General features: G+C 45.6%; 2 protein-coding genes across 3 annotated transcripts; both read right to left on the bottom strand.

Moving 5' to 3' along the window:
* Positions 1-5,610: 5,610 nt before the first annotated feature.
* LOC136587182 (anterior gradient protein 3-like) lies at positions 5,611-35,858 on the bottom strand. Its single transcript, XM_066585719.1, has 8 exons — positions 35,751-35,858; positions 29,401-29,534; positions 29,233-29,296; positions 18,930-18,982; positions 13,344-13,420; positions 10,024-10,087; positions 9,540-9,623; positions 5,611-6,495 (listed from the first exon to the last, which is right to left on the bottom strand). Exons 2-8 carry the CDS (start codon positions 29,504-29,506, stop codon positions 6,446-6,448), a joined length of 498 nt encoding a protein of 165 aa, XP_066441816.1. The 5' UTR covers positions 29,507-29,534; positions 35,751-35,858; the 3' UTR covers positions 5,611-6,445.
* Positions 35,859-58,401: 22,543 nt separating this feature from the next.
* LOC136586908 (CTD small phosphatase-like protein) lies at positions 58,402-116,313 on the bottom strand. Of its 2 annotated transcripts, XM_066585211.1 has the most exons (8): positions 115,847-116,313; positions 80,288-80,445; positions 80,072-80,104; positions 77,473-77,574; positions 75,552-75,608; positions 72,084-72,176; positions 68,324-68,509; positions 58,402-65,001 (listed from the first exon to the last, which is right to left on the bottom strand). In XM_066585211.1, the coding sequence occupies exons 1-8, from the start codon at positions 116,274-116,276 to the stop codon at positions 64,876-64,878; spliced, it is 1,185 nt and encodes a 394-aa protein (XP_066441308.1). In that variant the 5' UTR covers positions 116,277-116,313; the 3' UTR covers positions 58,402-64,875. The 2 variants fall into 2 exon arrangements, with proteins under 2 accessions (XP_066441308.1, XP_066441309.1); XM_066585212.1 differs by lacking the exon at positions 80,072-80,104.
* Between the last annotated feature and the right edge of the window lie 27,866 nt (positions 116,314-144,179).

Raw genomic sequence — 144,179 nt, 5'->3', positions numbered from 1 at the left:
CAAGAATATAACTACTATAATACTGCCCCCTATGTACAAGAATATAACTACTATAATACTGCCCCCTATGTACAAGAATATAACTACTATAATACTGCCCCCTATGTACAAGAATATAACTACTATAATACTGCCCCCTATGTACAAGAATATAACTACTATAATACTGCCCCCTTTGTACAAGAATATAACTACTATAATACTACCTCCTATGTACAAGAATATAACTACTATAATACTGCCCCCTACGTACAAGAATATAACTACTATAATACTGCCTCCTACGTACAAGAATATAACTACTATAATACTGCCTCCTACGTACAGGAATATAACTACTATAATACTGCCCCCTATGTACAAGAATATAACTACTATAATACTGCCCCCTATGTACAAGAATATAACTACTATAATACTGCCCCCTTTGTACAAGAATATAACTACTATAATACTACCTCCTATGTACAAGAATATAACTACTATAATACTGCCCCCTACGTACAAGAATATAACTACTATAATACTGCCTCCTACGTACAAGAATATAACTACTATAATACTGCCTCCTACGTACAGGAATATAACTACTATAATACTGCCCCCTATGTACAAGAATATAACTACTATAATACTGCCCCCTATGTACAAGAATATAACTACTATAATACTGCCCCCTATGTACAAGAATATAACTACTATAATACTGCCCCCTATGTACAAGAATATAACTACTATAATACTGCCCCCTATGTACAAGAATATAACTACTATAATACTGCCCCCTATGTACAAGAATATAACTACTATAATACTGCCCCCTACGTACAGGAATATAACTACTATAATACTGCCCCCTACGTACAAGAATATAACTACTATAATACTGCCCCCTATGTACAAAAATATAACTACTATAATACTGCCCCCTATGTACAAAAATATAACTACTATAATACTGACCCCTATGTACAAGAATATAACTACTATAATACTGCCCCTTATGCACAAGAATATAACTACTATAATACTGCCTCCTATGTACAAGAATATAACTACTATAATACTGCTCCCCCTATGTGCAATAATATAACTACTATAATACTGCCCCCTATGTACAAGAATATAACTATTATAATACTGCTCTCTATGTACAAGAATATAACTACTATAATATTGCTCCCTATGTACAAGAATATAACTGCTATAATACTGACCCCCATGTACAAGAATATAACTACTATAATACTGCTCCTATGTACAAGAATATAACTACTATAATACTGCCCCTATGTACAAGAATATAACTACTATAATACTGCCCCTATGTACAAGAATATAACTACTACAATACTGTACTGCCCCCTATGTACAAGAATATAACTGCTATAATACTACCCCTATGTACAAGAATATAACTATTATAATACTGCCCCCTATGTACAAGAATATAACTACTATAATACTGCCTCCTATGTACAAGAATATAACTACTATAATACTGCTCCCCCTATGTGCAATAATATAACTACTATAATACTGCCCCCTATGTACAAGAATATAACTACTATAATACTGCCTCCTATGTACAAGAATATAACTACTATAATACTGCCCCTATGTACAAGAATATAACTACTATAATACTGCCCCTATGTACAAGAATATAACTACTACAATACTGCCCCCTATGTACAAGAATATAACTGCTATAATACTACCCCTATGTACAAGAATATAACTATTATAATACTGCCCCTATGTACAAGAATATAACTACTATAATACTGCCTCCTATGTACAAGAATATAACTACTATAATACTGCTCCCCCTATGTGCAATAATATAACTACTATAATACTGCCCCCTATGTACAAGAATATAACTATTATAATACTGCCCCCTATGTACAAGAATATAACTACTATAATACTGCCTCCTATGTACAAGAATATAACTACTATAATACTGCCTCCTATGTACAAGAATATAACTACTATAATACTGCCCCCTATGTACAAGAATATAACTATTATAATACTGCTCTCTATGTACAAGAACATAACTACTATAATACTGCTCCCTATGTACAAGAATATAACTACTATAATATTGCTCCCTATGTACAAGAATATAACTACTATAATACTGACCCTATGTACAAGAATATAACTACTATAATACTGCTCCCTATGTACAAGAATATAACTACTATAATACTGCTCCCTATGTACAAGAATATAACTACTATAATACTGCCCCTATGTACAAGAATATAACTACTACAATACTGCCCCCTATGTACAAGAATATAACTGCTATAATACTGACCCTATGTACAAGAATATAACTACTATAATACTGCCCCTATGTACAAGAATATAACTACTGTAATACTGCCCCCTATGTACAAGAATATAACTACTATAATACTGCCCCCAATGTACAAGAATATAACTACTATAATACTGCCCCCTATGTACAAGAATATAACTACTATAATACTGCCTCCTATGTACAAGAATATAACTCCTCTAAGCATGTGAAGTGATGTAACAATCTCTGGCAGTACTATTAACAATCTCTGCGGTAATTATTATTTTGGATACCCCTCTGTGTAGATGTAATATTGAGGTGCTCTGGCAGTGATGGTTCCAGTAGACTGTATTTCACGTGTTATATGAGATATTATCAGTGTTCAAGCGCTGAGTGTATTTGTCTTAGATACTGATCGTGTACATTGGCTGAATTCTGACACCTTTTTAAGAGGTCCTGGCCACACAGCGGAGCTTGAAATGTAATCCAGACATGCGAATAGATGATAAATGTAACATTCTAAGGAATTCAGTGGATCATATCATGCTGGGATTATGTACCTCATCTCATATTCTAGCGCGGTAGATGACACAAAAACCTATTAAATATCGCTGGCTCTTGTTAAAGCCATTGTCACACAAGTGTTTTAAAGGGGGACTTATGCTCCCCTAATGTGGGAGCAGAAGACTCATCCATATTACTGCACATAAATGCACTCAGTATATGCTTGTGTGAAACAAGCTTTAGGGTCCATTTGGTCAGCCATATATTTGGGCCATGTGCTGTCCATGATTTCCACAGACAGCACCCAGCCTTATAATAACAGGGCTGTGGTGAAATCAGACTTCCCTACCAGTCCCTACAGGCACAGTCAGCAGAATATAGGCACCATTTATGGCAGCCTGTAGTCTACCAATGTTCTTCCGGATATAGCTGGTGCCTGTGGCCAATGCCGCTGCAGTGAAGTAGGTTCGGGATCTCATGGTCTATAGCAGAGGTCCCCAACTCCTGTCCTCAGGCACCCTAACAGGCCATGTTTTCAGGAAATCCTATAGTAAGAACACCTGTGGCAATGTCTGACGCACCAACAATAATTACATCACCTGTGCAACACTGAGGAAATCCTGAAAACATGACCTGTTGGTGGTCCCTGAGGACTGGAGTTGGGGACCTCTGGTCTATAGGATAGCTTTCAGCATTGCCTCTGCCTCTAAGGATGTCATTCTTATTAGATTGTAGGGGAACAGCTTGGAATACAATTTCTTTCCACAGGAGACTTGGGACACCTCAGCTGTACCTAAATACATTCCTGAACCTTCTACGCTGACTCAATGCTACTGTAACGACGTCTACAGAGTTCCATGTCTCCACGCAAATGCTGAGGTGTCCTAAACTCTGCTAACCGCACAACTTTCTCGCCCGGGCAATAAATTTCTTTGTTCTCGTCTTGTACAAATATTTGCTCCTGTCATAAAAGGAAATATAGACGGAGTTTGTTAGAGTTAACATCTACTGAGGCGGCCAACACCCTGCTGCCCAGCTGAGACGGATACTGCCAGAGATCCTGTTCCGCCAGTTTATCTGTCCACAGATAAATTACTTTCTACTCAGATTTCCAGGGATTAGAATTCAGACCTTCCTAAATTATATCTAATTGTGGGAAAGATATGAAAGTGATATGGCCGCCATTAGGGCTTCCGCAGGGTGGATCACGCCATTTTTCCAGGCTCCTGAATGGAAATTTGGCTTAGTTCTGTAGTGATAACATGGTACGTATCATTGCCTAACCAGGAAAATTTGATGTTCAGGGGTCTTGGAAAGCTGGATAACAATCTGATCTTCTCCCCTCTAGTATATGTGTACAATCGCGCTTGAGAAAAGTGGATGAACTCAGGCAGTTTTTATATTTTGTCTGGGAGGAGGTTTGCTGCAGCAGAAATCTCCCCTCTTTGCTGAGTCTGCACTGTGTCAAACATGTCCGATGCCTCAGTTGATAATGGAGGGATTCAAAAGGAGCCAGAGGCCTTGTTACTTAAAGGGGTTGTCCCGCGAAAGCAAGTGGGGTTATACACTTCTGTATGGCCATATTAATGCACTTTGTAATATACATCGTGCATTAATTATGAGCCATACAGAAGTTATACACTTACCTGCTCCGTTGCTAGCGTCCACGTTTCCATGGTGCCGTCTAATCGCCCGATTAGACGCGCTTGCGCAGTCCTGTCTTCTGTCTTCTGAATGGGGCCGCTTGTGCCAGAGAGCAGCTCCTCGTAGCTCCGCCCCGTCACGTGTGCCGATTCCAGCCAATCAGGAGGCTGGAATCGGCAATGGACTGCACAGAAGACCTGCGGTCCACCGAGGGTGAAGATCCCGGCGGCCATCTTCACAAGGTAAGTAAGAAGTCACCGGAGCGCGGGGATTCGGGTAAGTACTACCCGGTTTTTTTTTTTATCCCTGCATCGGGTTTGTCTCGCGCCGAACGGGGGGGCTATTGAAAAAAAAACAAAAAACGTTTCGGCGCGGGACAACCCCTTTAAGGGACCTTTCACATGGGACAGAATAGGCTAAACGACGCACCACAAGCCAAGGTTCCCAGCGGCCTGTAGTGGCCTCACCTGACCAGCATCACTGCACCTGACTAGGCTGCATGGAACCAGAAGCCGGGGAGCGCTGAGAGTGGGAGGCCTTCGGAGGAGGTGAGGGGGAGCGCCTCATAGTATGAAATCAGCTGCGGATATGCGACTGATTTCCAGTTAATATCCGCACCACTGGAACAGATTTTGAATGTTATTAGGGAGCAAATTCTGCAGCATTTCCGCATCCAGTCTTTTTTTGAAATGGCTTTGTACCCTTTTATAATGACGAAGGTAAAATCATACATTAAGATAAACCCCGCCCCTGACCACACCCCTTTGTCCTGCTTTGACCCTGGGAAAATATCCGTAGACCCCCCAAAATGATATCTACCCCCCACCCCCGCCTCCTATTTATTAAATAGAAGTTAATTGTGGAAGAAATCCCAGCCTAAGGCCGCCTTCACACAGGTGAATTATGGGTGCATTTATGTGGCAGTAATTTGGACTTAAGTCCCAGCTCAATCACAGGCCTAATGACCGCAACTCAGTGATCATACATTCCCATGATGCTTTGAGACTGGGTCAGGAGACCTGCAGTAGGGCGGGGACACTTGTCTGTATTACGGACACACAATACGCTTGTATGAGACTGGCCTGAGAAAAATTGAGAAATTACTTTAATTCTATGTAGAGAAGCAATAAGCAGCAATTCTATCATTTTTAAAGTTTTAATTTTTTTTTCATTTTTTTTATTCCTTATTTTTTCCTAAATTTCACACAAAGAACTATCTAAACGGTGAGCAGAAGCTACAGAGGGCCATGTATGATAAGTAGTTACTGCTTACAGAGGACCTCCAATATTTAAAGAGCCCTCCATCAGACTTCATTTTTTTACAAAAAAATCTGATTACTAGAACTAAGCAGTCAGATATGAGCAAATGTTCCATGATACAACTGTAGTGTTTACCACTTTCAATGGGACTGTAGAGATAGCCAAGTGGCACCCATGCTGACATGACAAAGAGCCCTGCAGTGACACGAGAGTGGGTCATGGGAGTTCTGTTCTTGAGATTGGCAGGGGGGTCTGAACAGTGAGTAATGCACTGATTAGCAAGTTATCCCCTATCCTGTAGATTAGGGATAACTTGAAATTCTGGTACAACCCCTTTAATATATCTTTATAGCTCAGAGCTCCAAATTCCCAATTTAGACAGTGCTATATTAAATTAGGTCTGCCTGCAGCCACCACAAGAGGGAGCTCACTGTATACAGTTTATGTAGCAGTCGCTCCATGGCATTGCTCATCTTAGCTGCCCTACTAATGAGATTTTTCTTCAAAAAATAGATGGAGAACCATTTTAAAAATGTAATTTGTGTTATAAATTGCGCATGTTTTCTATTCATGCTCATCTGTTTCTTTCTGTTGCAAGACACTTGTCTAGGACTCCAAAAATCCAAAATGTAAATTATAGGGGCTGGTGAAAACAGGAATTTTGGCCTTGAGATCCCCTTCTGGTGCTCATCCCTCTGAAGCTTCTCTTAATGTAGCGGCTTAAAGTTCGGTTTGGACAAGATGTAACGCTTTCTTCATGTTTTCTATCACTGCAAAGAATGAAGAAGGATTAGATACATTTTTTGGATGCCGACTCCCAGAAGGTAATCAAATTCTGCTGAGGGTGACAACTGAAAATAGGTGAATTGGTTTAGAAAGGGACAATTTTGTAAGCCAGAAATGTGTTTCGGACAGTAGTCACTTTCCTTCCCCCGCCCCTCATGTAAAGTTCATTATTCAGCAGGGGCTAACCATGAGCACAAAGTAAAGGTACCTTTACATGGGATGACTATCGTTCCGATGCGTCCCACAGGAGGAATAGTTAAGTGAATGGAGGGGGAACGTGGCGGAGATCAATTCTGGCCGCCCACCTCCATCTACCACAAACAGGCAGTCGTTCATAGATGGGCTTCCTGTTTACACGGGCCGATAGTCGCTTGGTTTTTAGATGAGCTGAAACCCAAGTGACTCCGACAAATGAGCGGTCTCCCTCAGTGCCCTATTGGTGGCCGTGTGTTCACAGGACGACTGTCACCAAAAATTTAGGTTTTCTAGTGATTATTTCAGTGATTATTGCCCCATGTAAAGGTTTTAGAGTAGTTGTCAATTCCTTTCTACCGCTCGTCACGTATCACAAAGTAGCGATAATAAATGTGTGCTCCATCCTGAGGCATCATGGGAGGGACATTCAGAATAGCACAATATTATCAACATTTAGCATAACTTGTTCTACAAAATGTCTTTACTGGGTGCTAAATTTGTGAATTGTCAGAGATCTGACTGCGAACCCCGTCATTGGAGGCATCTGGTGAACATTCCCTTTAAGAATTTCCCGATATTTCATGCCCTAAGTTTCAGTTTGGAGTCACATCTACCAGGGGGTTTGGATCCTTAAATAAAAGTTCAATCACAGCATTAAGAAAGGTTTTGCAACTTTGTAATATTACTTTGCACGTTAAAGGGTTGTACCAGAATACACTTCTATCATCTAGCCACAGGATAGCTGATAAAAGGTCTGATCGGTGTGAATCTCACCACTAAGACCCCCATGATCAAGAGAACGGGGGTTCTATGTTCTCCTCTCTGTCACGGTGGGCTCACTACACCTCCGACAGTGTTGTCAGACTGAATGGAGTAGTGGTTGTGAACGTGCGGCTGCTGCTGCATTAATTTCAATGGGGCTGGCAGAATAGCCAAGTACAAGCGCTCTGTTATATCCTGCAGTCCCATTGAGATGAATGCACTGCACCGCGCATGTGCGACCGCTGCTCCATCCAATCTCCTCTTCACTGTGGGGGGTGCAGTAATGAGAAAAGGGGGCATGGGACCCCAGTTCTTGGGATCTGTGGAGGGTTTCAATGGTGGTACCCTCACAGTTCAGACTTTTACTTATGTAATAAAAGTGTATTCTCATACAATCCCTTTAAATCTCATCAATTTAAAGATCTCTGCTTACTGTCAGTGAATGAAAGCATCCTTGTTTACATTCAGAGTCTTTATGCACTTGAGAAAGACCCATGTCGGGTCGAAACGTTGTGCGCTACTGGATTTTCTTAATGCAATAAAGAGGCATCCATTGATGCATTTTTAAAGAACAAGCATCCATCTTTGGCGCTGCTCGCTATTTTACTTCTTTGAATTGATGATCCTTTGAGGACCCAAGGGAGTCGGGTCCTCCGGTGTGAGCTTTTTGCGCACTATTTCTCTGCCATCTCCCATTATTGTGGTTTGATCCAGCGGAGTGCTGCCGCGACTCTGACGATTGGTACATTCAGAGTCTTTGTCTTGATCTCAAAATCAGAGAGGTAAAGCTGCACGTGATCAGAACAAGGCTGTTTCCGTTCAATGACAACAAGCAAGGGAAAGTACATCTTTAAGGTCTCATGGCCATGGGCAAAATAGAATTTGTAAATCTGCGCTGGTGTCCCGCATGCGTGATGTGCGCCCATCCTCAGCATGCTCCATTTTGTGCGGTTTTCCCACACACACGGCTCCTGCAGCTTCCATTGAAGCCTATGAAAGCCGTCCGGTCCCGCGGCACACCCCCAGCTGTATTTGTGCTGTGTCGCGGGAAAGCAGGAGTTAAAAAGAAAAAAAAAAGCATAATGCATGCGTGCATCACGCTGCCGGCGTGCCAAAGACATCCGCCGGGCCGAAGAGAGAAGATCTGGCCGCAACGGAGGGCAGATCCGCAGCGTCCGAACAGGAAGTATATCTGATTTCTTAGGCTTATGTCCGCGAGGCAGGAGGGACCTGCTGCGGGATTCTGCATGGGGAATCGGTGCAGGCCCGAATTTCCCCGGGGACATGAGGCCTAAAGCATCAGACGTGATCTGTCAGACGATCTTTTCAGTGGATCCTTATTTCAGCCTCAATCATCTTTAATGTGACGTATTCGGTTCCTTAATACGAAAATGTGGAATGCTGGGTAGGTTGGGGCAAATGTTTGCTCAGCAATCCAACGCTGCAGCCCCACGGTCCTTCCAGTCCTCGTTTGGTTGGCTGCAATGGTCGGGTGGTAGCCATTCCTAGAGACCGCAGCAGTCAGGTGCCCTTCTCCTGGCATCATGGCTCCCAGCATTTGAGCTGCGATGGCAGGAGAACAATAGATGACGGCTGCAGCCTCCGATTGGCTATAGTGGTCAGACCGTAGCAATTCCTAAACAAAGACAAGGAGGGCCGCGGAGTTGCAGCGCTGGATCGCCGGGGAAAAGAACAGGCAAGTACTGCTGATTTTATTAGGATTCACCAGGACAACCTCTTTGAGTTGGCTGATACCAAAGAACAATAGTTTACACTCAAAAGAAATACATTTTGACATTTGAACTATTTTAATATAATAAATCTGTAGGAAAAATCTGATTTAAGTTACTGCAACCCCCGCATTATAGAAGCTTAGCTAAACATTTAAGGGATATGTCTGTTCACAAGTTTGTTGACTGTTTCCAGTAACAACCAGCAGAATTGTAAATGCAGCTCTGGAGTATAATGCAGTTTAGGGTGTGCTAGATGTAACATTACCATCACCAAACCTCAACTTCACCACAATTCCACATGTCAGCTGGCATATATGATATGAGAGGATATGACTTACACACTGGTATGTCTTGTGGTTCATATGTATAAAGGCGATTGGAATAACGTCCAGTGATGTCGGCTCTGACCGTAAGGGAGGGATCTGTAGGAAAAAGAATATCTGCTAGAAGGAAAGCAGCACCTGATACAGCACTGATCAGAGGGTTACAAGAGCCTCAACGGGCAATGCAGCAAGATGCCAACATTTCTATTGTCTACCGGATGAGAGAATGTAAGGCTGCAATGGGGACCCTTGAATCAGAGAAGGGGCTCATTCCCCTTTTTTTAGAAAAGAAGGTGTGGCATGAAAGTTATACAATATTGCAACAAATGTATCACTCCATTACTCCAGTTACTTTCTCATAAGTGATTAGAGCCCCTCCCCCTCCAGTCCATATCTAGCATATAGGACCATCATTTCACCATCATCAAAGGATGATATTGAAACAGGAGCCCCAATAGAAAAGCCAAGAGTGATGTGGATCGCACCACTCGCTGCTTACCAACAAACATAATCCTGGGCACGTATTGTCCATCAGGCGCCAAGTTTTTATCCGTTGTCTCGTGCTGAAAAATGAGAAAGAATTTTATCCGATGTAGCAGTAAATCCAACCTTATAAATACACCATATGATAATTGACAATGATCAGTAATCGACAATGATGTAGTTTCCAAAGTGATGGAAATTGAGTCAAGTTACAAAATTGTACTCATCACACAACTCCCAATTGCCCCCATAGTCTTGTGAGACTTCAAAGGGGTGGAGTTTATACAAATATGCCCTAAAAGTGGGCATTTCTGGGAGGCTAGTGGGCATTGCAAGGCAATTCAGGGTCAGGCCTAACATATCCCACCAATGGAGTCTTCTCCAGAAGGAAGAGACAGCCCTGTATAGACAGATGTTTAGGATATTTTGCCCCTCATCAGTGTGCTTTATGTTGTTGCTTGGCTGGGTGGGCGGTATTGTTCCATCTTGCCATTTGTATAAATTTCCCAGGAGGAGCATGCATGGCTGTATAAGTCTCAAATTCACAGAGGAGGCAGTAAAGTCTATATTGTATAGTTAAGCCCTTTCACAGAGAAGACTTTGTCTAAAATAAATAACCTTTATTAAATTTAATACTAAAATTGATACATATAGGGCACAGTTACTGACGTAAACAATATAGCATGAGGTGTGTCGTCACCAATGGGGTCATAGACACCTCCTCATCCTAAAGGAATAGGACGGACACTAACAGTTAACATAAAGATCGTCACTAGGACCAGTCATCTTATGCTGTCCAAATGAGATTCAGTAATAAGCAATAAACCCCTTTCATAACTGATATGCTGTACATTGGTGTATGTACTGTTGTGATCTTTCATGTGGATGGTCCTGATTTTATAATAGTCCACCACAACTAATTGTGATCTCCCTCGCCTGCCATCAAGGCTATGGGTCACGTCTCTCCTTTGTTATTTTGGTATCTACCCTGTTTCCCTGAAAATAAGACATACCCTGAAAATAAGACATAGCATGATTTTCCAGAATTTTTGAGGATGCAAAATGATTTTTCAGGCTTTTTGAGGATGCTTGAAATATAAGCCCTACTCCAAAAATAAGCCCTGCTAACAGTTAATTTAAAAAGTCAATTTAAATAGTGTCCAGGCAGCTATACATGTAAAAAAGGTAAACCTTTTTGAACAAAAATTAATATAAGACACTGTCTTATTTTCGGGGAAACACGGTATATGCATTAGGCAGGGGGAATCTCTGAACAGCTTAGGCTCACAGCGATACATTAGCACTAGTCTTCGCGATCGGGCTACTATCACTGAGACAACCTCTCCTTAAGAATACTGAGCTTCGATCGCAATCTGATATAAGAGCTGTGGGTTGTTGCTATAATTTATCAGGCAGCACTTCAGTAATAAAAATCAATTTCCCTACCTCTTCAGTAGGAATCAGTTTCATAACTGATATAATGCTGTACATTAGTGTATGTACTGTTGTGATCTTTCTTGTGGATGGTCCTGATTTTATAATAGTCCACCACAAGTAGTTGTGATCTCCACACTAAAGTCGATAACAAAGTGTTTATTACCAAGTATACTATCATAGATTCATAGATTCCTTTAACCTTTAGCCCATAATGAGGTGATCAAGGGCTGAATGTAAAAGGAAAGCATGAATACACTTTTTTTAGTGGCTCAGATGGAACGCTCTTAAAATATAGATGCAGTCTCAATTGATAGTTCAGGTGAACTGCTCTTAGTGGCTCGAATAAAACTGCTCTAAAATTGTAGATGCAGTCTCATTTAGTGACTCAGATTCACTGCTCTTGCTATGAGTGCAGTCTCGAAAAGTAGCTCAGATGAAGTCCTCTCAACGCGTTTCACCACAATGTGCGGGTGGATCTTCAGGAGAAAAGTTTTTGAGCTCATTTATAGAAGATGATTGTGAACTATAAGGCTATGCACGCAGCCACACTTAAACAATACGGTCTTAGTGTTGATACGGATGGAGTCAATCATCCATCCGTTAAAATACACGCTCTCAGGACTATGAGGCTCTCAATTGTGAAGCCCCAAAACTCATTCCTACTGAAGAGGTAGGGAAATTGATTTTTATTACTGAAGTGCTGCCTGATAAATTATAGCAACAACCCACAGCTCTTATGTCAGATTGCGATCGAAGCTCAGTATTCTTAAGGAGAGGTTGTCTCAGTGATAGTAGCCCGATCGCGAAGACTAGTACTAATGTATCGCTGTGAGCCTAAGCTGTTCAGAGATTCCCCCTGCATAATGCATACGCGAAGGCTAGTGATGATTAGAGATGAGCGAGTATATTTACTAAGGCACATTACTCGAGCGAGTAGTGCCTTAGCCGAGTATCTCCCCGCTCGTCTCTATAGATTCGGGTGCCGGCGTGGGTGACAGGTGAGTTGCGGCAGGGAGCAGGGGGGAGAGAGTGAGAGAGAGATCTCCCTTCCGTTCCTCCCCGCTCTCCCCTGCCGCTCCCCGAATCTTTAGAGATGAGCGGGGAGATACTCGGCTAAGGCACTACTCGCTCGAGTAATGTGCCTTAGCGAGTATACTCGCTCATCTCTAGTGATGGTGTATCGCTATGAGCCTGAACTGTTCAGAGATTCCCCCTGCCTAATGCATACAGATACCAAAATAACAAAGAAGAGACGTGACCCATAGCCTTGATGGTAGGCTAGGGAGATCACAATTACTTGTGGTGGACTATTATAAAATCAGGACCATCCACAAGAAATATCACAACAGTACATACACCAATGTACAGCATTATATATCAGTTATGAAAGTGGTTTATTGCTTATTACTGAATCTCATTTGGACAGCATAAGACGACTGGTCCTAGTGACTATCTTTATGTTAACTGTTAGTGTCCGTCCTATTCCTTTAGGATGAGGAGGTGTCTATGACCCCATTGGTGACGACACACCTCATGCTATATTGTTTACGTCAGCAACTGTGCCCTATATGTATCAATTTTAGTATTAAATTTAATAAAGGTTATTTATTTTAGACAAAGTCTTCTCTGTGAAAGGGCTGTATAAGTCTCACATCTACTAGGTGTTCTCCCCAAGGAGAAGCACTACCCATCCCGACATGGTCATTCTAGCCTTCCCACATGTAAGGCAGGTTAGATCTGTAGCACCAGATTTCTCTCCGTTTCAGATTACAACAAAATTATAACATTGCGGCTGGCGTTGTTGCAGATGGCTCCATTCTCAGCAGCGGGATATACAAGCAATACGTTCCATGTGTGACTTCCATTCTCCACACCACAATGAAGGAGGGATCCACCTACCATGAGATTCAGCATGATGAAGTTTTCCTTGGCCAGTTCCTGGACTTCTGCACTTTCAGAAAACACTTTCTTCAGGGCTGAGAAGAACACAGTATTTATAAATTCACACACAGGGCTTATATAACCTGTTTTCCTGTGTTCAGAAACATATCCATTGTGGCCCTAATATGATGTTTGTATGCACAACGGGCCCAAAATGAAAGGAGGAGTCGGTGGCTTTCAGAACACAAATTTTGCTTGAAGGCATTTTATGCCCCATAGCACACTTGTAGAGCTCTTGAGTGGCCAAAACAGAGAACCCTTACAAATTACCCCATTTTGAAAACTAGACCCCTTAATGAATTAATGTAGGAGTTTACTGTGTATTGTGACCCCACAGTTTTTGAATGAATCTAAGCAAAACAGGAGGAAAAAAGTACGATTTACATTCTTTTGCAAATTGTGTCATTTAAAAACAGTGTTTTTTATACAGCAGATATATGAATGGAGACTTGCACCCCAAAATGGATCCCCCTGTTTGTCCCGTGTTCATAAACATACCCATTGTGGCCCTAATCTTATGTTTGTATGCACAACAGGGCCCAAACCGAAAGGAGCAGCCGGTGGCTTTAAGAACAGACATTTTTCTTGAAGGTGATTTAGGCCCCATTGCCCTCTTGTAGAACCCTTGAGCAGCCAAAACGACAACCCCCCCCCCCCCCCCCACAAATGACCCCATTTTGAAAACTAGACCCCTTAATGAATTCATCTAGGGGTGTGCTGCATATTTTTATCCCACAGTTTTAAATGAATATAAGCAAAGCAGTAGGAAAAAATGACGATTTTAATTTTTGGGGGCAATTCTGTCATTTTAAAAACTGTTTCTTTTGTACATCGTACATAGGAATGAAGATCTTCACCCCAAAATGGATCCCCTGTTTGTTCTGTGTTCAGAAACATACCCATTGTGGCCCCAATCTACTTATAGGACACATAGCTAGGCCTATAATGGACGTAACACCCATTGGATTTCAGGGCACAACTGGATAAATTCCAGGCCCCATTGCCCACTTAGCGGGAAAAAAATTGACTCACTAAAAATAATCCCCCCACCCTTTTTGGCATTCCCTAAATCTTAGATAAAAGTAATAATTAGAGATGAGCGAGCGTACTAGTTTCGGGTGTTTTTGCACTTGAGCACCGCTTTTTCCGAGTAACTGACTACTCGGAAGAAAAGATTCGGGGGGCGCCGGGGGTGAGCGGGGGGTTGTAGAGGGAAGTGGTAGGGAGGGGGGAGAGAGAGAGCTCCCCCCTAATCCCCACTGCTACCCACCGCTCCACCACCCGAATTTTTTCGTCCGAGTAGTCAGTTACTCGGAAAAAGCGGTGCTCGAGTGCAAAAACACCCGAACCGAGTACGCTCGCTCATCTTTAGTAATAATGCAAACTGTGTGGTATGTCTGAAGACAGGGGCAATTACGGAGGCTGGTTGGGATGAGCACGTGGGGCAATAAAACTGGGTATCCCTCCTGCTCCCGTGCTTTTGGGGGGTATTTCTTGACCTCAGCGACAGGAATGGGGTGTAAAAAGTGGCGCTATGTGAGGCTTCGTAAGCTTGCCGAGTGCGGCGGTCTCACACAGAAGGCGCTCAACAAGCTGCTCCTGAAACTGCAAGGTTACAAGCAATCCCAGGGATTTCTTGTAAATTACATATTACAGGTAGCAGTTTGAATAACGCCGGGCTCACACGGGTATATGTGGAATCAGCTTGCGGAGACCCACAGCGGATTCCAGCTGTGAGCCCGGCCGTGGCCCCAAGTACTGCCGCGTAATGTACTGCGCATGACTGCTTGTTTGTATTTTCCGCACTGTCGCTTAGCGATGACGCGGGTACCCGCAATGTAGTTACGTATGGGCTACTGGTATATCCGTGACCATAGCGCACAATGGGCTATATGTTGCGGCTATCCGTGGTGAAATAGAACATGCCACATTCTGTTTTTTGCAAGTGGATTACGTAATTCCAACACTAATGTGAGGTGACTTGTGTAATCCAATGCATTTGATTGATCCGCGTGTTACCTTGGATCAGATGCACGTGGAATCCGTAATTCCTATCTGGCCGTGTCAGACCGGCCTAGGGTAGATCGCTGCCTTTTTATCATGTGACCAGGGACCGCTCAATGAGGTCACTGCTCCAGGCTCTTGGCTACCTTTGGTTGGCAGGAACAAAATTTTAAATTTCCCAGGCTCCCCGGCTCCTGCGAATGTGTCTGGCATTTTGCTGACGAGTGGATGCACAGAATCCGAGTAAGGTCCGTGGAGGAAGATTGGGCCGGGGTTCAAATATGGTAAAAAGTTTCATCTCCTCTCACCGATCGCATCGCTGAGGGGAGATGAAACGTAAACTTTTTTTATTTCCTTTACGTGATCGCCATTATCCATTGAATAATGGCGATCACATGACCAGTGACTGCTCACCGTGGCCCCCTGTGACATCTTCAGGCTCTTGGCAACTTTGGTAGCCAAGAGCAGGGAGATTTTAAATTAACTGGGCAATCCTCGACTCTTGCACATGTGTCCGCCATTTTGCTAATGGGCGCATGCGCAGAAGCCAGAGTAAAGGTCCGTGGATAAAGATCCCATTGTGGGAGAAATCCAGGGATCTTAGTTATGTAGTTTCAGCTCCCCTTACGGATCGTATCCGTAAGGGGAGATGAAACTTTAACTTTTTAAACTTATTTTAACTTGGTCTTTTTTTTTTAACTTTCATAATCACCGTTAGCCGATGGATAACGGTGATCATATGACCGGGAACCGCATACAGCGGTCCCAGGTCACATCTGCCTGCACTAGCTATCTTTGACAGTCGGGCGCAGGGAGATTTGGAATTTGCCAGGCTCTCCCTGCTTCTGTGCATGTGCGCCACATCTGCATGCACAGAAGCCCGCGGCAGGTCCAGCTCATTGCATGACATTACGGAGGACTGGAGAGAGTATTTTAAGCTGCCCCCATGGATCCAATCCATGAGGACAGCTGAAACTTTAACTTTTAAAACTTTTTTTTAAACTTTTCTGTGATTGTCGGCATCCATCCAGATACTGACAATAGTGAGCCCGGGGACCGTTCTACCTTAAGGAGCCGTCAGCCAGGAGATTTCCAATTTCCCGGGTGTTCTGGCTTCTGCGCAAGTGCGTGACGTAATGACGTCTGGCACGCATGCGCAGAAGAACCAGATCACCGCGGGACATCGCAGAGGACAGGGGTGAATACGCTCAGCTGCCCCCATGGATCCGATCCATGAGGGCAGCTGAATCTTTAACTTTTTTCACTTTTTATTGACTTTATTGCGAGCGGCGGATAGTGTCGATCAAGCTGCCAGGAAGGGTGCGATCACTTGTAGTACATACTGCAATACTTCAGGATTGCAGTATATAGTACCACTTCATCTTACCTATGAAGCCCTGCCAAATGTAAGGCTTGATAGGCATCCATCACGCATCACAGCCCTGAGAGCCTTTACTAGGCTCCGGGCTACCATGCTAGCCCATCAGGACCCCACGATCGCGTTCCAGGGGGCAGCGGGGGACCTGCTTTAGCTGACTGTTTAAGACATGTGATAAGCTTGACCACAACAGCTCAAGAATCTAAAAAGAAATGTTAACAGACACTCGGAAGGCAGCAGTTGCTAGAGGCTGTCAGCTGTCAAAAACACCTGATGGCCGCCAGGCGCTCGTTTAGTCATAGGACATTCTGGGAAGCGTTTTCTTTATGATAAGAACCAACAATTATTTGATTTGTGGCTGATGACAAACTTGTTGACAGTTTCCAATAGCAACCAGACAAATTTGCCAGACTGCTGCTCTGGAGCATAATACAGACTGTAACTCAGGATCAGACCTGGACAATAACGTAATGTATCTATACAGGGACTCCACGAAGGAGAGCGATAATAGTGCAGTGTAAATGCAAAACAATCGCTTACTATTCGTTCACCTGTCGTTATCGCGGTCAGCCAGCAGAAAAACCATTGCTGGATCCTCATTCTGCGTAACTGCTCAGTTAGCATGTGTTAGCACTCGTGCGATCAGTCTTTCTGCAGGAGCGCCAACAACCTTAGTGGAGACGACAACACTCATGCAGTCGTTTAGATGACTATCGTTTCGTGTAAAAGGAGCATATATTATAGGATGGAACTCAGGATCAGTACAGGATACGTAATGCAATGTATGTACACAGTGACTCCACCAGCAGAATAGTGAGTGCAGCTCTGGAGTATAATACAGGATGTAACTCAGGATCAGTATAGGATAAGTAATGTAATATATATACACAGTGACTTCACCAGCAGAATAGTGAGTGCAGCTCTGGAGTATAATACAGGATGTAACTCAGGATCAGTACAGGATAAGTAATTCATGTACACAGTGACTCCACCAGAAGAATAGTGAGTGCAGCTCTGGAGTATAATACAGGATGTAACTCAGGATCAGTACAGGATAAGTAATGTATGTACACAGTGACTCCACCAGCAGAATAGTGAGTGCAGCTTTGGGGTATAATACAGGATGTAACTCAGGATCAGTGCAGGATAAGTAATTCATGTACACAGTGACTCCACCAGCAGAATAGTGAGTGCAGCTCTGGAGTATAATACAAGATGTAACTCAGGATCAGTACAGGATAAGTAATTCATGTACATAGTGACTCCACCAGCAGAATAGTGAGTGCAGCTCTGGAGTAGAATACAGGATGTAACTCAGGATCAGTAGAGGATAAGTAATGTAATGTATGTACACAGTGACTCCACCAGCAGAATAGTGAGTGCAGCTCTGGAGTATAATACAGGATGTGACTCAGGATCAGTACAGGATAAGTAATGTATGTACACAGTGACTCCACCAGCAGAATAGTGAGTACAGCTCTGGAGTATAATACAGGATGTAACTCAGGATCAGTACAGAATAAGTAATGTAATGGAGTCACTGTGTACATACATTACATTACTTATTCTGTACTGATCCTGAGTTACATCCTGTATTATACTCCAGAGCTGTACTCACTATTCTGCTGGTGGAGTCACTGTGTACATACATTACATTACTTATCCTATACTGATCCTGAGTTACATCCTGTATTATGCTCCAGAGCTGCACTCACTATTCTGCTGGTAGAGTCACTGTGTACATACATTACATTACTTATCCTATACTGATCCTGAGTTACATCCTGTATTATACTCCAGAGCTGCACTCACTATTCTGCTGGTGGAGTCACTGTGTACATACACCAGCAGAATAGTGAGTGCTGCTCTGGAGTATAATACAGGATGTAACTCAGGATCAATAGAGGATAGGTAATGTAATGTATACTGTGACTCTACCAGCAGAATAGTGAGTGCAGCTCTGGAGTATAATACAGGATATAACTCAGGATCAGTACAGAAGACACGATGTATGTACACAGTGACCTCACCTTACATGTCTAATATTTCAATAAACATACACTAACTTTGGCTCCTGTCATTTACGGTTTTAAGTAACTGTTACCAAAGACAATGCTGATCATTTACAGCCCCGTCATTTGTCTTCTTCCCATGTGATTTACCTTGACAGTACTGACAGTCCTCCAGATGATGAATCACCATGAGAGGCTTGTTACTGCAACAGAACAGGACAGGTTAGCTCTACAGTTAAAAGGAAAACTCCTCACAATCCACAGTTAAAATCTATATATAATGTCCAGCAACGATGTAACCAGTAGCTGGACATTTTTTTTAGTTTAAAAATGTAAATCGTGGAGGGCTGATGGGTTGCCATGGCAAGTGAATGCTGTTGTGAACGACAATGCATTTCAGAACAGAAGTACTACCATGCATTATCATAGCAATTAGAGCTTTTACGGTTCAAATCCCCTACAGGGACATAAAAAAAGTAAAATGAAAAATAGTATTTTAAAACAAAAAAGAAAACATAAAAAAGTAGAAAATATTTTTTGCGCACTTTCCCCTGTTTGTATTTTAAAAAATCTTAAAACCCCAGATCATCGTATCCATAATGACCTGTACAATAAATTTAACACACGATTTATCCTGCACTGTAAAATCCAAAAAAAGTTTAAAAAAAAATTGGGGGTAAAATGCTTATTGTGTTCATTTAGCCTCCCCAAAAAGTTAAGTTTTACAATACATTATATGTACCCAAAATGGTATCAATAAAAACTAGTTTGCCACTAGAGATGAGCGAACGTACTCGTCCGAGCTTGATACTCGTTCGAGTATTAGCGTGTTCGAGATGCTCGTTACTAGAAGCGAGTACCACGCGATGTTCGAGTTACTTTCACTTTCATCTCTGAGACGTTAGCGCGCTTTTCTGGCCAATAGAAAGACAGGGAAGGCATTACAACTTCCCCCTGCGACGTTCAAGCCCTATACCACCCCGCTGCAGTGAGTGGCTGGGGAGATCAGGTGTCACCCGAGTATAAAAATCGGCCCCTCCCGCGGCTCGCCACAGATGCATTCTGACATAGCTCAGGGAAAGTGCTGCTGGTGCCGTAGCTGCTATTGGGAGAGCGTTAGGAGTTATTTTAGGCTTCAAGAACCCCAACGGTCCTTCTTAGGGCCACATCTGACCGTGTGCAGTACTGTTGAGGCTGCTTTTAGCAGTGTTGCACAATTTTTTTTTTTTTTTAATATTGGCCGTGCAGAGCATTGCGTCCGCAGTCTGCAGTCATTGTACAGATTATAGGGCCAGTACTGGTGAGGCAGGGAAAGAGATATTCAGGCTACATAGGCAGTGGGCTTTTTCCAAAAAATTGATCGCCGTCATCCCGCCAGAGGGAAACAGTATACATAATATTATACGCTGCCTACAGTATCTATCTGCTGGGGGTAGTAGTCGTAATTAATACGCAGCTAAGCGTTACAGCAGGCTTGCGCAAAATTGTTTCCTGGATCTGCTGTCTCTGTTACATGATCGCCGTCATCCTGCCAGAGGGAAACAGTATACATAATATTATATGCTGCCTATAGTATCTGCATTTTAAAAAAATAGAAGCAAAATACTTAAGGCCTACTACTGGCCTTTGGCCACTTGACTGCTTCTGCGCTGTGAATTCCACTAGTACAGTCATACGCACCTACGTCTCACTACAGGCGTGCGCAAAATTGTTTCCTGGCTCTGCTGTGCGTTCTGTAAGGGAAGTCAGCCTCCAACCACAGGCCAATAAGCGGCACATTTAATTACAGCGTTCTGTTTCTGCACTACTGGTAATACAGCATGCTGAGGGGTAGGGGTAGGCCTAGAGGACGTGGACGCGGGCGAGGACGCGGAGGCCCAAGTCAGGGTGTGGGCACAGGCCGAACTCCTGATCCAGGTGTATCGCAGCCGACTGCTGCGGGATTAGGAGAGAGGCACGTTTCTGGAGTTCCCACATTCATCTCACAATTAATGGGTCCACGCGGTAGACCTTTATTAGAAAATGAGCAGTGTGAGCAGGTCCTGTCGTGGATGGCAGAAAGTGCATCCAGCAATCTATCGACCACCCAGAGTTCTGCGCCGTCCACTGCTGCAACTCTGAATCCTCTGGCTGCTGCTCCTCCTTCCTCCCAGCCTCCTCACTCCATTACAATGACACATTCTGAGGAGCAGGCAGACTCCCAGAAACTGTTCCCGGGCCCCTGCCCAGAATGGGCAGCAATGGTTCCTATCCCACCGGAGGAGTTTGTCGTGACCGATGCCCAACCTTTGGAAAGTTCCCGGGGTCCGGGGGATGAGGCTGGGGACTTCCGGCAACTGTCTCAGGAGCTTTCAGTGGGTGAGGAGGACGATGACGATGAGACACAGTTGTCTATCACTCAGGTAGTAGTAATTGGAGTAAGTCCGAGGGAGGAGCGCACAGAGGATTCGGAGGAAGAGCAGCAGGACGATGAGGTGACTGACCCCACCTGGTTTGCTACGCCTACTGAGGACAGGTCTTCAGAGGGGGAGGCAAGTGCCGCAGCAGGGCAGGTTGGAAGAGGCAGTGCGGTGGCCAGGGGTAGAGGCAGGGCCAGACCGAATAATCCACCAACTGTTTCCCAAAGCGCCCCCTCGCGCCATGCCACCCTGCAGAGGCCGAGGTGCTCAAAGGTCTGGCAGTTTTTCACTGAGAGTGCAGACGACCGACGAACAGTGGTGTGCAACCTTTGTCGCGCCAAGATCAGCCGGGGAGCCACCACCACCAGCCTCACCACCACCAGCATGCGCAGACATATGATGGCCAAGCACCCCACAAGGTGGGACGAAGGCCGTTCACCGCCTCTTGTTTGCACCGCTGCCTCTCCCCCTGTGCCCCAACCTGCCACTGAGATCCAACCCCCCTCTCAGGACACAGGCACTACCGTCTCCTGGCCTGCACCCACACCCTCACCTCCGCTGTGCTCGGCCCCATCCACCAATGTCTCTCAGCGCACCGTCCAGCCGTCGCTAGCGCAAGTGTTGGAGCGCAAGTACGCCGCCACGCACCCGCACGCTCAAGCGTTAAACGTGCACATAGCCAAATTTATCAGCCTGGAGATGCTGCCGTATAGGGTTGTGGAAATGGAGGCTTTCAAAAGGTATGATGGCGGCGGCGGCCCCGCGCTACTCAGTTCCCAGTCGCCACTACTTTTCCTGATGTGCCGTCCCAGCCCTGCATGACCACGTCTCCCGCAACATTGTACGCGCCCTCACCAACGCGGTTACTGCCAAGGTCCACTTAACAACGGACACGTGGACAAGCACAGGCGGGCAGGGCCACTATATCTCCCTGACGGCACATTGGGTGAATTTAGTGGAGGCTGGGACAGAGTCAGAGCCTGGGACCGCTCACGTCCGACCCACCCCCAGAATTGCAGGCCCCAGCTCGGTGGTGGTATCTGCGGCGGTGTATGCTTCCTCCACTAAACCACCCTCCTCCTCCTACGCAACCTCTGTCTCGCAATCAAGATGTGTCAGCAGCAGCACGTCGCCAGCAGTTGGTGTCGCGCGGCGTGGCAGCACAGCGGTGGGCAAGCGTCAGCAGGCCGTGCTGAAACTACTCAGCTTAGGAGAGAAGAGGCACACGGCCCACGAACTGCTGCAGGGTCTGACAGAGCAGACCGACCGCTGGCTTGCGCCGCTGAGCCTCCAACCGGGCATGGTCGTGTGTGACAACGGCCGTAACCTGGTGGCGGCTCTGCAGCTCGGCAGCCTCACGCACGTGCCATGCCTGGCCCACATCTTTAATTTGGTGGTTCAGCGCTTTCTGAAAAGCTACCCACGCTTGTCAGACCTGCTCGTAAAGGTGCGCCGGCTCTGCGCACATTTCCGCAAGTCCCACATGGACGCTGCCACCCTGCAACATCGGTTTCATCTGCCAGTGCACCGACTGCTGTGCGACGTGCCCACACGGTGGAACTCTACGCTCCACATGTTGGCCAGGCTCTATGAGCAGCGTAGAGCTATAGTGGAATACCAACTCCAACATGGGCGGTGCAGTGGGAGTCAGCCTCCTCAATTCTTTACAGAAGAGTGGGCCTGGTTGGCAGACATCTGCCAGGTCCTTGGAAACTTTGAGGAGTCTACCCAGATGGTGAGCGGCGATGCTGCAATCATTAGCGTCACCATTCCTCTGCTATGCCTCGAGAAGTTCCCTGCAAAGCATAAAGGCAGACGCTTTGCGCTCGGAAACAGAGGCGGGGGAAGACAGTATGTCGCTGGATAGTCAGAGCACCCTCCTGTCTATATCTCAGCGCGTTCAGGAGGAGGAGGAGCATGAGGAGGAGGGGGAAGAGACAGCTTGGCCCACTGCTGAGGGTACCCATGCTGCTTGCCTGTCATCCTTTCAGCGTGTATGGCCTGAGGAGGAGGAGGATCCTGAAAGTGATCTTCCTAGTGCGGACAGCCATGTGTTGTGTACAGGTACCCTGGCACACATGGCTGACTTCATGTTAGGATGCCTTTCTCGTGACCCTCGCGTTACACGCATTCTGGCCACGACGGATTACTGGGTGTACACACTGCTCGACCCACGGTATAAGGAGAACCTTTCCACTCTCATACCCGAAGAGGAAAGGGGTTCGAGAGTGATGCTATACCACAGGACCCTGGCAGACAAACTGATGGTAAAATTCCCATCCGACAGCGCTAGTGGCCGAAGGCACAGTTCCGAGGGCCAGGTAGCAGGGGAGGCGCAGAGATCAGGCAGCATGTACAGCACAGGCAGGGGAACACTCTCTAAAGCCTTTGACAGCTTTCTGGCTCCCCAGCAAGACTGTCACCGCTCCCCAGTCAAGGCTGAGTCGGCAGGAGCACTGTAAAAGGATGGTGAGGGAGTACGTAGCCGATCACACGACCGTCCTCCGTGACGCCTCTGCCCCCTACAACTACTGGGTGTCGAAGCTGGACACGTGGCCTGAACTCGCGCTGTATGCCCTGGAGGTGCTTGCTTGTCCTGCGGCTAGCGTCTTATCAGAGAGGGTGTTTAGTGCGGCTGGGGGAATCATCACAAATAAGCGTACCCGCCTGTCAACCGACAGTGCCGACAGGCTTACACTCATCAAGATGAACAAAGCCTGGATTTCCCCAGACTTCTCTTCTCCACCAGCGGACAGCAGCGATACCTAAACAATACATAGGCTGCACCCGCGGATGGAAGCATTGTTCTCCATCACCATCAAAAACGTGGACCTTTTAGCTTCATCAATCTGTGTATAATATTCCTCCTCCTCCTCCTGCTCCTCCTCCTGAAACCTCACATAATCACGCCGAACGGGCAATTTTTCTTAGGCCCACAAGGCTCAGTCATATAATTTTTGTAAACAATTTTTATACGTTTCAATGCTCATTAAAGCGTTGAAACTTTCACCTGAACCAATTTTTATTTTAACTGGGTTGCCTCCAGGCCTAGTTACAAATTAAGCCACATTAACCAAAGCGATTAATGGGTTTCACCTGCCCTCTTGGTTGGGCATGGGCAATTTTTCTGACGTACATTAGTACTGTTGGTGCACCAATTTTTTGGGGCCCTCGCCTACAGTGTAATCCAATTAATTTTTTGCCCACCTGCATTAAAGCTGACGTTACATCAGGTGTGTTGGGCACTGCAATGGGATATATTTATGTACCGCCGGTGGCTTCCTGGGACCCACCCATGCTGTCGGTCCACACGGAGTTGTAACTGCATGTGTCCACTTCTAAAGAACCCTAGTCTGACTGGGGCATGCAGTGTGGGCCGAAGCCCACCTGCATTTAACATATTACCTCAGCTGTGATGGGCAATGCAATGGGATATATTTATGTACCGCCGGTGGGTTCCAGGGAGCCACCCATGCTGTGGGTGCACACGGAATTCCCATTGCGGAGTTGTACTGTGACTATTTATAAAAAACCCCGGTCTGACTGGGGCATGCAGACACCTTGACAGAATAAATAGTGTGTGGCACATAGGTTCCCCATTGCTATGCCCACGTGTGCAGCTCCTGATGGCGATGGCACAGGATTATATTTCTCATTGCTTCTGTACAGCATTTGTGGGCTATCGCCCCGCCCCTTTTAAAGAGGGTCGCTGCCTAGCCGTGCCAACCCTCTGCAGTGTGTGCCTGCGGTTCCTCCTCATGGCAGACGCACTTATAAATAGACATGAGGGTGGTGTGGCATGAGGGCAGCTGAAGGCTGCGCAGGGACAATTTGGTGTGCGCTGTGGACACTGGGTCGTGCGGGGGGTGGGGGGCGGTGGGGTTGGGCAGCATGTAACCCAGGAGAAGTGGCAGCGGAGTGTCATGCAGGCAGTGATTGTGCTTTGTTGGAGGTAGTGTGGTGCTTAGCTAAGGTATGCATTGCTAATGAGGGCTTTTCAGAAGTAAAAGTTGTTGGGGGGGGGGGGCCCACTCTTGCCGCTAATGTGGCTTAATAGTGGGACCTGGGAACTTGAGATGCAGCCCAACATGTAGCCCCTCGCCTGCCCTATCCGTTGCTGTGTCGTTCCCATCACTTTCTTGAATTGCCCAGATTTTCACAAATGGAAACCTTAGCGAGCATCGGCGAAATACAAAAATGCTCGAGTCGCCCATTGACTTCAATGGGGTTCGTTACTCGAAACGATCCCTCGAGCATCGCGATAATTTCGTCCCGAGTAACGAGCACCTGAGCATTTTGGTGCTCGCTCATCTCTATTTGCCACATGATAAACAAGCCCTCATATGGCCATAATGACTGAAAAATAAAAAGTTATGGCTTCTGAAAAGTGGAGCTGAAAATCCTCCCAAAAAGTTGCGTCCTTATGGCCAAAGTAGGCCGTGTCCTTAAGGGGTTAATAAGAGTGTACTATCGTTTAAGCATATTTAAACAAATTAATATGGCAATATAAACTAAATAGTATTAACAACATTAATAATTACTGTTTGTTTAGTGTAATAAAATTGTTTTATGAAAACTGTTGGTTGTAAAATTAAAAACGTATTCAGAAATAATTTCCGAGGGGAACCTGCGATGTTCAACTGATATGGGGCCTCCACAGGGTTAATCCAGTACTATGTGCATCTGCTATAGACTATGACTTTAAAGGGGTTGTCCCGCGCCGAAACGGGGGTTTTTTTTTTTTCAATAGCCCCCCCGTTCGGCGCGAGACAAACCCGATGCAGGGGTTTAAAAAAAAAAAACGGATAGTACTTACCCGAATCCCCGCGCTCCGGTGACTTCTTACTTACCTTGCGAAAATGGCCGCCGGGATCTTCACCCACGGTGGACCACAGGTCTTCTCCCATGGTGCACCGTGGGCTCTGTGCGTTCCATTGCCGATTCCAGCCTCCTGATTGGCTGGAATCGGCACACGTGACGGGGCGGAGCTACGAGGAGCAGCTCTCCGGCACGAGCGTCCCCATTCAGAAGGGAGAAGTCCGGACTGCGCAAGCGCGTCTAATCGGGAGATTAGACGCTGAAATTAGACGGCACCATGGAGACGAGGACGCTAGCAACGGAACAGGTAAGTGAATAACTTCTGTATGGCTCATATTTAATGCACGATGTATATTACAAAGTGCATTAATATGGCCATACAGAAGTGTATACCCCCACTTGCTTTCGCGGGACAACCCCTTTAAGGAAGAATTCTTCTTAGGAAATCCATGACTGCAGCCTCCTATTACATGGAACTAATTGTATTGTTACAAGGGACAGCTGGATAATTGACATGACAGCTCCTTATCAGTCATCTGTCCATCTACTGTGTAGTCGCTGTGAGATAAGCGGGTACTGAACACAGTAACATAGTTTGTAAGGCCGAATGAAGACAATGTCCATCTAGTCCAGCCTGTTATCCTCCTGTGTTGTTGATCCAGAGGAGGCAAAAAACCCCAAGAGAAAAATCCAATTAGCCCTTTTGGGGGAAAAATTCTTTCCCGACTTCCTAATGTCAATCAGACTAATACCTGGATCAACCCCTAAGGCCTCATGTCCACGGGGAAAATCAGGCCCGCTACGGATTCTACATGGAGAATCTGCAGCGGATCCCTCCTGCCCCGCGGACATGAGCGCTGAAAATAGGAATTTAAAAGAATTTACTCATCCGGAGCGGGCGGGGAAAGTCTTCTGTTCCTCACGGCCGGATCTTCTTTTTCGGCCGGCGGATGAACTAGTCACGCCGGCGGCAGGTCGCCGGCACGTCGCCGACGTGCCGCGCGCATGCGCCGGGCACATCCGCCGAGCCGAAGCAAGAAAGATCCGGCCGTGAGGAAGAGAAGACCTTCCCCGCCCGCTCCGGATGAGTAAATTCTTTTAAATTCCTATTTTAGGTCTCCCGCGGATCCGGACGGCTTCCATAGGCTTCAATAGAAGCCCGCGGGAGACCCGCACGAAAATGGAGCATGGTCCAGATTTTTTCATGCTCCATTTTTTTAAAAATCCCTTTTATTGACCATCCGCGGGTATTTATCTACCCCGCGGGTGGTCAATGCATCCCTATGGGGTGCGGATCCGCGGGCAGGAGAAGAGTTAAAATCTGCTGCGGATTTTAATTCTTCTTTTCCCCGTGGACATGAGGCCTAATAGTTCCTACCTGCCTGTATACCCGGATTAACAATTAACCTAAGATTTATATCCTGTAATATCCTTTCTGCAGGGCGGTTGTGGCTCCAAGGACCATTTAGGGCAGCGAGACAAGGTGCCCAATATTCCCTCTGAAACAGAGGTGTAACTTGAAGCTCCTGGGCCCCAACGTAAAACCTGTAACTGTGCCCTGAACTATAATGCTTTATTCATAGTACTGGGCTCCCTATATGGGGAAGAGAGGCCTTATGGGTCCCCTAAGGCTCCTGGGCCCGGGTGCAACCCGGATCCCCTGCATCCTCTATAATTACGCCCCTGCTCTGAAATGTGCATTCAAAAATCAGTAGAATATCGCCATCTAGTGGATGCACTTTTAATAACACCTGCAGCTTTAACCAGAAAGTTCTCCAGGTATCATCTTTTCTGAAGACACACAAGGTAGGTTGTCTATATCAGTGTTTCCCAAACTCCAACAGATCAGAATTTCTTCAGTATTGCACAAGTGATGTAATTATTGTCAGCGCCTCAGACATTGCTACAGGTTATCTCGGTGTTCGTGTACTATATTGACACCGGAAGCTAGGGGTTGGCCGAGCGGAGGTAGAGTCAACGCTCCAGTCATGCTGCAAGCTGCCGATTGGCTCAATGGCAGGCTTCTGCTTTCTGCTGCTGGCACACTGGCCCGTCTCCACAAGCATGAACACGGGGATGATGGCACTCAGGCTCCTGTTCTCTGGTGCTGTTCCGTCTCCAGTGATGGACGGCCCCTTAGCGCTGTTACTTGGCGGCTCATGTAGGCTCCTGCTGTCTGGTGCTGTCCCACCCCCTCGGCGCTTTAATTTGGTGCCTCGTGCTCTCTGCTGCTGTCCTTCTCCAGCGGGAGGATCGCACCCACAGCATCCGAGTTACGGCCAGCCTCGCCTCCTCAGTGCCTGGGGCACTGGGCCATCTTCAGGTGTGTGGAGGATAGCCAATAATCAGCTGGGGGTGTGCCCTGAGCTCTAACTCTTGCAGAGCTTGACCAACCCCTAGCCTCTGGTGGAGACATATTGCACTAATACCGGTTTTCTGTCCATAGGATATCCCTAAATCCCGATCTGTTGGGGGTTGCGAGGACTGGAGTTTGGGAAACACTGCTTTACATCATACCACACCTGTAAGAATGCACATTTATTATAAAGGCTACGTTCACACCAGCGTTTGTTTTTACTGTGACACTTTTACTAAAAACGGAAGTCAACAAAATGGAAGTGAAGGGGAAAGCAGTCCTTCTGATTTTTTTGGAAGTTTTATAAAATGGATCCGTTAAAAAATAGATAAATGCTTTTTGTTAATGTCCATTTTTTTAGCATTTGAAATATATCCGTTTTCTTGTGCACCTGCTAGATGGGAGGAGGTTTTTTTGCACCCCATAGGACACCTGCATTACAATTTGGGTGGCGGTGGCTCTTCACTGAAAGTGGCCCAGGGATTAACATTGTTGTCTTGCTGCGCTGGCGATAAAATCTATCCAAGAACAATATCTGCATGCAGTTTTCATGTTCTCTGTGTTTATTCTTCTTGTTCTTCTCCTATTGAGAAGAATGAATAAATGTGGTGGCTCAGTGGTTAGCACTGTTGCCTTGCAGTGCTGGAGTTCCAGGTTCAAACGTGACCAAAGGCAACATCTGTATAGAGTTTTTCAAAGCCAATGTTGTCCTTGATGATAATTGAACCTAGGACCCCAGCACTGCAAATGGTGCCAACCACTGAGCCACATTCATGAAAACGGAATGAAAATGTGATGGTGCCTCTTCAATGAAAGAAAAACACTAGTGTGAAAAGGCCCTAATTCAAGCCAAAGTTTTTGTGCTAACGGCACCCCCTACCTCCTCTTTGCATTGTACAATCCTTCTTCATAGGTCTGGACCCAGGTGATCTCATCTCCCCAACCTAGAAGAAGAAGTCAAAGAAATTATGCCAAATATTTCTGCCTTCAGTATTTTTTTATTTTGAAGCCTACAATATCCAGATTGGAGAATTTGGAGATACTGGACCTCTTGAGAGCGTCTGAGGGGAGCGGATCTCCTTCTTCACTGCCATAGCCAAGTTGGAGGAGAATGTAATAAGGACAAGTGACGCTGCCAGCACTGATAGATACATTATGGCGTCTTCTCCGGTCAGCGATTTCCTGCAATGATGAGATTTTTATCAGTGCGACGCTCTTAGATCTGAACGTCTTATATGTACAGTCTGAACATTGTAGTGTTCATTATATTAGCAGTAGATAGCCCGTCCCAGGACGGGGACTGTAATACATACTATCAACCTCAAGAGACTCTGTCACCTACTTTTAAGCCCTTCTTGACATAACGAGAATCACTCAAAAATCGCTCAAAGCCATCTTTTGAGAGATTCTTGTTCTGTCTAAATACAGGGAGATCATGCAGTTTTCGTGCACGAGTCGTTGATCGCTGAATTCTAATGTGCTAGAACTGAACAATCAGCCTTTATCAGTGGAGCAGGCTGTTAATCAGCCGGCTGCGCTGATCAGATTCTCTGTGCCTGTGTCCTGCTGTGAATTCACAGCTGTATTTTATTAGTGGCCGTGGCTGTGTCCCACTCTGCCTGCATTGCTCTATAGTAGCTAATTAGCTACTCTAAAGTATGCAAAGACGATTGCTCAAAACTGTCACTCAAACTACCACTTGAGTGACTTTTGAGCAATCATCTATCAGCGTTAATGGGGCTTTAGACTTACTAGCTAAGTTTACAGGCTCTCTCAACTTCCTCCCTGAAAGATCTCTCTCCTCCGCTCACATCTCTATTGATTACACCTGCAACACCCCTTTTAAGTCATGAGGAGATCAACTTAAAGCTTTGGGTGATTTAGCAGAAGGAAGGAGCAGCAAAAGGGAGACAAGAAAGACATAATGATTGGATAGAGCCAAGGATGAATTATAGGAAACAAGATGAAATAGATCGTGGATGGAATATGCAGTGCAGAAGATATAGATCTTGTCAATGGACCAGTGGCGTAGCTATAGGGATCTCAGGTGCGACCTGGCCCCTAAGCCGTGGCTGTGGACGGGTCCACTTTACCACACTAATGATCATTGGCCGCATCATTTAATTTTTTCAGGACCATAATTGTTTACATCCAATTTGAAAAACAGTTTAAAACTATGGGGCAATGTGTCTCTAGGTCATCAAACGTTTAATGCCATAGGTAGGTCTTCTGTGCGGTGCCGACAGCTTCTCCTGCTTGGCGATAGTCAGCTCTTCCTCCTCGCCCCGGCTCAGTCTCATCTCCTCTAATGTTCTGAGGGGAGGAAACCAAGAAAAGAGAGGAGACTAAGTTGGGCTGGGGGGGGACGTGCTGACTATCACCAAGCAGGAGAAGTTTCTGGCGCCACGTGGAGGTCCTGCTTATAGTGTTAAACCATGTGGTCAGTCAGACATAACTCACAAAGGAAGAGAGGATAACTCCCCGGCGCCGCAACGGCAAGTAGTCACTTACACTATCTGAGAGAAGCAGTGTGATGCGGGAGGGAAGGGGAGAACACCATGAAGTGGTATGAGAGGTGGGGGGCAAAACTGACATTCCAAGTGACCAGGAAGGAGTAGCCTGTGTAGTATGGATGGAGCGCTGGAACTATAAGGGGCGCCCTGTGTGGTGAGGGGGGGGAAAGCGCAAGCGGGGGTAGCTATAAGGGTAGGGTCATTGTATAGAAAATCCTTACCAAAATGCATATAATTTCCATTGGTGCGAATTTTGATACAAATTTTGATGTGGATCTGCAGCCAATTTCACGTGGATCTGCAGCCAATTTCACCCTTTTAACAGAAGGCATGTAGTCTACTGTGGACCCGCATCAAAATCCACGGATTTGACACAGATTTTCAGCTGCAGAAAATCCGCACCATTTCCACTATGTGTGAACATGCCCTAGGGGGCATTCTGTGTGACAAATGTGGGAGGGCAGAACCATAAGGGGCCATCATGTGTCACAAGGCGGAAGAACCATCAGTGGCATCTTGTCTCACAAGGAAAGAGGGGGGCATGAACGGGCATCCTATGATAACGTGCGGGTACCATTAGAGTCCTTCTGTGAGACAGGGAGGGGCAGAACTATAAGGGGTTTTAGCAGTCTGTGAGTAAGGGCGGTACGAGCAGTGGTCTGCGAGAGAGAGAGACGTCTGTGGGAGACTTCTTATTAGAGGTTACAGCTGGTTGGCACTGTTAAAGGGGCAGCTGGATTGGCAGTTTGTGAATAGTGTGGGCATGTGCTGGGAAAACATGGGGCCAAAAATGTCTGAGTTGCAAATTCAGCAGAAACAAGTGGTGGCTGGAAGAAATGGTCATGTCACTCCGGGTCAAACAGAAATGAAAGCCAAAAATGAACACTAAATCAGATATAATGTCACCTGTAATCACTAGAGGTAACTGCACTGTAATCACTATCATTGTGTAGAGCTTTTATTTGACTTTTAGATGCTAATTTCACTACTAGATGTATATTAAAGCTGAGCTGATGTGTTGCAAAACTCATCTTATGTTGTCTCCCTTGTGTATATTATGCTGTCTCCAATATGTGTGTGTGTGCGCAATATATATTATACGCACACTAATATATATATATATATATCATTTTAAGTGAGGTGAGTAAAATATAGGTCTTGAAGCTTGTGTCCTGCATTTTGCGGCCACAAAGGGGATTGTGGGGCCCCAAGCTGAACTATTACCCCATGGCTCATGAACCACTAGCTATGAACCCCTGATTAGATCAATACATAAATTGATACTGAGGATGCAGAACATAAAGTAAACACATGAATGAACAGCCAGGACATTAGATGAATAGTTGGACCAGTTGTAGGATTCGAGATGAACATTACATGAATGAATGAATGAATAATGGGAAGCCAGAACAAGTGATGAACTACAAAAATTCTGAACCATAGATGAATTTCCCAATAAGCAGTAAGATTTTGGAGCACCAGATGAAAACATGTTTAGGCAATGAGAATCTAGAACCTTAGAATTCTAGATGAATAGTAAGAATACAAACCATCAGCTCTATACACGCATAGATCAGAGTAATACATGTATGCTGAACAGAGAGTAAACAGCAGTAGGGGTCTAGACCGTCGCGGTTCCAGGTTCTGTTCTCTGGCATCCAAGACAGCTGCCGATCTTCAGACTACCTAATCTCCACCCTGCATGGTTAGACTTCCAATGCACTGTACCTGCTCTCTGGTTGGCCAGAACTGTTTGGGTGATCGGCACTGGCCAATCAGACAGCAGTGTACAGTGTGCATTAGATGGTTAGAAAATTGCAGCAGACATCTTGGATGGGTGAAAACAGGGTCCAAAACTGGCGGATCAGAGAGACAACAGAGAAGAACTGCAGATAATATGCTCCCTCGCCCTCCTGAACCAGGACCGAATTTAGTCACCAGGGGGTCACTTTAAAGTTTGCCTAATAGTCGCACATGCAGTAATGGAAGTCCTGCCCATGACACAAGTTATAGCACCGCTTTACACTATTACTCATATGCCAAGGTTAAGACAATAACTCTCCTAAAGTCTCTGAATAGCAGCAATAATGGCTCCTCCCGAAAGCAATACTGAATTCTTATGATTGGCAATGTCGGATCCCATTTATTGCAGTTGGATTCTGAATGATACCCAAGGCTCTACCAGGCATTCTTCCAGGATCTTCATATTTTTAGGCCCTGCAGAAAATGTTCCCCGGCTTTTGCCTGTCCGCACCCAAAGCTCCCGCCTGAACCGCACCCAAAGCTCCCGCCTGTCCGTTTGGTCCAATGTAATTCTACCACAACCAGAAACATTCATTATTCAGGTTTTAAAAATGGTATGACTTATTAACTGTAAACTAACCCGAGGGGGGAAAAAAACAAAAAAAACAAAAAAAAAAGCACACATGTAAGACAATATATCCCATCATATAAATGGTGTTTAAAAGGGGCAACTTAGCAGCACTATGAGAACTAGTTTCTGCATTCCCCTTCCCTGTGGATTCCCTTCAAAAATTATGAGAACCCTTGTAAAATAAGGGCCAAATTGTCCCATGTCTACAGCAGAGCATGCATGTACTTGTAAGATGGTCGCAGATCTCATAAGGCCCCAACTAACCCACAGCAGAGCAGGTGAATCCACTGGTGGGCCACTGAGCCATAAGTAGGGAGAACGCAGCAGCTAGGAATGTTGGAATGGGGGTCTGGTAATATTTGCAGTACAGTGGGCCCCCAGGGTGGTCTGGAGGGACTTCAGGCTGACACTGTAATGAGTAATCCCTTTTATTGAGATTTATTGCAGACATGTACTTCCTCCAAAGGTGTGGCTATATGACATGCTGACATAGTAGTCGCACCCTGCGCCTGCTGCCTAAGGGGGACCAAAGGCCTCTCTGTCACATAAGAAGACACTAGTGTTATAAATGGCACATGGAAGGGGGGTCCCTATTATAGATTGTGCACTGACACCCTGGAGATTCATATTTTAACTCTGACTAGGGATTCGTTCACACGTAGTGGATTTTACTTGAAATGTGGGTTTAGACACAGATCTGCAACGGATTTCACCCTTTCAATTGGAGGGGTGCAGTCTGCTGTGGATACGCATCAAAATCTGCACCAATGATGCAGAATATCTGCTCCAATCCCTCTACATGTGAACATACTTTTAGGGAGCCCCTTTGCAGTGCAAATCTGCACCAAAACCCGCAGCAAATTTTGTGCTGCGGCTTTTGGGTTAGATCGACACCATAATCCACAGCAAACGGTACCGATTTTAATGAAGATTTGCAGCAGCTTGCACCCTTTCAATTGAGAGGGGGACGTCTACCACAGATCCATGGGTGGATTTTGGTGTAGATTTTCCACTATAGAAAATCCGCACCAAATCTATTATATGTGAACGCATCCTTAGGCTGGGTGCGCACGGAGCGGAATTGCTGCGAAATGTTCGTGCAGACTTTCTGCATTGAAATTCCGCCCGCAATTTTTATCCCGGGATAAAGCACCAAAGTGGACGAGATTTGCAAAAATGTCACCCACACGCTGCGGAGAAGCTATTTCGGCCAAGCCGTGATGAAACTGACATGCGGCGCGAAATCCAAAGCCGCAACATGTCAATTTTATTGCCGTCTCTGCTGCGACCAGCTCTACTTTCTATGGGGAGAGAGACGACCACAGCAGGAGGCAAAGTCGCTTCAAAACCCGCACCGAACAGCGCAAGTTTCAAAGCTGCATTTCTGCCACAGAAATCTCGTGGTATTTCCGTGCGGTCTCGCAGCAGTCATTCTGCGGAATTTACGCTCCGTATGATTGCAACCTTCAAGAGCTTTCCCAAGAGTTCTAAAAATTTCCCCCATTGTAGGTAATAGAATAAAATATTTCCCCTCTAACTGCCCCTTCACCTCTCCGGTCCTAATTATTACAGGAAGCTATGATGTCACTGATGGTCATTGCTCACATCACGTGAATCACTCATTAGTGGGTATACGTACATGAACAGCATGTGACCGAAGAGACCAATGGTTGGCTACACGTGAGCGATGAACCTCATTGACCTCATTGCTTGCCCTTTAATGTGACTTCCCTCTAATGAGAAGACTTTGTAGCCCAGATTAGTTGCGGATACTGTGAGAAGCACAAAACTAGAAGCAGGACATCTGTAGATGGTCACAGACTACACCATAAAGTCCTAAACTAATATTTCTCACAGCTGAGGGATTGTTACAATTGTATCCACTCTAAACAGCCCGGACTCATCCTGATACTGTACACTGTAGCAAACTAGGGGTGAGAAAATTGTGCCAGTTGTGTGCATTACAACAGGGTGGGTATGTGCTGTGCAATACGAGTCATGCCTGAGAACATTGGGCGCAACTTGCGGCTGCCCGTGTGAATGCACTCGAGCGGAGCGCTTTGTGCGGCTCCTGCTGCTGTGTTTAGCTCACAGAGCATTGTTTAGACTGCATACAATTGTATCCAGTAATGATAATAAATATATTTGCCTTATTAAATACATTCCAACTCATATCCAAGAAGCTGCACTAACAATATAATAAACACCACAAATGTAACGTATAACCAGTCTGTAGATGAGATAATCCACCTGCAGCAGAGCAGAGGAACAAGATATGCAAGAGCAGGAACAATGCATGCCCCTTTAAGAACCGGTAAAAAGTCACCCAATGTTAGTTGAGTAGAGGGCAAACCTATCCTTCTGTAGGCGGCTTTACAACCCAGTTACAACTACAACTCCCAGCAAAGAAATTATTTTGTGACCACAATGCATCAGTATAGAAGGACGATGAATGCTAGAAAGACTTTTTGCAAAAACTAATTTGATGAGAATTGAAGAGTCTGGACTTACACTCAGGCGTGCCTGTGCTGGTATGTTCACCGCCTCCTCCTCGTCAAGAGACGGTTGTTTTATAGTCGCACCTTGGACAGGTCACCTGTGACTCCAGGTTACTATTACAACAAGGAAATGGTTACCTGTTTTTTTTTACATTTTTTGTTCTCACTGGTTCCCATGAGTCCATTCTTCCAGGCACAGGGATCGTATGTCATTAATTTAGCAGGCAGCTAAAAGGATTTTGTGTGTGCGGCACAGGTAGACGGGGCTGGGTCACTTTCAGTGAAATTGAACCCAGGAGGGGTGTGGGGTGGTGGTGGGGGGAAGCCGGTCTTGTATGGGTCCATTGTTTGCAGAAACTGATTCTTGCTGCAGTGGAACCAAGAGATGAAAAGATACAGACTTTATCTTGTATCCAGAAACATCTTTTTAAAATACATAAATTCTCACACAAAACAATGTTGACGGCAAACGAGATTTAATCCCAGTGCAGAGCTAAAGGGTATCTGAAGAAAGCAGAGAAGAGAAAATTCCATAAAATTGTGATATAGGGAGCAGTATTATAGTAGTTATATTCTTGTACATAGGAGGCAGTATTATAGTAGTTATATTCTTGTACATAGGGGGCAGTATTATAGTAGTTATATTCTTGTACATAGGGGGCAGCATTATAGTAGTTATATTCTTGTACATAGGGGGCAGTATTATAGTAGTTATATTCTTGTACATAGGAGGCAGTATTATAGTAGTTATATTCTTGTACATAGAGGCAGTATTATAGTAGTTATATTCTTGTACATAAGGGGCAGTATTATAGTAGTTATATTCTTGTACATAAGGGGCAGTATTATAGTAGTTATATTCTTGTACATGGAGGCAGTATTATAGTAGTTATATTCTTGTACATAGAGGCAGTATTATAGTAGTTATATTCTTGTACATAGAGGCAGTATTATAGTAGTTATATTCTTGTACATAGAGGCAGTATTATAGTAGTTATATTCTTGTACATAGAGGCAGTATTATAGTAGTTATATTCTTGTACATAGGGGGCAGTATTATAGTAGTTATATTCTTGTACATAAGGGGCAGTATTATGGTAGTTATATTCTTGTACATAGGAGGCAGTATTATAGTAGTTATCTTCTTGTACGTAGGGGGCAGTATTATAGTAATTATCTTCTTGTACGTAGGGGGCAGTATTATAATAGTTATATTCTTGTACGTAGGAGGCAGTATTGTAGCAGTTATATTCTTGTACGTAGGAGGCAGTATTATAGCAGTTATATTCTTGTACGTAAGGGGCAGTATTATAATAGTTATATTCTTGTACGTAGGAGGCAGTATTGTAGCAGTTATATTCTTGTACGTAGGAGGCAGTATTATAGCAGTTTTATTCTTGTACGTAGGGGGCAGTATTATAGCAGTTTTATTCTTGTACGTAGGGGGCAGTATTATAGCAGTTTTATTCTTGTACGTAGGGGGCAGTATTATAGCAGTTTTATTCTTGTACGTAGGGGGCAGTATTATAGCAGTTTTATTCTTGTACGTAGGGGGCAGTATTATAGCAGTTTTATTCTTGTACGTAGGGGGCAGTATTATAGCAGTTTTATTCTTGTACGTAGGGGGCAGTATTATAGCAGTTTTATTCTTGTACGTAGGGGGCAGTATTATAGCAGTTTTATTCTTGTACGTAGGGGGCAGTATTATAGCAGTTTTATTCTTGTACGTAGGGGGCAGTATTAAAGCCGTTTTATTCTTGTACGTAGGGGGCAGTATTAAAGCAGTTTTATTCTTGTACGTAGGGGGCAGTATTAAAGCAGTTATATTCTTGTACGTAGGGGGCAGTATTATAGCAGCTATATTCTTGTACGTAGGGGGCAGTATTATAGCAGTTATATTCTTGTACGTAGGAGGCAGTATTATAGTAGTTATATTCTTGTACGTAGGAGGCAGTATTATAGTAGTTATATTCTTGTACGTAGGAGGCAGTATTATAGTAGTTATATTCTTGTACGTAGGGGGCAGTATTATAGTAGTTATATTATTGTACATAGGGGCAGTATTATAGTAGTTATATTATTGTACATAGGGGCAGTATTATAGTAATTATATTCTTGTACATAGGGGGCAGTATTACAGTAGTTATATTTTTGTACATAGGGGCACTATTATAGCAGTTATATTCTTGTACATAGGAGGCAGTATTATAGCAGTTATACTCTTGTACATAGGGGGCAGTATTATAATAGTTATATTCTTGTACATAGGGAGCAGTATTATAGTAGTCATGTTCTTGTACATAGCGGGCAGTATTATAGTAGTCATATTCTTGTACATAGCGGGCAGTATTATAGTAGTCATATTCTCGTACATAGCGGGCAGTATTATAGTAGTCATATTCTCGTACATAGCGGGCAGTATTATAGTAGTCATATTCTTGTACATAGCGGGCAGTATTATAGTAGTCATATTCTTGTACATAGCGGGCAGTATTATAGTAGTCATATTCTTGTACATAGCGGGCAGTATTATAGTAGTCATGTTCTTGTACATAGGGGCCTTTATTACAGTAGTTATATTCTTGCACATAGGGGCCTTTATTACAGTAGTTATATTCTTGTACATAGGAGCAGTATTATAGTAGTTATATTCTTGTACATATGAGGCAGTATTACAGTAGTTATATTCTTGTACATATGAGGCAGTATTACAGTAGTTATATTCTTGTACATATGAGGCAGTATTACAGTAGTTATATTCTTGTACATATGAGGCAGTATTACAGTAGTTATATTCTTGTACATATGAGGCAGTATTACAGTAGTTATATTCTTGTACATATGAGGCAGTATTACAGTAGTTATATTCTTGTACATATGAGGCAGTATTACAGTAGTTATATTCTTGTACATATGAGGCAGTATTACAGTAGTTATATTCTTGTACATAGGGAGCAGTATTACAGTAGTTATATTCTTGTACATAGGAGGCAGTATTATAGTAATTATCTTCTTGTACATAGGGGGCAGTATTATAGTAATTATCTTGTACATAGGGGGCAGTATTATAATAGTTATATTCTTGTACATAGCGGGCAGTATTATAGTAATTATCTTCTTGTACATAGGGGGCAGTATTATAGTAATTATCTTCTTGTACATAGGGGGCAGTATTATAGTAATTATCTTCTTGTACATAGGGGGCAGTATTATAGTAATTATCTTCTTGTACATAGGGGGCAGTATTATAATAGTTATATTCTTGTACATAGGGGGTAGTATTATAGTAGTTATATTCTTGTACATAGGGAGCAGTATTATAGTAGTCATATTCTTGTACATAGCGAGCAGTATTATAGTAGTCATATTCTTGTACATAGCGAGCAGTATTATAGTAGTCATATTCTTGTACATAGCGAGCAGTATTATAGTAGTCATATTTTTATACATAGCGGGCAGTATTATAGTAGTCATATTCTTGTACATAGCGGGCAACATAGAGACTTGCAATCACTGCCAGTTATCGGTTTCCCTCAGTGTGCTAGCTAGTCTGCCTCTGTTGATCTCCTGCTCCTGTCATCTTGTCTGATATACTTTGCTATTATCCGCCAGGTTTTTCCATCTGCCTCAGTTCTGCTTAGTATTCGTAGTTCGTGTTGGTTATTTACATTTGCCTTTTCTGTCGGTGTTCTACCCTTCCATCCTGGTATGCCAACGTCGCTTTTCGGTCCCTAGTGAGAGTAGGGACCGACGCCCAGTTACCCGCCTGGGGTTAGCCAGGAGTTGAGGCAAGCAGGCAGGGACAGGGGTTGTGGGTGAGATCTAGGGTACCCGGGCTGCCGTATCAAGGGTAGTATACCGTAACATAGTAACTGGCCCTTAAAATTGCTCTCCAATGGAGGCCATGAGCACCCTCGCAAGTCAGTTGCAGGATTTAATGGTCGTGATCCAAGACCCGTCCGTTCGCATGTTGGCCCAGGAGCAGCGGGAGTAAGTGTATTTCTATCGAGCTTTCTATTCCTGAGCCCAAGTGTCCTCTTCCGGAGGTATTTTAAGGGGAGAGGAGCAAGTTTTTTGTTTTTTAGCAGGCATGTAGATTGTATTTTCGAATGCTGCCCGCTCCTCCAGCTCAGAATCCCAGAAATTTGGATTGATTACATCCTTACTTTGGGGTTCCCCCCAGACATGGCTTACTCCCTACTCAAGAGCTCGGATTGCCTGCAGCCAGTTGATTTGTTTTTTTGGGAACTTGGAGGTATTTTTGATGAGCCGGACCGTGCGGGGTTGGTGGTATCTCATCTCATGGCTCTACATCAGGGGTGGCAGTGGGTAGAGGACTATTGCTCTAAATTCAGACTCTATGCTGGTGAAACCTCTTGGAACGATAGCGCCCTTAAAGATGTGTTTTTGTTGGGTCTTTCTGACGCAATCAAGGATCTACTTATTTCTCATCCTGCTCCCGTGACACTCAATGATGCAATGGAATTGGCGGTCAAAGCTGACAGGAGGCTGAGATCTAGAAAAGAGGAACGTTAGGCCCGTAAGGCTAGGGAATCCAGCAGACCTGCTCCCACTTCTTCCATGCCAACTTCTGGTGCTGAGCCTATGGAAGTGAACCCGCTAAGTCCCGAGGAATGGCAATGGTTTCGGGTGATTCATCGTCTCTGCCTCTATTGTGGGAAATCCAGACATCGTGTAGCGACCTGTCCTCAGAAGTGTCTACAACATCAGTCCACACCGGCAGAAAACTTCAGATCCTAGGCGATTTTTGGGAGGATCACCTAGAATCATAGGTACTCCCTAAGTTCTTGGTGCCTTGTCAGATTGGCTTCCGGAATTTCACTCGGTCTGATCAAGCTTTTATTGATTCGGGGGCTGCAGCCAATTTGATTAGTTTAAGTTTTGTCAGACCTCTGACGACCAAATTCTTGGCATTAAAGATTACCATACGCTTCACTAGTATTGATTCTACCCCTCTGTCTGCAGGTGTTGTACAATGGAGGATTTCCATTTTACAGTTCACTGTGGGTGTTCTCTATTCTGAGAATCTGTCGTTCTTGGTAATGGAAAGGATGTCTGTTGATGCAGTGCTTGGTATGCCCTGGTTGGCACTGCGCAATCCCCGTTTTGATTGGTCCACTCGGGAACTGACACATTGGGGGTTGTCCTGTCATAGTCACTTAGCCACTCTATCCATGTGTTCAGCAGATACCATACTTATTCCAGAGTATTTGTCTGATTTTCATGATGTATTTTCCAAGAGACTTTGCCTCCCCATACGGAGTGGGACTGTGGTATTGATTTGATCCCCGACAGTCCCATCCCTAAGGGAGCCATTTTCAATTTGTCAGGGCGTAAGCACGAAGCCCTTAAGTCCTATATCTTAGAGTCTCTGGCCAAACGACATATCAGGCCATCCAGGTCCCCTGCCGGGGCAGGTCTCTTCTTTGTAGAGAAGAAGGATGGGACTTTGAGGCCGTGTGTGGATTATCGGGCTTTGAATAAAATTACAGTGATGAACCAGTGCTCCTTGCCCCTGATTTATTGAATCAGGTGGTAGGGGCCCACTGGTTTTCCAAAGTGGACTTAAGGGGGGGGCTTACAATTTAATCCGCATCTAAAAGGGAGATGAGTGGAAGACCACATTCAACACCTCGTTCGGACATTTTGAATGTCTACTCATGCCCTTAGGACTTTGTAATGCCCCCGCTGTGTTCCAGGGATTTATGAACGCAGTCTTCCAGGACTTCCTGGGGGTATTTTTGGTCATCAATCTCAACTAGCTGATATACCCGGCTTCACCTGAGTTAATTTGGTACTGATGTTTATCTGGTGTTCACATGGAAAATCTTATGAAGTCGTGGTGAGATACCAAGGAAAAAAAATATGTTCAGCATTTTGCATGGTTCTTTGCGTTACCCAGGAAACACCACGTGGAGGTAACCATGCAACGTTTCCTTTATATAAAATGACATCAGGAAGCGAGAGAATTGGATTACGTACGTAAAATTTGGATGCTAATTCTTTTGCGCTTAGAATTGAATTATCGAGTTGGGACCCATTAGCTTTTCCTATTTATGACAATCAATGTTCGTGCCAAATTTCAAATTTCTATGACAGCGGAAAGTAAGAGAATTAGATTCCGTAGGTAAAATTTGGACGCTAATTCTTTTGCGCTTAGAATTGAATAATCAAGTTGGGACCTCTTTACTTTCCTATTTTGGACATAATCAATGCTCTTGCCAAATTTCATGTTTCTCCGACATCGGGAAGTGAGAGAATTAGTGGAGAGTCAGTCAGTGAGTAAGAGAGTCAGTCTTTCATCTATCTATCTATCTATCTATCTATAGTTGACATTCTGGTGTATTCCCCAGACTGGGATTCCCATGTGCGGCACCTGAGCATGGTTCTGACCCGTTTGCGTATGTACCAACTTTTTGTCAAGTTAGAGAAATGCATTTTTGGTACTAAACAAGTGTCTTTCCTTGGTTATGTGATTTCACCCACGGAGATTCAAATGGAGTCTGATAAAGTGGCAGCGATCTCCCAATGGGTCAGACCGGATAACCTGAAAGCTCTCCAGCGGTTCCTAGGGTTCGCAAATTTTTACCGTAAATTCATTAAGAATTATTCTGTTATTGCTCAACCCCTGACCGATCTTAGCAAGAAGGGTGCCAATTTGGTAAGATGGCCGCCCGAGGCCCTAGAGGCTTTTAGTCGTCTCAAAAGGGCGTTTACTGCTACCCCAGTGCTTGTACAGCCTGACACGCGGCGACCGTTCTTCATTGAGGTTGATGCGTCTGGGGTGGGGGCAGGGGCTGTATTGTCTCAGGAAGTCAGCGGGAGATCTGGGTATAGTCCTTGTGCATTCTAATCGTGAGTTATCGGCGATTAAGTGGTCTCTAGAAGAGTGGCGTCACCATCTTGAGGGGGCAAGGCATCCCATTACCATGTATACTGATCATAAAAACTTGGTATATCTTGCCAATGCTAAGAGACTCACAGCTTGTCAGGGCAGGTGGGCGTTGTTTTTTGCCAGGTTTAAACTCGTCGTTACATATATTCCAGGGGAGAAGAACGTGAAGGCAGGCGCCCTCTCACGGAGTTTCAGTTCGCCAGAAAGTGAGACAGTGGCTCCCGAGGATATCTTGGCACCTGGGGTGGTGGTGGCAGCTGTAGAATCTGTTCTCGCTCCTCATCTACAAAATTGTCAGAAGGACGCTCCCTCGAGGGTGCTGGAGGGCAGATGGTTTGTGCCAGAGACCTTGCGTCTTCGAGTCATTGAAGAGTATCACCCATCTGTTCTCGCAGGCCATACGGGGGTTCAGAGGACTCTCGATCTTTGTACTAGACACTACTAGTGGCCAGGCATGTTTCAGGAGATCCGCGACTTTGTTAAGGGATGCTCTGTGCACGCAGTAAAAGTCGGCGTCCGGAGGGGCCTCTGAGACCGTTACCGTTGCCTTCTCATCTGTGGTCGCATTTAAATTGGTAGATTTTATCACCGATCTACCTAAGTCGCAGAAGTTCACCACTATCCTAGTTGTTGTAGACCGTTTCTCAAAGATGGCACATTTCGTGGCGTTAAAGAAGCTACCTTCTGCAATAGAATTTTCCTAGATTTTTGTAAAAGTAATCATTTGTCTACATGGGGTTCCCGAGAACATTGTATCTGATCGCGGTGTTCAGTTTGTTGCGCAATTTTGGCGAGCCTTCTGTAGAAACCTAGGAACGTCGCTTTCCTTCTTGTCAGCATTCCACCTGCAAACTAATGGACAGACTGAGCGGAAGAACCAGGATTTACTGCAATATTTACGGTTGTTTGCTAGCGAAAAGGCTCATCAGTGGGCAGATTTCCTGCCGTTGGCAGAGTTTGCGCTACACAACCGTACTTGTTCTTCCACTGGGGTGTCTCCATTCCTTTGCGTATATGGTCAGCATCCTCGCTTCCTTACAGCTATTTCTACGCCGTCTGCCTGTCCTGCAGCTGATGTCGCCACAGATGCGCTGCAGGGGGTATGGAAAGAAGTACAGAAGAACCTGGAAGCAATGGGGGCTCGTATGCAGTTGCGTAGTGGGAGAAGTCTATCTGTATCTAAACCTTACAGGAAGGGACAGAGGGTATATTTGTCTTCTAGAAATCTCAAATTGAAGGTTCCGCCTTTGAAACTGGCGTCGCGTTACATGGGTCCCTTTGTCATCATGCATGTAGTAAACCCGCTTGCTTATGAATTTGATTTCCCTACAGTCCTCTCTGTGCCATAGCTCTCTCCTCGCCTGCCCCAACCTGGCTGCCGCTCACTACAACACCACACTCAAACATGCCCTGGATGAAGCAGCGCCACCCAGGACCCAAGCCATCCGATGTAGAATGCGGCAACCCTGGCTCATGCCTCAAACTTTTTTCATCCGGCGGTGCTCTAGAAGTGCTGAACGGCTGTGGAGGAAGTCACAAATGTCCACGGATTTTCTCCAAACTACAAATTCATGCTCAGAACCTACAACAACCTCACCCTCCACCATGCCAAACAAGTCTACTTCACCTCTCTCATCTCCTCACTATCGCAAAACCCTAAACGACTGATACTTTTCACTCCCTTCTCAACCCTATACCGCAGCCCCTTGTGATGGATCTCAGTGCTGTAGAGTTGGCTGCCTACTTCAAAAAGAAAATTGAGGCCATCCGTCAGGAAATAACTTCCCAATCCCAGACTAGCCCTAACCCTAGTCTTGTCAGCACTGCATCTAGCTCCTGCTCACTGTCTGTACTCAGACCAATGACAGAGGAAGAAGTCTCCAAATTGCTCTTCACTGCTCACCCCACCACCTGCGCTAGCGACCCTCTCCCCTCACACCTCCTCCGATCCCTTTCCCCAGTGCTCATCTCCCATCTCACCACTATATTCAACCTCTCTCTGACCTCTGGCATCTTTCCCTCTCCTTTCAAACACGCCATTATATCCCCACTGCTAAAAAAGCAGACTCTTGACGCGACTGATGCTGCCAACTACTGACTAGAGATGAGCGAACGTACTCTGTAAGGGCGATTTCGCAATCGAGCACCGCAATTTGCGAGTACTTCACTACTCGGGTGAAAAGTACTCGGGTGTGCTGTGGGGCGGGGGGTTGCAGAGGGGAGTGGGGGGTAGCAGTGGGGAACAGGGGGGAGCCCTCTCTCTCTCCCCCCCACTCCCCGCTGCAATCCCCCGCACACCCGAGTAGTGAAGTACTCGAAAATCGCGGTGCTCGATTGCGAAATCGCCCTTACTGAGTACGTTCGCTCATCTCTACTACTGACCCATCTTTAATCTCCCCTTCCTCTCCAAACTACTAGAACGCCTAGCTTACTCCCCCCTTGTAAGATATATTTCAGAGAACTCTCTCCTCAACCCCCTACAGTCTGGCTTCCGACCCAAACACTTGACAGAAACTGCCCTTACAAGGGTATCCAATGACCTACTGACAGACAAATCGAGGGGCGATTACTCCCTACTCATCCTCCTCGACCTCTCCGCAGCATTTGACACTGTTGACCACACACTCCTCCTCAGCATGCTTTGCTCCATCGGCCTAAAAGACACTGCTCTCTCCTGGTTCTCCTCCTACCTGTCTGACCGTTCTTTCAGCGTCTCCTTTGCTGGCTCTACCACTCCTCTCCGCTCCCCCTCGCTGTTGAGGTCCCCCAGGGCTCGGTCCTCGGCCCTCTCCTTTTCTCCATCTACACAGCCCCTATTGGACAAACCATCAGGAGAGTTGGCCTCCAATACCACCTTTATGCTGACGACACCCAACTATACCCCTCTTCCCGTGACATCTCTGCATCTTTCCTCCAAAACATAACCGACTGTCTGTCCGCTGTCTACCTCGCCATACTGTGCACATCTCCAGTCCCTTTACCTTCTGTATCATCCCATTACTTGTAGTATGTAAGCTCGTTGGAGCAGGATCCTCACCCCTACTGTTTCCATCAACTGATTACTATGGAACCGTGGTTCTGTAATTTTTGTACTTTCTGTATTCCCCCTGTCTTTGTAAGCGCTGCAGAATATGTTGGCGATATACAAATAAAGATTATTGATTTGCCAGCTACATGGAGGATTCACAGGGTTTTTCATAAGTCATTATTGAAACCTTTTGTCCCTTCGGTGAGGGGTAGCTGCACGTGAAGTTCATGCTCCAATGTTGGTGTGGCGTTTCCACCGTCTGTTTCCGGATAAGCCAGGACATGGTGACGGGGTCCTGGAGGTCCCCCGTCAGATAGGGGGTGGGGGTGGGGGGAAGGGGGTAATGTTAGCATGTGACGGTTGCTGGTCCTCCCGGGGCGGGGACGTATTTCAAATGTATTTAAGTAAATAACGCAAAACTTACCAAAACACAAACATGCATGGAATGCAGCACACACATAAACATGCATGCATTTGCTATATCATGCATGCAAAACATATGCAGCATGCATTCAATCATATCATGCAGCATTGCAACCATGCATATCCCAGTGTGGCCATGCATGCAGCATGCAAAGCATACATGCAGCATGTGTATATGTGCGTGCAGAATTGCAACCAGCTATGCACCAGTGCATCGTGCATGCAGAGAATAAATCAGTGCATGAAGCTTATCAACCATGCACACAGCAGCTCAATAATGCATGCAGTACATTCTTGCAGCAGCTGAAACAGGCATGCATGCAGCACACCCATGCATGCAACATTGCTAACATGCATGCAATGCAGATGAAAATATACATGTAACATGCACACACAAACATACATGCACACTTACTAACATTCACTCACGCACGATTAGATGAGGGGAATAAAGTACTTACACATTTTTCTACATGGCTGGATGTCCATTCATTTCAATAAAGCAGTGCAGCCAATTCCTCCTAGGCAAGCTCTCTTATCTCCGTCTTTATAAGCGTCATCTGAAGGTTCCCAGAGACAGATAGTCCTCCATGAGGGCCACTAAGGTCCCAGTGTCACACATTGTATACTTCTGTTCTCTCTCCAAAACAGCCACCACTGGAGGGGTTTTGTAACTTTTCCCCACCCACAAGTCTACAGTGCATCCGCAAATGTATTTGCAAATGCACTGCGGATCTCCCGACCCATAGAGCTCAATGGAGGCCAAACCACGCCTGATCTGCGATAAAATGGAGCATGCTGCAGTTTTATTCCCGCCCGGAAAATCTGCAAAAATCGCTAAAACCACCATCCACGGCTAATTACCCGGGGATTGTAAATGATTTCCTATGGGCATTTTGATCTGCGGGAGAACCGCCAGGATTTGATATATGTATTTTTCCCGTGGACATGAGGCCTTAGTGTTTAGCCTTCCTCATGGTCATTCTTTTCTTCTACCACTTGATGGCAGCACACCATTATGCTCATTACTAGGAGTAACATGGCTGCTTTATTTTGATATACCTGTAATTTTTAAAACAGCTAAAACGAACTTAACTTTTCAGAATGTGCAGCTAACTGTCTGTACAGGAAGGGTCTGTGCACTACTGCCCTGATTGTATATCACTTACTTTGCATTCTTCACTAGTTTCCCCCCTCTGAGTTTCATCCCACAGTCCATTTTACCCGGTCTGGTGAATGGAGACTAGATGCAACGACGTCTCCCATACCCTGCACCCATAGATGACAAAACCCGGCTTCCTGACTTTCATCTACAGAGAAGAAACATCCTTGGAGGACATTATACTATACTGAGCAGTGTAGATGTGAATTCATCACAGAGGTGAAACAACATACTAGAAGTGACAGCTACCTCCTGCTGCACTGATCAGCCAATTGTACGGCCTGCTGTCAGTGCAGCAGGATGGATGTCATCATCGGTGGTGAACACCGGAAATGTAATAGCTGGCTTCACTCTCAATGAAAATCAATGAAGATCACTCCCAGTTTATGCAGTTGCTGGGGCCGTGTAAAGGCCCATTTACACACAATGATTATCGCTCAAAATTCATTCAAATGACCAAATTTGAGCGATAATCATTACATGTAAACGCCGGCATCGGGCACTTTGCGTTGGAGCGATGATTTTAAGGCCCATTTACACGCAAAGATCTTTCAAACTATTGAAAGTTTTAGCGATCATTTTGCATAAAGGGTTATTGGACACTGATGTCCATTAACCCTTTAACATCTTCATTTGCATGTAAAAGGACCTCCAGGAGCTGTTTGAAGAGCACAGCATGTGGGCTGCGCTCTGCACACAGCTGCATGGTTCTTGTCGGGGGCTTCTGGAATAACACAATGTAATCTTCCAACTCCCGTGGAGAATACAGCATGCGGTCTGTTGAAAGATACTTTATCAATCTGCTGCTGAACGATAGATTAAGTTCACCTTAAAATCATAGCTCAGACAAAAAGTGCACAATTGTAGCGTTTACACACAAGAATCGCTCATTTGAACGAATCTTGAGAGATAATCATTGCGTGCAAATAGGCCTTTAAGGTGAACTTAAGATCTATTGTTCATCTACTGGAGATAAAAGCAGTTTGCCTTATCTGTCAGTAGACTGCAGGCTATTATCTGCACGAGGAGCTGGCGGTTAACATTGTATTCTGCTGACACCCGTGACGAGAACAATACAGCTGTGGCCACAGCTGGGCCTGTGATTATTCATAGGCTGGCCTCTGCAAGCAGCTCCTGGAAGCCCATTTACATGCAAATGAAGATGATAAAGTGTTAATGGCCATCAGTGTCCATTAACACTTTATGCAAAAATATCGTTAAACCTTTGTCGTTTGAAAGATTATCTTTGCGTGTAAATGGGCCTTTATTCAATAGAAGAAAATGTACATTTTTCACTGATAAAGATGGTCTCTAAATTGATGCTAAGGGGTCATCAGGCCAGAGTGTTACGTCTGCTCCAGATTTCTAATAATATACTCCACTCTACCATGACACCCTTTGAAGTGTTTATGCCTGTGTTGTGTGTCAAAGATGGTTATAAATTTGTATTAAAATAAACATCTGGTCCTTAGGTCTAACCAAAACCGGGCCAAATGTACAAGCGGTGTGGGAAAAACTAAGTGCACCTCCTGAATTAATAACTTAAGCATTATTGCTTTGTTTCTGTGCAGCTTCCTTAAGGTCCTGCCATAGTATTTTAAGTGGGTTGAGGTCTGGACCCTGATTAAACCATAGCAATATGTTGATTTTTTTTTTTTTGTTCTTCAGCCATTCTGTTGTACATTTGCTGGTGCGACTGGAATCATTGTCCTGTTCCATGACCCAGTTTTGGCCAAGCTTTAGCTTTTGTATAGATGGCCTTATGTTTGACTCCAGAATACTTTGGGATAGAGAGGAGTTCATGGTCGCCTCAATGACTGCAAGGTACCCAGGTCATGTGGCTGCAAACCAAGGCCAAATCATCACCTGTGCACCACCATGCTTGACAGCCAGTATTAGGCACTTGTGCCGATATGCTGCTTGGTTTTCGCCAAACATGGCGCTTGGCATTACGGCCAACACATTTCCACTTTGGTCTCATCTGTCCAAAAGGACATTGTTCCAGAAGTCCTCTTTGTTCAAATTTGCAAACTTTAGCCATGTTGCATGTTCTTTTATAAAGAGGCTTTCTCCTGGCCACCCTTCAAAGCAAGCCATTCTTGTTCTTTTTCTGATTGTACTATCATGCATTAGAGTATTTAAAGTTGGTTTCCAGGCACAATTACTATTCAGGACCTATCCTCAGAATCGGTTATCAATAGTTGGCTGTCTGCTGGTCAGGAACCCGGCCAATCAGATGAGCAGACAGATGCTGTCAGCACTGCTGTACACAGGAGTTGGGGTGGCAGCTGCTGCTGCAACCCATGTAGTGGCCAGTGCTTATAACTGTAGGCTGGGGTGTCATTGAAGTCAATGGGAGCTGCACTGGCAATTACAAGCGCTGGTCACCACATAAGTCAGAGCAGCAGCTTCTTCTCTGACCTGTCTATGGCGGCACCGACAGCCTGTGCTCATACAGCTGATCAGCTGGATTCCTGAGCAGCAGACACTAGCCGATACTACCAATCCTGGAGGTCATTAATAGTACTTGCACCTCAAAAACCTGACACCATAATGACCTGGACCAACACAGAACAAAAAAATTAATAAAATTCCATATAAACCTGATATTAAGCTACTCGCATACAGAAATCAAACTTTTGGACAACATCATAAAAATTTCAAACAACTCAGACATCTTTATTCCGAAAACCGATTGTCCCACAAACCTCAGATGGGACAGTTCCCATCCTAAACACATCAAGAAGTCCATCGCCTACAGCCAGGCCATCAGGTATAACCGGATCTGCCCCAACCCAAAAGAGAGGAACATTTACACCATCTCAAAAAGACATTTTTAAAATCAGGGCTACCATCCCACCTCAAAAGATGACTAAATCACCAGAGCCACCAGGATACCCAGAAATCAATTACTCCAATACACAGAGAAGGAAGGAAACAATCGTGTGCCTCTAGTAGTGACCGACAATTCACAGCTAGAGATACTAAGGAAGACTGCAAAGAAACGCCATCATACCCTACACAAGGATGACCGCCTGATAACCATATTCCCGGACCCACCCCTTCTGTGTTACAGGCAACTGCCAAATTTGTGGAACTTTATAATCAGGAGTGCATTGCCCTCCGACACACAAAAAGGAACTTATCCCTGTAATGTAAGGAGCTGTAAGACCTGCTCACATGTACTGACTGCGGACAGGATACGGATCCCCAAAACACAGCAGGACTATAAGATCCCGGGGACATTCACATGTTCCATGTCTGATGTTGTGCACCCGATCCGATGCAGTAAATGTCCTATTAGGGGTCTTTATGTTGGAGAAACAGAACAAAACCTGAAAGAGGATGAGATCTCATCGCCACATGATTAAACAGAGAAAGACAGAATTCCGTGTGGACGAACATTTTTCTAGTCAAAGACAACATAGAACATATGAAAGCTACGATACTAACATGAAAGTTATGATACTAGTTACGCACTGCAGAATATGGTGGTGCTATATAAAAAGGATTCTTATTAAAAGGAAACTTAAAATCTCAGTCACAAAAGAAATTGGGAGTACAAGTTTATAACCATTTTTTACACCATCAAGAATGGACTGAACTGTGGAGGGGGCTTTTCATATTAGTGGAAAATGTGAGAAATCTGGAGCAGAGAAACACACTGGCCTGGTGACCCCCTAACACTAATTTGGAGACCATAAAACTTTCACATCCTTTATCAGTGGACTAAATAGGCATTTACTCCTCTACTCATCCTGTTGCGAGAGACACACACACACAGACCTCTTCAGATCTATTTTCTTATGTCTGAGGAAGAAGCCTTGGTAGGTTTGAAAGCTCGCTATAACATAATGTATTTTTGTTAACCATTAAATGTATTCTGTTTCCAAGAATACTTAGTTTCTCTTGCTAGGAACAATCACATTTTGGAAAACCTATTTAACATGCTAACAGAGGTAGAATCTGAGCTGTAGCTCTTGGGTTTTTTGAATTTTCTCTGAGCACTGCAGTTTAACCTTGGGGTAATTTTGTGATGTCCACTCTGGGAAGATGGTCAATGTTCTTGAATATTTTCCCACTTGTGAATATTATCGCTCCAAATTGTTTGGGAATTGCCTTCTAACCCTTCTGGGCAGAAACAATTGATGGGCAGCAACAATTGCTTCATTAAGATCATTGCTTTAGTCTTTCCTCCTTGGCATTGTGTTAACTTAAGCCTGAATTCTCCAGACCAGCAAACTGCCAAAACATCTGTTTTTAGAGAAGTGGGCAGACTTGCTGCTGATCAATATATCAAGGAAATTTCATTGGCAGCACCTGGCTTCTACTTATCCTCTTAAGGCTGGATTCGCACGAACGTATATCGGCTCGGTTTTCACGCTGAGCCTATATAAGTCGTCTCTCACTGCAGGGGGGGGGGGGGGGGGGGAAGAGAAGGGTAGAAGAGCCACGCGCAGTGCTCTGAGCTCCCGCCCCCTCTCCGCCCCTCTGCACTATTTGCAATGGGGAGAGGCAGGACAGGGCGGGGCTAATTCTCGAACCTTAGCCCCGCCTCCTTTCATTACAAATCGTGCAGAGAGGCAGAGAGGTGGCAGAGAGGGGGAGGTAGCTCAGTTTCTGCTCCTGGCTCTTCCATTCCCCCCCCCCCCCCTGCAGATGAGGACGTCGTATATCGGCTCGGCGTGAAAACCGAGCCGATATACGTTCGTGTAAATGCAGCCCACGTCTTATGGAAGCAGTAAGGGCATACTTAATTTTTCACACATTGCTTCTGTCTCATTTTTCTTAAATAAGGACAGTATAATTTTTTTATGTGAGGTTATTCATTTTGAGGTTGAATTTACCTAAATTTTAAAGACCACGTCTTTTTATTTACATCCTGATATGTAAAACCATATCCTATAAAGAGAACGTACCTAGTATTTCTCATGACAACCTGACAGTGTTTCAGTTCCTCACTACTTAAAAGGGGTTTTCCAGCACTAACTATTGATGATGTATCAGGATAGGTCATGTGGATCATTGGGGGGTCCGTTACCCAGGATCTCCGTCAATCACCTGATTGAAGGTACAGCGGCTCTGCAGTGAGCGCCGCTATCACTGCAGTCCCTAGCAGACACCAGCTCTGTACATTGTATAGCAGCTCAGTCCCATTCACTTGAATAGGACTGAGCTATTCTCAGGCCTTGTGACGAATGAATGTGAAATCACAGGCGATAGAGGGTGGGGGGACTCAATGCAAAACCACAGCCACTTCAAATCAGCTGATCGATTGGGATCCTGAAAGGAGGACCCTGCTAATCCAGAGGACAGGTCATCAATAGTGTGCTGCTGGAAAAGATGGATTATACCTACCTGATAATCAGGTTTCCAGGAGTCTCCACGACAGCACCCGTACCTTCCCCCCCCTAAATGGATAGAAAAGAAACTATAGAATATAATATAATAAATAAAATATATAATATAATTTTATAAAGCAACAAAAAAACCCCGGTTAAGGGAAGAAATTTAAGTTGAGCTCCTACCCCGACAATTCATTAGAATCCACTGAGGGAAGGGGGGAGCTTTTAACCTCTGTGTTCCTGTCCTATCAGGAGGAGGCAAAGCTCCCCCCTTCCCTCAGTGGATTCTAACGAGTTGTCGGGGTAGGAGCTCAACTTAAATTTCTTCCCTTAACCGGGGTTTTTTTGTTGATTATAAAATTATATTATATATTTATTTATTTTATTATATTCTATAGTTTCTTTTCTATCCATTTAGGGGGGAAGGTACGGGTGCTGTCGTGGAGACTCCTGGAAACCTGATTATCAGGTAGGTATAATCCATCTTTTCCCCCAGTCGTCTCCATGACAGCACCAATTGAGACGTACCAACTAAAGTTTATTAGGGTGGGATTGCTGCCGAGAGGACTTTGCGCCCGAAGGCCATGTCCTCGTCCTGCTGCACTTTTACCCTATAATGTTTAATGAACGTGTGGGTTTTTTTCCAGACTGCGGCTTTGCATATCTGCTCGACCGAAGCTGAGCTATGTTCGTCCCATGAGGATGCTACTGCCCTTGTAGAATGGGCTTTAAGAGCTAAGGGGATTTCCTTCCCGAGGGCCTTATAGGACTCTATGATGGCCAGGCGGATCCACCTGGCTATGGAGTTTTTTGCCGCTTTGTTCTCTTTATTTGGGCCACTGAACTGGATGAACAGGTTGTCGTCCTGCCTTCAGTGGCTTGTCGCATCTATGTAGCCTAGGACTGCTCTCCTGACGTCCAGGCAGCTTAGGATTTTTTCTTCCTCGTTTTTAGGTTTGCTAAAAAATGAGGGAATTACGTCCTGGGACCTATGAAAGTGTGATACCACCTTTGGCATGAAGGCAGGATCCGTTTTAAATACTAATTTGGAGTCCGAGATTTTTAGAAATGGGTGGCGAATGGACAAAGCCTGAAGCTCGCTAACCCTCCTCGCAGACGTGATGGCTACTAGAAAAATGGTCTTGATCGTAAGCATTTTTATCGGTAGTGCTTCGATTGGCTCGAATGGTTCCGTTGACATGGCCCTTAGAACCCAATTAAGGTTCCAGTCTGGAACAAGTTTTATGGGTCTAGGTCGTAATCTAGCTGCTGCTGTCAGGAACCTGTTGACCCATCTATTGTCCGCGAACTTTGTGTCGCACATGGCGCTAAGGGCTGCGACCTGGACCTTCAGGGTACTTGGAGAGGCCCATCTGTAGGCCCTCCTGCAAGAATTCTAAGATCAAAGGGATGCTTGGGATAGAATCCCCAGAATCCCTTCCGTCTCCATGAGGAGAACCTTCTCCAAACCTTCTGGTAGATAATGTGGGTCGTCTTTTTTCTGCTGGACATTAACGTTTCTACCACTCTTTGTGAGAATCCCTTCCCCCTTAGTGAGGATTCCTCAAGAGCCATGCTGTTAAGTGGAGTCTGTCTAAGCCCGGGTGGTTCAGTGGCCCCTGTGATAGCAGATCTGTCCAGGTCGGAAAGGTGACTGGGTCCTGGACACTCAATGTTGTCAGAAGACCGAACCAACTTCTCTTGGGCCAGAAGGGGGTCACCAGGATGAGCGTGCATACCTGGGTTCTGAAATGTTGTAAGACCTTGGGGATCAGCGGTATCGGAGGAAACGCGTATGCTAGCCCCTTTCCCCAGTCCTGGCCTAGGGCATCTATTGCTGTAGGACGATCTCCTGGCCGGAGGGAGAAGAAATTGCCTACTTTGGCGTTCTCCCTGGTTGCAAATAGGTCCAATTGTGGGGACCCCCACCGGTTGGTCAGGATTCTGAATGCCTCCAGGGAGAGAGACCATTCTCCTGGGTCTATCTGCCTCCTGCTGAGGAAGTCCGCTTTTTGGTTTAGCGTCCCTTTTAAGTGGGTTGCCGTGATCGAAAGGATCCGGCCCTCTGCCCAGTGGAAGATTTTCTGCGAAATGTTTTGCAGGGCAGGAGACCTTGTGCCCCCCTGGTGCCGAATATGGGCGACCGTGGTGGTATTGTCCGACAGTATCTTTATATGCTGGTTCCGTAGCGAGTTTCCTAACTGCTGTAGGACCTGCCATACGGCCTATAGCTCTCTGTAATTGGAGGATTGTTCTTTTATCCTTTGGGACCACGGGCCCTGAAAGAACTGGTTCCCCACATGCGCTCCCCATCCCCAGGCGCTTGTGTCCGTTGTGATGTGCGTGGCTGGGTTTTGTAGCCAATGAACCCCTTCCTGCAGGTTCGCTGGGGATGTCCACCAACGCAGGGATGTTTTCACTGTGTTTGGGATATACATTTTTGTCCCTAGCGAGGACTGCTTTTTGTCCCATGTGGATAGGACGGAAGCCTGTAGAGCTCTGGTGTGAGCCTGGGCCCATGCTACTCCGGGAATGCATGATGTTAGGCTTCCCAGGAGACATGGCTTCCCGAATTGTGCATGATCGTTTCTGTAGGAAGGATCTGACCAGCCTTTGGATTTTTTCCTCGGGCAGGCAGGAGCATTGTAATTCTGAGTTGAGCGTTATGCCCAGAAACGTCTTCTTACTGTTGGGGTCTAAGCTGGATTTTTTCCAGTTTATGATCAATCCTAGAGACTGGAGGAGTTCTAGCACTATCTCTAGGTGCTTCGTTAGTAGTTCCCTGGACTCTGCTATTATTAAAATATCGTCCAGGTAGGGTATTATTAGGATCGACTTTTTCCTCAGGTAGGCAGCTACCTCTGCCATAATTTTGGTAAAAATTCTGGGTGCTGAGGAGATCCCGAAAGGCAGGTATCTGAATTGGTGGTGCTCTATTCCTTTGCCCATATCCACTGCGAACCTTAGGTACCTTTGGGACCCCTCGTGGATCGGTACGTGGAGATAAGCGTCCTTCAGATCGATGGATGCCATGTAGGCCCCTTTGGGAATCAACTTTATCGTTGAAGAGATAGACTCCATTTTGAATTTCCTGTACTTGACACAGGTGTTCAAAGGCTTCAGATTCACTATCATGCGGTGTTTCCCGCAGGGTTTTCTTACTAGGAAGAGCCTGGAATAATGGCCCTGAGTTTCCTCGTTTTGCGGTACGGGGGATATTGCGTTTAGATGTTGCAGGTCCCGAACGCTTTGCCTTAGTAAGTGTAACTGTCGCCCTGAGCCTCCTGTGATGATGAATTTCCTTCTGGGGAGGGACACCAGTTCTATCCGGTATCCCTGCTGTAGGATCTTTGGGATCCATGGGCCTTCGCAAATTGCGGCCCATTGGTCCACAAAGTTCCCCAGCCTTGCCCCTACGGAGCTGGCGTCAGGGTCTCTGCTTGGGCTCCCCCTGGTGGGGATTAAAGAGGATATTTCTCCCTCTGCCCCCCTTGGGGTAACTCCAGCGGCCTGTCTTGCCCTTGCCTCGGTAGGCCTCGGGCTGTTGCCCTGGGGTTCGGAAGAAGGTCTTCCCTCTCTGCGGTTTTTCTTCCGGGAATCCCTTCTTTTTGTCGGCCGCCTTCTCCAGGATTTTGTCTAGGTCTGGTCCGAACAAAAACTGACCGTAGAACGGGAGGGCGCATAGTTTATTTTTTGAGGCTAAGTCGCCTGACCATGATTTCAGCCATAGTACTCTTCTGGCTGAGTTAGATTGGGCTGTAGCTTTTGCCGAGAGTTTAACCGTTTCGGCCACGGCATCCGCTAGGAAATTTGTTGCCATACGCAGGATAGGTAGGGAATTTAGGATCTGTTCCCTTGGCGTTTTATTGGTTAAGTGTAGCTCCAGCTGTTCGAGCCATACCCCCAGAGTGCGCGCCACGCAAGTGGCTGCGATCCCTGGCCTAATTAGGTTTGCTGCTGCCTCCTATGATTGTTTTAGAAGGCCTTCGGCTTTGCGATCCATGGGATCTTTTAACTGTGCGGCGTCCTCAAAGGGCAGGCTCGTCCTCCTAGCTACTTTGGCCACTGGGACGTCCACCTTGGGTATCTCTTCCCAGCTTGCGCAAACTTCCTCCTCGAATGGGTACCTTCTTTTTACCCCTCTAGCGGAGAAGGAACCTGCGTCTGGTTTCTTCCACTCCTTTTGGATAATTTTAATGATGTTTTTGTGGACAGGGAAGGTATGTTTACGCCTCTCCCCTAGTCCCCCAAATATCTTATCTTGCAGGGTGTGTGGTTCTCTGGGCTCTTCCATTTTTAATGTAGCCCTGACTGACTTAATTTCGTTAAGTCGTCTTAATGGAATAAGTATCTTTTGTGGCCCTCATCATCTGAGGACTCCTCGGCCGCCTGTTCCTCTTGCTCCGACCTGATAGAACTCTCGGAGTCAGAAGGCTCGTTGGGAACATACGCCTTTTTCTGGCGTTTCTCTGGCGGCGCCAGCTGTGACGTTAGGGCTGATCGAACCTCCTCCACCAGCTTCCTAACGTCATCCATGAATTCCCCCGATTCCTCTTTGACTAGCCTAGCTACGCATGCCTTGCATAGAGGCCTCTGGTACGTAGCTGGCAGTCTCGTCCCGCACTCCACGCATTTTTTGGGTTTTGTTCTGGGGGAAAGGGAAAGTATTTTTTGCGGGTAAATATGCAATTTTTCCATATACAATACATTGGATTTTGCGTTTTGTATTTTTGCCGCACTGGCTACTTACGGCCGCTGAGGCTGAGGTTTCAGCTATCTCTGGGGCTGGAGCACTCATTACTGTACCGGTGCTGCAGACACCCTGCGACCTGTAGTGCTGGTCCACCTTCTGGCTTCTCTCAGGTTCCTTATTTTGAATTTTCGCGCTCCTGCGCTAAGCCCCGCCCCCTCCGTGCGGCTCCTGATGCGAGCGTGATGATGTCACCACGCTGGATACGTGATGCCCCGCCGTCAAAGGGCTTCCTGGAGCGCCGCGCTGTGACTATCCGAGGAGGAGGAGGGGGACTGAGGCTCCCGCTTTGTACCCCCCCATGGGCTGCCGCAGGAGGAACCTGGCCCGGGGGTTACCACCCCATGTGGCGTCCCGGGAGTCGTCTGGCTGGGAAGGGAGGACAGGCTGACCCACTGCCCTCCGATCTGCCCGTGAGTAGGCTTCCGGCTGGCTTCTCCACCAATCCCTCTCAGAGATCCTGCCTCCTGGCAGGACAGGAAGACACTGAGGAAAGTGGGGAAGGGGGGGGGGGGGGAGCTTTTAACCTCTCAGTGTGTTCCTGTCCTATCAGGGAGGAGGCAATCTCAATTGGTGCTGTCGTGGAGACGACTGGGGGAAAACCCCTTTAGGATCTCTGCTTGGAGGTCACTGAAATATTTTGGAGACATTGGGTACCAGGTTCAAACATGTAAATAACTCTCCCTGTTTCCCTAAAAATAAGACATAGCTTGATTTTTCAGGATTTGTGAGGATGCAGAATGATTTTTCAGGCTTTTTGAGTATGCTTGAAATATAAGCCCTGCTCTAAAATTAATACCTAGTTAGTTAATAAGAAAAAGCTATTTAAATCGTGTCCAGGCAGCTATACATGTATAAGTTAAATCTTTTGGAGCAAAACTTAATATAAGACACTGTCTTATTTTTGGGGAAACAGGGTATATGAAAATATGCAAGTTTCTATAAATTGGTTCCCTTGCATACACAGAGTAAGACGGTTCACCCCACAGAGGGGGAAGCTGGAAGATTTAAACAAAAACAATAAAGTTAACAAAAATATCTTGAAGTGAACGCACCATTAGGTTTTATTAAAAACATCATGATACTGTTAACAAGACCTTCACTGATAAACGCTGCAAATCGAAAACAGTACAGAGGCGGAAAAATAGAACAAAAGCTCCAGGATTCAAAAACTATCAACAAATTTATCAATTTAAGAACAAAAAAAAATTAAAATAAATTAGTAGTAATGACCTTCTGAGAGAACAGGAACTCAAAAGTGACTTTCAAAGTTATATGCTGACCAAGTGATGTATGAAATATGAAGCCAGACATAGGTAACCTCTGCCTCCCGTAGAACCACAAGTCCCAGATGTATCCTATGACTACATTAAGGGGCTCTAAGGTGAGGAACCTGGGGTTCTGAGAAGCCGCTTTGTACACGCAACCTGGTCTGCCGTTCCAGCGCTGTGCTGAGAAATCAGTGTGCGCACAGCGTATATGTCCAAAAGGCTACATGCGCATGCGCTCCCGCAGAGATGAATGGGACCGCACATGCACAGCCTTAAGACAAAAAAGTCACACTACGGGCACGTGATGATTTCTCGGGGGCACACCACTGGAACAAAAAACCCAGCGTGTATAAAAAGTAGCCTCCACCCCACCTCCCCCGACTTTAGAGCCCAATGACGTAGTTACCATATAAAAGGGATAGCAGGTTGCCTTTAAGATTTAAAATAAAAACTTACATACAATGTGAAATAACTTGGCTTATATTTTCTTTTATACTCCAATCACATCCAGAGCTGCATTCAAGACTACCTCTTGTTACACTGCCGCGAATAATCATGGAAAAATGTAGCTTTTAGAAGTGGGAAATGTGGAAGTCTGGTGTATAAAACTATAGCCACGTCTACCAAAACGCAATGCATCAGGGCAATAGTCTGCAGCCTTTTGCCACGGTTAGAAGTTGTAGTTACATCACAGGTTGCAGAAGACTAGAGTACGTGAATGCTGCTTTGGAAGTGACTAGAGAATAAAGTCATGAAATAAAAACTTTACAGAAGAAACCCAGCAGCACCGCGTGTAGATTTAGATCTTCTAAACCAACCATGAGAAAACTAGTGCTTTGCGGCAAATGTGGCAACATGGGAGATGTGTATTCCTGAGAACAAATACACATGATGTGGAGGCGGTAGAGCGGCGGATCCCCAGAGGCGGTGAAGCTGCAACTTCCAGTACGGGCTGACGGTCCTCAGTTATTAGGGCATTCTGGGAATTGTAGTATCAGAGCAGCTGGTTGCAGATCACTACTGTAGGGTAAAAGCCGCCTACATAGAATGATAGTCCAGGGGGTGGGGGACACCAATAGCAAGGGGCGCGTTGTGTACTGCTCCAGTTTTGCAGCAAACATACTCAAAGCCTAGGCACGGTGGCAAAGAACAGTTTCGACAGCCGGTGGTCAACATCTTTCTTTTTTTTTCTGAAGGAGCCTGTACAGCAGCAGCAATTATAAAATGAAAACCTGTTATAACAATCCAACACAAAAGCATCCAACGTACAAGAAAGTTTGCGCAATAAATAGATTCCCCAACCGTCCCAGGAACGTCCCTATATAAAGGCTCCACGGGTCTCTCAAATCCAATCAAAAAATTTTTAAAGCAGAGCTTCATTTCTGGGGAAAAAAAACAAACAAAAAAACTAAAAACTTCTCCATGGAGGAAGCTTCCTCTTTTCTCGTTTGCTTTTTGACAACGTACAAACTCCTACATTGTTTCCATGCAAGAATGCAAATAGACTTTGTATGTTGCTAAAAGGAGAAACTGGCAATCAGTGTGGACAAAAGTGCTACAGTTACACCCAGTGAAGGGCCTGAGGGGGTGGAGCCTGTTAGGATTCTCTTCTGTCCATGTGTCATGCTCCACCCCCTCAGCCTGTACTAGTTATAATTAAAGTAATTGTCTGGGCCTGGACAAACAAAGATGGCCACACCAGCTTCTGGGACTGCCTGCTGCACATTGTACACTAGTATGAGCATCAGTCTGCTTTGATTGGCCAGTGCTGCCCATGTGAGCAGCACTAGCCAGTCAGATCAGCATGCAGGTGTCTTAGACTACTACATACTATGCACATCATGTAGTCAGAAGAGTGGTTCGGATATCTGTTTTGCCAGGCTTGGAGGGTTGCTTTAAATATATGAGTTTTGTATGGAGAGTTCCTTAGCGGGGCTTTTACACGCGGTGGGAAAAAAATAAATAAAAATCAGTCATGCGCGATTGCCCAAATCTAAAGTGTGAATTTTAATGCTGAATTGGACAAAATCCACAGCAGGCCACAATTAAAAATCACGCTAATTTGTTAATAGCAGATTTTTCCACCACTTCTAAAAGCATCCCTAGTGTGCCTTTACACGGGGCAACTTCCACAGCGGAAAATGAGCAGCAAACAGGACAGGCTATGGATTCTACATGGAACTTTTCCGCGCCACGTGTATATGAGAATTATTTTTTTTTTTTAAATGTAGTCATGGTTTTTAGTGTAAATGCTAGGTATTTTCCGCAGCATTTATGTCCAGGGACCACTAATGGGAGATTTGATCTCAAAGATGGAACTTTCCTTTAAAGAGGATCTCAGTTTCCGTTAGTATCAGACGTCAATCATTCTAGCAACAGTGCCATAATAAGGTTGACGTTTACCGCATTTAAGGTGGGGTTCACACGGAGCGGAATATCCATGCAGACCCTCCCAACGGACATCCCACCGCATTTAGAGCAGTGGATGAGATTTTGAAAATTTGTCCACAAGCTGCGGCAATAACCCGCGCGGAAATTAAATTACGCGCCGCAAGTCAAATCCGCCGTCTCTGCTGTGAAATTCAGCACAGTGGGGGGTAAATCCCGCACAGGAATTCGTGATGAAACAAGCTTCAAAACCCACAACAAATGGTTGATCTGCAGTGGAATGCTCGCTGCGGACACTCCACTGTGTGAACCCAGCCCAAGACTGTCTGCTCTTTCTAAGTGCTTTCAGTTGTGGCAGAAAGTTTCACCGCAGCAAAAATCCACACGCAAGAAATGCAGATTGGCCAAGAGAAAAACCTGCAGACTTTAGCGTGTATTTTGCTGCTGCTACATTTTCTGCCATGGCTGAAAGCACCCTAAAGGGGTTGTATGCAACATCCAGCCACCCCAGTTATCACCCATCTCTGGGGACAGTGGTGGTCCATGCTCAGGAAATGTAATATTACATGGTTGCCTGTATGGTGCCGCTCCCCCGGCTCAGAGAGGGACCGCCTCCGTCACACAGCACATAGAGAAAGGGAGTGGCCAGATGGGATAACCCATTTAAAGGGCAATTCCATCTTCAAGAAATTCTGGATAACAACCAGGGAAACATTAAAAGCCTATAAGAGAAGTCTACAGAAATAATGGGAACATAGAAAGTCGCAATCAGAATTCTGCTGGTGTCTTACTAGAGAGCAGTGCATTGTGGGAGCTAAGATGTTAGGTCCACAGTATTCGTTATGGCTGTATGGGGATATTTGATGGCCCTTGACTCAATAAAAATCATAGCACGATCAAAGCCTCAATGTTTCTGTGGATGTCAGTATAGTGACCCGTCTACACCGGAGCCCTCACAAATGGGTTGAGTAAGCCACTATATTTCCAAGGGCAAAAATCGGCAGACTCTGGCAAGCAGTTTTCGATATGAATAGAGAAAACCTGAAAAGGAGTCCAAATCGGTGTAAAATCATCGAGAAACAAAACACTTAGAAAGTTACTCAATTTATGGAGATTTAAAGCGGTATTTCACTTTTAAAAAACTTTTAATGCATCAGAGCAACATGTGAAAAAAAGTTTCAATCAATGGGAGGCTGAGACCCACTAATGATAAAAATGAAAGGGCAGCAGGGCTCAATCCAGCGGGGTTTGTTGTTTTGGCTGCTCCCCGCTGCCGACGACGAAGGCAGCAGAGGATGAACATTATGCAAAGACCAGCCAAAGAGGGGCACAGTGTCCAGGTGAGCGGCTGTCGCCCCTTCATTTCAGCAATCAGCAGGAGTCTAAGCACCCAAAACCCAACTGATCAAAACATAATGCGTCGCTCCGACAGGTCTAAAGTTTTTAAAAAGTGCAGTTAACTCTTTAAACTGAATTTCTGCTAAAAACAGGGATTACCCTTTAATGTCCGATTATTCAGCATGAGATTCTAGCGTGAGGCAATGTTGGAGATGTATGGGCACCTCATGGGCAACAGCTGTTGGCTGAACATCTATTCTTATACATATGCACTCAGCCAAGCATGTGTTCTCATGGGGAGAGGAGAATAAGCTTCCAATAGATACCCAATGGTGGCTTATCTCCTGTAGGAGGAGATTCAGGACCACCACATACACAGTAGATAGTTGACTGGTCAGGATCTTCCTCTAATGTGTATGTTGGTCTTTTAATAGCCTCTTGATTTTATGTCCAAAGTTCTATGGTAATTAATCTACTGCATGTATTTAGCAGTCAGAGCCAGTTTGTCCGCAAATCTCCATAGTGTTACGTGATAAAATTCTATATCTGCAGGCATCCACCACTAGGAGGAGCTCACTGCGTAACTGAGTTTAATGCACAATCAGTATACAGAAAAGCTCATGAGCTCCCTCTAGTGATGGGTGCAGAAAGATAGAATTTTAGCATGTAACCCTATGCTAAAGATTTTAAGCTCTCTCTTTGTATAGTTAAAATATAAATGACCAGACTGCCATTAATAAATCAGCACAGGATTTTGGACATTTACTTTATAAAGCAGTTGTCCAAAGATTCAACAAGATGGTCACCATCCCCCCCCCCTTCCATGTAGAAATCCCATCCCAGAGCGGGTTAAATGCATCACTAGACTGGAGGGGGCAAGGGGTAAATGCCATATAGTTTAGGCTGAATGCTAAGACTGCCAGGACCATTCAATGTGTTGGGCTCCACTCCTCTTCACACTCCGGTCTAGAGAGGTGTTCAACCCATAGTAGGCAACAAGCATTTTAATTCCTGAACAGTCCCTTTAAAAGGAATATCAGTCCCTACCTACCAGTACCATAAATTAAAGTTAAGGTGCTCACAAGCCAGATCCTAGGATTCTTGGGGGGGAGGGGGGTTGTAGTTTTTATACCTACCCGGCCCCCCCAATGCCCACACGGTCACCTGTGGGATTCATTACAGTAATAAGCCAGCCACAGAAGAAAAAAAAACTATAATATCTATATCTATCTATCTATCTACCCTGGACTGCTGGGGATCTGCCCTAAGAGCGCCTTAAGTTAGTTTATGGTGGTCATAGGTGGTGACAGGTTCCCTTTAAGGCTTGGGTTAAAAATGGAGAATTTTAGAAGCACCAAAGCTGCGGTCCACAATGCAACTCTGCTGTATACAACTCCAAGTATCCCTCTGGACTACATACAGCTTAGTAGCTAAAACTGGAAGGCTGTGCTAAAGAGAACACCCATGCCGCCCCAGCCGAAAACATGGAGGCAGCAAAGAAATCTTAGTTTTATATGCTAAACACTGGAGGGGAAAAGCACACAAAACCATAATTAAAAATGTACACCAGTCATGGCCAAACTGTATAGTAAAGAGAAAAAATTATTGGAGGTTGGCAGCAAATTGCCCTAAAATTTTCAACAGATGTGGAAAAACAAACAAAAACAACAGGATATGCAAATTCTCTTAAAACATAATAGTGTTGCAACAACATGCGGCCTGCGTCTAGTTCTGTAGGTTTAGTAGCCGAGTGTCATGACAGTACTTTATGTATAAAGTTTTGTCCCGTTTCGGTAGACGGTAAAAAGAGAATAGATTTGTAAATTTGTTTTGTCCGTAGTAGAAAATGTTTTTGTTTTGTTTTTTTGCAATTTTTAGTCTTTTAAACCAAACACTTGAAAAGGCACTTCTGTAGAGAAGGAAAAACCAAAAATAATCACACCCCGGAGACAGGTCAACTGCCCCAAAGCATGGGGGAGGGGGAAATGTCTGCATAGTGTATGGGGGCGGGGGGTAGTAAAAGGAGGGCGGGCAAAGAACACATTGCCAGCATTAACCAAGCGTGGGGAGGGGCTTACATCCTTTGTAACTTTGAAACATTTGGTGTTTTTTTTTTTCCTTTATAAAAGCCTGAAAAGTTCTTATTAATTGTATGAAAATTAGTGAAAAGCATTGTCTAAAAATATTTAGCTTTTTTTAATATTTCCAAGTTCAAAACAAAAAAAAAAAATAGTGCCCCTTCAACCCGTCGCAGACTCCACCTCTTTCCAAAAAGGCAATATTGGGGCGGGGTTACTTCAGGACTTCTCTCCACCTCAGTCAGACACTGCAGGGAAGAACAAGCGCATCGCCCCCTTCCGCCATGGCACCAGATGAGTTTTCAGCGTCTTCCTTCAAGAATTTCTGTTTTATTTCAAATGTGGAGAAGCAAAAAGAGGAAAACGGGTGTCCGAATCGGAGTATAGGAGTGGCTGCTGCAGAAGAGAGCCGTGTCCACCAGGGGGCGCTCCATAAGGGCTACCTATTGCAGAGTTTATTAAGCATATTGTAAACGTTCTCTTCTTTACTCAATCCTTCAAAGAAAGGAATAAGATCGAGCAATTCTGTGTCCGACATGTCATCAAACCAAGACTGCACCGGGACCTACAGCGGAGACAAAAGGGGGTTAGACTGGGAACAGTAGCAATGAAATAGTATTTGCAGTATTAGCAACAATGAAAATAAGAGCCCATCCAGTTGACTAATGTGGCCGCATTTTAGTATCCGTATTTTGGATCCAACTTCAGGCAGTGATTGGTACTTTATTAGACACCCAAAAAAAGGCAGGGAGTGGAATGGGGGAAACAAAATACCCCCAACATGATAGAGACCCCATCTAGGAGAGCGTTGGACCTCAGAAATTCATGTTGTAGATTCCACTTAGTGTTGAAACGATTCTACACGAATATTAGCCTTCTTGTAGGGAAGCTTCTTGTAGTTGCCGCAAGTTAGATGAAGGTACTGACACACTCTGACCGGAAGGGGTTCACCGATTCATGCTACTTGCACCAAATGCTGACCCTTCAGCATGCTGCAACATGTCATTTTGTACAGCGCCAACTTATTCCGCAGTGATTTCAAGTAATTTTGTTTATTACCCCCCAGCAAGCTGGGTACTCATTTTACCGACCTCAAAGGATGGAAGGCCATGCGGGGATTGAACCCGCAACCTTCAGGTTGTGAGTTAGAGCTTAGGACTGCATTCTGCTGCCTTAACACTCTGCGCCACACATCGCCTATTGGATTCATCCAACAGGCGATGATTCTGCTGCTCAGGGATCCCTACTTCCTGTGTTTCTCTTACATAGCAATGGCACCAACACATCCATAAAGTTGTTTTAACATGGGTTTTAACACTGGTGTTGTATTTGGCTGTAATTTGCTTGACTGTGCACCACCTGATTCCCGACATCCTCCTACGACCCCTCCCGGGAACACATGGTTTCCACCCATTGGATTTGATCACACCATTCTCAGTATACTCTTCACACGTAAGAGGAAACCCCACGCGGTTGGCAGTGCCATCCTGGCCCCGGCTAGTCTAGCACAGATGACCAGGAAGTCACTCAGATCGCTGGATTTTCTTGTTCTAATGTGGTTTCATGTAAAAATTGATCCACTGAAAATGCATCACTTAATTTTATGCAGCACCTCGGGGTTACGGATCTGATTTCCATACAGAAAACCGCCAAGTGTTAAAATGCAGGGGGGCTGAGGGTCTTAATAGAGTGGCCATTGAGTAGATTGTGCTGCGAGTTTAGGCCATGAGACCGATGGCAGAGCCAAGAATTACGCCCATAATAAGGACACTAAAATGCGATCACATTGCCAATCGTCTGAATTTGCGGAAAAAGGAATATGAATAGTAAAAATAGGGATTATATTCTCAAAAGTAGGAATTCAAATAATATTTTTTATAATTGCTAATTTAACTGCTATCAATACTATTTCATAAGTATTGTTACTGTTAGTAAAAGTGCCAACTGTAGTACCAGTAACAATAGTATCCGTTACAAGATAATATCAATAGTATATTGGCAATAATAAAAAATTATAACAAAAGGTAAGAGTCCAATTTTGATAAGAACATACGTAATTAAAAAAAAAAGGAAGAACAGTTCTTATGATAATTAAGAGTTGTAATACCACCACCTACCACTTTCTCCATCTTGTGTTGGCCCTCAGTCGACATTAAGACTTCCCCGCATAGCTCCGATGGCAGATGAGGGCTGACAAGTTTCTAACACTATGCGGGACAGCTCTCCGATGTCGAAGGCTGTTCTGCATTTATATACTACAGTCTATGCAGGACAGCGCTCCGATGTTGAGGCTGTTCTGCATGCATATACTACAGTATATACAGGACAGAGCTCCGATGTCAGAGGCTGTTCTGCATGCGTATACTACAGTATATACAGGACAGAGCTCCAACGTCGAAGGCTGGAATCCACAACGAATCCACAATGCACTTTCCCACCCAAAATAAATAAGAGCTGGCCAGTGTGCGGGTGGCAGGGAAATTGGATTGGAAAGTGTTAAAAGCAACCCTCCGGTTTCAGGCCAGAATTCTTTCCTAGATCCCAGGGAGGAGGAGATACCATTGGCACTTCTCTGTCGTCCCTCTGATCCAGTAATTCCAGGTTCCGTTTTTGGTCATCCAAGATGGCTAACACATTCTTCAGACTACCTAACCACACCGTGCACGGGTAATGTTAGACTACCAGTACACTATACCTGATTTAGGGAGTTAGAAAATTGTTAAGGTCATTTTAGAGAGCTAACAGTAGAACTGCAGGTAATCTTCCCCTCATCCCTTACAGTCAAGGGGCAGAGTTTTGTCCCCAAACCGGAAAATCCCTTTAACAGGGATAATCAGACTAATGCTAAGGCTGGGTTCACACAGGGCGGATTTGCCGCAGGAATTCCGCCTGCGGCTGCTAATCTCGGGATTAGCCAGCCATGTGGACGAGATTTCTGAGAAATCTCGTCCACACGGGACGGCCAATCTGCTGCGGTAAGTCAGGCTGGAACCGCGGCTGCGGCCGTCGCAGGCGCGGTTTCAGAATATGCAGCATGTCTAATTTTTTTTTGCTTTCAACTGCGGCTGCGCTCTCCTCTATGGGAGCGCCAGCCGCAGCGGAAGAGTGAGCGGCTGGGCCGCTTCAAAGCCGCCGCGGATTCCTCCGTGGCGGTTCTCCCGGCGGAAATCTTGCGGTTTTTGCTGCGGCCAAACCGCGGGATTTCCGGCGGGAATACGCCCCGTGTGAACCCAGCGTAATAGTAACGTTGATTATAATGACAATCTAATCGTAGATAATAAAACTAAACCAATGCCTTTAATCTGGCACTTATCAGATCCAATAAATTCCAGATTCTGAAATATTGACGAGTATTGAGCCGCTACAGAAAGGTCTATAAACGTTATCTGCAAGAGTAAAGCATGGTCATGAAGAAAACCCCATTCCAGACAATTCTGCCCCACGTGTGAAGGTGGTCTTTGGGTGGAGCAGACATCACAAAGTAGTAAATCCATGGATTTTCACTGCAGAATTCACTTTCTACATTGCAACGAACGAAATCAGGAGGTGAAAATCCACCAATTTCCCAAGAGAGAGAGCAGACGATGTGGAGCAGACAATTCGCAGCACGTATTTCCGTTGCAGATTTTTCCCATGAACCGGGTTTGTCAGAACCTCTTCACTTAGACTGATGCGGAATTAAAGTTTGCATGCTGCAACAATACAACTTAACCTTAACTAGAGAGTCTGATGTTTCAATGACCCCGCAGGTGCCAAAATGTTCAATAACCCAACACCCATCAGTGTGGCTGGGAGGCCGTGCCAGTTGACGACCAATGCCAAATCTTATACCAGGGCATGGGTCAAACTGCACTTCTCGCTCCGCCTTGGACATTTGGTGTTCTTACCGCATTTTCAGGATGGAAGATATAGGATGCTGGCGAATTATCCACAATGATGACTTTACCAAGTTCTCTTCCTAGACGACTTAAGTCTTTCACATAGTTTCCTCTGTGGAACACGCAGGATTCTCTGAAGAGCCGTGCCTTAAAGACGCCCCAAGGGTCCAGCAGGTCGGCCACTGGGTCAGCGTACTTAACGAGAAGGGAGAAAGGAAAACATACAAAAAAGTTTGGCTTTAAACTTCGAGGCTGTAAAAGACCTGAGCACATTACACATGTAGACTGTTCTCACCATGTACTCTGTAGTCAGGGCACAGTGTACTGTTCTCCGTTATCAACCATTACATACATAGAGATTCACAGATTTTAAAATACTTTTCCTTAAGACCTCTTTAAGGGGGTGTTCCCATCTTGTCCAAACAAGGTGGTAAGGAGGATGGAAACAACCATTCAGTTTTCGTAACGCCCATGGAAGTGAATAGAAGTTATGGAAACAGAATAGCGCAGCAGGCGACGCACTTTCCGTAACTCGGCAGCTATGGAAACAGTGCGGCTCACTGTAGTCTGCTTACCTCACATTCACTTCTATGAGAGCGTTTCTGTAATTCACGACTACTGTATGATGCCCCTGAACGTGTGGGGCACACAATTTGGGATATGCGAGAACAACCCCCGTAAGGCTTATGGCATATACTGAGAATATACCATAAAAGTTGAAGTTAAAGTACCCTGTAAATTTAAGGCATCCACAGGACACCCTAATAAGACATAACAGGTGAACGCACTGGCCCTCTGCATTTTTGGTGAAGATATCCCACCCCTTAGGCCTCATGTCCACGGGCTTAAAATCCACAGCGTTTTTCCCGCACGCGGATCCGCACCCCATAGGGATGCATTGGACACCCGCAGGTTTGTTAAATCCCTGCGGATGTCATTTTTCCCGTCAGGCGCGGATCCGTGTGCAGGAAAAAAAAATGGACATGCTCCATTTTAGTGCAGGTTTCCTGCGGGGACGGCTCCCGTAGGCTTCTATTGAAGCCTATGGAAGCTGTCCGGATCCGCGGGACACCCGTACCAGAATTAAACTCACCTGCTCCGGACGATGCGGTTCTTCCCTTCTTCACGGCTGAATCTTCTTTCTTCGGCCCGGCGGATGTGCTTGGCGTGCCGAGCACATCCGCCAGGCCGAAGAAAGAAGATCCGGCCACGAAGAAAGGAAGATCCGCATCGTCCGGCACATGTGAGTTTATTCTGATTTTTAGGCCTTATGTCCGCGGGGCAGGAGGGACCCGCTGCAGGATTCTACATGAAGAATCCGCAGCGGGCCTGATATTCCCCGTGGACATGAGGCCTTAAGGATGCATCCATTTTTCTTTGCATTTTTGGTTTCTTCTCCTAGTTAATCGTAACTCTTAGTCAGTTGATAAAGTGGTCTGAGGGTTGGTGGTTCGCCTTTTTTCCCCTTTCATTCCACTTAGAAAACTTTAAAGACTTTCAGTACATTATAAATGGTACCATGGAGACCAACAACTCATCCTGCAATGTCACCGTCTTGGGGAGGGGAGTCTTGTGTTTATGGTGTACACACCGCAGCAAAACCATATAGCACCTTTATGATGTTGGCCAATATTGTGACACCAAATTTAGAGCATTTTCTTTTTTGCTTTACTACTTTTGAAAAATTAAATCTCTAGAAAAACAAAACCCCACATTTCTGACGGCCATCAATGGAGTTGGGCGAGGTCTTGGTTTGGGGGATGACCTGTGGCTTCTGTGGTCCCATTGTGGAGTACATATTATTGGTTCATCACTTTTTATTGAATTGTTTCTTGGAGACGGGGTGACGGAAAACAAACCGTTCTATTGTGCATTTCTTTCTGACAGCGATCACCGGGCGGGAAAAATAATGCATTTTAATAGGTCAGACATTTACAAAACAGAATTTTTTTCCCATTTTGACATTTTTATTGTAAAAAGGAAAGTCGTAAAACTTTTTGTAACCTTTTTTTTCTTTTACTATGTAAAAGTAAAAAAAAATGCATGGCATTTTTTTTGGTTTGTCTTTTAAGGAGACCTGAACTTGCAATCATTTGATTGCCTATACCAATGTTTCCCACCTCCAGTTCTCAGGGACCCCAACAGGTCATGTTTTCAGGATTTCCTATAGTAAGAACACCTGTGGCAATGTGTGAGGCACCGACAATAATAACATCACCTGTGCAACACTGAGGAGATCCTGAAAACATGATCTGTTGGCGGTCCCTGAGGGCTGGAGTTGGGTGAACACTGGCTTATACCATATACATCCGGCTATACTTCAGATTGCAGTATATGGTATTGCTGTCGACACTGTATTAAATAGGAAGAAATACAGAAAGCCGTGTCACAATCTCTGTGCACTAGAGAGCAAAATTGACAACAGCCATGGAGCCAGATTGTACTGGAAATAGGACTGCTCTGTTCCCATTGCAATAGCCCATCTTGATATTGCAGGCCAAGTTAATTCAGGAACTTGGCCTGCAATAACAAGCTAGACCACTGCAGTGGAAATGGAGCTGTCCGCATCTAGCAAAAAGTAGCTCAACAAACAGCAGATCCCAGCCGATAGGCTACTGATGGATTATCATGAGAATAGGTAATCAGTGGCTCAAAACTGGATAACTCCTTTAAATTCCTACAGATGTAGAAGACTGCATCTTTAAGACGACTTATTTGAGATCTCAGTAGAGCGCGCCGGGACTTAGGAGGTGCCAAAGCAGAAGGAAAAAAATAATGCAGTGGCCAATAGAAACCAGAGCCTTCTCTTCATCCCTCATCATCCGGCCAGGACTATAAAGCATTCTGCAGTGGAGGTCACTGCAGGAATCCGGGAGCAACACGGGCATTTTTAGATACTACTTGCATGCTTCGGTTATTCCTCCTGGAAATTATGAATGAATACATAATTGGGTGTAACCAGTTGAGGATCTGTACCTATGTCTAATCAGTTCTGACTGCATCAGACTGATAGGAGACGGTAACATCTATTAATTTGTACATTCCCAGGAGGAACAACAGAGGAATGGCACAGTACAGAGTCGAGATGCTCCAGAAATGTTATTTCATGAAGAATATATGAGTATTTACTAAACCGATGTCAAGAGAGCCACCAGGTCCTGTAGAAATGTAAGTGGCTTGAGAGATAAACTCAAGAAGCCCCATAACTCACACAAGCGCCATATGTCCCCGGGTGTCTTTATACAGCTGCATGTAAAGGAAGTAAAGTTACAGAACTACGGCACCAATCACAAGCAACTAATGCACTACTGATGGTTGGGTGGTGGAGGGGGTCCTACAAGTCACCCGGACACTGCATGCGGAGACTGTAATAGCGGCAGACTACGTTTCCACAGGAGCAGCGGTCCCCTTCCTGCGGGTTACCAACCCCAGCGACCGGGGGACGCGCCGTCATAAGTGGGCGCTACTTTAGCCATGGTAACTTGCTACGGACGGCTTCATGAGCTGTTCATGGAAGCTACATTATGAGCAGAGCCCATATGTTGTGTCGTTACCATGGTGGTGGCGGTGGTGGTGGGGGACACTTACCCAACAAACTAGCAGAAAGCACAAAGACACACTGGTGGACAAAAGAAGCAAGGAAGAAAAGGGAGAAATGTAAGACAGTTTCTGAAAGACAACTCCCTCCAAATACAAGAAGAAAATCAGTCAGACACAAGGCAATACACGGGACAGCGAGGGGCTGCGGGGGGACGGCCGCTACACTCACCTTGGCCAAGCTGGCTGTGAACAGGACGCACTCGAACAGCTCGCCCATCTTCTGAAGGAATTCGTCCACGTGCGGCCGCTTTAATACGTAGACCTGCAGGGGAGCGACAGAAGAACAATTACTGCCGCGATCCCTGCAGTCAGCGTTACAGGCTAGTGTCCGCCAGTCACACTACTCAGCTTGGCTTTATACTCCCTCCCGTCTGACGTTTTACCGCGACGGTCTTTACCACCGCTTTTTTTTTTTTAATTCAATAGTTTGAGTTTTGACATTCTCCCCCCCCCCCCCAAAAAAAATAAACCTCATTTCTATCCCCCGCCCCCCAATTCCCCCTCTTGCATTCCCAGCAGTTCATTCAGTTTGTAACACCCTGTACAACAACATATTAGACGACAGTTGTTTCAGTTGATACATAATGTCCATTCGGTGTAAAGTCTTTTTCCGTGGTCTCTTGTAGTAGGAGCTCCTCTTCCGGAAACTTGCGCAAGAGGATCGGAATTTCGCAGAAGCAATAAAAGGTGTTTTTGCCTGAAAAATTGCGCTTGCCGATGTGTAGTTCGCCTCACTCTCCCTCGCCAACTCTCCCTGACACACATATACATTACATAACATACATGGTTAGCAAAATTAAAACTACCCCAACTGAGGGGTCTCTGGTGGGCGTTCTGCCCAAAGAAGACGGAACGAGGAAATTCAATAATGGCTGCTTCACATGATGCGCTTGCTATTCATTTAAAAAAGGAAAAAACAAAAAGTTGCGGAGAGGCAGTGCTATAGCAGTCCGGGTCTACTGTGTCCGATCTGAAGGACAGCACTCGTCGCCATGTTGTAGCGACTCCCTGCGTTCAGTGGTGGAAAACGTGGTTTTGTGAATGGAGGGAGTGGTTGACGACCAAAGGATTTATTGCACATTTGCAGCATGATTTGCATAGCTACAGCGTTACCCAGCAGCAAGCCCCCCCTCCCCTCTTCCCCCATCAATGGCATCTGAAGTGGCCATTGTCCAAATTTCATCTCATTTGGGGCAATAGGATGTCCTCCAAGGACCTCTGATTTGATGAACTTTAATTTTGCTAACCCTGCATATACAAAGTGAAAACCTGTTTGGTTGAGATCCATCTAGATGTGTAGGAGCCTGCGAAGAACAAACTTGGTACACAAACTCTTCACGATCCAACTAAAAACACTGAGGGGGAGTCAACCATCAGGCAACCTTCTGCTGACATCTGCTACAAGAGACACCGGCAGGTCTGCGGCACTGGAGCGCAGCGACAAAGGAGGCGCAAGTACCGATCCATTTGTTATTTTACCACAGTTGTTACAGGGAAAATTTCCGGCAAGTGGACGACCCCTTTAACCCCGTAAGGACATGGCCCTTCCCACCCACTCGCCATTTTTGTTTTTTCCTCCCATCGTTTAAAAAAAAAAATAAAAAAAATCATAACTCATGTATTTACCCATCGCCGCCGCTGTATGAGGGCTTGTTTTTTTTGTGGGACGAGTTGTATTTTTTAAATGGTACTATTTCATTTACCCTATAAAAGGTACTGAAAAACCCTTTAAAAAATTTTTTAAGTGAAGTAAAATGGCGTCATAGCTGTGCGAGGGGTTATTTTGCGCGATACGTCCTATAGTTTGCGTTGGGACCATTTTTGCATACATATGACTTTTTGATCGCTTGTTATTAAATTTTTTGCTCGGAGACGGGGTGACCAAAAGTCTGTTTTTTTCCCCCCCCCAGACAACGTTCACCATGCAGGGAGAGTATTGTGATCCTTGATAGATCGGACTTTTACGGATGTGGCGATACCAAATATGTATTTGTTTTATTATCGAAATTTTAGCAAATCTGGCAAAAGGTTTTTTTTTAAAGACCTTTTACTAATTAAAAAAGTGATTACTTTATTTTTTTTTAATAAACTTATTTTTACTTTGTTTTTTTTATAGTCCCCAGAGGGGACAAGAACTTGCAATGCTTTGATCGCTCCTGCAGTATAATGTAGTGCCATAGCATTACATTATACTGTGGTTTGACAGGCCTTCTATCAAGAAATGCCATAGGCATGGCTTGACAGGCAGTCTGCTATGCCGCCCGCACAGCAACCCGCAATCTCATCACGGGTGAACCATACGGGACCTTTGAACATCGCTCGGGGCACTTAAAGGGTTAACAGTAGAGATGAGCCAGCATACTCGTTAAGGTGATTTACTCGAGAGAGAGAGAGCATCGCCTTTTTCGAGTACCTGCTGGCTCGTCCCTAAAGATTCGGGGAGGCTGCGGGGGCGGCAGAGGGGAGCAGGGTGGAGAGTGAGAGATCTCTCTCTCCCTGCCGATCCCCTCCGCAAGCCCCCGCTCACCCCCGTGGCCCCCCTGAATCTTTAGGGACGAGCCAGCAGGTACTTGAAAAAGACAATGCTCTCTCGAGTAAATCGCCTTAACGAGTATGCTCACTCATCTCTAGTTAACGGCTCTGATGAGCAGCGAGGCTTATCAGAGCTGTTGCGGGTGGGTGTCAGCTGTAAGAAACAGCTGACAGCAGCCATGTATGGAGGGTGATCACCCCGCAAACTGCCTCCATACACACATACCCCACGTCCTGCAGCGTTAAGGCTGATAATGTAGGGAGCTTCTCATGTCTGCCCTGACAAGCAGAGGTCAGGAAAAGGAGGATCAGGCAGTTGGAATTCAATGTGCCTGCGATCCTTTTTTTCTCATGGAGACAACCTGTAGCCAGAGCTGGTCTGTCAGAAGTTTCCTCTCCCCTTCTACATTCAGAACACATACACACTCAGCACGCTTGTATATAGAGGACTGGGGTTGAGGTGAGTGAACCATCTGATGTGTATGGCCGCCCATAGAGATCAACTTGAAAAAAATAAAAATACAACATATTCGGCTGAAGTAGAACACGCAGAAAAGACCAAATATACAAATATATAAAATTCAGTCCCATGTGACAAACTTAACCATTGCAACCTTGAACAGTATGGCTTCCTCCTAATGCAAGTAATCAAGGATAGGCCAAGTAGAATGTGAACAGCCTATCCTGGATTACTTGAACCAGGCTGAGGCCCATTCCACAGGCGGGTCCTGAACATCTTCATGGAGAGGGGTCACATATGAAGAGCTGATCTTACGTCTCTCGATGTGCCATCGCAGGGACAAAAAAAAACAAAAACATTTTATAACACTTAACTAACAAGAACAGAAACAAGAACATTTGGTTGTATGAATTTCGAAGAAAGTTTCCTAAAAACTGAAGAATTGTATTAAAGAAAGTAATTTTGAGTCGTGTCTATTTTATGTCTGAACACATTCTTCTATTGCAGTACCTCAGGGGTGGGATCTTCTGTATCATGCTCCGCCCCCTCGGACCTGCACTAGGTGTTCTTATACCTAGATTTTTCCCACTTTTGGCATTTTACTACATTCTATAAATTCTTAGAGGGAAAGCTTTACCCACATACCTGATGTATTGTTCCATCGATTTCAACTGGGACAATAAAGTCAGCATTATTAATTGGCTGGAGGAGAGAAAGAAAAACGCCCTATTAAAGTGAAGTCTAAAAGCACACAAAACACACAATTCCGATGCCTGTGAAAACACAAAATCGGTATAGAGGTTATTTGGCAAGTTGAACATGTAAAAGTATCCAATGTGGGAAGCAAACTAAAACCAAAAGAAGAAAAAAAGAAAAAAAAAAACACTTTTACAAAATAAAAAGAATTGCTGGATTGGTCAAATTTTAATTTTTAATTTTTTTTTAAACAAGATAAACTATTAATCTTTGTGTTTAAATTGACTGCCCGAGCAAACTGAGCTCATCATTTGCTTGGGCGAACGATTTCTCGTTACATATAAGGCCGCCTGCAGACGGCCGGGTCGCAACTCGCTGCGAGAGTTCTCGCAGCGGGACCAGACCCGAGCACCTGCAGGGACCAGTGCGGCACTCACCTCTCCCGCGGCTCCAGCTCTTTGATGTGCCTGCTGCCGGCCAGCCGGAGCATGCGCAGAGTGGAGCCGTCGGCTCGGGAGTGGAGCCGTCGAACCCCGCACAGAAATGGAGCATGCCGCGATTTGTTTTCCACGCATGATTTCGCGCGGACAAATCGCGTCCGTCTGCCTAGGATTGCATTTTCGAATGCAATCCTATGGCAGCGGCCACGTGCGGAAATTCTGTGGGAAATCCCGCCACAGAATTCCTGCCCGTGTGCAGGGGGCCTAAGAGTACCTTTAGGCCATGTCCGCATGTGCATTCTCAGAGCCGCTGATGCAGATCTGGAAAGGAATGGCGGAAGAAAGACTCCTTCATGCTTAACTTTCGTTCAGACAGCTGAACGGAAACCAGACGCACCGCATTATAGTCCGTGGAGTCCGTTCAGTTCCATCATATAATGGATCAATTTGGCCAAGGTATTCCCCCTTAACTACTCAAATAAAGCAGCAGGAAAACTGAATCCCCTAATGCAGGTGCCAATGTAGCCTTACCCATATACTAATTTTCTGACAACACCCACCTGGCACATTGTAAAAATGACATCAGCAACTTTATACTCATCTGCGCCTTCATGCAATTTTAACACTTTAGAAAAATACATAAAAATTCATGTTTATCTGACCAAAGAAGATCTTGAGCCGCACAATATCCAACTAAATCTTAGAGGTTCAGGATGTGCGGGAACAAACAAGCCACTTATGTCTATATCTGCATGCAAATATCTTTACATAAATCACCGGAATTGAAAAGACCAACATTCTTTACGATGCAGATGTTATTACACATCTGAGGCGTCATACGGTCTTATTGGGTGCAGGGGGGTGATGTGCAAAAAAAATAATAAAATCGGGAAGTGTGCTGATGGGGAAGGAGGATCAATTATCAGATGGACGGAAGAGATCACAATATTGAGAAAGCCAACGGGTGCCGTTCATTAGGAAACCAATCATGGATGGAGGAGATAAAAAGAGAACTACCAGCAACGAGATGGATGGAGTCACAGAAAACTGGATCCTAAAAACTCCGCTCATTGGACAAGACCCATTGTGGAGGAAAAAAGTAGGCCTCATTCACACTACAAAATTTTCCCACGGATTTAGCCCCAGAACCCGTGCTACAATATGCAACATTTTAGCTTTTTGATATGCAAATATTTTGCGGACTGTGAAATTGGCGTTGTGCAAAAATAACCGACGTGTCAAATCTTGGCAGCCGATCCCAGATATGGTCCGCATGAAAACCTGCCCCAAATCTCCTAGGCTCGGCCGCAGATTGACCTGCCAGAACCACAATCGAAAAAAATTCAACATGCATCTGACCGAACAAGGCCCATGTGAACCCCCCTACAGGAAGGGAATGGGCACAAATGGTATACAGGACAGGTGGATACCTTAAATGAACTGTGCACGAGGGTCTCATCCAGATCGATGACCACACACTTCTTTCCATAATCGGACACTTTCAGCTCTGGAAGGAGGTATTTCGTAGGTGGCTACAAAGAAAATAAAGCATAGAATCTAGAACAGACCATTAAAGGGCGACAGGAATAGTTTATAGGGTCAGGGGAATTACCAACGCTGACCATACAAATACCAGCAATAAATACGGATTCTGAACACGACTTGTTGTAGAGTGCGCAATAGAGAATTACAACCATTTATGGACATTATATGACTTGTCTTTCTGCAAGCCTTTTCTTTGATTTTCACATTGTATACGAAAGATACATAATACCATTCTACATCATAGATGTGGGTTCAGTAGCTACAGGAGGGTCTATGTGAGTCTATATACTTTTATCTCCATCTGCATCTCTCCCCATAGATGGTATTATTGTATCTTGACACCACCGGAAGACTCCATCCCGGCCACTGCCTCTGTGCTGCATCCCGGCAGCCGGCTGTCAGGTCGCCACCTCTGTGGTCTGTGAACGCCGCGCCGCTGCTTCTGTTGCATCTGGAGCCTCCATCCCACCCGCCGCCTCTATGCTGTGTGACTGCCACTCCCCAGCTCACAGCTCCCAACGCCGCCGCAGTCGGAGGAGGGGGGGGGGGGCAGCCAGCACTTGTCGCCTGCTGCCGCTTCACCCTCCCTGCTGGGGCACCACAGCGACCTGTGTATGCCTTCGGAATAAATCTCTTCCAGGACCTGCAGCCCAATCCGCTCTGCAGCCAATCACCTACAGGGGGCGTCACCCCGTTAATCTAGCCTCCACCAGGTGGCGTCAATATACAATAATACCTCCATAGACTACTATGGGCAGCAGAAGTCATCCCCCTTCTCCACTTCCTGTTCTGTTATAGAAGGACTTTGCAGTACAAAAACAATCATTTTTAGTAAAGGTTTCAGACAACTGAAATATTTTCCTTGACAGCCTACCAACCCAGTATAATCTATAGTCTGGAATTAATGCCACCTTAATGGAATTTTACTGTATTGGGATAATACTTATTGATCTGATCGTGAAATAACAGTAAACTGCTTCTGTCATAAGTAGTTATCAGGGCAGAAGAGATGAGAAACTTTTTTTGGGGGGGGGTGGGGGTTAATATTCTGCAGGTCCCCCATTTCTGTGCTGCATCCCCATGTAACTGGCATGCAGACATAACCCCATTCATCTCTATGGGACAGTGTGCGCACTGGGGCATCCGAAAACTGTCACACTGTATGTACAAACCCACTTCCCAGGGACACGGCACCAGAGTGGGACACCCGGTTAGGATGAAGCCGTTTCCTGGACCCTCTATTGCCTCATCACCTTTGAGCCCCATAATGTGACGGCAGTTTCCCTGTAAAGGGGGTTTCCAGAACATAAAAATAAGCTCAAAATGAACAAAAATTGAATACTCACCTATCCCCATGGCTCCCCATCCAGCGCTGTAACCCTGATTCTGCTGCACAGAAAAAGCTTCCGGGATAGGAGAGTATTCACTTCTTTTTTTTTGTTCATTTTAAGCCCTTTTAACTTTTTTTGTGTCTCGGAAACACTTTAAAAGTGAGCTTCCAACTTTCAACACACTGTGGTTTTTAGGTTCCTTTTGCTACACCAATTAGCTTCTTAACATAGAAAAGCTAAACTCCGACTGCTGAAGAGCTAAAGAATAAACTTCTGGCTGCCTGCAACCACTAGAGGGAGCCAACAGCTATCAAGTTCAATGATATTTGTATATTCCTAGAGAGTGGGTTCCCCCTAGTGGTGGCTGAAGGCATCTAGAATTTTATGGTTTACATTTTTTTGCAACCATGCATACAGCAACTCTGCAGTGATAAGGCCACATGTCTACTTTAAATATGAAGTTTTTGATGATAGCAGAGATAATCTAATAGGGGGCGCGTCCGGCTTTTCCTAGGTTTAGAAATTTGCATATATTTTGAAGTTATGTGGTATCTGCACCCAAGAACACTTAACAGGGGTTGTATTAGGATTGGGGTTAACTTGCCGATCGGTGGGGCAGAGGCTGCAGTGGGGGTCCCGTTCCTTCCCATCCCCACTCAGTGAGGAGGAAACTGAACGGAGCGCTTGTCGGGCAAGTACGTCGACGCTCCACTCCCTTCCTATGGTACTGTGGAGATATCAGAGTGCCCAGCCCCATTGAAATTAAAGGAGCGCCAATCGTGCATGCTCGGCCAGGACTCCTTTCATTCAAACATCACTGTGGGGGGTGCGGAACGACCAGGGACAGGCAGAAGGGGACACGGGTCCCCGATTTGAGATAGTCAGAGGGTCTTAACGGTAAGACCCCACCTTCCCCCACTGATCTGCAAGTTATGCCCCATCCTGTGGGTAAGGAATAACCTGTGATCCTGATACAGCCCCTTTAACTCTATAGCAACACGTTGATGCAGGTGCCTATTCAGACCGACTTCTAATGGTCTGACGTTATCAGTCATCTAATGGACACTGATGGATGGAAGATGAAGATTGATGCAAATGACAACAGAAAAACAAAAAGAAAGAGGAAGGAATAAGGGAAAAATAAAATACATACACTGGGAATGGAAATGACCTGCGTCTGATCGGCCTAAGAGAAAAGCAAAAAGAAATGAGTTACTATCAGATCTACAGGAGAAGGATGAGAAATAAAGAGGGACCCGAGTCTATATGGTCAGACGGCACTCTTCCTGTACTGCCAGCCCATATACTCGTATAGAGTGTGATCGCATCCTTCTGAGGGCCCCAAGACCCCTGAAGCATAATGCCATACCTTCTGAAGGCCGCCATTTTCTTCCACCAGCGGGGGCAGGGAGCTGGTGTTGTTATTGGAGGTCGGCGGCTCGACATTGTAGCTCCGAAAACAGCAGAATAAGGAACTGAAGATACTTCTGTCGCGCTGCTTCTTCAGGCTGATATTGCATTGTGAAACTGGAAGAGAAAAACAAAAAAAGAGTTAACAAAGTGTGAAGGCGATACGCGGCTCATACGTCTATACTGAACCCCTCTATGAGAGCTCTGACAACAACCTGCACCTCAGGAGATAACGGGTCCAACTCTGATACAACACACCAACATTTGTTTCAGGACCCCACCAACTACAGAATACAGTAACATTTCCCCTATACTACTCAATAATAAAACCGGTATACTGTAGCTCCCTCTAGTGGTGACTGCAGGCAGACAGAATTCGCTCATCCACAGAGGACTGACAGCTTTTCAAGTAGTGTTTTTTTTTTATTAATGCATCTTTAACTTTACATTTAGGTAATTCTCAAAAGGGAACCTGTCATCACCTAGGAGTACAATAAAGTAAGGTGCTTCTCAGGACAAGTCCCAGGGACAGTACAGCAGACTTACCTCTGCAGGTGGTATGTGCTTACCCATATACACTAGGGTGAATGCATTTACTTTCTGGTGCTCATAGGTGATGACAGGTTCCCTTTAAGCATGACTATGTTTTGCACATACAGCTCCCATGCAGAACTGTGTCTCCATGGTAACCGACAGCAAAACACTATATATAGCCTGACTCTAATCATACTCTTCCACCTCTTCCCTACTGGCTAACTTACCCAATTCCTGTTACTATGAGGGTACTTCCCACATGGCAGATTTGGTGTGGTTTTACCACAGCAGACTTCACCCCTTCAACTGAAGGTGAAAATCTGCTGGTGTCCCTGGGTTGAAACGAGTGGGAAATTACGTTTCGCCATGACGATATTGCAAACGCAATATATTTTTATGGACACAAATAATCCACACAAAGCCGAGCAAAATCAGAATAAAGTAAAGCAGTAACTTTAAATATTTCACTGGTGGCTGTTCCACTGCTGGCCAGCAGGTGGTGCTGATGACTCACACAGCGCCTCCTGTCATCCGCACATCAGGGGGGTGTAGTTGCAGCACAGAACACACATATAAAGCGTAATAGCTGATAATTAGCGGCTCCGGCTTCTGGCAGCGAGGTCTTCTATTTATTTATATTTCCAGCTGGAATCAAACAAAGCAGCAAAGCGGAAGCAGGAAGGAAAGCAAGCGGCGAGCCCTGCCTGCCCGGGTCACGGCGCGGGAAGCTTACCGGCCACACCACTGGTGGGGGAGGAGCTGCAGGAATCAGCAGCTACATTAATGGTCTCCAATCTGTGGGGCGACAACCCGCAGCACTTCACAACGGACCACGTTCTACTTTATGCTTAAAGTATCATCGAACTACAACTCCCAGCATGTGGGCCTCAACGCAGTGCTTGAATAGAGCCGAGGTGCAGCGCTCTTAATGAAGCGGCTGGAGCGTTACTCCTGATAGAACCAACGCTGATCCCAGCGATAAGCCCCCATTACGGATTTGTTCACATGGCGAAATCCAACGCGGACTTTCCTGCACCGATTCCGCCTCCAAGACCGCGACCGAAATCAGAGGCTACTCTGCCACGGATCCGCGAGTAGGTTCACCCCCTCCCCCCGTCAATGGGCAAAAGCCGCGTGAACCAGCATGTTATTTCTTCACTTAGAAAAGTGCCGGAAATTCCGCACCGCAGGTTAATTTCCGCAAGGATTTTGGGTGGATTTTTGAAACTCTTGTCCGCACTGCTGTTCCTGTAAAGTCTGCCTGGTGTGCACATACCCCTAGGGGCAAAATCCACAGCCGATTTCGCCATGCCCTTATATTCTAGCGCTATTGTACGGTGTGAAAACAAATTTTAATATACTTTGCATTTCAAAATCTATGCTTGCAGTCAGTGAATGGAAACCTTCCTCTTTACACACAGCCGCTGGACACTTGTGCCGACTTCTCGAAAGGTTTTTCGCACAGCTGAGAGTTTGTTACAGTTGTATCTAGTCTAGACAATCCTCTGGGAGGTAAACAGAGCAGCAGCGCAATTCTCTTCTTTGTGATAGCTTGCTACAATGTATTAGTCTGGAGTTTAAAAAAAAAAAAAATTGTCTGGGATGCAATTGCAGCAAATCCTCAGCTGTGAGAAGCATTAGGTCTATACACAAGGGGTCAGTCACTGGAATAAAAAAAAAAATAAAAAGTTAGTTCACTGACAGCAAGCAGAGATCAGGAACTGAAACATTATATTAGAAAGTTGCAGAACGTTCTTGGTCTTTTACAGTGATAAGTGGCCTCCCTCGGCACCTACGACAGGCCACACAGCAAATACATTTGTCTTTTCTTATAGTTACATTCCCCTTGCTCCAGCCCTTCTGCTATGTCTTAGTGTCAGTCTTCACTATAGCTCTGGAATTCTATTCGGGAACTAAGGTGCACCTCAGACCAGCGGCACTGGACCCGCAGTTGGGCAATGCTACGGTTTCTAAAAGCTGAGATTTCCCATTTCTAAGCAGATCCTATGAGCTTGTTACAACCTTGAAACAAAGCCCCCTGCTGCCCCATTTGGGGACCGGCCAAGAAGTCAGCGATGGAATGGCAGGGACAGGAAATAGTGAGCAGCGTGTGCATGCGCAGCATTCCTTCCCATCCCCAGGGCCCGGCCGACAAACAAACCTTTCTTCTACAGAGAAGTCAGAAAATTCCCGCACTGCCTCCAAAAATGTGAATTTCTGCAACCAGAGGACAACCGATGCCCCCATTCACCCCCCAAAAAAGTTATATACAGGGCCACATGCTGTTGCAGCCCCCGTAGAATCTGAGGCCTGACGCTGTCCCCTAAAATCAAGGGCTTGACAATGCCACAGCCATACCAAGAACAAATCTGGTGCCCAACGCTGTACGCCATGCGCCCTAAAATCTATGATCAGACAGCCCCCAAACTCAAGGATCTGACACTATTCCCACGCCACCCCCCCCCCCCCCAAAAAAAATAAATATAAAATCTAGGGCCTGACGCTATCACAGCCACCCCCACCCCAAAACAATATAGGGTCTAATCTAAGGCCTTTCATTGCCACAGCCACCCCTCCCCCAGGATGAAAATTAATTAAGATTTTAGGGCCCGACGCTAACACAATCACACCCGCCCCTCCCCTTCCCCACCCCCCTCCAAAATAAAAACCTAGTACCGGACATTGTCACCACCTCCAAATATAAGGCCCAGCACTGCCACAGCCCCGCGTTTTTGCAGCATACCCAAAATGTAAGGGCCCTATGTGCTGCCACAACCGCGTCCTCCCTCAAAAAAATAAATAAACTCACGGGCCCGATGCTGCCCACTTCAAATCTGGTGCTCAACAATGCGGCTGTCCTCCAGCCCTAAAATCTATTGTCCAACAGACCCCCAAAGTGTACCTGACAGTGTCACCCCCCCCCACCCCCCAAAAAAACACAACAAACACACTAAGGGCAGTGCTACCCTCAAAATATAAAACCCAAGTAGTATTACAGGTCCTCAAAGCCACACAGGCAAAGCTAAAAAACACTGACTCCTTATTGTCACCGGATTATGAAAATAGGAAAATGGAACAATACTTCTGCAGCGCCACCTATTGGAAGGCAGCATTCCTGCAAGTCCATGTCAGACTTTTTAAACAAGCCTTCTAACAATGACTGGGAATTGCGAGCCAAAGCCAGAAGCCATACACAGACAGCTGTTTTGGGAGGATTGCCCCTCATCGGTGTGCAGCAGGTTTCTGGCTTGACTGTTGAGGCCTAGACACCAAAATACTGCCCTCCAAAAGGTGGCGCTGTAGAGGTATAGTTCCATCCCCCCATTTGCATATATTTCCAAGAGGAGCATGGACGACCTTACAAGTCTCCTTGTAGATGCCCTCCTTCAGCAGTAACGATACCCTTCCTGACCAGATTAGATCCACTGACTGGGCAGAACAAGGTCACACCACAGGATTGGATACACTGTCTGGCAAGCCGCTGTATCTAATCCCATCATGTATCCGGTTCGCTGAGCTGCTGTCGCATGATAGGATTACTACAGCAGCTCAGAAGACAGTGTCACCCATGATGGGATTAGATACTCATTCACAACCTGAGGAAACCTCGGACTGACCACCATGTCCACCTCACTGTGGCTGCATCACCTTCCCCTCCCTCCTCCTCCTCGCTGTCATATGAGGAGAGGCTGCGCCACCACCCACCACGCCAAAGGCCGGATTCTTGGCTCCCAGCTCCGATGAAGAAGGTGAGAGCTCGTAGGTGTTGTCTGCTCGCTTTCCATGAGTCTATTTTAAACTAATCCACCGGAATGATCCTGCGCCAACTACCGGTCACATCTGCCCACGCCGACCTAGGAAGGGAAGGGTATCAGTTCTCCTTAAGGAGAGCACTTAGAAGGTGAGTGAGGAAGCTTCTAAGGCCATGCATGCTCCTCTGGGAAATATGCAAATAAGGAAGCTGGAACAATACCTCTGCAGCGCCATCTATTGGAAGGCAGCATTGCTGTAAGTCAATGTCAGACTCCCAGTACATGAGAGCCGCACAGCACATGGCAGATACACCTAGAAGACCGTATATCTGTCCGCGCATGCTGGGAGTTGTGGTTGGAGAAAGGCAGTTATAGAGTAGCATTTCATTAAACATGTAGTATCCCTTTAAACGCAGTGAGATTGGATGATACAATGTAACAAACGTCATCATTTCTGACAACGGTGACAGATTTATTCTTTTATTGGAGCCTCTTGCACCGTATAAATACGGTAGATCTGCCAATGCAGCCGTGGCGGGGACACGGAGATCTGGACGACAGCCAACGGCTTTTGTACTTTCCCACAGAGTAAAGCAATCTCACTCAGCAGCAGAACGCGCCACACCGAAGTCTCCTCCGACAGGGTAATAAGACGCGTCCTGCACTCCGGACTATTCTCATCTATGTAACAACTACAGAATGGCATCCGAGAAGCACTTAAAGGGCCACTAACCCCAAAGCTCTCGGCTTGTAGTACCATGGAAGTGTTGTAAGAGGAGTGGCTGATACAAGCCACACCTACGGACATAAAGATCCCCGGAGGGTCTTGGCACTGGAGGGGGTTCATTATCAACTTACAGAATGTGAATTGCGCCAGAGTACCCAACACACAAAAAAAAAAAAAAAAAAACACAGGTTTTCTGTGATTGTGACAAAATGGACATGGTCTTCTTATGTGGTTAAAACGCCTACAGAGAAAGGGGCGCTTTAACGGACTGCAATTGCACAGGTCCGTGTGAATGACCCCCAAGTGTCTATGCTCCTATGCGGATCTGTGTCTCTAGGTTTGTAGACTACCAATGTGTAAAGGCCCTTTTACACGTAACGTATTATCTCTGAGTTTCTCGCTGGATGGTGCGAAATTGAAGGATAATTGTTAGTTTGTGAAGGCACAAAAAAAATAAAATCAAAATAAAATCGGCCCGTGTAAACAGGCAAGGATTTATCTACGAGGCCCGGTTACTGTGAATGGAGGCGGCTGGAAGAGATCTTCGGCGCGTTCCACCTTCATTCAGCAAGCGATGATCACTGGGACAACTATCAGGCGCTTAATCACCCCGTGGAAAAGGGGCAACTTACTGAAGTAGAGTCTGCAGGGTGAGGCTACTCGCTTGGAGACACATAGGCCTGCGCGGGAGCTGCAGACAATACGGCAGGAGGTTTGTAAGAGGAGCGTCACTATTTGTTCTAGAACGTGGAATAGGAATACGGACTACAATCTGCTGCGAAGGAAGACAGCTGCCTTATAGAGAGTAGATTAACTGGAGCAAGGGGGGAAAAAAAAGTTATGTGAAGTATATAAAGAACCAAAAATGTTAAAAAGGAATAATTTGGTACTTTCCAGAAACTGAGACGACACAGAAACACACTCCTCCAAATTCCTTCCCACCCGATCTCCTCCCTTGTGCTGTTCTGTAGAGATGTCAGACGTCTCACAGGACACTGAATCATCTCCACAGAAAGCGCTTCCAAGGAGGTGAGAAGTGAGGCTCATAGTGAGGGGCCGCTACACCCCTGCAAGAAGGCAAATACCCAGAGAAAGGGCTGCCAGTGTCCTCATCATACACCAATATACACAGTAGCACAAAGTCACAGTGCTGAAGAGCTTCCCCCAGCCAAACCTAGCTGGCCATGATCAGTAACTTGACATCCCACATCACCCCCCCTTCTTGCCCTGAGGTTAACGGGACATCCCACATCTCTACACCCCTCCCACATCCCAAGGTTACCTGGACATTCCACGTCTCGACACCACTCCTCAATCCCAAGGTTACCTGGGCATCCCACATCCCAAGGTTACCTGGACATTCCACATCTCCCTGCCCCTCCCCAACCCTATGGTAAACTGGACATCCCACGTCTCTACCCCGGTACTATTGTATCTTGTCACCACCAGAAGCTAAGGGTTTGACAGAGCTTGCATGAAAGAACGCCCCTAGCTCCCGATTGGCTGCATTACTGAAGGTCCTAGCAAGGTCTGTATTGATTTCTGCCTGCCCTGCAGGGTTAGGGTTGCATTATTAGATGTATATGCTTCCATGGAAGCATGTACAGCTAATAATGTAATCCTCACAGGAAAAGTAACCCTAACCCCACAGGGCAGGCAAAAATTAATACAGACACTGCTGTGACAGGGAAGCACTGAGGCAGCAGAGCTCAGCTTGTCCCCTTCACTGAAGCCTCCCAGTGCTTCACTCCCTCCTCAGCTCCCACCTGTGTATATGCCAGCGGCAGCAGCCCTAGTGCTTCAGGAGCCGGCCGGCCAGACGATACGCTCTCCGGCGTGGAGGAAGATCAACAGCAGGGCCGGTAAGGGAAGCGGTGGTGGGAGAGGACAGCTGCCAGGAGCGGGGCCAATAAAGGGGAGATGGGGAGAGTGACAGCAGGAAGCGAAGGTGGGACAGGACAGCCGTCGGGAGGCCGGTGTCTGCTACTTCTCCCCTGCCTCCTCTACCTGCTGAACCTGTCACCGCCGATTTTCAGCTGAAGTAGTTTCCCCAACGTCCAGCCGGAGAACATGCTCAGTGACTCGCAGGACCTGTGAGGCCGAGGAAGGGGAGGCAGCCACCATCCAATCAGGAACAGGGGGTGTGACAGGATACAATAATACCCTCCACCCTACCCCAATCCAAAGGTTACGTGGACATCCCACGACTCTCTGCCCCTCTCCAATCCCATGGTTACCTGGACATCCCACGTGTATCTGCCCTTCCTTAATCCCAAGGTAAACTGGACATCCCAAGTGGCTTGCCGCAGAATCTTTGAAATAATTGCTACTGATATTTTGGGACAACAGCAGCGGAGATGTAGATTCTGTTCTTACAGTATATTGCCCCAATGCTGCAGAACCTCTTTGTACATCAATGGCCCAGAGCCTGCAATAAAGTAAAGGCCTAAGACAGGACCTGAGGGTTCCCTGTACAGAAGCTCCTGGGTGACCTCATACCCGTGATTGTCAGTATTATCTCATATGCGCTCCCTCGGCCATTATCGAGCCGCTTCACTTATAATGCATCTGGTTCTAAATGAAGCCGGCGGAGTGCTAACCCAGCAGAAAGTGCAATTAAATATTAATGTTAGTGGGTCTTTAAGGAGCAGAGAAGACTGAGAACAATAATCATATCCATAATTGCCTCAGGCAGCGCAAAAGTGACAATTATTTTTGTGTTTTCTTGTTTTTTATGTTTTACATCCCGGAGTTCAGCTTTTATTGTACTGTAGATTATTCCCGCTACTAAAACATTTATGAAATTAACGAGAAAAAAAAATAAAAACATACAAAAAAATTTGCCCAACATTCCTACCATCCGGTTCTAACCCCCCATAGCGCCCAACCATTTTGGTGTACAGTGTCGTGAACAAGCAGCTAGTGCAACAGCAAACCAGAACTATCTCTTCATTGCGCTATCTGCAATAGAGACCAGGCAAGCCCCACCCCCCAGATAGACCCCACCCACTAGCCACTCCCCATACAAAGATGGAGAGGAGCCAAAGAACCTACCCACAGTTTTGCTTACCAATTTTTGGAAACTTGTTAAACTACTTTTTTGTCAGTGTCTCTTGAGCTTACTGTCCCTATAAGGCCTCATGCTCACGGGCACGCATGGTTTCCAGCCGTGCCCGCAGCCATGAAACAAAAAATATATTTACTCACCTGTCCGGATGCAGCGCAGGTGTCCTCCGTTGTGGCCGGATCTTCCTTCTAAATGGCGGGTGCGCTCGGGACACTGCCGGCATGCCACGCGCCACACTTTTTATTTTTTTAAATGTCCTGCTTTCCCGTGGATCTGCTGCATGGACGGCTTACATTAACTTCAATGGAGGCTGTCCATGCGGGAAAAACAAAAACACAAAAAAAAAAAAAAGCAGAAAATGGAGCATGCTGCCGCTGTTTTCCCACGAGTGCGATCAGCGCTTCAGGGGAAAAAGGACATCCGCAGGTATTTAATTACCTGTGGGTGCCCAATGATTCCCTACGGGCGCGATCATGCTAGTGGGAGACCCTGGACGCTTTTTAAATTCCACTATCCCCGTGGACATGAGGCACAAGACTCCGTTCGTATTCGCCGATCTCTGCGACAATATGTTCAGGACAGGATTAGGGCGCAGAGTCAGAGGAAGTGTGGCGAGCATACAGAGAATGCCTACAAGGCCTCGCATATGTAGGGGGTTCAGAAGAGGATCCTTAATTATCAGTTACAGAATGGGGCAAAGTGCCTTCACAAAGAGAAGAGGGGAGAGGGGGGGGGGGGTCTGTGGGAGGTACATGCACTGGAAGAGTTAATGAGAACTGGTTCATGGACCCCCATCACCACTACCTTCTAATGACATGCCCGTAGCAGGGACGGACACTCTTCATTATAGCAGCTGATGGCGGAAATACATCCATATGCCAGTTCCTGACATGTTCCTCTCTGACCAATAAGGGGTTTGCTGGTGGACCGCACTGTGCAAGAGTTTTCGGCAGGTGTGGGAATATGCTGCGAAGTAAGAAGGTTTCCAAGAATAGAAGCGTTAATAGATTGACAAAAACAAAGTGACTGAACAAAACCTAAATGATATCAATATTTGGTGACCTTTCCCTTAAGCATCAGTTGTCATCACCTCCCCTGCATATTAGCAGGAGCTTTAAGATAATGCACCGAGGGGCGATACAATGGAAGGTTCCTCTGGACTTGGTCTCCGTGGTCCAGTTATCTTGACCTGTCAGGACTCGGCTTATAGCGACATACAATTAGACACATTGATAGGAGGGGGAAGTGAAGGAGGCCCCCAGACGGTTTATATACCAACTACTATTAACCATTTCTATGCCGATACTTGTAGTTCGCCCGGCTGTCCACAGGCTTAGCGTTTTCCCGTAGTGAGAGAACGCTACAGTCGCTGCGATTTTTCGCCATGAACCCATGATTAATGACAGGTTCATCACGGCCAAGTGCTGCAGGTTTTGAAGCTGCACTTATCCTGCAGAAGTCTCGCGTTTTTTCGCTGCGGCGAAACCACGAGATTTCCGTGGTGCAACAGTCCAATAAGAACCCAGCATAATGTGGATGATTTATGTAACGTGTTGTATGATTGGATATGCTATTTAACAACAGCATCAGTTCTTCTAGGCACACCTGTACGCAGTCCGGGATGTTGTAGGATTATAGTCCGGTGTAGGATTATCCAATTATAACAAACAGGTGATAATCATCATCCTTAGGCCTAATGCCCACGGATGGATTTCCAAAATCCGCAGCATTATTCCGCAGCCATTAGGCTCTATTGAACCCAATAGCTTTTTGCGTTGCAATGTTCACTCTGCGGAAGTCTACCTCGGAATTTCGCTGCGTGAAAGAAGTCGTGGCATGTTCCATTTACCGCAGAAAACCGCGCAGACGGCTTCCATTGTAGTCAATGTAAGCCGTCCGTCACGCGATACTTCCGCTGAGAGCACAGCAGAAGTATTGCGTGATTACACGGCCGTGGGCCTGAGGCCTTATATGTAGGTTGAAATACAGTAACAAAATAAAACAAACAGCTATACAAGAGGCTTAAAACTGGGTGAGGAACAGCTCGACTACAAAAAGTGAGGTTGTGGAAGACAGTTTCATGTCACAGGTCATATACTATGGCAAGACTGAGTGCAGCAATAAGATACAAGGCATTTCTACTGCATCAGGCAGGTCTAACAGGAAGAGATTTGAAATCAGACTGGGCTTTCAGGATGTGCTGTTCAAGCCCTTGTGGAGAAGCACAAAGAAACAGCCAACATTGAGGACCGTAGACACAGTGGTCGGCCAAGGAACCTTACTGCAGCAGAAAGACACATCAAGATTACTTCCCTCCCACATTGGAAGATGTCCAGCAATGCCATCAGCTCAGAACTGGTATAAACCAGTGGGACCCGGGTACACCCATTTATTGTCAGGACAAGTCTGGCTTGAGGTGACTTCAAGGAAAAAAACCGCAGGCAAAAAAGCTATATTTTCAATGTAAAAACAAGGCCAAGCGATTAAACTATGCAGAAAAACATAGGAACTGGGGTGCAGAAGAATGGCAGCCGATGCTCCAGACTGAGGAGTCAACATGTGAAATATCTGCCTGAAACAGAAGGCAGTTTGTTCACCGAAGGACTGAAGAGCGGTACAATAATGAGTGTCTGCAGGCAGCAGTGAAGCATGGTGGAGAGCGGTACAATAATGAGTGTCTGCAGGCAGCAGTGAAGCATGGTGGAGAGCGGTACAATAATGAGTGTCTGCAGGCAGCAGTGAAGCATGGTGGAGAGCGGTACAATAATGAGTGTCTGCAGGCAGCAGTGAAGCATGGTGGAAAGCGGTACAATAATGAGTGTCTGCAGACAACAGTGAAGCATGGTGGAGAGCGGTACAATAATGAGTGTCTGTAGGCAGCAGTGATGCATGGTGCAGAGCGGTACAATAATGAGTGTCTGCAGACAACAATGAAGCATGGTGGAAAGCGGTACAATAATGAGTGTCTGCAGACAACAGTGAAGCATGGTGGAGAGCGGTACAATAATGAGTATCTGTAGGCAGCAGTTAAGAATGGTGGAGAGTAGTACAATAATGTGTCTGCAGGCAGCAGTGAAGCATGGTGGAGAGCGGTACAATAATGAGTGTCTGCAAACAACAGTGAAGCATGGTGGAAAGCGGTACAATAATGAGTGTCTGCAGACAACAGTGAAGCACGGTGGAAAGTGGTACAATAATGAGTGTCTGCAGACAACAGTGAAGCATGGTGGAGAGCGGTACAATAATGAGTATCTGTAGGCAGCAGTTAAGAATGGTGGAGAGTAGTACAATAATGTGTCTGCAGGCAGCAGTGAAGCATGGTGGAGAGCGGTATAATAATGTGTAGGCAGCAGTGAAGAATGGTGGAGAGTAGTACAATAATGAGTGTCTGCAGGCAGCAGTGAAGCATGGGGAAGAGTGGTACAATAATGAGTGTCTGCAGACAACAATGAAGCATGGTGGAAAGCGGTACAATAATGAGTGTCTGCAGACAACAGTGAAGCATGGTGGAGAGCGGTACAATAATGAGTATCTGTAGGCAGCAGTTAAGAATGGTGGAGAGTAGTACAATAATGTGTCTGCAGGCAGCAGTGAAGCATGGTGGAGAGCGGTACAATAATGAGTGTCTGCAAACAACAGTGAAGCATGGTGGAAAGCGGTACAATAATGAGTGTCTGCAGACAACAGTGAAGCACGGTGGAAAGTGGTACAATAATGAGTGTCTGCAGACAACAGTGAAGCATGGTGGAGAGCGGTACAATAATGAGTATCTGTAGGCAGCAGTTAAGAATGGTGGAGAGTAGTACAATAATGTGTCTGCAGGCAGCAGTGAAGCATGGTGGAGAGCGGTATAATAATGTGTAGGCAGCAGTGAAGAATGGTGGAGAGTAGTACAATAATGAGTGTCTGCAGGCAGCAGTGAAGCATGGTGGATAGCAGTACAATAATGTGTCTAGGCAGCAGTGAAGAATGGTGGAGAGTAGTACAATAATGAGTGTCTGCAGGCAGCAGTGAAACATGGTGGAGAGCGATACAATAATGAGTATCTGTAGGCAGCAGTGAAGCATAGTGCAGAGCAGTACAATAACTAGTGTCTGCAAGCAGCAGTGAAGCATGCTGGGAAGCCGTAAAATAATGAGTGTCTGCAGGCAGCAGTGAAGCATAGTGGGGAGCGGTACAATAATGAGTGTCTGCAGGCAGCAGTGAAGCATAGTGGGGAGCTGTACGATAATGAGCGTCTGCAGGCAGCAGTGAAGCACGGTGGAGGCTCCTTGCAGGTTTGGGGCTCTATTTCAGCCAATGGAGTTGGGCATTTGGTCAAAAATAAATAGTATCCTCAATACTAAGAAATACTCATCAGTTAAGACCATCAGGGAGATGTCCGATAGGCTCCAGATTTGTTCTGCAGCGGAACACCAAACATCCAGCCAATGTTATTAGGAACTATCTTCAGTGTAAAGAACAAGGAGTCCTGGAAGTGCTGATTCAGCCCCACAGAGCCCTGATATCATTATCCAGTCTGTCTCTGATTACATGAAGTGACAAATGATTTGACCAATACTACATCCAGAGAAGATCTGTGCTTAGTTCTCCAATATATCTGGAACAATCTCTCTGCCGAATTCCTTCAAAAACTGTGTGCAAGTGTACTTAGAAGAACTGATTCTGTTTTGAAGAAAAAGGGCAATCACATCAAATATTGATTTGATTTAGATTTCTCTTTTGTTCATTCATATGGAATTTTGTTAATTGACAAACGTAAACTATTAGCACCTCTATTTTTGAAAGCATTCTTACTTTGCAGCATTTTTTCCCACATCAGCATAAAACCTTTGCACAGCCCTATATATCCATGTACTTGCTTATGCAGCTGCAAGTTTAGGGCTCAGTGGGAGTTCCCTGTGAAGCCATTCTCTTAGTGCACTGACCCATATCTACTTCTCTCAGAATACAACGGACAGTGCAAGCTGTAATTTCAAGGAGAAGATGTACATCTTTAGACATCTCATCATTGCAGCTTTCTCATTCAAAAATTAATTTGTATCCAATTAGCAGCTTGTGAAACTGCAAGTTCAGAGTTCAGTGGACATTCCCTATCAAGTTTCTTTATCTTTCAATGCTAAAATCTTTGTGCCTGTGTCTACTCCCTCTCTGAGATGACTGTACAAGTTGCCATTTCGGGGAATAGCTCAGAAATCGCTTTACAGACATATAAACCTGATGAGTGGAAGTCATACGAGACCGGCACGGACCATAGTTCAAGTTAGCAAGGAGTTGGGGTAATGACCAGACCACACATAGCTTGTTTGTGTAATCAGTAACCTTGGAGCTGCAACTGCAATAACGTGGAACACACAGATCTGCACAGGAGCTGTATACACAAAACGGCAGCAGATTTTTAACTAACACCAACTGAAAAACTGCTTAGAAAACTATTAAAGATTCATTGAAACAAAGAATAAGAGATGTAAAGGTGTAGACCACTGGGCAGACAAGCCAACGCACAGTGTTGTTCCGTACCATGTAGCGGCACGGTCCCTTTATATTGAGGGATTGCAGCATTTAGTCATGTTGGTTAAACAGCTCGGTAGATCTGCACAAAGCGCAGAGGATGTGGTTTTCTGTAAAGCTTTTTATTACAGCATTGAACTCTGCAGGTCTGCCAGCCTTGGCACAAGAAAAATACCTGGCAGGATTATATCATAATGCGGATTTCCTACGTGATTCATTAAGATAGACCATTATTGATTGTTAACCCTTTCCAGTCCAATGTCGGGCCTGCCCCGACATCATAATTTCCCTCCACAGCTCCGATGTCGGGGCAGGCCCGACACTGCAGTGCAGGAGTGGATCTGCACCCGATCGTCAGACACATCGGGTGCAGATGCACTCCTTTACTGGTCGTCATCGAGGACCCCCGAGGAGAAGGCAGAAAGGGTTTTTAACCCTTTCTGCCCACTCCTTTACACATTACATAGCGCTCAATTAGCGCTATGTAATGCATAGATTCCGGCCGGCGATCATGTGACCGCCGGTGTTACCTGACCCCCGGCGGTCACATGAACTCCGAGCCGGGAGCCTGCACCGTGCAAGGACCTGCTTACCTGACCGGCGTCTTGTGCATTCTCCTTCTGTCTCCCGACCCGGCGATCATGTGACCGCCAGGTGTCACCTGACCCCAGCGGTCACATGATCGCCGAGCCGGGAGGCAGAAGGAGAATGCAGAAGACGCCGGTCAGGTAAGCAGGTCCCTCCCTGCACCCTCCTGAACTCTGTCAGTTCAGGAGGGTGCAGGGAAAATGTATTTTTTCTCACCCATTCTCCCAGCTTCAATTTATTTGGAGCTGGAGAGAATGGGTGAGAAAAAATAAATGGATTGGAAAGGGTTAATGCCCCGGGTGTAGGAGATTGTGGTGGCACAGAGACAAGAGGGTTTTTTTTTTTGTTTTTTTTTTAATATACACAAGTTATGCCAATTCCAACAGGGCATGCCAGTCACACAACACTATATTTACCCTGAATGCCCCCCCATGGCTACATTACAACACCCACAAACAAGGCCATCTACACAAGTAAAGCGCTGCTGAGTGACCGCTGCCTACACGCCGCTCTTCATCCTGCTTTGTACAGACTGTCTGCACCCTTGTGTTAGCTCAAGGGCCCATTCACATGGCAAGTTTGTAATTGAGCAAATTTGTACAATTTGAAATTTTATGCCAGATCTGACCCCCAACAGCACCAGACAGACCCCCGATGACTGTAAGGGGGTCCATCCGACATTCTGGCCAGCATTTTCCAAGATGCTGCACCATTTCATCTAGGATTTCATGCTGGATTTGTAGCAAAGGCTACCGACCATGCCTACAGCAGAGATGTGGCTATATCCGTACCAGTTTGGTTTTATAAAAGTGTTGGTCTTTACTGCAGATCTGGAATTCTATTCACGATCCAGGAGGAACAACTTAGAGGAGAGTTCTGCCCTTCATGGTATTCTGGGAGGACCCTAACTGCAAACAATATCAAACTTTTTCTACATTGGTACAAGTATTATCAAAGTGTGGGATGGCAATAGTCTATCTTGACGCCACCGGAAACTAGGGGGTTGACAGGAGGAACGCCTCTCTCACACTCCCAGCTCCCGATAGGGCCAAGGCTGCCAGGTCCTAGTAGGACACTGTGGATAGATGTGTGCGTGATGTGCAAATTTGTTGCTACACTTACATTATTAGCTGTACATGCTGTCGTGTTACCGCTGTAACGTGGCAGCATTAACATGTAATGTAAGCGTAAGAAGAAAAGTTACCCTCACCCTAAGGTCCCTGCTGTCAGCTGGCGGACTGCAGCTCTGTGTCGCTCGCTGCCCCGCTAACAGCTGCCATGCTCATGGTGTGGTCTTCGGCGCCGGGACGGTCATCTCCGTGGACGCCGCTGCCCTGCTGATACATGGCGATCTCACCGCTTCTTCTCTGCCGCCGGGACTGTGACATCCGTGCCCCCCGCTCCCCCACTTACAGCTGCCGCTCTCTGCACTTAAGCTTCGCCACCGGGAAAGCCACATCAGCTTCGGTGGGTGTCCGGTGACGTGTGCTCCTGCTGTTGCCAGCCGCCTGGTAGCAGTGTCTCCCCCGGGCTTGTAGGCTCACTGCAGCCAGCGGTATGTGTAAGTTGGGGATGGGGGCGGCTGTTGTGGAGCACCGACGGCGGCACAGGAACATCGCATTCAGGACGGTTTTGCCTCAAGCTGGGTTGCGCCTCGTGCCCTGGGGGCGAGCAAAACTGTGGTAGTTCTGGCTGTGTGTTTCAAGGAGGCCCTGCTGCATCCATTTTTCCACCACTTGTAGTGCCCTTCCAGGACCTATGTGCCAGGCTAGTGTTCAGCCAATCAGGTACAGGGGGGAGTCACCCCCCCTTGTCAATCTTAACTCCACTAGGACTTCCTGGTGGCGTCAACATACACTAATACCGTGTGGGACAACATACTGGGAGCATGATATAGGAAGGATGTAGGCAACATTAATGACACTAGTGAGGTTACCCCTCATCTTGCTTATTCTGCAGGAGGCTCGGCGCGAGCCTCTCATAATTCCTGATTCAAAAGAGAAACCAGTCTGTGCAGTGTGGAGAGGCAGTGTATAGTGGCGCACGCACCGCTTCCTGTGACCACCTTACAGAGAGGCAGCGCTCCTTCAGGTCACCTAGCAGACACTACAGAGGAGCCGCTAGTAGAGAAGCAGACTGTAATACTAATTATATGGTGCATGCAGCCTCGCAGACACAGTATGATCTCATAATCCTGCAGATGCCTCGCCTGGGGCTCTGGGGTCCGTCTACAAGAACTAGAGAGCTGAGAGACATCAGCGAGGAACCGGCAATATATAATATGCTACATTGCCCTTATAGACTCGTCCAGTCAGTCAGGAAGGGGCAAGAAGCGCTCATACCCCACATAGCCAATGCTCAATATATTTGTGAATCCCACTCCCTGCAATGTCAGCCGGGATCATAAAGAAGGCTAGGAAGAAGAAATGCCAGAGCTATCAGAGGAGAAATTTGCAGCACATCTTCCCATCTGAACCACATCTTGGAGTCTATATCTATCCACACAGTACATAACTGTCACTGTGTATACACTACTTAGCCCAAGTTACATCCTGTATTATACTCCAGAGCTGCACTCACTATTCTGCTGGTGGAGTCACTGTGTACATATATTACATTACTTATCCTGTACTGATCCTGAGTTACATCCTGTATTATACCCCAGAGCTGCACTCACTATTCTGCTGGTGGAGTCACTGTGTACATACATTACATTACTTAGAAAACGCAATCCTAGGCAGATGGCCGCGATTTGTCTGCGCGAAATCACACGCAGAAAACAAATCGTGGCTTGCTCCCCGCACAGAAATGTCACTCCCTGGCTGCTGGCTTTGGTCTGCGCCGGCACATAAAAGAGCCAGAGCTGCGAGAGTAGGCGAGTGCTGTGCTGGTCTCTGCAGGGGCTCGGACCGGGTCCCACTGCGAGAATTCTCGCAGCTGGATCTGACCCGGCCGTCTGCAAGCGGCCTTATCCTGTACTGCTCCTGAGTCACATTCTGTATTATACCCCAGAGCTGCACTCACTATTCTGCTGGTGGAGTCACTGTGTACATACATTACATTACTTATCCTGTACTGATCCTGAGTTACATCTCGTATTATACTCCAGAGCTGCACTCACTGTTCTCCTGGTGGAGTCACTGTGTACATACAGTACATTACTTATCCTGTACTGATCCTGAGTTACATCTCGTATTATACTCCAGAGCTGCACTCACTGTTCTCCTGGTGGAGTCACTGTGTACATACAGTACATTACTTATCTTGTACTGACCCTGAGTTACATCCTGTATTATACTCCAGAGCTGCACTCACTATTTTGCTGGTGGAGTCACTGTGTACATACATTACATTACTTATCCTGTACTGATCCTGAGTTACATCTCGTATTATACTCCAGAGCTGCACTCACTGTTCTCCTGGTGGAGTCACTGTGTACATGCATTACTTTTCCCCCACGTTATATCCTGTATTGCACTCCAGAGCTGTACTCCTTCTGGTGGAGTCATTGCAATAATTGGGGAAACAGAACTATTCTCCAGATTGGCACGGTTCCTAAAGGCTGGACCCCTCATATCATAATGTCACGGAAGATATACAATATCTCCTGCCAAATTAGGAAAAAGAACCAAAATATCTAAAAGTGCTAAAATAATTCTGTAAACAGTGATGTAATATTCTAGAAGGGACGCTGTCGACGTGTCGGCTTGTTTACCAGCAGTGTACGACAATTTTCACCAGTACTGATATAAAAGCTACTCAATATAATATGTAGTTTTTGGGTACTTTGCTTTAGCGATATGGTCTTCATACAGACTTACATCATCTCTTATACTCCAGTCACATCTAAAGCTGTAATCACAATGAGGAATCCTCAGTTTTGAAGTTAAAATAATCCATTTAATCTTTGCCTCTGGCTTCTCACAAGTGCCGGCCACGGAGGGCCACCAACCATCCTCAGCGCAGGCCACGGAGGGCCACCAACCATCCTCAGCGCAGGCCACGGAGGGCCACCAACCATCCTCAGCGCAGGCCACGGAGGGCCACCAACCATCCTCAGCGCAGGCCACGGAGGGCCACCAACCATCCTACAGCGCAGGCCACGGAGGGCCACCAACCATCCTACAGCGCAGGCCACGGAGGGCCACCAACCATCCTACAGCGCAGGCCACGGAGGGCCACCAACCATCCTACACCGCAGGCCACGGAGGGCCACCAACCATCCTACACCGCAGGCCACGGAGGGCCACCAACCATCCTACACCGCAGGCCACGGAGGGCCACCAACCATCCTACACCGCAGTTCTACTGAACCAACATTGCATCATGACAAGTCTTTGTAAGATTGACTTCCCACTTTTAGGGTTTACCACCATGGGTAATTTTCCCACGCGTGTTCCGTCCAATTGCAATTTAAGTGGGTTAATACATGAGCAATTTTTCTCTCAGTCCAAGATCTAAAAATCGCCGCATGTCATATCCCGGGGCGATTCTTGTCCTGCCTCCAGTTCACATCAGAATTTCCTGCACGGACTCCACTTCTAGTACTATGGCAGAAATCCGCGGCAAAGCCGCATAGTCTGGCGTGCCTCCGCACAAGATTTAGCCCTAGTCAACGGGCAAACCCACATGTGAAATTCTGAACTTTGATTTATGTCAAGCAGAGACTCGCCCCTTTTCTTTCTGGATGTGCATTTGAAATATACACCATGTAGACTTTGGCGCAGATTCCTATTCAGATAATTGAGACACTTTACTAGCATAGATGCTACATCAAACCTGCGGCAAGTTTCTGGTGTGTCAACAGCTCTTTAAAAAAAAACAAAAAAAAAAAACAAAGGTACTTTTCTATGGGGCAAATCTCTCACAAATAAACAGCTAATCCGCAGTCTAGTCGTATCGTGTACAAACCCCCAGTCAAATAAAAAGCATATTTGCTCTCCGATTGTTACATATGGGTTTTTTCCCAGAAAAGCAATTCAAATTACTTAAACATAAAACCTCTAAAATTTGTTCAGATCATAAATCATAAAGGCTCATAGAATAAATGTAACCATATTTATACACACGGTGAACGACATGGAAAGAAGTCACACAAAAAAGAAAAAAAAAAAAAAAAAGTGTGACATTTTAGTCCTAGTGCTATAAGGACTAGAGCTCATCCTGCAAATTAAAAAGCTACACTGTCGAGAAATGTAAAAAATAAATAAGGTACACAAAAGGGAATACAATTTACTGGCTCTTAAAGCTAAACTTAGTTATGTCACTAAGAGGTAAAAAAAGAAAAAGAATTCCACTTAAAGGGGTTCTGTCATTATTAAAAAATAAATATAAAAAATGTCAATACTTCCTTATTCCTCCCCTGTCAGACTTCTTACCACATCTTCTCCCCACCAATCTTCTCCTGGCACCTCCAGTCCCCGAATCACCTCCCCTCCAGCCGGCCAGATCCTCCCCTTGTTATGTAGCGTCCATCCTCTGCAGTCTCCTTCCGGCAGGTCAGTGTACCCGGTCACTAGTGACGTAGCGTTCACGGCGAGACAGCGAGCATAGGCAGTCTCGACGATAGCCCAGCATTCCCTGCTAGGCAGTGAGTGCTGTCACTAGTGGCCGGGTACATCAGGAAGGAGTGTGCCGAGAATGTATGTAGTGTCACAGGAAGACGTCGGCTGGAGGTGATGTGACCCGGGGACTGGAGGCGATCAGTGAGGTGAGGATGCGGCAAGTACACTGACAGGGGAGGAATAAGCAAGTATTGATATTTTTTTTCTAAGGACAGAACCCCTTTAGGCCGGCTTCACACGAGCGTGACGGGCTCCGCAGCGGAATATTCCGCAGTGAAGCCCGTCACGGCGCCCCCCAGACACCCCATACTTACCAGCGGAAGATAGCGTGAAGACGCTTCCCCGCCCACCGCCGTCGCGTCATGTGACACGCCCACCGCGTCACATGACGCGGTAGGCGGGAAAGCGTTTTCACGCTATCTTTCGCTGTGTTACAGCGGGAGATAGCGTGGACGGACGGCTTCCATTGACTGCAATGGAAGCCGTCAGCGCGTACAGCCCGTCCTCACCCGCAGCAAATAGAGCATGCTGCGGGTGAGGACGGGAGATTTCACGGTGCGAAATTCCGCGGTGGAATTCCGCACCATGAGCATTGTGCTATTAGATTCAATAGAACCTAATAGCAGGGGGCCACGCAGCGGATTTTTGCCGCGAATTTATGCGGCGTAAATCCGTTAGTGGGAAGGAGGCCTTAGGAATACATTTACATCTACAAATTCAACATCCAAAACAAAAAAACAAAACAAAACAAAAACACAACATTCTATGGAGGGTTTTTCCAATTTTACCGAGACTGGGGAGGGGAGGTTTAGAAGATTTCAGACACGACGAGGACTTGTAGACTTCTAATACAAGCTGGAGTTTTAATTTCAAGCAGAAGTCTAAGGCTTCTTCCCACGAACGGATTTACGCCGCATAAATTTGCGGCAAAAATCCGCTGCGTTGCCCCCTGCTATTCTATTGAACCTAATAGCTCAGTGCTCACGATGCGTAATTCCACTGCGGAATTTCGCACCGTGAAATCTCCCGTCCTCACCCGCAGCATGTTCTATTTGCTGCGGGTGTACGCGCTGATGGCTTCCATTGCAGTCAATGGAAGCCGTCCGTTCACGCTATCTCCCGCTGTAACCAGCGGAAGATAGCGTGAAAAAACGCTTCCCTGCCTACCGCCGCGCGTCATGTGACGCGGCTGGCTGCGTCATGTGACGCGGTGGGCGTGTCACATGACGCGACGGCGGTGGGCGTGGAAGCGTCTTCACGCTATCTTCCGCTGGTAAGTATGGGGTCTCTGGGGGGCGCCGTGACGGGCTTCACTGCGGAATATTACGCGGCGGAGCCCGTCACGCTCGTGTGAAGCCAGCCTAAGATTCAGACGACCGTATATCAGCTTGGTTTTCACGCTGAGCAGATATACGTTGTCCTCGTGTGCAAGGGGGGGGGGGGGGGGGGGAGGATGGAAGAGCCAGGAGCAGGAACTGAGCTCCCGCCCCCTCTCTGCCTCCTCTCCGCCCCTCTGCACTATTTGCAATGAGAGGAGGCGGGGCTAAGTTCTGAGAATTAGCCCCACCCCCATCCCGCCTCTCCTCATTGCAAATAGTGCGGAGGGGCGGAGAGGAGGCAGGAGCTCAGTTCCTGCTCCTGGCTCTTCCAGCCTCCCCTCCCTGCAGAGAGAGACGATGTATATCAGCTGGGCGTGAAAACCCAGCCGATGTACGTTCGTCTGAATCCAGCCTTATTGTGAAACAGGCACTAGCTCCCCCTGCAGGTAATGCTGCAGATAACTATACTTTGCAGCTGTTTTGGCACTCTGCATAAACTTCTGGGAAAGTAAGACAGTTGGCAGCACTGCCAAAAGGGAGCCAAGACCACTCACTGCACGGCACCTCCATAAAACAGTCTCTACCGCTTTGCCAACATGAAGACAACTGCATGATGCGTGTAAGATCTCGTCATGACTAGGATGGAGGATGCCCGTGTCAACAACTGCTCCATTCGCTTCAGGGGCAGCATTGGCAAGAGCAGAGAAACAAGTGCTTTGCAATCTCCAGCGCTACTATTGAGGCCGTGCGTCTTCAGGACGGGTGGGGATGCCAGTGGTCGGACCACCACTGATGATAGTTCTGACCCATCCTGGGGGGAGCAGATAACGTTATAACTCGGCACAACCCCTTTAAGAGCAGCCAGGCTCCACTGATGCTTCTCTGTTCAGGGACATTTCTGCAAACAGTTGAGGATCTGAGACAGACGGGTTGCTGGGGATGTGCTGCCAATCACCAACACACAGCTGTAACTGTTACATTGTATCCATAGCAACCAAAAGTAACACTACCTGAAAAGCAGATACATAGTGATACAAATTGTGCCGGATCGGAGGGGCAATCTGTCCAGGGCTTGGGGAGGGGATATAATCAGGGTCCGAAAACCACTGCCGTGCTCCACCCTGCAATATATAGAGTATAAAGCCTGACCGCTGAGTCTGTGGCAGCCCGGGGGTCACGCCGCGTTTCCCTGCGCACCGAGCCTGGCACAGAATTTCAAGGAGGAATAGGAAACTGATCAAATGGAGCTGCAAAGCGTGCAGCTAAAAAAAAAACCAAAAACATTTCGCTAGTCGGGTGCTAGCCAGGACTTCCTCTCCCACGCACTTCCCATGCTGCCTTGCACAGCCCTGATCCAGTCAGCTGCAAGATAACATCTGAATGCCCAGCCCTCTGCTGTATGTAGTAACTAGCAGTGTCCCCATGTCCCTGTTACTACAGAAGCCAAAATGCCTAAGGACAGGCAGTGGATTGCACAACTGCTGGGAGACCCCTAGTGGAAGCCACTTCAAACTTGATTTTCATTGGTAAAAAACTTTTTTTAACCCTTTCCAATCCGCTGTCTGACGTTTGAAGACATTCTGATTGAAGGCTGTACAGCATCAATGTTGGAAGACCAGGGTAATTTTACTGTAGATTACCGGCCACTCTGTTATCGGGGGGCCTCTCCAGAATGTCCCATACTGCAGTGCTGTCTCTAGCCAGCAGATGGCGCCATTGTATAATGGCAGAAAGAGAAAGCCCCCTAGGAAACCCTGAATCCAAAATTGGATTGCAAAGGGTTAATGCAGGTATATTACAAGACTGATGATACTCTGAGGCTGTTAGAGGAGCAGAAGTTGTGTGACAAGTTATTGTCCATTTAAAGGGGACCTGTCACCTGAAAATGCGTTTTAAGCTGCCAGCATAGTTTTAGGCAGTATGACAAGCCGAGCACTCGTGCTTTTACCCTATAAGTTTCCATTTTGCACTTGCGGAAATGCTTACGTTGAAAGTAGCGCCCCCAGTACCCAAATCATCCGCCTCAAGTCAGAGGCGACATCATGAGCCCTCCGAATCAGCCTGTCACTGACATTACCCAGCCTCTCTGCCCGTTCGCCGCTGAAATCTCATGAAGGTGCTGTGCGCCCCTCTGGTCTTGTCTTCCGGCACCCATGCAGACAGCCGTGAAGTCAAGCTGTTTACGCTTTGCTTCACTGTACATGTGCTTTTGAAAATAAATTGCTTTTGTTACCATTTTTGACCCCCATAATGTCCTCTTTTGTCAGTCAGGTTGTGGGAGGCTTGTTTCTCGCACAGTGACCATCACCCTAATGGATCGTTCGCACCTCTCAGTCATGTCACAAATTTGGAAAAACCGGGGCAAAAAGCACAACACGACCTCAGAGTGCGAATAAAGCCTTAATCAAGAGTTAATGACTTTGTGGTCCAGCGGTGATCTGTCGTTATCCTCCCGCTGAAGGGATTGTAGCATTAAGATTAGCGCAAATCCTAGAGGAGATTGAATTACCCTCAACGCTTCCAAACCTCCACGCCCTACAAGGGCACTTTTCACTTACGCGATGGCTACATAGTGACTCTGGTTGGTTATCGCGCAAAATACAGAAATCAATGGTTTCTATTTCCTGCGTACTGAGTGCGCAAATACGCCCACATGAAATTAGCCTAAAACTGCAACATTGTCAGTCAACGGGTTCGTCTTGAGACCCGCGACCTCTCGCAACGCAAAAGCCACAAATGCATTTAAAACTTTGGCTTTATTTTATTTATTTTTTTATAGTCAAATCCCAGCTGTAAATTTAGGGTTGTGGAGACTTCAGTCTTGCGACATTAACCCTTTCCAATCAAATTTCTATCCTGGTTTTCCTAAGTCGCTTACTCTTTCTGCTGTTATACAACAGCACTATCTGCTGGCTAAAGCCAGTACTGCATGAGGTGACACGTTGGATAGGCTCTGACAGCAGAGAGGCTGGCAATATACAGTAAGAAAACCCTGACGGACGTCTTCCAACATCGGAGCTGTACAGCCTTAAATCATAAGGTCTTCAGAGGTCAGTTGGAAAGGGTTAAGGGCGCCTGCATACAAACAGGTCGGATTCCGGCTGTGGGTTACCGCAGCGGTATCCAACCCTGTGCCTGGCCGGTGAACACGAGGACCTGCCAGTGCAGACGGCTTTCTGTACTGCGGAGGTTTCAGACGACAAGCCGGCAGACATTCGCAGTACAGATCTCCCGTGCCAGCGCCAGGCAATGGCATGGATCCCGTGACCCTTCAGCAATGCTCATTGTGGAAAGGCCGCGTGACGAACGGCTTCCATTGACTTCAATGGAAGCCATCAGTGCGTAGCCCACAGTAAAAAAGAACATGCTGCGATTTTCCCCCCGAAATTTTTTTTTTAAAAATTCAATTGATTTCCGCTCATGGGAAGGTAAAAGCACTTTTGCGCAGCACGTAAATGGCGGCAGGTATTTGATAGGCATAGCCTAAAGCAGTCGTCCAAGAGCAAGTCACAGCAAGCAGCACAAGTCTTTTCGGTTATGCGGCTTTTCTGTGAACTAGTCGCTGGATACCCCCAGCCGTAGACTGGATTCCCACGCGTATATATGTGTGCATTCGCACTGCATGCTTGCGCAATTGCGTTGTGCTTTTGCAAGCACCAGTCCATATTTTACTATTTTTGAATGCACATGCCTTACGTATTTACGTGCGCAAAAAAAAAAAAAAGCATGGTCCCACTGATTTCAATGGGCAGCCATGTTGAACTAGTTTAATATGCAACATCTGCGCGCGAAATACACATGAAAGTAGAACATGCTCCATATTTTGCGAGAAAGCAATCAATGGGCTGTAGTCACTGCGTATTGTGTGCACAAATTTTGTGCGTGCAATAGACGGCGCAAATGCCTTCAAGTGAATAAGCCCCTCCTTGCACATTATTACACGGACACCATTTGTCCGGTTGATCGCAGCTTTCCTGGGAAAATCAGCACAAAGCTCTAAAAAAAGGAATTGTTGCCTATTCGATTCATTTACAGAAAACTAGAAAATCCCTTTAAGAGTCTGTGGAAGACGGAGCGATTCCCCTGATGGGCGCTGCGATGCTTCCACTCGCGGTGTGCACGCAGCATCTGCTACGTCCGGACCCCCTGATCCAGCAGGGCGGCTGAGGGGGACACAAGGCTACAGGTGCAGTCGGGAATGGAGATTGTACTCTGGAACACAACTGATCCCAGAAGGACAAACGACCAGCTGAAGCCAACAAATTCCTTTCCATTTCCCCCCCAGCAGCGCCGGCGGCCCACCTCAGAGGTAAGGTTGTGGGATCAGGCACACAGGAATGCGGCAGCTCTGCCAGGGCGCCCGGCGGGTCACAACAACAGGTGGGATTGTTCCTGCGGGCCATTGATGTCACACCGGGGCACATCTGCAACACGGCTGACAGGAGGAATGTCAGAGCAGAAACCTGTGATCACCACTTTCCAGTTAGATACAATGTATCCAGAAGGTCCTCAGACCCGGCACTGCTCATACATTTTATGTTGTGGCCTTGTGTAAATTGAAAAAAAATAATAATAATATCCCCCCCCCTTTATTCTGCACTCAGTACCCCATATGCAGTAGTATGCTAGAGGTCTTTGTAAATTTATTAAAAATGGAAACTAACTTTTTGCATTGACCCAAGTATTCACACCCTTCAGCATGACCCCTGATATTCAGCTCTGGGGGGCCCCAGAGACATTTATCTTCCTCGTGGAGATGTTTCTACATCGTGATTGGAGTCACTTGTAGTAAATTCAGTTGATTGGAGACTATTAAGTTTAAAAAAAAACAAAAAAAAACACACAAACACGTCCGTCTATAACAGATCACACAGCTCACAATGCATATCAGAGCCGACACCAAGCCATGAGAAATAACTGTCTATATAGCTCAGACAGGATTGTGTGGAGGCCTACATCTGGAGAAGGCTGCCTTCTGATCTAAGCCTCACAGACTTCTAGCATTCTGTTTTCACTTTGAGTACAATGAGTGCGGGGGGGGGTAAAAGGGTCTGAAGACTTTCTAAATATATAATATAGTCTACATGAAAAGTGGAGTCGCTGTGTACAGTACATACCTCATCCTGAGTTACATCCTGTATTATACTCCAGAGCTGTACTCACTATTCTGGTTGAATCACTGTGTACATACATTACTTAAGGCCCATTTACATACTTCTCACTCAAAATTCGGCCGAATGAAATTTTTGTAGTTCAGCATAAAAACAATAGTTTGGCCGGCCGGCCAACTGAAAAGCAGGGACTGCACGCTGTGATTCTCTGTGGGAGCGCTGATAACATTGTTTTCAGCTGCTGTATGCAGATAACAGACCACCCCTCTTATCTGCATACAGTAAAGGGATCCTTATTTACATAAAGCTAATAAAGGCTCATTTACACGGAGCAATGTTCGCTCAAAAATAGCTCAAAAGCAATCGTTTGAGCGATAATCGTTGAGTCTAAACACACGGCCATCATGCACTGCTAGTTGATCGTTAAATTCAAGCCAGCCTAAAAATCATCATGTGGTCCTATCATAATCCTACACTGAGTTCATTGCGGGTAGTGCTGATAGCATAGTTTCAGCTGTTTAACCCGTCGGAGAACAATGGAGTTGAATGCAGATAAGACCCCTCGGGCTATTAAATGCATTCAGCTAAGGCTTCATTTGCACACTAATAAGCTATTAAGTAGCTGAGTAACTACTTAATAGTTTATGCAAAATGATCGCTCAAAGCTGTCACTCAAAGTATCGTTTGAGAGGTTTTTGAGCGATCATCGCTTCGTGTAAATGGGCCTTTAGCTACTAATGAGCATTAGTACCCATTAGTAGGTTATGCAAAATGATCGCTCAAACGGTCATTCAAGCTATCTTTTGAACAATTTTTGAACGATCATCTTTGCGTGTAAATGGGTCTTTAGCCTGTACTGATCCTCAGTTATAGCCTGTATTATACCCCAGAGCTGTACTCAGTATTCTGCTGGTGGAGTCACTGTGTACATACATTACTTATCCTGTACTGATCCTCAGTTATAGCCTGCATTATACTCCAGAGCTGCACTCACTATTCTGCTGGTGGAGTCACTGTGTACATACATTACTTATCCTGTACTGATCCTGAGTTACATCCTGTATTATACTCCAGAGCTGCACTCACTATTCTGCTGCTGGAGTCACTGTGTACATACATTACTTATCCTGTACTGATCCTGAGTTATATCTTGTATTATACTTCAGAGCTGTACTCACTATTCTGCTGGTGGAGTCACTGTGTACATACATTACATTACTTATCCTGTACTGATCCTGACTTACATCCTGTATTATACTCCAGAGCTGCACTCACTATTCTGCTGGTGGAGTCACTGTGTACATACATTACATTACTTATCCTCTACTGATCCTGAGTTACATCCTGTATTATACTCCAGAGCTGTACTCACTATTCTGCTGGTGGAGTCACTGTGTACATACACTACTTATCCTGTACTGATCCTGACTTACATCCTGTATTATACTCCAGAGCTGCACTCACTATTCTGCGGGTAGAGTCACTGTGTACATACATTACATTACTTATCCTCTACTGATCCTGACTTACATCCTGTATTATACTCCAGAGCTGCACTCACTATTCTGCTGGTGGAGTCACTGTGTACATACACTACTTATCCTCTACTGATCCTGAGTTACAACCAGTATTATATTCCAGAGCTGCACTCACTATTCTGCTGGTGGAGTCACTGCGCAACATGGACACACATTTTGGCCCAACCGCAGGGTTTACTGATCAGAACTAGGGAGTATCATAGGTTGCCATGATGCTCATAATTCAGGTCAGTAAGGCCGCCTGTCCATGAGTGATATTCCGCCAGCAGATCACACGGTGTGAAGCTTTCCATAGCGTCGCTATGGAAAGTGCAGCACCGGCGTTCACGAACGGAGAATCATAGCGATTCTCCGCTCTTGGGATCTAAATCCCCCCCCCCCGTCCCCGTCCCCCATGGCGGAATATTGCTGCCGACATTCGTTACGGCCATGGACAGAGGGCCTAAAGCCCACATATAGGCTAAAACACATGTTTATGATACACTCATCTGAAACTGGCCTCATCCTTTGCCGGGGAGCCAAGGAAAGGAGCAGGGGGGGGGGGGGGGGTATTGATGGAGGACAGGTGGGGCAGAGGGGGTCTTCGTACTGGATAGGACATTCTACCTGAAATTAACCATTAATTCCTGGGAAGCCTTGGGAGTTGATTATTGACACGCTGCTCCGGCCTGTCAACCATCACCGAGATGGACAGCAAGCCGTAAGACCGCAACAGAGGACAGGGAGCCTTTACTATGGGTCGGGGTGATGAGGACCTATAGGTGTCATTGGGGGCCCTTTTAGTTAGTGGCACCAGCTATTACATAGTATTCTCACCTTAAGATGCGCCCGCTGTACTGTCTGTGCCCCGACTACCACGGTCAGTTAACAGGGCACATCTCCAGACGCCTGCGGACACACAGACTCATATGAACGACCCTTACAGGTGGATTTGGCGCCATCTTTCATTTTAAAGGGGTTGTCCCGCGAAAGCAAGTGGGGTTATACACTTCTGTATGGCCATATTAATGCACTTTGTAATATACATCGTGCATTAATTATGAGCCATACAGAAGTTATTCACTTACCTGTTCCGTTGCTAGCGTCCTCGTCTCCATGGAGCCGTCTAATTTCAGCGTCTAATCGCCCGATTAGACGCGCTTGCGCAGTCCGGTCTTCTCCCTGGTGAATGGGGCCGCTCGTGCCGGAGAGCTGGTCCTCGTAGCTCCGCCCCGTCACGTGTGCCGATTCCAGCCAATCAGGAGGCTGGAATTAGCAATGGACCGCACAGAGCCCACGGTGCACCATGGGAAAAGACCTGCGGTCCACCGTGGGTGAAGATCCCGGCGGCCATCTTGCTAAGGTAAGGAAGAAGTCGCCGCAGCGCGGGGATTCGGGTAAGTACTAAACGTTTTTTTTTTTTTTTTAACACATGCATTGGGTTTGTCTCGCGCCGAACGGGGGGCCTATTGAATTAAAAAAAAACCCGTTTCGGCGCGGGACAACCCCTTTAAGCAAATATATGGAAACCCGCATGCAGATTTTGGTGCAAGTATGACTGCGGCCCGTGGGAGAGCAACCTAGTAGCACCCATCCAGGTGCCCCATCTTCATGGGCATCTCATAGATGCCTGTAGTAACGGGCCTCTGCCTCATGAGGACACTAATTCAAGTACTAGATGGTTTCCTTAATTCAGCATCTGATAATCCGGCAAGACAGAACTACAATTCAAGTTAGGTGAAAAAAATAAATAACTCCATGTTGTGTCCACAAGAAGAGTGACATTTGTCCATCTGGGTGCCGCTCCGTGTGGCCTGCATAGTTAGTCCAAGTAGCGCCAGCATGCCCATTGTTCTACCCTGCAGCCATCACTTCAGTTTTAGCCTAATTCTCCTCTCTGCATCTATTGCGTAGAACAGACGGCACACGGCGTATGGATGGCATCCGTTTGCCGTCCGTTTTTTTGGTCTACTCCCATTGACAATGCGCCAGCATCTGCCAACACGCTGAATAATATGGATCCGTGTAGAGGTCTTTTTATTTTAAATGGACTGCCACGAACGCATTATTGATGGATGACCTATCCTCAATATTTGATCGGTCAGGGCCCGCCGATCAACTGATTGGGCGCCGGCTGACAGTGCTGGTATACATTGCGGTTGGAGTGGAAGCCGCTGCTCCGATCCTGTGTAGTGGCCGGTGCTTGTAACTTCAGACGCAACTACCATTGATTTAAAAGAGCAAACTGCCTGCAGTTACACGCACCGGCCACTACACAGGTCGAAGCAGCGGCTTTCACTCTGACCGCGGGGTATAGCAGCGCCTGATCAGCTGACCGGTTGGGGTCCCGCGCAGCACTTCCTGGCTGATCAGCTATGAATGACGTATGTATTAAAAGAAAAGGGGGGGGGGGTGTTGAAAGTCCCTCCACCCCCTCTTTTCTTTTAACGGAGGTTTAGAAACGCACCAAAACCAGTAAGCATGAGAGCAGACGGAGACAAAAGACGGAACGAGCTGTAATCCAAATATCTGATAATTCAAGGGATTCCAATGTAGGGGAATTTAACCCTTTACACCCAGCGGGGGCAGGGGGGCTTCCAGGAAGGACATATCAGCTGGAGCGCCACTATCTGGATCACGCTGCTCACATGACTTGCTATTAACGGCTTCTATGCTGTTGCTTAGCAACCTAGAACACGCAGGAAAGCGCCAGCCCTCTGCCCGTCACAACCGCATTGCATTTCCCATATCAATCGACGCCAACATTTAGGGACCACCTGCCGTGCTGATATACGAAGGCCCCTCGCTGCTCATCCCATCCCGCATGTTCTTTCCAGTCACTAAAGAAGCAGAGCTGCAGTATAAAGCATGGGGCAGATGCCTATGCCATTTATAAGGCCCCAGCTGGACTACAAACGACTAGTAGTTCTCCAGCAGTCCGGTGACATCAGTGAGGCGCCCCCCAGTTATTCTGCAGGCCACGTTCCCCTATAATGAAGCTGGCAGACGTCTGCGCTATTTGTGGGCCGGAATCTGAACGTTCTTCGGCATTTCAACATTTTACATTCCTGGGACATTAGAAAAGTCCAAAACTGAATGTGCTACTAAAAGCAGCAACACTACAACTCCCAGCATGCCCTCCAGGCCGCGCCTCTGCGAACTACAACTGCCAGCATGCCCTCCAAGCCACGCCTCCACAAACTAGAACTGCCAGCATGCCCTCCAAGCCGCGCCTCCGCAAACTACAACTGCCAGCATGCCCTCCAGGCCGCGCCTCCGCAAACTACAACTGCCAGCATGCCCTCCAGGCCGCGCCTCCGCGGACTACAACTGCCAGCATGCCCTCCAGGCCGCGCCTCCGCAAACTACAACTGCCAGCATGCCCTCCAGGCCGCGCCTCCGCAAACTACAACTGCCAGCATGCCCTCCAGGCCGCGCCTCCGCAAACTACAACTGCCAGCATGCCCTCCAGGCCGCGCCTCCGCAAACTACAACTGCCAGCATGCCCTCCAGGCCGCGCCTCCGCAAACTACAACTGCCAGCATGCCCTCCAGGCCGCGCCTCCGCAAACTACAACTGCCAGCATGCCCTACAGGCCGCGCCTCCGTATACTACAACTGCCAGCATGCCCTACAGGCCGCGCCTCCGTATACTACAACTGCCAGCATGCCCTACAGGCCGCGCCTCCGTATACTACAACTGCCAGCATGCCCTACAGGCCGCGCCTCCATATACTACAACTGCCAGCATGCCCTACAGGCCGCGCCTCCGCAAACTACAACTGCCAGCAAGCCCTACAGGCCACGCCTCTGCAAACTACAACTGCCAGCATGCCCTCCAGGCCGCGCCTCCGCAAACTACAACTGCCAGCAAGCCCTACAGGCCGCGCCTCCATAAACTACAACTCCCAGCATGCCCTACAGGCCGCGCCTCCATAAACTACAACTCCCAGCATGCCCTACAGGCCGCGCCTCCATAAACTACAACTCCCAGCATGCCCTAAGCCTAATCTGCAGCTTTGGGGTGATCTGTGGCTTTCTAGCTGCAGTGCATGCTGGGAGTTGTCCAGGACACTACATGCTGCTGTGAGCCCAGCATTGCCACCATCTTTATTTGCCCTGGACCAATAACAGGATCTGCTGCATGCACCAGTCACTATTTCTCATGCCTGATAACAGAGAACAGATTGCAGGAACATATCCTACAGTCTGGGATAACGGAATAGACTACGACCCTCAGTCAGATTCTTCTGATCTGAAATAGCTGATAACAGGAAACCATAGATGTATTCATGGCATGGCTGATAACAGGGACTACTAGACTGCATTCGCTATAAGTGGAGTGTTTGAGTTCATCTCCGTTACCTCCGCCAGCTGCTCCCCCCGGACAGTTATGGTGACGGATTACCGCAATGACGCAGGTGCGCGGCGTACCTGAGGAGGGATGACGGACGACCCTCCTGGCAACCATGTCCGGGGTCACAGAGAAGTGAGACTATTGGATGGAGGCAGGATGGCACCACCCACCCAACCTCCGCTAGTATGTAACATTACAAGGTAACTATTATATAAGGCGCCTTAAAGGGGCGGTCTGCAGCGGAGCAATAGAATGGGGGAAATAGGAAGAGCTTTTTTTTGCAAAAACTTGTAACTTTTCAGCTTTTTTGCACTACCCTTGCAACTTTTGTAAGAGGGGGAGGAGACTGAGGAGGGGGTGCGGCCATCCCAGACCGACAGATCAATGCCAGAAACTAGTGTAAAGTATAGCAGGAATGTAGAGCACGTTGGAGCTGGCGCACACACCTGCAGAACCGCCAAGATGCGCCTAATATATGAAGGGTCACTTCATCCGTTATCGGTCCCTACTGAGTCCTGGTGTCAGGCTCCACCCTAGATATAAGATGACGCGTCCGTCCTCCCCAGAGGGGGGCAGTAAGGGACGAGGCGGTGGATCGGACGCCCTCTTACAATGTGCCCGTCAGGTTAGGGGGACGGGATCCCTTTAACTCTTATTGCCCAACTCGTCAGTAGAGGTCCCTAAAGTGCTACAAACGTAGCGAGTCCTCGGGTCAGACACGTCACTTCTGGACCGTTTAGGCGCAAGAATCCCGCTGGCAGATTTTGACCAATGACAAGGCTAAATCCACGCTAAAAACAGAGGCGGAAAGCCACAGATTATGATGAATTGCGCCGTGTGAACAAAACCCGGAAGGTCCTTTACTGGGTTCAAACTTTCCTCCGAACGCTCATTCACCCGGCAATTGGGCCATGCAGAAGGTCCGGCAAGTGAATGCTCATTCGTTGGCTGATCATTCCGTTTCAGCGAGGATAAAACACACTCCCTTCTCAGCGGTGCGCCTACCCATGTGACCAGGGAGACGAGCAGCCAGCCAATGGGAGACGAGCCATTCTAATCACAATTGTTTACCCATAAGTAGATTCACGAACTACGAGAAGGAAAGTGCAGGGAGGGCCGATCGGCGCCCGTTAGATTGGGCAGAGACGTCGGCCAATCTTAAAGGCGTATTCCAGGCATTAAACCCCTCTCAGTAGGGATGGCCTGCGCTCTGGAGGAGTCATCAGTAGTTGATCGGAGGACCTCTGGCAATCAGCTGACCTCAGTCCGCACTGCCTGCCACGAGGCTCGGTGACCACATTGTGGACCCCCGCCAGTCAACGTATGTTGATCTATCCTGAGGAAGGTACTGGTTCTCCTTGTGGAGAGTCTTACAAGCAAAGCTTCCTGGGTAAATAGTATGCAAACGAGCTCACCCAGTCTTTAGCGCCACCTATATGCAGCCATCTGACCCACGCGGCTACGTAGTGTAATAAGCCAATCACATCAGTAAATAAAATCATGACAAGACTAACTCCGCACAACCGCTACCACAGCGATGCCATGGCACGGTACAACATGGCACCAGGACGTCAACCCCCACCACGACCCAGAACCTTCTCCACCGTCTACCGCGCACCGTACAGAGGTAGTGCCATCACCTCTCAGGTACCACCCAAGAAGGTCCTTCACCAGTCCATCTCCTGGGCACAGGACTTTTAGAAAGGTGGTGGCTCCATATTACTACCAGCGAGTGGCAACCTGGCTTAGACTTCCATTACCCCTCGTTGGGGACAGAGACAATCATCCTGGACACCAATTCTAGTTACCCCCACCCCCCCCCCCCCTCCCCCATACATACAGCGAAAACCTCTTCTGCCATTTCTGAATAAGTCATGAGTTACTATACAGAATTCCCCATCTCCTGGGTACAGGCTGGACTGGCATACCCGGGCGCCAACTGATCTACAGAATGCAGTAGAACTCAAATATCTTCTTTCCCGCGACGCGCCTCTTCTCACACCTCACTTTCTAGAGCAAAGGTTTTCTGAGCAAACACTGAACCCACGTGGCATCTCAATCCTCCTTAGGGCACATTATATACCCTTGCCCCTAGTTTTGGCATCTTTACCTGGGCACAAGCTAGAACCCTCACCATTACCCACTCACTACACTTACACACCGTACCCTCACCCAGCACATACTATATTACACCTTTGGCACAATGCCACCTCTTAACCAGCTCCTAGATGGGCTACATGCCCTGCTCTCTTATGGGCACCAACCCCAGGCCTGATGGGCATCCCACAGGGTGGACCGACTACCTGGGTGCCGCACTGATCTACAGGATGCATTACAGACGCCCTTCCTTCCGCTACGTCCTGCTGCTCGCACCTCACTTTCTAGGTTGACACATCCATGGGCATCTCACCCCTCTCTAGGGCAGAGTATATACCCTTTACATCCTTGCCCCTAGCTTCATATGGGCACAAAGCCTCCAATGAATCTTGTCCTTGACACAATCTAGACCCACCAGCGGTACCCACCACCAGGCACACCATACCCTCACCCAGCACAAGCCACTACACTTTTTTTGCACAATGCCGCCTCACCCCGCTGTCTTATGTGCGCCAACGCCAGGCACAGCATCCGATGGGCATCAATGGGAACAGCAAGTGGCAACCTCCAGACATGACACCAGTCCCTATGAGCACCCATGTTTAGGGAACAGACCAATGCCTGGGCACCTCACCCATGCCACTCTCCAAACCTCCCCCTCTACTGGGCACTACCTTGGCACAAGCACTCTCCCTTAGGCATATGATATGACCCATCTCTATGGCACAGTATATATTCATTCCCGTGGCATTATTTGGGCACAAGTCCTACATTAAATCTTGTACCAGGCACAAGCTCCCACTGGGCACATCGTACCCTTGCCCAGCACAGACTCACTTTTTTTTTTTGAAGATTTTGCCTGCGCTCACCAACTCCTTGATGGGTTATATACCCGGGCATCACACCCTCTAGACGTGCCATTAGACTCCATGAGCGACCATGTTAAGGGCACAACAGACCAATCACTGAGCAACTCACCCCTGGCATGGGCATAGTGAGAACCCAGCCCTCTACTGGGCATCAGCCTAGCACAAACCCTCTGTTGGGTCCCCACACTGGTTGCATCAGGCAGGGCACACATACCCCGTCCGAGGCACCTCACTCCTGGCATGGGCACAGTGAGAACCCAGCCCTCTGTTGGGCATCAGCCTGGCACAAGCCCTCTCTGTTGGGTATGGTCCCTACGCTGGTGGCATCTGGCAGGGCACATATACCCCATCCCAGCTGGGCACACAGCCTGGCACTGCCCACAGGCACCTCACTCCTGGCATGGGTACAGTGAGAACCCAGCCCCCTATTGGGCATCAGCCCTCTGTGTTGGGTCCCCACAGTGGTGGCATCAGGCAGGGCACGCACACCCCGTCCCAGCACTCACCCTTCTCCTGGGCGCAGGACAGGATGGCCTCCTCCTTGGGGTTGCTGAGCTGGGTGATGATGGACGTGTTGTCCATGGACTCGGCCGAGCTCTTGTTCTCCACAGGAAGGTCCGCGGATATTACCCGGCCGCCAGCTCCCGGCTCGGCTCGCTCAGGCTCCCCCGGGTGTCCGCGGCCGGGTCGGCTCCCTGGCTCGGCTTTCTCTTCCTCAGCATGAAGTCCAGGCGGGGGAGAGGGGGCCGCTGTCCCGGGGGTGACGGAGTCCGCGGCGGGTCCCTGTTTTCCCTCAGGAGGGGGCGGTATGACAGCTTTCGCTCCTCCCCTTCTTTCTCCACTGACCTTCCCAACATGGCGGCAGCCGAGGGGCCGGATCATCGCCGAGACAAACAAGGAGAGGAGCCTACGATTAACCCCCACGCGTAGGTTCATGCTAGTTTTTATAGGTTACGAGCAGCGGGCTGCCGGCAAGGAAGGAGTTACATCCTCTCTAACGGCGCAGCTACACTCGGGTGGGCGTGGTCAAAAGGCAGAGCGGGAAGCGCTGCTTTGTGATTGGTCAAATGGAGGTGTTGATGACAGGCGCGTGGGAGGAAGGGCGGGGCTTGGGATGTTTATATAAAGCACTGCGCAACCGCCTCGCGTCAGTGTAATGAGATGGAGAAAGGGCTGAAGAGGGAGCTGGGGAAGAAGTAAACGGTGTGGTTTATTGAATTGACACCTGGGGGTCTCGTAACAGTGAAAGTCATTTTCATTGTATCTTAATAGTCTTATAAGCCTGTTTCCTAGGACTGGTGTTGCTATGGAAACCCCAGAGCAAGCAAAATGTTTGTTACAGACGACAAGTCGGTTGTTCTGTTATGAGCAGTCGATTCATCCAAGTATGTTAGATGGGGGGCTGACTTCTGTAATTCGGAACCGTAGAGCAGAAAAAAGGGGCGACCTCGCTCTGCACAGGGGGAGCCGTGGAATCGGCAGTGTCTGTTCCCCGCCACCCGCTTCTGGCTGAGAATGGTCTTAGTAGCAACAATGGAAGCCATAGAGGTGAAATATGCTCAAATGTTGCAAACTGTGAAGAAACAATATATAACACGGTGAGCCATGGAAAAGTAGCCCACCTGGCACTAGAGGAGGCCATAGCCCTTTAATTTTATCTAAGCAGTATAGGAAATGATGGGGGGAAATAAATAAAGTTGCACTGTGATTGGTTGCCATGGGCGACAGGCTTTCTTTCAGACCGCTTTTATAAATCTGCCTCATGATGTTATTCCTGCAACATGGAATAGTTATTGTTGAAAGCAATGTGCCCACACCGACAGGCACCGAAGTACAAAGCCACCTGCTAAACGTATTCAGAAATGGCACCAAACCGCGTCATAGAATCGTAGATTCACAGAGTTGGAAGGGACCTCCAGGGTCATCTGGTCCAACCCCCTGCTCAATGCAGGATCACTAAATCATCCCAGACAGATATTTGTCCAGCCTTTGTTTGAACACTTCCATTGAAGGAGAACTCACCACATCCCCGTGGCAATCTGTTCCCCTCATTGATCCCCCTCACTATCTAATATCTAATCTGTGTCTCCTCCCTTTCAGTTTCACCCCATTGCTTCTAGTCTTTCCTTGTCTGTTGCAAGCATGAAGAAACCAAGGCCTCTGTCGGTCCGGACATCTGAAATCTCACTTGCATTGGTTCATGAACTGTTTACGGAACACCAAACTGTGATCCAGGGGTTATGGCCAGCACATTCCCCGGACTTGTCCGCATGCGATTTTTGTCTGTGGGGAAATTTTAAAGCAGAAAATGTACGCCAATAATCTGGATGAACTCAAGCAAAACTTCATGAACATTATCCACAGCATCAGGGCTCTTTCACACGAGCGGATATAGGGCCCATGACATCGGCATATCTCCCTGGACCCATAGAGATCCAGGAAGTCAAAGCGCAGATGGCGTTGTGACAATAAACACAGCTCACAATATAAATACAGTACCAGGACCAGACACACAAATCCAGAACCAAGCTAGTACTATTCTATTAAAGGGGTTGTCCCGCGGCAGCAAGTGGGGTTATACACTTCTGTATGGCCATATTAATGCACTTTGTAATGTACATTGTGCATTAATTATGAGCCATACAGAAGTTATAAGAAGTTTTTCACTTACCTGCTCCGTTGCTAGCGTCCTCGTTTCCATGGTGCCGCCTAATTTTCGGCGTCTAATGGCCAAATTAGACGCGCTTGCGCAGTCCGGGTCTTCTTCTTTTCTCAATGGGGCCGCTCGTGCAGGATGCCGCCTCCGTGTAGCTCCGCCCCGTCACGTGCCGATTCCAGCCAATCAGGAGGCTGGAATCGGCAATGGACCGCACAGAAGCCCTGCGGTCCACCGAGGGAGAAGATCCCGGCGGCCGTCTTCAGCAGGTAAGTAAGAAGTCACCGGAGCGCGGGGATTCAGGTAAGCGCTGTGCGGTGTTCTTTTTTAACCCCTGCATCGGGGTTGTCTCGCGCCGAACGGGGGGGTTGAAAAAAAAAAACCCCGTTTCGGCGCGGGACAACCCCTTTAAGTGATCACAGGTGGCATCTTCTATGACTGGAGTAGTTCACTTTCACTTTTCTTGTCCATCTGATCCAGACTGCCATGATAACTTCTTCCGGTAAAGATTTGCCTCCACGGAATTTGACACATGAATGTCAATGACTCCTTATGTTTACACCACCCTTTAATAATACAATCTATGGTGCTCCACATAGTGATAGCATCTCCCTTTTCCCCAGACTACAGAATACTTCTGTTAGGCTGCAATCCACCTTGATCATTCTGGGTATGTATGCAGGCCCCAGACTTCACTGCCATACAGAAATTGGGGCAGTGACATTCAAAGGTTTTATGTCTGTCTGTCTATCTATCTATCTATCTATCTATCTATCTATCTATCTATCTATCTATCTATCTATCTATCTATCTATCTATCTATCTCATATCTATCTATCTATCTATCTATCTATCTCATTATCTATCTATCTCATTATCTATCTATCTCATTATCTATCTATCTATCTATCTATCTATCTATCTATCTATCTATCTATCTATCTATCTATCTATCTATCCATCTCGTATCTATCTATCCCGTATCTAACTATCTATCTCATATCTATGTATCTCATATCTATCTATCTCATATCTATCCATCCATCTCATTATCTATCTATCTATCTATCTATCTATCTATCTATCTATCTATCTATCTATCTATCTATCTATCCATCCATCCATCCATCCATCCATCCATCTCGTATCTATCCCGTATCTATCTATCTATCTATCTATCTATCTATCTATCTATCTATCTATCTATCTATCTATCTATCTATCTATCTATCTCATATCTATGTATCTCATATCTATCTATCTATCTATCTATCTATCTATCTATCTATCTATCTATCTATCTATCTATCTATCTATCTATCTCATATCTATCCATCCATCTCATATCTATCCATCCATCTCATTATCTATCTATCTATCTATCTATCTATCTATCTATCTATCTATCTATCTATCTATCTATCTATCCATCTCGTATCTATCCATCTCGTATCTATCTATCTCGTATCTATCTATCTCGTATCTATCTATCTCGTATCTATCTATCTCATATCTATCTATCTATCTCATTATCTATCTATCTATCTATCCATCTCGTATCTATCTATCCCGTATCTATCTCATATCTATCTATCTATCTATCTATCTATCTATCTATCTATCTATCTATCTATCTATCTATCTATCTATCTATCTATCTATCTATCTATCTATCTATCTCATATCTATCCATCCATCTCATATCTATCCATCCATCTCATTATCTATCCATCCATCTCATTATCTATCTATCTATCTATCTATCTATCTATCTATCTATCTATCTATCTATCTATCTATCTATCTATCTATCTATCTATCTATCTATCTATCCATCTTGTATCTATCTATCCCGTATCTATCTATCTCCTATCTATCTATCTCCTATCTATCTATCTCCTATCTATCTATCTATCTCCTATCTATCTATCTATCTATCTATCTATCTATCTATCTATCTATCTATCTATCTATCTATCTATCTATCCATCTCATATCTATCTATCAATATAGCTATCTAGTATCTATCTATCTCGTATTGATCGATCGATCGCATTGTCACTTTGAACAAGACTAGAGGTTGGATGCCTGGTAGGTTCAGCCAACTGAGGTCTCACACCAGGCAGAGTCCCCAGTCAGATATTGTCATCCCTCCTCCATGGTGGAGATATTTATAACATTTATTGTATTAGAATGAAAAAAAAAGAAATAAAAAGTCACATTAATGCAAGAAAAAAAAGGTGGCACCATATGCCTTTGGATAACAGATTCAGGATAATTGTCCTCCGCTCTGTGTCTGGAGCCCCATGAGGCTGACTTTTTCTTTTAATCAAGAATCACAAATTACAGTTTTAAGCAATTTAATCGTCACCTGCCGGAGCCGAACTCTCGCAGAAATTACAGTGATCCGACATGAGGCTAAATGAATCATCACATTAGATAGCACAATTTATATGACGAGTCTATAATAATTAATTTCACAAGTGAAACATCTTGACAGATAATTATTTTGTTGTGATAAGCTGTGGTCGATGGGCGTCTGATGATCAGTTCGGATTTCAAGCTTTAGACTTTAACCCTCTTTTAAACCCGTTTACGATCGCACATACGTGAAATTAATATCATCTCACATGTAGACGGCTGACAGGTTGTGGTGGGTTCAGGCGATGCAGAGGATTCTTGTTTTTAGTGGCGCAATCGTTGTGATCACTATATTTGGGGTGGGTGCTGTGGTTACCCAGCCTGTGGGGGTCCAAAAGGCCCATTTGTCTTACATGAGAAGACTGACACTATAAGTGGCACATCATAGTTGATGGTCTTACTACAGATTTTGTACTGGGGTTCAGGAGCTCAAGTTAGGGTAATTTATTTGGGGCAACTATCCCTTCTTTGCTGTTACACAGGATCAATATTCGTTCAGTGAATGGAGGTCCAGCAGAGATCTCATCCGGCCTCTCTCCTCAAAGATGAATGACTGCCTGTTTACACTGAACTAAAAGTCACTGACTAGTCATTTCGTTTCAATGAGTTGATTTGTTGCTCAGTACGCTGTCAGTTCACCACATTCACTTGGGACAACTGTAGTGGCCCAGTACAACGGGGCCCCTCCTGAATGGTGTGTATGCTCAGTCTTGTGTTGTCAGTGTCTTTCATATTGCAAGAATGGTGTGTATTGCCTACTCTGCAGCATTGAATGAGTTAGGTGTCTGGTATGTGAGCTGACTGTCTGGAAAATGTATCTTTTGTCTGTCATGTGACCATGTCTATATGTGTGTTTGCGAGGTATGTGCAAGAGAGTTTCAGTTCTGCCCTTTTTGGTGCTAGTGAGAGGAGTACAAGGCAGCTGTCTGTGGGTACCTTCGACCGACAGACGCAGAATGGAGGAGGCCGAGAAGATGGCCTAGTGAATGTGGGGGCCTACTACTCCCCAGAAGTTCTGCAGCGTGTTTTCGTCCGTGAGTGTGAACCGGTAGAGACAGACAGAGAGAGAGAAAGAGAGAAGTGTGGTACCCGGCCAGAACCTACAGATAACCGTGCCTGTGGTTTCTCCTATCACCCCTGTCACATCACTTGTCAAGAAGCTGCTGAACTATTTCTGTTTTTTGACGTTAAGTAAAATGACCAGTCGCCCGTCCGTTTCGGAGGATGTGTCTTAAACAGTACCCGTATGTGTGTGGATTTACTCCGCCATAAAAGAATTCCCCCGTGGAAGCTACACCGGAGAGGATTTACTCCGTCATTCAGGAATCCCCCCGCTGTAGAAGAAACTGAGGCGTCACGAGACAAAACAGGACTAAAGGAAATCCGTTAGTTGGGTTCCCCGTTTATTAACCTGCCCTTGGACGTGTCACCGGTTACCCTCCAGGTGGGAGCCGGTAAAGCCACCATGACAAGGCCTATACTCTACCCCGCTGTCTCCTAGGCTGTGGCCTGCTCCTCGGTCACTGCAACAACTATCAGTAAAAATTGCTCATTTGGGCAATTTTTCAACTGATAGTTGACCTGTGCAGAAGTACCCTTCCTGTACCCCTCTAATTATGATCTATTCTAATTAGTTAGTTAATAAGAACATATAGTTGTATGCCAAGAAGACTAATTTTCCCACAAGGGGATCTTCCGCCATAACAACTGGTATGGGGTTAACCACTATAGAGGGCTTGTCTTACAGTGTTAGGATTTATTCTCCAGAGCTAATAAGTAGACAGTCCACAGTGGCATATTTTCTGCTTACAAGACTAGTACTCATTTAAAAAGGCTGTCCAGTTGTAAGCTATTGATAGCCTATCCTTAGGATAGGCTATCAACAGTATATGGGCGGCGGTCCTTTGCCCGGGATCCTTGCTGATCAGCTGATCACCAGGCCAGTGCACTCAAAATGTTAGCAGGTTGTTGCAGGAAGCAGACAGCTCCATTTCCACTGTAGTGGACAGATTTGGTATTCCAAGCAATGCCCCATTCACTTCAATGGGAACTTTGCCAGTAATACTAAGCTGACCCACTACAGTGCAAACAGTGCTGTCTGTTTCCTGCAGCAAAAGGCTCAATGCAGAAGCAAACTGGTCTGGCGAGCAGCTGATCGGCAGGGTCCCAGGTGCAAAACCCTCATTGGTTTACTATTCGTGGCCTAATCTAAGCATAGGACATCAAAACTTAACCCAAGTGTAACATGACTATACGGGTCCATACCAGTAAGTGCATGTATATATGTATGTACAATATAAGTGTGCTGCTTCGTTACAATCTGAAGGTAGACATACGTAACTATGTATATACCATGTAACAAACATTTCATCAAAATCTGCAGATGGAGATTCCTGCGTCTATGTTTTCCTTACAGAAGGTCTCCTGTGCACTGAATGGGGAATATGGGTCTGGCCATACACATTAGCTGTAAGTTGGCAGAACCCACCGATTACTTCGGGACTGGCCGGCCACGTAACATGTATGTAAGTATCCCTATTCTTACCTGTTGGCAGATGAGAAAAGAAGGATCAGTCTGTTGGATTCCAACATGCTTGATTCTTGTGCCTGCAGGACAAAATTAGCTGCCAGAGGTTTCTGACAGCGGCAAACTCCCCTCTCCCCATTCAAAACACATGAATGCTGTCAGTATCAGCGGATATAGACCTGTTTATTCCACAGACTGGTTTGACTTTGGGCTAAGTTTAGAGACGACACCTGAGGAACCCCAGCTTTCACCCCACCAGTCGTGATCTAGGCTTTGCTGTGTGGTCCGCAGGCCATTACATTGGAAGCGGTCCCAGTTATGTGCCCGTTCATGCAACTGCAGACCAATGTGCAGTACATGAATGTATGAACAGAAGCATAGTCAAGAGTCTGGGGTCCAGGCAGCATAAAAGTTCACTCTAAAAACAGTCTAGAGGTCATGATACACAGAGCAGGTTCAGCACAGTACAAATAGGCCAGGAATAGGGGTAAGCAGTGGACAGGAGAATGGTCAATACAGCAAGCTGAGGTCAAGAATGGAGAATACAAAGTAATCAGGGTGAAGCCAGAGTCAGCAAGCAGAAGATCAGAACAAAAGAGAAGTAACTTAAGCTGGACAGAGAGAACAAAACCTTAGGCACCTTCCTGAGGAAAAAGGGGTCTCATGTAATCAGAGGTCTTTCAGAAATGGCATGGAACACAATTACAGGATGTGTGCTGGGCCTTTAACCCTTTCCTATCCAATTTTAGATTCAGGGTCTTCTAAGAGGCTTTCTCTTTTTGCTGTTATGCAGCAGTGCCATCTGCTGGCTCAAGCCAGTGTGTGCGTGCGCCAGGGAGGCTCCGACAGCGGAGTGGCTGGCAATAGTCGGTAGGAATACCCTGTCGGATGTATTCTGACATTGGAGCTGCAGAAGCTTCAATCAGAATGTAGGAAGACGTCAAACAGTGGATTGGAAAGAAACCCCTTAAAGTTACAGGATGTAAGTTTACGTCCTGACTGGGGGGTACTTAACACAACAGGACATAAAGTTACGTCCTATGGATGGCGTGGTGTCAGAAACTGAACTCACTCCATTCCGCAGCGGGAGCCGTCTGTGACTAAGAGCCAGTCTCCCACTGCAACGACAGGGATAGATAACAGCAGCGATCCCCGCTGTTAACCCCTACATGCAGCGATCTGTGTCGATCGCGGCATGTAAAGGGTTCACAGTGAGAGCACTCTCCCTCTGTGATGTCATCAGCCCACCGCGATGTAATCGTGGAGGACCGATGAGTTGCCATGGCAACAGGACGCCAGATCCTCATCTCCCAGCTTGCCATTTCCTATGATCGCTCTTGAAAGCAATATGGCATTGCAGTACATAAGTACCGCAATGTATTATCATAGCTGCAATAGTGCAAGTCTCCTACAGGGACATAGAGAATGTAAAAAAAATATATTAAAAAAAATACATTAAAAAATCCCCCTTTTTTGTGCATTTTCCCCTCTGTCTATTTGTTTAAAAAGATTACAAATCCCACATATTTTGGTATCATCGTATCCGTGACAACCTGTCCAATGTATTGAACACACTGTTTATCTTGCGCAGCGAAAACTACGTATTTTGTTTGTTTTTGCCTCACAAAAAACACAATAGAAGTGCTTTAAAAAGCCATATGGTAACCCGAAATAAAAACTACAGCTCATCACTAGAGATGAGCGAGCACCAAAATGCTCGGGTGCTCGTTACTCGGGACGAAATTTTCGCGATGCTCGAGGGTTCGTTTCGAGTAACGAACCCCATTGAAGTCAATGGGCGACCCGAGCATTTTTGTATATCGCCGATGCTCGCTAAGGTTTCCATTTGTGAAAATCTGGGCAATTCAAGAAAGTGATGGGAACGACACAGCAACGGATAGGGCAGGCGAGGGGCAACATGTTGGGCTGCATCTCAAGTTCCCAGGTCCCACTATTAAGCCACAATAGCGGCAAGAGTGGGCCCCCCCCTCCCAACAATTTTTACTTCTGAAAAGCCCTCATTAGCAATACATACCTTAGCTAAGCACCACACTACCTCCAACAAAGCACAATCACTGCCTGCATGACACTCCGCTGCCACTTCTCCTGGGTTACATGCTGCCAAATCCCCTCCCCCCACGACCCAGTGTCCACAGCGCACACCAAACTGTCCCTGTGCAGCCTTCAGCTGCCCTCATGCCACACCACCCTCATGTCTATTTATAAGTGCGTCTGCCATGAGGAGGAACCGCAGGCACACACTGCAGAGGGTTGGCACGGCTAGGCAGCGACCCTCTTTAAAAGGGGTGGGGCGATAGCCCACAATGCTGTACAGAAGCAATGAGAAATATAATCCTGTGCCACTGCCATCAGGAGCTGCACACGTGGGCATAGCAATGGGGAACCTATGTGCCACACACTATTCATTCTGTCAAGGTGTCTGCATGCCCCAGTCAGACCGCGGTTTTTTTATAAATAGTCACAGGCAGGCACAACTCCGCAATGGGAATTCCGTGTGCATCCACAGCATAGGTGGCTCCCTGGAACCCACCGGCTGTACATAAATGTATCCCATTGCAGTGCCCTGGACAGCAGAGCTAACGACAGATTAAATGCAGGTGGGCTTCAGCCCACATTGCATGCCCCAACCTGACCGGGGTTTTTAATTCATAGACACAGGCAGGTACAACTCCCTATTGTGAAGTCCCTGAGGACCGACAGCATGGGTGGGTGCCAGGAAGCCACCGGCGGTACATAAATATATCCCATTGCATTGCCCAACACAGCTGAGGTAATGTCATGTTTAATGCAGGTGGGCTTCGGCCCACACTGCATGCCCCAGTCAGACTGGGGTTCTTTATAAGTAGACACAGGCAGGTACAACTCCCTATTGTGAAGTCCCTGTGGACCGACAGCATGGGAGGGTCCCAGGAAGTCACAGGCGGTACATAAATAAATCCCATTGCATTGCCCAGCACAGCTGAGGTAATGTCATGTTTAATGCAGGTGGGCTTCGGCCCACACTGCATGCCCCAGGCAGACTGGGGTTCTTTAGAAGTGGACACATGCAGTTACAACTCCGTGTGGACCGACAACATGGGTGGCTCCCTGGAACCCACCGGCGGTACATAAATATATCCCATTGCATTGCCCATCACAGCTGAGGTAACGTCAGGTTTAAAGGAGATGTCTCGAGGCAGGAGTGGATTTTTTTTTTTTGGCCAGTCCCCCTAATTAAGCATACATTACTAAGCCCCCCTGTAAATGACTTTTCTAGCTGGTTTGTACTTACCGTTCCAGCGTTTCAGCAACTTATAAAAATTTTCCCAAGATGGCCGCCAGCTCTTTTCCCGTCGCTTGCTGTAGCCCGACGTGCGCGCTCCCGAGACGCTACCAGCTGTGTCTCCCTGACAACCAGACGCCACGCAGCCGCCGACCGGACCCCTGGAGTGAACACGGCCGACCAGTCACCCACCGCCAGGCAGCAGGTAACCGGCGCAGCCCCCCCTCTCCCCCCGGCACAGCGGCAGCCCCCCCATCACAGCGGCAGCCCCCCCCCCCTACCCCGGCACAGCGACAGCCCCCCCATCGCAGCGACAGCCCTTCCCATCGCAGCGACAGCCCCCCCCATCGCAGCGGCAGCCCCCCCCCCCGGCGCAGCCCGCCCCCGACGCAGCGGCAGCCCCCCCGGCCCATCACTTACCAGGACGGCGGGACAGCTGGGCGGCTTCTCCGGACAGCTGGGCGGCTCTGCACCTTCCTCTAACAGAGGATGGTACAGAATGGCCGCTCCAGCGCGCTCCCGAGAAGTTACAGCTCGTCTGCGCATGCGCAGAAGAGCTGTAGCAGTGAGCACGCTGAAGCGGCTCGTGCTCAGACCAGAAGAAAGGACTGCGCAAGCCCGTCTAAAAAAGCAAGCCGCCGGCGATTTTAGACGGCACCATGGCGACGGGGACGCTAGCAACGGAGCAGGTAAGTGAATAACTTCTGTATGGCTCATATTTAATGCACGATGTACATTACAAAGTGCATTAATATGGCCATACAGAAGTGTATAACCCCACTTGCTGCCGCGAGACAACCCCTTTAATGCAGGTGGGCTTCGGCCCACACTGCATGCCCCAGTCAGACTCGGGTTCTTTAGAAGTGTACACATGCAGTTACAACTCCGTGTGGACCGACAGCATGGGTGGGTGCCAGGAAGCCACCGGCGGCACATAAATATATCCCATTGCATTGGCCATCACAGCTGAGGTAATGTCATGTTTAACCCCTTAGTGACGGAGCTTTTTTGCTTTTTTCCATTTTTGTTTTTTCCTCCTCCCTTTTAAAAAATCGTAGCTCCTTTATTTATCCATCGACGTCACTGTATGTGGGCTTGTTTTTTGTGGGATGAGTTGTATTTTTCAATGGCACTATTTATTGTACCATATAATTTACTGAAAAACTTTTAAAAAATTCTTAGCGGAGAGAAATGGAAAAAAACGACATTCCACCATCTTTCGGTGCATCCTGTTTCTACAGCACACAAATTGCAACAAAAACGACCTGATATTTTTATTCTATGGGTCAGTACGATTACTACGATACCAAACTTGTATAGTATTTTTTTTGCTGTAGTACTTTTTTTTTTTTTTTAAGATAGATAATTTTTTTCAATTATTTTCTGCGGTCATATTGTGCGCGCAATACCTTTTTTATTTTTTCGTCGACGTAGTTGAGCAAGGGCTCATTTTTTGCGGGATGTCCTGAAGTTTCCGATAGTATCAATTTGAAATACATACGACTTTTTGATCACTTTTTATTGCGTTTTTTCTGGGAGACAGGGTAACTAAAAAAGTGTATTTCTGGCGTTCTTTATTTTTTTTTTCACACGACGTTCACCGTGCGGGAAAAATAATGCACTACTTTGATAGATTGGACTTTTACGGACGCGGCGATATCAAATACATATTTTTATTTTATGATTTAGATTTTTTAACAATTGATATGGCAAAACTGGGGTGATTTAAACTTTTATAACTTTTTTTTTTTTTTAACAATTAAAAAAACTTTATTGATCTTTTTTTTTACTTTACTTTGAAGTCCCCCTGGGGGACTTAAACATGCGATGCTTTGATCGCTCCTGCAGTATGACGTAATGCTATAGCATTACGTCATACTGCTTTTTTACAGGCAGTCTATGAAGCCACCCTGTGTGGATGGCTTGATAGACAGTCTGCTAAGGCAGCCCTGGGGCCATTCATTAGGCCCCCGGCTGCCATGACACCTGCACGGCTCCCCCGATCTCACCGCGGGGGGGCCGTGCGGGACCCCCAAACAGCGTTCGGGGGATTTAAATGCTGCTGTCAGAATTGACAGCGGCATTTAAAGTGTTAATAGCCGCGAACGGCCGAGCGCAGCTATTGCCCGCGGGTGTCAGCTGTAATAAACAGCTGATGCCCGCGCTGTATGGAGGGAGATAGCGGCGCTACCTCCCTCCATACACGTCCTGCAAAAGCAGGACGTAGTTTCCGGATGGGGCGGTCGTTAAGGGGTTAATGCAGGTGGGCTTCGGCCCACACTGCATGCCCCAGTAAGACTGGGGTTCTTTAGAAGTGGACACATGCAGTTACAACTCCGTGTGGACCGACAGCATGGGTGGCTCCCTGGAACCCGCCGACGGTACATAAATATATCCCATTGCATTGCCCATCACAGCTGAGGTAATGTCATGTTTAATGCAGGTGGGCTTCGGCCCACACTGCATGCCCCAGTCAGTCTGGGGTTCTTTAGAAATGGACACATGCAGTTACAACTCCCTGTGGACCCACAGCATGGGTGGCTCCCTGGAACCCACTGGCGGTACATAAATATATCCCATTGCAGTGCCCAGCACAGCTGATGTAACGTCAGCTTTAATGCAGGTGGGCAAAAAATTAATTGGATTACACTGAAGGCGAGGGCCCACAAAAATTGGTGTACCAACAGTACTAATGTACGTCAGAAAAATTGCCCATGCCCAACCAAGAGGGCAGGTGAAACCCATTAATCGCTTTGGTTAATGTGGCTTAATTTGTAACTAGGCCTGGAGGCAGCCCAGTTAAAATAAAAATTGGTTCAGGTGCAAGTTTCAACGCTTTAATGAGCATTGAAACGTATAAAAATTGTTTACAAAAATTATATGACTGAGCCTTGTGGGCCTAAGAAAAATTGCTCGTTCGGTGTGATTACGTCAGGTTTCAGGAGGAGGAGCAGGAGGAGGAGGATGAATATTATACACAGATTGATGAAGCTAAAAGGTCCACGTTTTTGATGGTGATAGAGAACAATGCTTCCATCCGCGGGTGCAGCCTACGTATTGTTTAGGTATCGCTGCTGTCCGCTGGTGGAGAAGAGAAGTCTGGGAAAATCCAGGCTTTGTTCATCTTGATGAGTGTAAGCCTGTCGGCACTGTCGGTTGACAGGCGGGTACGCTTATCTGTGATGATTCCCCTAGCCGCACTAAACACCCTCTCTGACAAGACGCTAGCCGCAGGACAAGCAAGCACCTCCAGGGCATACAGCGCGAGTTCAGGCCACGTGTCCAACTTTGACACCCAGTAGTTGTAGGGGGCAGAGGCGTCACGGAGGATGGTCGTGCGATCGGCTACGTACTCCCTCACCATCCTTTTACAGTGCTCCCGCCGACTCAGCCTTGACTGGGGAGCAGTAACACAGTCTTGCTGGGGAGCCAGAAAGCTATCAAAGGCCTTAGAGAGTGTTCCCCTGCCTGTGCTGTACATGCTGCCTGATCTCTGCGCCTCCCCTGCTACCTGGACCTCGGAACTTGCCTTCGGCCACTAGTGCTGTCGGATGGGAATTTTACCATCAGTTTGGCCGCCAGGGTCCTATGGTATAGCATCACTCTCGAACCCCTTTCCTCTTCGGGTATGAGAGTGGAAAGGTTCTCCTTATACCGTGGGTCGAGCAGTGTGTACACCCAGTAATCCGTAGTGGCCAGAATGCGTGTAACGCGAGGGTCACGAGAAAGGCATCCTAACATGAAGTCAGCCATGTGTGCCAGGGTACCTGTACGCAACACATGGCTGTCCTCACTAGGAAGATCACTTTCAGGATCCTCCTCCACCTCAGGCCATACACGCTGAAATGATGACAGGCAAGCAGCATGGGTACCCTCAGCATCGGGCCAAGCTGTCTCTTCCCCGTCCTGCTCATCCTCCTCATGCTCCTCCTCCTCCTCAACGCGCTGAGATATAGACAGGAGGGTGCTCTGACTATCCAGCGACATACTGTCTTCCCCCGGCTCTGTTTCCGAGCGCAAAGCGTCTGCCTGTATGCTTTGCAGGGAACTTCTCAAGAGGCATAGCAGAGGAATGGTGACGCTAATGATTGCAGCATCGCCGCTCACCATCTGGGTAGACTCCTCAAAGTTTCCAAGGACCTGGCAGATGTCTGCCAACCAGGCCCACTCTTCTGTAAAGAATTGAGGAGGCTGACTCCCACTGCGCCGCCCATGTTGGAGTTGGTATTCCACTATAGCTCTACGCTGCTCATAGAGCCTGGCCAACATGTGGAGCGTAGAGTTCCACCGTGTGGGCACGTCGCACAGCAGTCGGTGCACTGGCAGATGAAACCGATGTTGCAGGGTGCGCAGGGTGGCAGCGTCCGTGTGGGACTTGCGGAAATGTGCGCAGAGCCGGCGCACCTTTACAAGCAGGTCTGACAAGTGTGGGTAGCTTTTCAGAAAGCGCTGAACCACCAAATTAAAGATGTGGGCCAGGCATGGCACGTGCGTGAGGCTGCCGAGCTGCAGAGCCGCCACCAGGTTACGGCCGTTGTCACACACGACCATGCCCGGTTGGAGGCTCAGCGGCGCAAGCCAGCGGTCGGTCTGCTCTGTCGGACCCTGCAGCAGTTCGTGGGCCATGTGCCTCTTCTCTCCTAAGCTGAGTAGTTTCAGCACGGCCTGCTGACACTTGCCCACCGCTGTGCTGCCGTGCCGCGCGACACCGACTGCTGGCGACGTGCTGCTGCTGACACATTTTGATTGCGAGACAGAGGTTGCGTAGGAGGAGGAGTAGGGTGGTTTAGTGGAGGAAGCATACACTGCCGCAGATACCACCACCGAGCTGGGGCCCGCAATTCTGGGGGTGGGTAGGACGTGAGCGGTCCCAGGCTCTGACTCTGTCCCACCCTCCACTAAATTCACCCAATGTGCCGTCAGGAAGATATAGTGGCCCTGCCCGCCTGTGCTTGTCCACGTGTCCGTTGTTAAGTGGACCTTGGCAGTAACCGCGTTGGTGAGGGCGCGTACAATGTTGCGGGAGACGTGGTCGTGCAGGGCTGGGACGGCACATCGGGAAAAGTAGTGGCGACTGGGAACTGAGTAGCGCGGGGCCGCCGCCGCCATCATACCTTTGAAAGTCTCCGTTTCCACAACCCTATACGGCAGCATCTCCAGGCTGATAAATTTGGCTATGTGCACGTTTAACGCTTGAGCGTGCGGGCGGTCGCGTGGCGGCGTACTTGCGCTTGCGCTCCAACACCTGCGCTAGCGACGGCTGGACGGTGCGCTGAGAGACATTGGTGGGGTGCTTGGCCATCATATCTCTGCACATGCTGGTGGTGGTGAGGCTGGTGGTGGTGGCTCCCCGGCTGATCTTGGCGCGACAAAGGTTGCACACCACTGTTCGTCGGTCGTCTGCACTCTCAGTGAAAAACTACCAGACCTTTGAGCACCTCGGCCTCTGCAGGGTGGCATGGCGCGAGGGGGCGCTTTGGGAAACAGTTGGTGGATTATTCGGTCTGGCCCTGCCTCTACCCCTGGCCACCGCACTGCCTCTTCCAACCTGCCCTGCTGATGCACTTGCCTCCCCCTCTGAAGACCTGTCCTCAATAGGCGTAGCAAACCAGGTGGGGTCAGTCACCTCATCGTCCTGCTGCTCTTCCTCCGAATCCTCTGTGTGCTCCTCCCTCGGACTTACTCCAATTACTACTACCTGAGTGATAGACAACTGTGTCTCATCATCATCGTCCTCCTCACCCACTGAAAGCTCTTGAGACAGTTGCCGGAAGTCCCCAGCCTCATCTCCCGGACCCCGGGAACTTTCCAAAGGTTGGGCATCGGTCACGACAAACTCCTCCAGTGGGAGAGGATTCGGAACCATTGCTGCCCATTCTGGGCAGGGGCCCGAGAACAGTTCCTGGGAGTCTGCCTGCTCCTCAGAATGTGTCATTGTAATGGAGTGAGGAGGCTGGGAGGAAGGAGGAGCAGCAGCCAGAGGATTCTGAGTTGCAGCAGTGGACGGCGCAGAATTCTGGGTGGTCGATAGATTGCTGGATGCACTTTCTGCCATCCACGACAGGACCTGCTCACACTGCTCATTTTCTAATAAAGGTCTACCGCGTGGACCCATTAATTGTGAGATGAATGTGGGGACGCCAGAAACGTGCCTCTCTCCTAATCCCGCAGCAGTCGGCTGCGATACACCTGGATCAGGAGCTCGGCCTGTGCCCACACCCTGACATGGGCCTGCGCGTCCTCGCCCGCGTCCACGTCCTCTAGGCCTACCCCTACCCCTCAGCATGCTGTATTACCAGTAGTGCAGAAACAGAACGCTGTAATTAAATGTGCCGCTTATTGGCCTGTGGTTGGAGGCTGACTTCGCTTACGGAACGCACAGCAGAGGCAGGAAAGAATTTTGCGCAAGCCTGCTGTAACACTTAGCTGGCTGCGTATGAATTAGTACAACTACCCCCAGCAGAGATGCAGTACAGTCAGGACGGTCACAGGCTGCCCAAATAGATTTTTTTTCCCAAATTTTTTTGGAAAAGCCCACTGCCTATATAGACTGGATATGTCTTTCACTGTCCCTGCCTCACCACCACTACTGGCCGTGGACTATGTAAAATTACTGCAGACTGTTTCACTCTGGACAGGATGACAGCGGTGATGTAAGAGGCAACGCAGAGCCAGGAAAGAATTTTGCGCAAGCCTGCTGTAACACTTAGCTGGCTGCGTATGAATTAGGACAACTACCCCCAGCAGAGACGCAGTACAGTCAGGACGGTCACAGGCAGCCCAAATAGATTTTTTTTCCCAAATTTTTTTGAAAAAGCCCACTGCCTATATAGACTGGATATGTCTTTCACTGTCCCTGCCTCATCACCACTACTGGCCGTGGACTATGTAAAATTACTGCAGACTGTTTCACTCTGGACAGGATGACAGCGGTGATGTAAGAGGCAACGCAGAGCCAGGAAAGAATTTTGCGCAAGCCTGCTGTAACATTAGCTGGCTGCGTATGAATTAGGACAACTACCCCCAGCAGAGACGCAGTACAGTCAGGACGGTCACAGGCAGCCCAAATAGATTTTTTTTCCCAAAATTTTTTTGGAAAAGCCCACTGCCTATATAGACTGGATATGTCTTTCACTGTCCCTGCCTCACCACCACTACTGGCCGTGGACTATGTAAAATTACTGCAGGACGCAATGCTCTGCACGGCCGATATACAAAAAAAAAAGTGCAACACTGCAAAAAGCAGCCTCACAGTATTGCACACGGACAGATGTGGCCCTAAGAAGGACCGTTTGGGTTCTTGAAGCCTAAAATCAATTCTAACACTCTCCCTATAGCAGCTCCGGCATCAGCAGCACTTTCCCTGATCTCTGTCAGAATGCATCTGTGGCGAGCCGCGGGAGGGGCCGATTTATATACTCAGGTGACACCTGATCTCGCCAGCCACTCACTGCAGGGGGGTGGTATAGGGCTGGAACATCACAGGGGGAAGTTGTAATGCCTTCCCTGTCTTTCTATTGGCCAGAAAAGCGCGCTAACGTCTCAGAGATGAAAGTGAAAGTAACTTGAACATCGCGTGGTGCTCGCCTCTAGTAACGAGCATCTCGAACACGCTAATAGTCGAACGAGTATCAAGCTCGGACGAATATGTTCGCTCATCTCTACTTGTCACACATAAAACTAGCCCTCACAGAGCTCTGTCCATCGAAAAAATTAAAAATTTATGGGACTTTGAATGCAATGATGTAGAAAAAATAATAATTTCCCAAAAAAGCACTTTTATTGAGCAAGAGTGGATACTCTCTAAAAAATGATAATTTTGGTATCGTCATAATCGTACCGACCCGCTGAAAAGAATTAGCATGTCATTTATGCTGCATTATTAACTCTGTAAAAATAATTGCATAATTGATGGGATTTCTTTCTCTGCTCTCAAAAAAAAATAACAAATGTTTTAGAATACATTATATACACACAAAAATGGTACCAATAAAAACTACAGTTCGCCACAAAAAAACAAGCCCTTATACGGCCGTGTCAACGGAAAAAAAAAAAAGTGAAGGATTTTGAAAAGTAGAGTTAAAAATACAAAAAAAATTGTGACTAGATCATGTAAGTAAATTCATTTTGCAGCTGTATGCAGCATGGTTTAGGTATGAGTACGTGTACAGGTACAAGTGCAGGGGGGGAGGCCCAAGCTGAACTTATGCACCCAGACCCCTGAGCCTTTAGTTACGCCCCTGGATGTTACATTACTCAAACAGCACACTACACAGAAGACTGGATGATCCAGTGCGATGCTCAGGATAATAATAAAAGGACGCCAGAATTCAAAGATATTCTTAATGTCATAGTTGTATGGTGGTGTCTTTCATCATATGATGCCCGTCTTGTTTTACCTCTGAATTGGTAACATGAGTGACATTCCATTGGTAAGTGTCACATATTTCATCTAAGCAACTTGGCACTATCCAGCAGGGATGTGGTGTCCCATGACTTGCACCCGTCAAGAAGGTTCTCTTTTCTAATATGAACATACAATATGTGAAGCCCCCAATGTCCCAGCCAAGACTCAGAATGGGTGGCAGTGGTACGGAATCCAGTAAATATTAATGTTTGCTTATTCAACAGAAGGGAGCTGATTTATCAAATGCCAACTACCGGTACTAAAATAATAATTTCTATATACAATGTTATTCTGTAAGTACGAATAAAACTACTATAATACTACCTTCTATATACCAGTTTATAACTAGTATAATACTGCCTACTATGGACAATAATATAACTACTGTAATACTGACCCCTATGTGCAAGAATATAACTACTATAATACTGCCTCCTATGTACAAGAATATAACTACTATAATACTGCCTCCTATGTACAAGAATATAACTACTATAATACTGCCTTCTATATACAAGAATATAACTACTCTAATACTGCTCCCTATGTACAAGAATATAACTACTATAATACTGCCCCCTATGTACAAGAATATAACTACTATAATACTGTTCCCTATGTACAAGAATATAACTACTATAATACTGCCCCCTATGTACAAGAATATAACTACTATAATACTGACCCTATGTACAAGAATATAACTACTATAATACTGCCCCCTACATACAAGAATATAACTACTATAATACTGCCTCCTATGTACAAGAATATAACTAGTATAATACTGCTCCTATATACAAGTTTATAACTACTATAATGTTGTCAACTATGTACAAGAAAATAACTACTATAATACTGCTCCTATGTACAAGAATATAACTACTATAATACAGCCTCCTATGTACAAGAATATAACTACTATTATACTGCCTCCTATATACAAGAATATAATTACAATAGTACTGCTCCCTATGTAGAAGAATATACTATAATATTGCCACCTATGTACAAGAATATAACTACTACAGTACTGCTTCCTATGTACAAGAATATAACTACTATAATACTGCCCCCTATATACAAGAATATAACTACTATAATATTGCCCCCTATGTACAAGAACATAACTACTATAATACTGCCTCCTATGTACAAGAATATAACTACTATAATACTGCTCCTATGTACAAGAATATAACTATAATACTGCTCCCTATGTACAAGAATATAACTACTATAATACTGCTCCTATGTACAAGAATATAACTAATATAATACTGCCCCCTATGTACAAGAATATAACTACTATAATACTGCTCCTATGTACAAGAATATAACTACTATAATACTGCTCCCTATGTACAAGAATATAACTACTATTATACTGCTTCCTATATACAAGAATATAATTACAATAATACTGCTTCCTATGTAGAAGAATATACTATAATATTGCCACCTATGTACAAGAATATAACTACTATAGTACTGCTTCCTATATACAAGAATATAACTACTATAATATTGCCCCCTATGTACAAGAACATAACTACTATAATACTGCCTCCCATGTACAAGAATATAACTACTATAATACTGCTCCTATGTACAAGAATATAACTACTATAATACTGCCCCCCTATGTACAAGAATATAACTACTATAATACTGCCCCCCTATGTACAAGAATATAACTACTATAATACTGCTCCTATGTACAAGAATATAGCTACTATAATACTGCTCCCTATGTACAAGAATATAACTACTATAATACTGCTCCTATGTACAAGAATATAACTACTATAATACTGCCCCCTATGTACAAGAATATAACTACTATAATACTGCTCCTATGTACAAGAATATAACTACTATAATACTGCCCCCTATGTACAAGAATATAACTACTATAATACTGCCCCCTATGTACAAGAATATAACTACTATAATACTGCTCCTATGTACAAGAATATAACTACTATAATACTGCTCCAATGTACAAGAATATAACTAATATAATACTGCCTCCTATGTACAAGAATATAACTACTATAATACTGCCCCCTATGTACAAGAATATAACTACTATAATACTGCCCCCTATGTACAAGAATATAGCTACTATAATACTGCCCCCTATGTACAAGAATATAACTACTACAATACTGCCTCCTATGTACAAGAATATAACTACTATAATACTGCCCCCTATGTACAAGAATATAACTACTATAATACTGCCCCCTATGTACAAGAATATGACTACTATAACACTGCCTCCTATGTACAAGAATATAACTACTATAATACAGCCTCCTATGTACAAGAATATAACTACTATAATACTGCCCCTATGCGCAAGAATATAACTACTATTATACTGCCTCCTATATACAAGAATATAATTACAATAATACTGCTCCCTATGTAGAAGAATATACTATAATATTGCCACCTATGTACAAGAATATAACTACTATAGTACTGCTTCCTATGTACAAGAATATAACTACTATAATACTGCCCCCTATATACAAGAATATAACTTCTATAATATTGCCCCCTATGTACAAGAACATAACTACTATAATACTGCCTCCTATGTACAAGAATATAACTACTATAATACTGCTCCTATGTACAAGAATATAACTACTATAATACTGCTCCCCTATGTACAAGAATATAACTACTATAATACTGCTCCTATGTACAAGAATATAGCTACTATAATACTGCTCCCTATGTACAAGAATATAACTACTATAACACTGCTCCTATGTACAAGAATATAACTACTATAATACTGCCCCCTATGTACAAGAATATAACTACTATAATACTGCCCCCCTATGTAGAAGAATATAACTACTATAATACTGCTCCAATGTACAAGAATATAGCTACTATAATACTGCTCCCTATGTACAAGAATATAACTAATATAATACTGCCCCCTATGTACAAGAATATAACTACTATAATACTGCCCCCTATGTACAAGAATATAACTACTATAATACTGCTCCTATGTACAAGAATATAACTACTATAATACTGCTCCTATGTACAAGAATATAGCTACTATAATACTGCTCCCTATGTACAAGAATATAACTACTATAATACTGCTCCTATGTACAAGAATATAACTACTATAATACTGCCCCCTATGTACAAGAAGATAACTACTATAATACTGCTCCTATGTACAAGAATATAACTACTATAATACTGCTCCCTATGTACAAGAATATAACTACTATTATACTGCCTCCTATATACAAGAATATAATTACAATAATACTGCTCCCTATGTAGAAGAATATACTATAATATTGCCACCTATGTACAAGAATATAACTACTATAGTACTGCTTCCTATATACAAGAATATAACTACTATAATATTGCCCCCTATGTACAAGAACATAACTACTATAATACTGCCTCCTATGTACAAGAATATAACTACTATAATACTGCTCCTATGTACAAGAATATAATTACTATAATACTGCCCCCTATGTACAAGAATATAACTACTATAATACTGCCCCCCTATGTACAAGAATATAACTACTATAATACTGCTCCTATGTACAAGAATATAGCTACTATAATACTGCTCCCTATGTACAAGAATATAACTACTATAATACTGCTCCTATGTACAAGAATATAACTACTATAATACTGCCCCCTATGTACAAGAATATAACTACTATAATACTGCCCCCCTATGTACAAGAATATAACTACTATAATGCTGCCCCCTATGTACAAGAATATAACTACTATAATACTGCCCCCTATGTACAAGAATATAACTACTATAATACTGCTCCTATGTACAAGAATATAACTACTATAATACTGCCCCCTATGTACAAGAATATAACTACTATAATACTGCTCCAATGTACAAGAATATAACTAATATAATACTGCCTCCTATGTACAAGAATATAACTACTATAATACTGCCCCCTATGTACAAGAATATAACTACTATAATACTGCCCCCTATGTACAAGAATATAACTACTATAATACTGCCCCCTATGTACAAGAATATAACTACTACAATACTGCCTCCTATGTACAAGAATATAACTACTATAATACTGCCCCCTATGTACAAGAATATAACTACTATAATACTGCCCCCTATGTACAAGAATATGACTACTATAACACTGCCTCCTATGTACAAGAATATAACTACTATAATACAGCCTCCTATGTACAAGAATATAACTACTATAATACTGCCCCATGCGCAAGAATATAACTACTATTATACTGCCTCCTATATACAAGAATATAATTACAATAATACTGCTCCCTATGTAGAAGAATATACTATAATATTGCCACCTATGTACAAGAATATAACTACTATAGTACTGCTTCCTATGTACAAGAATATAACTACTATAATACTGCCCCCTATATACAAGAATATAACTTCTATAATATTGCCCCCTATGTACAAGAACATAACTACTATAATACTGCCTCCTATGTACAAGAATATAACTACTATAATACTGCTCCTATGTACAAGAATATAACTACTATAATACTGCTCCCCTATGTACAAGAATATAACTACTATAATACTGCTCCTATGTACAAGAATATAGCTACTATAATACTGCTCCCTATGTACAAGAATATAACTACTATAATACTGCTCCTATGTACAAGAATATAACTACTATAATACTGCCCCCTATGTACAAGAATATAACTACTATAATACTGCCCCCCTATGTAGAAGAATATAACTACTATAATACTGCTCCAATGTACAAGAATATAGCTACTATAATACTGCTCCCTATGTACAAGAATATAACTAATATAATACTGCCCCCTATGTACAAGAATATAACTACTATAATACTGCCCCCTATGTACAAGAATATAACTACTATAATACTGCTCCTATGTACAAGAATATAACTACTATAATACTGCTCCTATGTACAAGAATATAGCTACTATAATACTGCTCCCTATGTACAAGAATATAACTACTATAATACTGCTCCTATGTACAAGAATATAACTACTATAATACTGCCCCCTATGTACAAGAAGATAACTACTATAATACTGCTCCTATGTACAAGAATATAACTACTATAATACTGCTCCCTATGTACAAGAATATAACTACTATTATACTGCCTCCTATATACAAGAATATAATTACAATAATACTGCTCCCTATGTAGAAGAATATACTATAATATTGCCACCTATGTACAAGAATATAACTACTATAGTACTGCTTCCTATATACAAGAATATAACTACTATAATATTGCCCCCTATGTACAAGAACATAACTACTATAATACTGCCTCCTATGTACAAGAATATAACTACTATAATACTGCTCCTATGTACAAGAATATAATTACTATAATACTGCCCCCTATGTACAAGAATATAACTACTATAATACTGCCCCCCTATGTACAAGAATATAACTACTATAATACTGCTCCTATGTACAAGAATATAGCTACTATAATACTGCTCCCTATGTACAAGAATATAACTACTATAATACTGCTCCTATGTACAAGAATATAACTACTATAATACTGCCCCCTATGTACAAGAATATAACTACTATAATACTGCCCCCCTATGTACAAGAATATAACTACTATAATACTGCCCCCTATGTACAAGAATATAACTACTATAATACTGCCCCCTATGTACAAGAATATAACTACTATAATACTGCTCCTATGTACAAGAATATAACTACTATAATACTGCCCCCTATGTACAAGAATATAACTACTATAATACTGCTCCAATGTACAAGAATATAACTAATATAATACTGCCTCCTATGTACAAGAATATAACTACTATAATACTGCCCCCTATGTACAAGAATATAACTACTATAATACTGCCCCCTATGTACAAGAATATAACTACTATAATACTGCCCCCTATGTACAAGAATATAACTACTACAATACTGCCTCCTATGTACAAGAATATAACTACTATAATACTGCCCCCTATGTACAAGAATATAACTACTATAATACTGCCCCCTATGTACAAGAATATGACTACTATAACACTGCCTCCTATGTACAAGAATATAACTACTATAATACAGCCTCCTATGTACAAGAATATAACTACTATAATACTGCCCCATGCGCAAGAATATAACTACTATTATACTGCCTCCTATATACAAGAATATAATTACAATAATACTGCTCCCTATGTAGAAGGATATACTATAATATTGCCACCTATGTACAAGAATATAACTACTATAGTACTGCTTCCTATGTACAAGAATATAACTACTATAATACTGCCCCCTATATACAAGAATATAACTTCTATAATATTGCCCCCTATGTACAAGAACATAACTACTATAATACTGCCTCCTATGTACAAGAATATAACTACTATAATACTGCTCCTATGTACAAGAATATAACTACTATAATACTGCTCCCCTATGTACAAGAATATAACTACTATAATACTGCTCCTATGTACAAGAATATAGCTACTATAATACTGCTCCCTATGTACAAGAATATAACTACTATAATACTGCTCCTATGTACAAGAATATAACTACTATAATACTGCCCCCTATGTACAAGAATATAACTACTATAATACTGCCCCCCTATGTAGAAGAATATAACTACTATAATACTGCTCCTATGTACAAGAATATAGCTACTATAATACTGCTCCCTATGTACAAGAATATAACTAATATAATACTGCCCCCTATGTACAAGAATATAACTACTATAATACTGCCCCCTATGTACAAGAATATAACTACTATAATACTGCTCCTATGTACAAGAATATAACTACTATAATACTGCTCCTATGTACAAGAATATAGCTACTATAATACTGCTCCCTATGTACAAGAATATAACTACTATAATACTGCTCCTATGTACAAGAATATAACTACTATAATACTGCCCCCTATGTACAAGAAGATAACTACTATAATACTGCTCCTATGTACAAGAATATAACTACTATAATACTGCTCCCTATGTACAAGAATATAACTACTATTATACTGCCTCCTATATACAAGAATATAATTACAATAATACTGCTCCCTATGTAGAAGAATATACTATAATATTGCCACCTATGTACAAGAATATAACTACTATAGTACTGCTTCCTATATACAAGAATATAACTACTATAATATTGCCCCCTATGTACAAGAACATAACTACTATAATACTGCCTCCTATGTACAAGAATATAACTACTATAATACTGCTCCTATGTACAAGAATATAATTACTATAATACTGCCCCCTATGTACAAGAATATAACTACTATAATACTGCCCCCCTATGTACAAGAATATAACTACTATAATACTGCTCCTATGTACAAGAATATAGCTACTATAATACTGCTCCCTATGTACAAGAATATAACTACTATAATACTGCTCCTATGTACAAGAATATAACTACTATAATACTGCCCCCTATGTACAAGAATATAACTACTATAATACTGCCCCCCTATGTACAAGAATATAACTACTATAATACTGCCCCCTATGTACAAGAATATAACTACTATAATACTGCCCCCTATGTACAAGAATATAACTACTATAATACTGCTCCTATGTACAAGAATATAACTACTATAATACTGCCCCCTATGTACAAGAATATAACTACTATAATACTGCTCCAATGTACAAGAATATAACTAATATAATACTGCCTCCTATGTACAAGAATATAACTACTATAATACTGCCCCCTATGTACAAGAATATAACTACTATAATACTGCCCCCTATGTACAAGAATATAACTACTATAATACTGCCCCCTATGTACAAGAATATAACTACTACAATACTGCCTCCTATGTACAAGAATATAACTACTATAATACTGCCCCCTATGTACAAGAATATAACTACTATAATACTGCCCCCTATGTACAAGAATATGACTACTATAACACTGCCTCCTATGTACAAGAATATAACTACTATAATACAGCCTCCTATGTACAAGAATATAACTACTATAATACTGCCCCATGCGCAAGAATATAACTACTATTATACTGCCTCCTATATACAAGAATATAATTACAATAATACTGCTCCCTATGTAGAAGGATATACTATAATATTGCCACCTATGTACAAGAATATAACTACTATAGTACTGCTTCCTATGTACAAGAATATAACTACTATAATACTGCCCCCTATATACAAGAATATAACTTCTATAATATTGCCCCCTATGTACAAGAACATAACTACTATAATACTGCCTCCTATGTACAAGAATATAACTACTATAATACTGCTCCTATGTACAAGAATATAACTACTATAATACTGCTCCCCTATGTACAAGAATATAACTACTATAATACTGCTCCTATGTACAAGAATATAGCTACTATAATACTGCTCCCTATGTACAAGAATATAACTACTATAATACTGCTCCTATGTACAAGAATATAACTACTATAATACTGCCCCCTATGTACAAGAATATAACTACTATAATACTGCCCCCCTATGTAGAAGAATATAACTACTATAATACTGCTCCTATGTACAAGAATATAGCTACTATAATACTGCTCCCTATGTACAAGAATATAACTAATATAATACTGCCCCCTATGTACAAGAATATAACTACTATAATACTGCCCCCTATGTACAAGAATATAACTACTATAATACTGCTCCTATGTACAAGAATATAACTACTATAATACTGCTCCTATGTACAAGAATATAGCTACTATAATACTGCTCCCTATGTACAAGAATATAACTACTATAATACTGCTCCTATGTACAAGAATATAACTACTATAATACTGCCCCCTATGTACAAGAAGATAACTACTATAATACTGCTCCCTATGTACAAGAATATAACTACTATTATACTGCCTCCTATATACAAGAATATAATTACAATAATACTGCTCCCTATGTAGAAGAATATACTATAATATTGCCACCTATGTACAAGAATATAACTACTATAATACTGCCCCCTATGTACAAGAATATAACTACTATAATACTGCCCCCCTATGTAGAAGAATATAACTACTATAATACTGCTCCTATGTACAAGAATATAGCTACTATAATACTGCTCCCTATGTACAAGAATATAACTAATATAATACTGCCCCCTATGTACAAGAAGATAACTACTATAATACTGCTCCCTATGTACAAGAATATAACTACTATTATACTGCCTCCTATATACAAGAATATAATTACAATAATACTGCTCACTATGTAGAAGAATATACTATAATATTGCTCCCTATGTACAAGAATATAACTACTATAATACTGCTCCTATGTACAAGAATATAACTACTATAATACTGCCCCCTATGTACAAGAAGATAACTACTATAATACTGCTCCCTATGTACAAGAATATAACTACTATTA

Source organism: Eleutherodactylus coqui, chromosome 12, assembly GCF_035609145.1.
Source record: "Eleutherodactylus coqui strain aEleCoq1 chromosome 12, aEleCoq1.hap1, whole genome shotgun sequence".
In the NCBI taxonomy this organism is placed as follows: Eukaryota; Metazoa; Chordata; class Amphibia; order Anura; family Eleutherodactylidae; genus Eleutherodactylus; species Eleutherodactylus coqui.
Note: the sequence above shows the minus strand (reverse complement) of the source record. Positions and strands in the feature narration are given on the sequence as shown.

Bases quoted from the DNA above. Each gene is read 5' to 3' on its own strand.
- LOC136587182 (XM_066585719.1), bottom strand. From the start codon at position 29,506: ATGTATCTATCAGTGCTGGCAGCGTCACTTGTCCTTATTACATTCTCC. The intron at 18,983-29,232 runs GTAGGGGGTGCC...GTTCTGTTGCAG, and splicing joins TTGTACAATGCAAAGAGGAG to TAACAAGCCTCTCATGGTGA. The intron at 13,421-18,929 runs GTAAATCACATG...TGTTCTTCTCAG, and splicing joins GGACTGTCAGTACTGTCAAG to CCCTGAAGAAAGTGTTTTCT.
- LOC136586908 (XM_066585211.1), bottom strand. From the start codon at position 116,276: ATGAACCTACGCGTGGGGGTTAATCGTAGGCTCCTCTCCTTGTTTGTC. The intron at 80,446-115,846 runs GTGAGTGCTGGG...TTTCTCTTCCAG, and splicing joins GTCCTGCGCCCAGGAGAAGG to TTTCACAATGCAATATCAGC. The intron at 75,609-77,472 runs GTATCCACCTGT...TCTCTCCTCCAG, and splicing joins TCGTGCACAGTTCATTTAAG to CCAATTAATAATGCTGACTT.